The sequence below is a fragment of the Sebastes umbrosus genome, chromosome 1 (assembly GCF_015220745.1).
Source record: "Sebastes umbrosus isolate fSebUmb1 chromosome 1, fSebUmb1.pri, whole genome shotgun sequence".
Lineage (NCBI taxonomy): Eukaryota > Metazoa > Chordata > Actinopteri > Perciformes > Sebastidae > Sebastes > Sebastes umbrosus.
This window is the reverse complement of record NC_051269.1, coordinates 12,918,904-13,062,424: the sequence shown is the minus strand read 5'-3', so window position 1 is coordinate 13,062,424 and position 143,521 is coordinate 12,918,904. Positions and strand designations below refer to the sequence as shown.

The following is a 143,521-nucleotide window of genomic DNA, read 5'->3' as shown; positions in this document are numbered from 1 at the left end:
ATCACTAAGAAAAGTACAGAGGATTGGAGAGAAATAAAATAAAGTGTGAGGAAGAAACATGTTTCCTCTCTGCAAGTTTTTTTGCCCAGTTAGTGCCCAAAAGGCCAATTTTCAGTTATGAATGTGTCCAGTAATTGATTGGTAATCAAAGGTGTGGAGGTGTGAGTGAATTATGGATGAAAGTGTGAAAATAGTGAGTGTCAGAGATAGAGGAATGGTGGTATGGAGGATCAGTGGGAAATGAACCAGAGTGACTTCTTGCACATGAGGCCCATATTTCAAGCATCTTTGAGTTCCAGGAAAGCGCTATTTAAGTTGAATTTATTATTATTATATTTCAGAGTTACACGTCTGTCCTCAGGTAATTCTTTAAAACACTGAGTGCATCGTTGTGCATTGACAATAATACATGAACAGGATGGTAAGAACCTACAGTACAGGTTACTGCTCATGAACAAGTAATCAGTTTTTTTAATTGTCTGCCAACTCGCCAACTCAGAAAAGAAGGAGCGTTTTTTTTGGGCCTGTAGGATCAATAGCAATAGTGCTGAAAGAGCTAACAGTGTTTACCTGAGGGGGAACCGTTGGTTGGGTGCTACGCTTCCGTGACGATGCCGTGGGTCGGGAGGGCGTTATCAGCTGTAACCGCCGTATGAGAGCAGTGCAGAGCGGCGACCGTGAGCTAGCCAGTGGGGCACAACAGAGAGACTCACATGCACTAACTTGCAAGCACGGCCGGCCAGGCTATGTAGACAAAGCACAGCGAATCTCGTATTAAAACACACACAGAGGGAGAGCGACTTCATTCTCTGCTCAGGTAGACATTACTCCTCTATATCTTTACATAGACGATAGATGTTTGCTCTATTATTAATACTCTGGATATCGAATTTAGCACCTTTAATACAGAATGGGGAAAAAGACTTCCAGAAGTAGCGGCTCCTCCCTCTTTATAACTCGACATAACAGTCTCACCACATGGGCCATTTAGTAGCTTCTCTGGAGCTTTCGATCTTTTAGATCAATTGCGGATTTTCATCAGCAAATGGGGTTCGAGCGGCTGTCGAGGGAATGTTAATGTCCGAATTTCCATTTTCTCTGAGATGAACACGAATAGCCGACATGAATACGTGAACATATTGTCTTAAACGTTGAGAATGAAAGTTAATTATCCACCCTGGAAACAATCTCACCACAAGGTCCAATTAGTACAAAAAGATATGACATGATCGATTCTATAATGCGCACTAATCTTTTACGAGCACTGGTTAGGTGGAATTATTAATAAAAACATTGTAACTTTTATTAATGTAAAGGAAAGTAAGCTATAAGGCAAAAGGGTCAAGAATAGAGTGGTGCAGGAATGAGTCAGCATTTTAGCACTTCTGGTTCCCTCATCTGGAAGTCGATGGGTTTTTTGAATGTGTTTTTAGTTAGATGCCCGAAATAAAGTCTGTGGTCAACACAAGCTTAAGAGATTTTAAGCTTTTGTTCTACGATATAAAATACATCAATAAAGACCCCACTCATGAATCTTTAAGCTTGTATATGTCTTTTAAAAGGCAGTTGCTATCATCATCTTCAAGCATCATCATCATCATCATCATCACGCCAATTCGTCTGCCTTTACAGCCTCATTGTGTGTCGCGCTCATGCAAACATGGTGTAGTTTGTTTATAGCCTGACGTTAGCTTTTTACTTCTGGCAAATGCATTCACACTTCAAACCATATAAGTGGTGTTCATTTGTGGAGATTGTTTTAGGGAACAAAATGTATCGTAAATGTTTGTTTGCCACTGGAAAATCCCATTGGCTTTTTGTCGAGAGAACCAGTGCGATGCTAACTTCCGGGTAGGCCTACAAAAAATACGTCGTCGCTGGAGCACTCTATTAACAATCAATGATGAAAGTGTTATTCAAGATTCACAAGAAAAATGTATCAAAGACATATTAAACAACCAAACTCATAAAAGACAAGAAAATGAACCCAATAAAGTGATGTGCAGTACCTCGGATAACCAGGTGTCCCACTTTACGAGGGACTGCACAGCATTTTTATCCCTTGTTCCACGTCCCACATATTGAGACGATGTCCCACATTTTCATTGGCTCTGGTTTTCAAGAGTCAAACCACTGCAGGACAGATGCTTTTTGAAAATCTGTCTTTTATTCTACAGCTGTGAAGAAAAGCAGGGAGGGCTGTCATCACGGGGATGTGTTTGCTGTCAAACTATACAACTATACATGCATGGGTCAAGTGTAGGTTGACCTGTCACCGTCTTTGCAACGCTATGCCCAACAGGGAAAATTGCGAGTCACCGCAAACTCACAAGTTATGCAGATTTAGGCCGAATATAATAGAAACTACCACAAAGAAAAGGAAAAGGCAGCAACAACAAAGACTGTGAAAACTACTTATAAGTATTTATAAGCCGGTGGAAGGCGATGCTCAGAGTTTTTTTGTGAAATTTGCCAGTTATTTTTCAATTTCACATGAGGGGGAATATGACATGAAGCGACCCAGTTCATGCGAGTCTCACAAGAAACGTGCGGCTCAAAAGGAGATGTGCCGATCTATGGATGCATTCGGGCAAAGCTTAGAGATGTTACAAAATAAGGGGCAGAATAGAAATCCATCATCATCTGCAACCGCTCATCCCGTTAGGGGTTGCGGAACGGCTGGAGCCGATCCCAGCTGACATTGGGCGAAGGCGGGGTTCACCCTGGACAGGTCGCCAGCCTATCGCAGGGCTGACACATAGAGACAGACAACCATTCACACTCACATTCACACCTACGGGTAATTTAGAGTCAACAATTAACCTGCATGTCTTTGGACTGTGGGAGGAAGCCGGAGAACCCGGAGAAAACCCACGCTAACACAGGTTTTCTCCAGGTTCCTCCCCACAATCCAAAGACATGCAGGTTAATTGTTGACTCTAAATTGCCCTTACAGAACATGCAAACTCCACACAGAAGGGCCCCAAGGATTTGACATGCGACCCTCTTGCTGTGAGGCGCCAGTGCTAACCACTGCACCACTGTGCAGCCCCCAGAATAGAAATGTTTATTATTTAATTTAGGTAGGTAGTCTACAATTATGATATAATGATTAAATAATGTCTATCTAAATTAAATATATATATATATATATATATATATAGAGAGAGAGAGAGAGAGAGAGAGAGAGAGAGATATTTATAATAATTTACAGTAAATGTCTATCTAAATTAAATTATTATTTAATTTAGATAGACATTTATTGTAAATTATTATAAATTATTATTTAATTTAGATAGACGTTATATTAAAATTGTAGACTATCTCTCAGCCGTGTCCCACATTTTCCCACACAAACATACTCTTTGTCCGACATTTGGTTTGTTGAGATCTGGTCACCCTAACAGTATACCATGAACACAACATGCAGGCGTCCATGTATAGAAATTAAATAGTGACTTTTCTTGGCAAATTAATAATAACTCTATCTGTGCAATATATATATATCTATGATGCAATATACACCTCAAGTGCAACTTTGTTTACATTTCTTTATTACATCTACCCTACCTGTTTTACAAGTACAATTACCTGTTTACATTACATCTATTTTTATATTTTATACTTCTAGTGTAACACTTCTGTTTATGTTTATTTATTACATCTACTTTACCTGTCTTATATTGCTTTATAACTGTGTGTGTTTTATACCTGTTATATGTTTTATCTGCCTCGTTCAGTCTTGTCAAGTATTTGTTTTAAAGCACTGACCGGAAGTGGCAACTGTGAATCTCGTTGTATTTAATACGATGACGATAAAGCTTTCTATCTATCCAAGTGAGTCAAATCATGTGTCATTCAGAACTACAACCATATACTGTAGTGTAGGCTATATATCAATGAATGGATAAGATGAATGTAGTGAACACACACAGCCTGAGAGCTGCATGGTGTGAATCTCTCTAGCAGCTCTGCACCTTTAAATCTCTGCTCCTCCCTCGTCTCAGTGACAAGCCCAGCAGAGCCTCTTTAACGCATCCAGTGGAGAGAGATGACTGAAACCAGAGGCAGGCGCTCCACCTCCACCATGGGCCAGCATGTAATAAAATGACAACACTATAATAATCATCATGGGGCTTTAAGCGACAGCAACTCGGACACTAGTATCTGGGTAAAGTTGGAGCTGGAGGAGGCTCTCCAAATGGATGTCGATGGACTGGAATGAAACCTCCACTTCTCTCAGACTGAAGGAAGGAGGAGAAGAAGAAACCTCTGCATGTTCAAGTTTCCTGCTCGGTGCGTGCGTGTTGGATGTATGTGTATCTGGAGGAAGAGCGGTGGCGGAGGCTTTGGCGGCTGCGGTGAAAGGAAGTTTATCACCGTGATTTGTCTCCTTTTTTTCACGTTGCACCACCAGGGTTCAGGCGGATTAAACACGTTTCCCTGATGAGAATCAACCATCCGCGGAGAGGCTCTGTGATCGTGACTGTGCTGATGATGTCGAGTAAGACTGTGGAGTGGCTGCAGGAGGAGCTGGAGTCCGGCTCCGGGTCCGGCTCCCTGCTGCTGCTGGACTGCAGAGCACACGAGCTGTACGAGTCGTCGCACGTCGAGTCGGCCATCAACCTGGCCATCCCGGGCCTCATGCTCCGCAGGCTGAAGAAGGGCAACCTGCCCATCCGCTCCATCATCCCCAACAACGAGGACAAGGAGAGGTTCGTGAAGCGCTGCAAGACGGACGTGGTGGTGCTGTACGACGAGGCGACCGGAGCGGCGGAGCGGCACCAGGAGACCTCCTCCTCCTCCGGGCTGCTGGGCAGCTCCGTGCTGGGGCTGCTGCTGCACAAGCTCAGGGACGACGGCTGCAAGGCTTTCTACCTGGAGGGTAAGAGAGCAAGAGATCAGCATGGCTTTAAAAACCTCTCAAAGGTCTGCTTTCTGTGTTTAATTCATAAAAAAAAAACTGCAGTTTCATTTCACTCTGATGTGATTAAGTGAGATTGTCCTGATTATTACAGGATGTGGCTGCTCTGAAGGTGTTATTATCACCAAAACAGTAAACAATCAAGGCTAAAAACAACATAAATCTTATGATTCATCTGGTATAGGATCATTTAATGAATGGATATATATATATTTGCATGTTCGATCCTGTTTCTATGGGCTCTTTGAAGAGGGTCACTTTCACCAAAACAGTATAAACAGTGAATATAAATCTTATGATTCATGTGGTATAGGGTCATTTAATGAATGGATATGTATTTGCATGTTCGATCTGGGCTCTTTGAGAAGATGTTTTGGAGAGAAAATAAAAGGCATCTTAACATTTTTGCAAGCCAGCCATATCAATATAAAACGTTATTACAGATGTTAAATAGCCTGTAGGGACTATTCAAATAAATCCAGCTGTTATCATCAGTCTACAAAAAAAACAACCTGCAGTTTTAATTTCACTCTGATGTAATTAACTGAGATTGTCCTGATTATTACAGGATGTGGCTGCTCTGAAGGTGGCATTTCCACCAAAACAGTAAACAATCAACACTAAAACAACATCTTATGATTCATAGGATAATTTAATGAATGGATATATATTTGCACGTTCGATCCTGTTTCTGGGCTCTTTGAGAAGAAGAAAAAAAAAAGGCATCTTAACATTTTACAAGCCAGCCATATTAATATAAAACGTTATTACAGATGTTAAATAGCCTGTAGGGACTATTTGACACTAATCCAGCTGTTATCATCAGTCTACAGACTAAAGTTTGTGTCTTATTTATTATTTATGAACTATAATGAGGCAGCTTTATCTATTATATAACACAGCATATTATCACATGTTATTATAATGTAAAACACATCTCTCACAGTGAAGCCACAATGAACTTTGACTGAGCAGTTCCTTCATTTATTATTATTATCATTATGGTCTTATTTGTAATCCTTATTATTTGGACAGAATTAAATTATAGGTTAATCTAAAGTGTCCTTTTGTCGCAACAGTCTATAAGAGCTGTGTCAAAATATGTTTTCAATTAAATGCTGCAGAAATGGCCCCGCCATGTTGTGTTCCTTCAGGAAAAAGATTGGCTGTTTTTTTTTTCATGAATGAACAGAGAAACGAGGAGACGACGACGCACTCTGATGAATCTCCCATCACAGAGAATAAAACAAATAGCCAGACACACACGGGTATAACATGTATAAAATGTGGTAGCATTAGAAGATGTGGACATGTTTGATTTATTGATAATCCTAGAAATGTTTGACTGGAGTCACAATCCGAGCTGCCATTCACAAAAAGTCCACTGAGCTGAGTGGTGAGTTGTTGTAGCAGCAGCAGAGCAGAGCTGGCTGTCCTAATGCTGCTCATTCTCCCCATGCAGGGCTCAGCTTTTCTCAATGGACCACATCTGTCCAGCCTGTTTGCTTAGTCACAATGACATAAATATCACCTTATTCTCCTCTTATATCTCACATTCATATGGGATGTATAGTGGTGCATTAAAAAAAGGCATGACTGCAATAACTGCACACAAAAATCAATTCAATTATAAACCCTTATTATGATATAATCATAATATTTATGATATAAATTGCAAGTTTAATACTGTTTAAGCTGTTTTAATCTATATATGAGTTCATGACAAAAGGTATATAAAGTGATTTCCTTTGGATAGCCTCCACTACACCCCTACCTGTATAGCATGTTATGTAATTAGAATATTTATTTAGAGTTGTAAAATGTGTCATATATTTTTCTGTTTTATGGCTTTTGCTTATTATTTATTCTTTTTTTTAATAGTCAAATTGATCTAGTTATTTTCTTAATTTCTTTCTAATTAATTCAATTAAATAAATAATGTCAGTTAATGAATCATTCAGGTTCATGATGAACCTCTTGTATCATGCAGACTTGACATTCAACTGCCATTTTGTGTTACACAACCCTGCCTGTGGTCACGTGTGCAGGGCACATTTGTGTTATACAACCCAATGAAATGATTTTCTTTGGCTTTATCCTGATATTGACCTTTTCCCCTGTCCGTTCTCCAGGGGGCTTCAACAAGTTCCAGTCGGAGTACCCCGAGCACTGCGAGACCAATTTGGACTGCTCCTGTCCCAGCAGCTCGCCGCCGGCCTCCGTCCTCGGCCTGGGAGGGCTTCGCATCAGCTCCGACTGCTCGGACGGGGAGTCCGACCGCGAACCGGGCAGCGCCACAGAGTCGGAGGGCAGCCCGCTCCCCAACAACCAGCCGGCGTTTCCCGTCCAGATCCTGCCGTACCTTTACCTGGGCTGTGCCAAAGACTCCACCAACCTGGATGTGCTCAGCAAGTACAACATCAAGTACATCCTCAACGTGACGCCCAACCTGCCCAACATGTTCGAACACGAAGGGGACTTCAAGTACAAACAGATCCCCATCTCCGATCACTGGAGCCAGAACCTCTCGCAGTTTTTCCCCGAGGCCATTTCATTCATTGGTGAGTAAAGGCGGAGAGAATATGTACTGTAATGTTAGAACAGCAGCGTAACCATTATTTTTATTATCGATTCGTCCAAGGTGTCATCTTCATGTGTCCAAAACCCAAACTTTCATACATGACAGAGAAGTAAATCTGCACATTTTTGAGAAACTGGAACCAGCAAACATCTGGTGTTTTTGCTGGAAAAAATATTAAATGATAATCAAAAGAATTGGTGAAACTAATCGATCAATCAGTCAAAAATAGTGAAAAATGCTCATCATAATCCCCCAAAGGCCAAGTTTACATCTTCAAATTGCTTGTTTTGTCCAACCAACAGTACAAACCCTAAAAGATATTCACCTCACTATCATAAAACTAAGAAAAGCATCTTATATATTCACATACAAGAAATTGAAACTTCAGATTTTTGCTTAAAAATGACTTCAAACAAAACCATGATCAATCAATCAATCTATTACTTCAGCACTAGTTGCGTTATGTTAAGTGTATCCTCCCTTACTCTCTTTGTCTACATTTATCCTAGATGTTCATATATCATGTAAAAAAAAAATAAAAAATCTTTCTGCTAGTGCTGCAACTAACAATTATTTTCATTGTCGATTAATCTGTTGATTATTTTCTCAATTAATCAATTAGTTGTTTGGTCTATAAAATGTCAGAAAATGGTGAAAAATGTGAGGATCAGTGTTTCCCAAAGCCCAAGGTGACATCCTCAAATGTCTTGTTTTGTCCACAACTCAAAGATATTCAGTTTTCTGTCATAGACGAGTAAAGAAACCAGAAAATATTCACATTTAAGAAGCTGGATGAAAGAACTTTGACTTTTTTTTTTTCTTAAAAAAATACTCAAACCGATTAATCAATCAGCTGAATAGTTAGTGATTAATTTATTGGTTGACAACTAATTGATTAATTGTTGCAGCTCTACTTTCTGCCAAATAATAGGTTTTGTGGAAAAACGTTTAAACAGAATTGGTGGGAAATTCTCTTAAAAATGTCTTCTGTGAGCTGCGTTTAGACATCCAGCTGGCTGTATTTTACTATTCCTGATTAAATATGAATTCAACATCACAAAAGGGTTAGGGTTAAAGCAAAGTTCTGAATAAAACATGTAAATAGATTCTTTGAGAATTGGGTCATACTGAAGCCACAAGAATTTGAGCCCCTCATCTCGTCCCATTTCTCAGTATTTCCCGTCATTCCCCATCATTCCCTCTGACTTAATTCCCAGAGAGCGAGTAAATTCCCTCTCTGATGAGTCAGTGGGAACCAGAGAGTGTTTGTCTTAGATTGTCCAGACCCCCTGACACTTTTCTTTATTTTTTAAGACTGATGTCTCAGCTTAGGTGGGAAGAAGTGTGACATATGCCAGAGCCAGAGGTCGTGGCAGATTTGGGTCACGCTGATGTTAAATGCTGCTGTCTGGCTGTCTGTAATGTGCAGGGATTACATCAGGTCTTTTTAGTGACAGCAGGGTAATTATGGGTAAAGGAGGAAAGCTCAGGCTGAAAAGGAGACCCAGATATGACCTTACAATGTTCTATTTAAAACCGTGGATTCCTTAAATATCTGAAATGATTGTGCGAACATATAGAAGTGGAGGAATGTGATGTTTTCTGGCATTTTAACAGGCTGATAAATGGATAAATTCTTGCGTTATAATGCATCTAAAGCACAGATAAAGTGACGTAATGCTGCACAATGTGAAGATCGGTTCAGGACAGATTAACCACTGGATACTTATTTGACTCCTGAGTCTTGTATAGTTGTGGAAAGTGAGCACACATCACATATAAATTTAATTTGGCATCCGCTTGGCAGCCTGAGCTCGTGAGCCAACTGACCCCAATCCTACAACAAGAGATGCAGGCAGAGAGAGTGAGGAGAGGCACGGAGAGAGATAAAGGAGAGGATGAAAGAGAGAGAAGGGAGGAAGAAAGGAAAGAAGCACTTAACTCTCGCGCTCTAATGGCCTGCAGTGATGCAAGTGCAAGGGCTCGTAACTGATAGAAGGTGGATGGATGTAGCCCGTTAATAATGTAAGATGGTTTTTTTTAATTCAGGTTTTTCTACAGACTGAGAGCAAAAAAGCAGAATGAAACATGACTTTCTGCTGTCATTGAGAAAGGTCGTTCTGGAGTAAAAAATATAGTAAATGGTTAGAAAGAAAGATCTAATTCTCAGCTCTCGTGTTATGACCGGGTGGATGACGTTCAATGGAGTTATATAATATCGTTCTATAACTTTCTGTTGCACAAATGATTCTAATTTAGTTGTAATTCAATACTAACACAATATGCTATTGTTTGAGTTATAGATTTTGTTTTTTGTTTGTTTTACACATAAATTCAACATGCTGTTTAATACGCTAAAACACTATGTGAGATATTTTAGTATGTCCAAAACCTTAGTATGAAACCAAGAGTACGTGAATTGCAGAATATTTAAGTAAAATTGTAATATTACAATATGCAACGCTGGACACTACGGCGGCATAAATATCCCACAATGCAGTGCGGTAGTGACGACAACGTTCATAACGGACGTTGACGGACAGCTCTGTAACATCAATAACACTTCAGTTTAATTTAAAGTATAACATTTCCGTTTGTTAGGCGTAATATATATTTTATATTAGTTCAGACTTGATTCCCACAAACCGTCGTTTTGGTCACATGAGGTCGGCACGGGTTACCACGGTTACACGTCTCCAACCAGCAAGGATGCTCTCAGGAAGTGACGACGTAAATTACTGCTCAGTGTGTCCAAAAAGATAAATAATACTGTTTATTCACACAAAAGTGTGTTGAATGATAGTATACATATTGTGCACATATTGAGTATGTAGTGCAGAGTGTGTGATTTTGGACGAAGTCATAGTCTCATGTAATAAAAAACACAGCCCATTGCTCCAGAAAATGTGGTTTTAAGCCGTATTTATTTTTCTATAACATTAAATAGTCATGACTAAATAAGAAATAATCAAATATACAGTTAGTAAAAAAAAAAAAACATTTGTAGATGCTGTTTATTAACCCATTTGTGCCCGCAACTGACATTTTTAATTTCCTTTGGTGGAAGTGTTCTCTGGGTTTGCCTCAGCACAAATGTGAAGACATTTTCAAAATTGGTCAAAACGTGAGTTTTTCTTATCATACTATCTCTAGTATTTGGGCACATGGAACGACTGTTTTTGCAATAGACGCCATTATATTTTAGGAAAAAACAGTCGTCCCATGTGCCCAAATACTAGATATAGTATTCAATTCAATTCAATTCAATTTATTTTTGTATAGCATCACAACAGCAGTTATCTCAAGACGCTTGTATGATAAGAAAATGTCTGTATCTCAGAAACTACAAGGAGCACAATCAAGTATTTGGTATCTATGAACTCATAACAAGTTGAATATCAAAGATATGCACACATATTCAGTGTAAAAATATATCATATGGAAAACATTTAAACAACACAATGTTCGCGTTTTTCCTAATTTTTCAAAAATCCTGAAAGTGTGATTTTTCATGTGATCTAAGTGATCAAAGTTGTACTGCTAGATACTTGCCCAAAGTATGTCTGTGACTTTTGACCAATCAGAACAAATGTTGTGGCATTTTTTCCTCATCAAACTAAATATAGTCTTTGGACACAAATAGGTTAAAAGTTTCACAATCAAAGAGTGTTCTGGCATCACGTTTTTCTACCTGAGCCAGCTTGAAACCAGTGAAAAGAACACATAGAAGAAAGAAATGCAGAAATATGTTGAGTGAAACCAAAACTGTCCCAATTTAGGCAGAAAATTGTGCGTTCATGTAGGATCCCATCGCTCATAGTAACAAGATTATTGAGAAAATAGGTTTTCAGAGCCTTTTAACATAGGTTTGACTATTTTTATATGTGATTGATATTCTGTTATTCATTGTTATATATAGTATAATATTGTGTTATTCATTGTTTGTTAGCAACCTCATTAGATGTTAACAAAATAGAAAAGAATACTTATTCTGCTTATTTATATTGTCAGCTGTTTTATTAGAACAATCCATAATGTCAGTAAAAATTGTAGGTCAGAGAATCTACAGACTTTTCCTTCTGGCTCATTGATAATCTGAATGCTAACATGTATGACTGAGTAGGTTTTAACAGTAATCTAATCCTCTCTCATGCTTCCCTCTTCTCGTCTCGTTCCCTCTCTTCCGCAGACGAGGCGCGCTCAAAAAAGTGTGGCATCCTGGTGCACTGTCTGGCCGGGATCAGCCGCTCGGTGACCGTCACGGTGGCCTACCTGATGCAGAAGCTCAACCTATCGCTCAACGACGCGTACGACTTCGTCAAGCGGAAAAAGTCGAACATTTCCCCGAACTTCAACTTCATGGGCCAGCTCCTGGACTTTGAGCGGACGCTGGGCCTCAACAGCCCCTGCGATAACCACTCGACCTCCCCGACGCACGAGCAGCTCTTCTTCACCACCCCGACCAATCACAACGTGTTTCAACTGGACACGCTGGAGTCAACATGAAAATTAGAGGGGGGACTGTCCCTTCTTTGGAGGGGTTAAAGGTGGTGTTGTTACCATGATAACAAGCGGCTGCACTGGAGGGAAGCAGCCGGTTTTAATGAATGTTTTAGCCTCCCGAGGCTCGTTGTCTGAGAGCCTGGCCACGGAGCGGCGTCGGAGAGGCAGGGGAGGTCACAGATTGCCACGTTAAAAAGGGGACGGGGTGTTTTTGAACCCACAGGGCGAACTGACAAACGGGTTTACGATGGCGTCCTCCTCGAGAGTTGATCGAAACGGAGGGCGGAAGAGCCCCGATCAACTTGTCTCGTCACAAAGAAGAACCGAGGAGACTTAACTGACTGAGAAACTGAGCGAAGGACGCAGCAGGACAGACAGCTTCATACAAAGATAGGAAAAATCTACAGTGCTCGACTTATGAGACAACAACATCCTCTCTGTCTTTCTGTCTCGGCTCTCGAGCCGAGCTGACTGGTGCCAAGTGGAGAACCTGGGATTTACTTGTAGGAAATCTCGCTCTACTGAATGTAGAGTTTTACAAAACCAAGGAATTAACACACACGCACACACAAAGTATGTTTGTACTGTATGTATGTTAACGTACATAGCAGAAAAATGTATGGGCAGTTCTTAACAAATTCAGTATGTCTATATGCATTTTTGTATATTTTTGTGTACATTTACGCACAAATCTATACCTTATATAAATATATACACGTAGAAGTCGTATCTATCCAATCCAACAATGGCTCAAGAGATTGTAAAACTAAAGAAGAAGAGAACGGGTGTGGCGACGCCAACAAAGAGGAGCGTTTTTGTGATATTCCTAGTTGTCTTTTTTTTTTTTTTAAGTTTTGTTTTTCATTTAGGTTCGTAATGACCTAATGCAGTTTGCACAGTGGTGTAGCCATTGACTTGTTGGCACTTGAAGCCGGTGCTGGAAGCAGGCGGATAAAGAGACATTCAGAGACGAGGAGCGGAGAGGAGAGGCCAGTCCCAGGCTGCGACGAGTCCCGACAGCTGCACGGCGGAGTGGGGAGGGAGCAGGAACTGGCGCCCGAGCAGAGGTGGAGGTTCAGGGGGTTAGAGGGTTGGGTTAGGGGCAAAGAGGAGCAGCGGGTAGGACCGAGAGCATGGGAGGTGAAGACACTACAGTAGAGTTGACATTTGGCCAACTGTTTTCAAGTTCCCAGTTCCTACTTCCTTCCCCGTATGACTGTTCATCCAGTTGCCTTACAAGAAGTACCAGTTGTTTCCACCAGCTGTTTTGACAAGTTCAGTTAGAAACTAAACTACTGAACTTCCCTTGGTTATTTCATCACAGCCATATTGTGTAACCGGTACGTTTTTTGACAAACTGGTTTCTCACAGCTCTGACGTTTGTACTTTGAGGCAGAGACTTAAATGAGAGAGGATGGATGCTAAGGCAGATTTAACATTTCTGAGCAACTTTTTGGGGCAGCTTATCTTAGCAACCTTGGGCAAAGGAAGTGCCTCAACACTTGTATTACCTTACTTCTTTTTGCCTAAGAGGGAAATTGTTCAGTTTGTTGTCCTATCTTAGGTCCTGTGATTGTACCCTGGGACTGGCCTCAGCTACAGACTGCACTTAGCTACTTCGATAGCTTCACGTCCCTTAACTGCATTGGGAGAAAACAGAAGGTCTTTCTGCAAAAGGGATCCCCCATTTCGTCAAAGAGTGGATTCACCCTTAAGCCTTGGGTATATGAAAGATATATGAAACACAAATTGATATAAATATATATATTATAGAGCTAATAGTAAACAGATCTATATTATTTTGTATACCTGAGCATGCTGTGGTACTGTATGCTCTCTAACAGTAGACGTAACCACGGGTTGGATGTTGCTTTACAGGGTGGGAATATGAATGATGAGGACCGTTTTTTTAACTGCTGTTGCTGCTGAACACAGCGGTACACAGCATGTGGTTAAAGAGTTTTCTGAGATCCTGTCCACATCAAAAGCACCTTAACAAGAAAGACTCCAAAAATATGTGCAAAGGCTGCAAGTAGTTGTCTGTTTAATGTAGGTTTCCTCTTACGAGTGGAGCAACCCTGCAGCACTTAGACTTATGGCAATGTTTGAAGGTACATCGGGAGCCATGCAAGAACATTTTCGTATTCTTATCCCAAATCTCTCTTTCTCCTTTCTGTGAGGGTTGCTCGTTAAAAGTGTTCAAAGTCGGATTCAGCCGGTAACTGCACAAACGTGTCGTAAATCGCTCGTTTCAACCTGATTATTGCCACCCGTTCATGAGGACGTGCACATTCGCGAGTTGCGATCGTTCCATAATCGACGCTTTAAAATTGCTTTATAAGGCTTAACTGTTTTGCTCCATTTGTGGGCAAGTTTCATTCATAAAAATGTAAAAATCTGAACGAATCAGCAGATATAACACAAGATTTAGCAGTGACAGTAGTCTTATAAGTACACCTGGGGGAAAAAAAAGGAAAGAAGGTTATTGCTACAGTTGTCTACACTCTCTACTGTGACAGAAATGCAAAATCGATACACTTGAGTACCGCAATATTTTGTTTTGCGATACTGTATAGATTAAACATTCACATCTATACTACTATAGATCACTGTATTGATATTTAATTAAGTGTACACGCAAAGATTTGTGGCGAGAGTGGTACAGATTACACAAAACGTAGTGCTCTGATGTCGTATGTTAGTCAGATATCGCATCCTCGCCCCTGTATATCTTAATACGTATCGTAACGCCAGATTCTTGCCAATGCACCGCCCTAATAAAAAAAAACATCATGACACTGGAAGCACAGCTCCTTTTAGTTTTAAGAGTGATGTTTCAACCAGCTAAATGTCCTCCTCTGTGGAAGACGACCTGTAGTTGGTCAAAACGTCACTCGCTCGCACGTGACACTTCAGAACAGATCTGTTTGTACGAGCGGTGCTTGCATAAGGCCCATTGTTCACAGCGAACTACAGAGGTTTGGTTTCAGAGCGGCGATGTGGACGGGGTCTAAACAGAAACAAAGAACTGGGTTTCAGAGGGGAGCAGTTGAATCTGAACAGGGTTGGTTTTAGCTGGCCTTATATAATCTTTCTAACTTGTTTCTAATGCTGACTGTTCAATACTTTGTATCTCACTTTAGAAAAACGTTGTGTAAAAAGACAAAATGAAACGTTTGTTTATCTGTTATTTGAATCAGAACATGGTAATAATAGACAGCGAGCTGTCGTTGTTACCGAAACGGGTCACACAAGGTCCTCTTTGTTACTCTGCAATATATCAAAACACCTTTTTTGCAGTATTTTGTAGATCCAAGACCTCAAAATTTTTAAAATCTTCTTCTTTTGTACTATATCTATTCTATTATGATTATACAAGATCCAGCTCGATATGGCTTGTGGACTGAAGTAATATTTCACCTGGGGTGTCCAAAACGTATAGGGCCGACGTGCCCATTATCAACTTGAACGCGGTCCTTACTAACGCACACACACACACACACACACACACACACACACACGCACACATTGCTTCACAAAGCTGTGGTTCAGCATGCCAGTTATGTTTCACAATAGACGATTACACCACCCGGCTTAAACAACAACAAGGTCTATTTCCGTTTTGTTTTGATATAATGTGCTCTATGCTATTCCTGTGGCCTTTCAATATGAATATATATCTAAGTATATATATGTTATGAATTAATATGCAAAAGTTGCTCTCCTATTATAGCATCAGAGATGAAGATAATGCTACCATGCTTGAATGGCCTTCCCCACGTCTTTAGTCATACCCAACTTAATAATAAGAAAAACGACTCGATCACTCGCACCCTAGGATTGAAATCTATTTCAGTACGGAGCTTTTCTATTTAAAAAGACATTTCAAGCTGTTTTCTTGTGGGGTTCTTTTTGTGTGTCTTTGTAACAATGAAAAGAGAAATCTTTTTCTCTGTTTGTAAATTTGCCAGATCACGGGAACGGCCGTTTCTGTGTCCTTAAAACTTGTAGCTACATCTCGGTGAGAATGTGCTCGGGAGGGAACGACGTGAGCGGAGAGAGAGAGAGGTGGTGGCGCTAAAATACAAAGTGAAAGAAAAAGTGAATGATTTTAAAAATGTTACCTCAGTGAGGAATTTTTCAGGGATTTTTTTGACAATGCATCTTGCATCGTGTTACAGCTTCAAACACACGTTGAATAGCTGTTTTGTATTGTGCTGTAAACAGTTTTTAAAAAAAGATGCAATCTGTCTGTGTATAAAAACAAAGGGGCATGTTAACCGGGGCAGTTTCACCTTTCTGTCGACTGAAGGAGACACGATGGACCCCTACAGTATGTATTGTACAGTATATGGAAACAACACAAGACATGTTTATACCGCAAATAAATATTGAAATATTTTTTTCTTTAACACCTGTTTCCTTTTTTATTTCTTACCATAAAAAAATTACACTTTAAGTAGTAATTACAAAGAATGTAGAGGAATTTGTCATAATTATATCGATCAATATTGACAATTTCCATGGTACAGTATTTGTTGGATTATTTTTTGGATTGATTGATTTAGCAGGTTGTACTGTAAACCAATGGTTCCCAACCTGAGGGACGGGATAAATATGATGGGTCGGGAGGTGATTAACAAGATAGGAAAAGCAGAAAAAAACATTTTCTGCTACACAAAGTAATGTTTATTTAAACTTCCCTCTAATATAAGAACATTTTAAGTGTTTTTACAGTATTTGTCACCAATTATTACTTCTCTTATTAAGACATTTTTATTTTTACAACTGTGTTTTACTATATTTTCATTATCTGTTTGTAGACCAGCTTCCATGTATGGGTTAAAGTTGTTACAAAAGCTATATAGGCGTACAACTACATAATAATGTAAATGTATTAAATGTTTATATAGGCCTAGTGTCTATGAATACTAATTAGGGTGACTTAAAGTGTCTGTTCTAGACTTGATGGCAAATAAGCCTTTCTGAAAAACATTGTTTAGAACAACAAGATTGTAGAAACTGTTTCTTTTGTTGTTGTTTTTTTGGTTTTGCTATGCGTAAGACTTCCCCTCATCTTCCTCCACAATCACACACACACACACACACACACACACACCAAGGGATTGTCTCGTTGCATCTTTGCCGTGGTTTCTAAAGTTTCTGGCAGCTCCATATCTGATTGCTTAAACTGAAACTCTGCCACTTCCCTTCCCGTACACCACTGTGTGTGTTTTGTGTGCTGTGTCTGTAGGTCTGAAGTTACCGCCAGCAGCCAGTTAACTTAAATTAGCACAAAGACTAGAAACAGGGAAACCGCTAGCCTGGCTTTGTCCAAAGGTAACAAAATCCACCTATACCAGCACCTCTAAAACTTGTAATTAACACTTTTTTATTCCACCTGTTTAATCCGTACAAAAACAAAAAGTGTAGAAATGAGTAGTTGTGGTTTCACAGGGCGTTATGTAGAGACCTACTGGACTATTTCCATGAGTCTCTGCTGGTTGCCTGGAAACTGCTCCTAGCCAAACAATAGTCAGCACATAAAATAGCAAATTGAAATTTTTTCACTTCGGTTTTGGTACAAAATAAACAAACAAGAATATATTAAAGCAGCAGTGGGTAGAAATTGAGCAAAAATTATTAAAAAAAGTTACTTTTATAAAACTATCCTGACAGTAGTGCATGAGACAGGTAAACTGGAAAAAAATCATGTTCCTCTGTGTCCTCCGGTGCTCCTAACGACATCTGCAAGATTTCACAGACCGGAGGAAAACAACCAATCAGAGCTGATCTGGAGCCTGCCGTCTCTGAGCAGCTGTCAATCACTAGCAAACTCCGATCAAACGGTCAAACTAGGCAGCGCTGATCAAATATGAATCAATATTCTGTTACTGTAATGCCTATTTCTCTCCTCAAATGTTTTCAGAAACATCTTGTAGTGCACTGTTTAGCTGTTAAATGAGAAAGTTTGTGACCCGGGAGCCATGTTGAGATCGGTTGAGGAAATACCAAGCACCACCCACAGCCAATAGAAACGCTCTCTCTCTGAAATGACCTGTGATTGGCCAAAGTCTCCCGTCACGGGCTTTAGATTTTCTAAGGCCTGAAAACAGAGCCATGAGGAGGAGCAGAAGTCTAGTTTTCTCTCAGAACACTTGAATTATAATATGCTGAAAAGTTATTATGGATTTCTTTGCCCAATGATGCCAAAAACATTCTGCCTACGGCAGGTTTAATTAGTGAGATTTAGAGCTGCTGGTCTGTATTTTGACACCTTCTGACAGAGCTGGGCTATAGCTGTTCCCCCTGTTTACAGTCTTTATGCTAAACTAAACTAACCGGCTGCTGGCTGCAGCTTATTTATCTCTGACAGATATCAGAGTGGTATCTATCTTCTCATCTCACTTTGTGCAAGAATGCAAATAAACTTATTTTTCGTAGCTGTTAAATGTTTTTTAAGTACATACTTGTGGTAATTTATACCAGCGGTTTTTAATTCTATTATAGCTTTGTTGAATACTCGACTCTGATTGGCCAATCACAGTGTTTTACGGTGTGTTCCAGGGTTGGAAATTAGCACCAGCCACCAGCCAAATGCTGGTGAAATATGCAAGTGGCTGCTAGATTTGCTTCACACACCAGCCAAAAACACACATTGGTAATCTATTGAGTGGCTGCTAGATTTTGGAATCCACCAGCCACAGTGACAGGTGGACAAAAAAAGGTTAATTTCCAACTCTGGTCGTTTTTATTTCTTTATATAGCAGACCGTTGCTATGCATAACAGACCGTTCCTATGGACGTAGCTCTGAACTCGGACTCGGTGGGGCTATTTTTGTGTCAAATGATTGATTTCTTTAGTAAGTAGCCGTGTAATAAACGGGATAATGTACATCAAGTACATGTGCATTATCCCTTACGTACTGGCGGTAGAGATCCAGCTGTGTTGCAGAGAGACGAGGGATAACAACTTCTCTTTCTCCAAGCTTCATCCTTTGTGTCCATTAACTGTGCTCCCACATAACCTAAACTGCCTTTTCTATCTTCTCAATTAGCGGGTAACAATGGCACGTGTGCACATGAAAGCTGACAGCGAGGCAGAGAGAAAGAGAATCAGCACAGTGAGAAAGCGAGAAGGAGGGTTGGTGGGAATATAAAAAAAAAGAGCATCTTAAAGACAGCGCTGTGAGCTGAGCCGAGCCGGCTATAAATATCTCCTCCAGCGTTGCCCTCGCTTCTCTTCCATCCTTCTACAGCGGCCCTTCTTTCAATTTTGTTCTGACTTCCTGCGCCGTTCACCTCATGGTAATTCAGACAGGATATTACAGTGACAGGGGACGGGAAATAACGGAAATGAAGGCTCCACCCTGTTTGTAAAGATGGGGACAGGATGATCGACACCGCCGACTGATTACTTTCTGGTTTCCTGGCAACATGATGACAGGGTTCCCCACATGCCCATCATCATCATCATCATCATCATCATGACAGTCCATGTAACAGGAAATGTGTCCCCGCTCTAATTTGTAGTAATTAAAACTGAGACTTTATCATGAACTGAGATCGTTAAAGGAATGGAAATGGAAAGCTCTGTGACATTTGGTGGTTTCGACTGAAGCACTTCTGTGGGCTTGAAGAACTGATTCACACTGCTCGCTAATGAAGATGCTTCACCCTGGTACCCAGATACTGTAGGTGCATAATGACAGATCATTTTGGTTCAATTAAGTTCTGTTGCTGTCACAGCAGCAGCTTGATTCATGTGATTATTTTCTCCCAGTCTGCTTCGTTTTAAGGTTTTGGTTCGGATCTGGTTATTTTCAAATGTAAAAGAGTCCTACAACCCGGAAATGAGTTCGCATTTTAACACTTCCCGGTTCCCTCGTCTCAAAGTCAGAATGTGTTTTTAGTAAGATGCCTGAAATGAAAGATCTGTGGTTAACACAGGCTGAAGAGCTTTTAACGTTTTTGTTCTACGATATAAAATACGTCGGTGAATACCCCACTCGTGAATTTTGAATGTGTACAAATGAGAGTACAAGACGTTATCGCCTCATTGTGTATTCTCGCGTTCATGCGAACGTGGGGTAGTTTGTTTATAGCCTAACATTAGCTTTTTACTTCTGGCGATTTCATTCACACTTCAAAAATAATAAAAGTGGTGTTCATTTGTGGAGATTATCTTTCTGAACAAAACGTGTAAGTATCATAAACGCCACAGAGTTTATTTTCTGCCATAATCCAAAATCCCATTCGCTTTTTCGGAAGCATTTTGGCCTACAAAAATACATCATCCCTGCACTGCTCTATAGAGAGGAGGAGTCCACTGGAAGGGGCGGGACTTCGCCTCTCTATTTGTTAAGAAATTGTCGACTGTCGAGTTGCGTTGTCGATAATGTAAGCACCAGATTTGACAAGGAAAAAGACTGTGGAATAGAAAAGACGCTATCTCTGTTTCTACTACATTGATTTGGGTCCTTTTGGTGTGTTGTTTTGGTCCGTAGTGAGTCCTGCAATGTTATGTGTAATAGACTTCTCTTTTAAGCAAAAATATACAGTAGCCTTAAGTTTGGGCCTCAAATTTATTTGTTTTTAGGGCTCTTGCAGAACCAACACTTTTCTCCCATACGGCCAAATTGTTCCATATCCTGTCAGCAAGAATATTTGTGCATTTAATAGCTCTATTGTTTAGGTAAGTACACAACCATTTTAGAGAAATCATTAACCCTGCTGATGATGATAATGCATGAAAAACTGCAGTGGCAGTGAGTTCAAGTTACCTCGGAGAAACAAACTGTACAACCAGAGAAAAGGCTGTAAAACAAGATTACACAACTAACATTGCTGATCGTGAAACCGCATCAACCAAACGTTGTTTGTTTAGGACACGTTGTGAGGGTGAATGAAGGGTCACACAGCAGAGAGATATCTGATCTCAATACTTCCTCTTCTAGAGAAACTGCAGGTGTTAACATGTGTGTGTGTGTGTGTGTGTGTGTGTGTGTGTGTCAGTTATCATTTTTTCAGACTTGAAAACGTTAAATAGTTGTTTGTTAGCGGCATCATTTCCGAATGCAGCACAGACTTATTTCAGTAATGGTCTTTTTTAATGAGATTCTCCTCGTGCTCTCCATCTGACTGACAGAAGTGAAACTCGTGCAGATAAATTGCATCTGCCACAGTCGTGACATTGACAAACAGAGTAGCTCAGGTCCGGACATTTTTACATAAGCTCCACTGTTGCCGGCTTCTTTAATGGGCTCAAATAATTACAGTAAATAGCTGCTATGGCTGCTGCTGCCGCTGCTGCAGTACTTAGGCGAGTACTGTCCTCCCACTGTGAGTGGTACTGTACTCTGATGTATTGTATTCTTTCAGCTCTCTTTCACAGTTATATAAAGAACCAGTGCAGCACTCTCTCCAGCAACGCACCACTTCAAGAGCACAATGAGAGCGGAGCTGGGATGGGAGGAGAGCAGCGGAGGGAGGGAGGATGAGAGGAGCGAGGGAGGGAGAGGAGATCTTTCATCGTGTCGAGGCCTGCGTACCTGGAAAATGGAAACCAAAACTTGTAGGAAAGCAGTAAAGGCTCTAGTACTTTTTACTCACTCCTTAAATCCATCTGCCATCTGTGATCATCATCATCACATCCTCATTTGCATTCTGAATGTTGCTGTGTTTGCTATTATCTTCTTGTCTTTGGATTTAAGTTATGATGTCTCCGTTCAACGAAACTACCACACACAATAAATAGATATTGATCAGAGCGATCACAAACTGTAAACAGTGTACGAGAGCTACAGTTTGTAGTTAAATGGTGTGACAATGTACTAAAATATGAGAAGAAAGAGAAAAGAAAACCCACTAGAATAATAACGTCCCCATTTTGAAACAAAGGGCAGCAGCAGTGTTTCTATTAGTCGACCGAGCACCCCTCGCCAAATACAAGTTTATTCAAGTTTGCTATTAGTATACTTCTTTTAAACTTAAAATAAGAGACTTTCAGTTTACTTTTTATGTACTTATCAGAGATACTTAACTATACTTAATATACTTAAGTATATTTAGCTTATACAGACAAGTAAACAGAAAAGTATAATTAAGTATTCTTGCCTTATAGGCCTACAGAAAGGTATACTTGGCTTGTAGCTGTGCTTAACTTTTTGATAGAGTAGTATAATAAAGTTTGTGCGAGTTTGTAAACGGAGGTTTTGATATGAATTTACTTCAATACATCAAGAATTTTCTAAGTTTTTGGATTCTCCGTTCACCGTGGTCGCATGTGAGAAAAATGTATTTATTTTTTATCATCACAAAACATCGAGTCAAATAGCAAAAGAAGCAGGTCTCTTTATGTAATGCATAAATCATTGGCTAAGTATAAGTTAAAGAATACAGTGTGTACTTTCATAAACTAAAAAGTGGGCTATAAGTATATACAAGTATACTTGCAGTATAAAAACTATTAAACTTTGAATACTTTAAAGTGTACTTTCATAAACTAAAAAGTGGACTACAATTATATATCTATTGAACAGTATACCTATTCACTTGTAGAATAGTTCATAGTATAGTTGCAGTACAAAATACAACTTAGATGTAAACTAGTTGTGAACCAAAGTTTACTGTTCTTACACTTAAAGTACACCTAAAAGTATACTTTTATGAACTAAAAAGTTGGCCAATTTAGTCCCCAAAAGTATTGAAGTAGTACAAGCATACTACTATTACATTAATATTAGTATACTTACTACATAAAGTATACTTCGGGGCAATATACTTGAACTTTACTTAAGTATACTTCATAAAATATACTTGAAGTATACTACTTTTTCGTAAGGGACATCCGCCCTGTCACAGTTGAGTTTGTGTTAGTGGTTCAGTTCAAAGCAGGACTTGCATGTTCATCAGACTGTGTTCACAATATTGAATAAATAGATCTAAATTAGTATTTAAGAGGAACTTGTTTGAGACGATAAACAATACAGCGAGGATGCTATAGGGGCTTTGAATCACATGTACATGAAAGCAAAATAAAGTCCTTTATTTAATTCAGTTTAATCTCGTCTAAAGAAGGAAAAGAAGTCAAATCAGCTGTTGTGAAGCTGAAAACCTGAGTGCCCTCACAGGTCAGAGGCACATTGTTAGGAAACACTTGTTTGATGAGAGCAGCTGAGGAATACACACCTTGTCAGTTCACCTGTGTGTGTGTCAGCTGGTGAACTTCCTGCTGGCTCATTAAACACACACAAACACACACTTGAATGAACTTTGGACACAACAAATCACTGACATCACCTCAAACAGTGATGGTTGCCATAAAAGAGAAACTCACCATGGAAATTATTGTTTTTTTGTTTGTTTTTTTAAATAAATAATTAAAGACTTCTGCTCACAAATCGCAACAAAATGGATATGCTGTGTGGCATTTTGGAAATCCATGTCTACGGTAAGTCATGTGGAGCAGATTTACTGAGGCCAAATATGGTTAAACTTGCTGCAGGCTACTACAAAATCAAGATAGTTATAGAGTATGATCTCAGACACTGCGTGTGTATGTGTGTGACTGAAGCTTGAGCAGCCACATGTGCCTATGTGAATGTTTAACTTTGATCCTGCCCTTGCTTAGCAAACATATTCGGTCCGTTCTTATCTCTTTGCCCCCTGTGACGTCACCTAAGAGGCCACAGTTGTATTTATTAAATTCTCATAATGCTGAATGTGTTTCTGATCAGTTTTGTGATCAAATATATACTTTTCAGTAACTCAAGGTAATATTTGTGGTATTATTTGATGATTACAATCACATGATTGTTATTATGTCTTCACAGTCTCGGCCACGACTGGCCGCTGCTCTGCACTGATCTCATACGGCGGTTACAGCTGATAACGCCATCCTGACCGACAGAGGCGTAGCACCCACCCTCCAGAGCATTTAGCATTTAGCACCTTTAAATGAATTCCATGGAGTCAGTGTGCAGGTGTTCATTTTTTCATTCATGCAATCACATATTTAAACGTGGCTTTTTGACAGGTGATAGTGCTTTTTGTATCATATGTCCCACACAATGACAATGTTTTACATATCATTGATTTCTGATTTTTCTCCAGTGACATGCTAAATTTAGATGCTGAATGCTGAAATAGATTCCTCTCATGCATCTTTATCGCATTCATTGATGAGGAGGTCGACTCGTATGTAGAGGTGGAAGCAGGCCCGGCCCATGCATTTCTGCCACTCTATAGGCAGAAAACAATTATGCCGCCCTTCTATTTGCAACAAGGACGGACTGGGACAGAAATTCATCCCAGGACTTTGAGATTGAGAAGCCTTCTATATGAGCACCCCCAAAAATCTTGGGCAGTTATTTTGACACTATTACAGTTTTTGTGGTGTAAAGAGCATCTGATGATGCTGTAGTAAACCTTCAAGGCACTGCACAGACTGGGTCCAGCAAGCAACCAACTTGGTCGAGTATAGCGACTGACTGGGTCGAGTATTGCGACCGATTGGGTCGAGGAAAGCAACCGACTGGGTCGAGTATAAAGACTGGGTCGAGTATAGAATCCGACTGTCTATTTTTGTTTTACACAATAAGCAAATTAACTGTAACTTTACTAAAATAATAATAATCTGGTTTCTTTCTTCAGATGACAGTAATTACATAACTAATAATGTTTTGAGAAGAAATAAGTTAACATTTTGCTTGCATTTTTTGTTTTTGTTTTCTTTTGGCTGATAATTGAACTAACTATACATGATGTCTTTGCCAGTAGTTTTTTTTCACTCTTCACAACTGGTTTATCAAGTCTCTCTTTACCACCCTGAAACCTCTCCAAATTCCAGCAGTGAAATATGTGATTCAGTGTGAAGTCTGGCACACAGAGTGATGAGGATGAAGTCATACTAGTTCTTTCCCTTCACCCTCTCTGTCGTTCTTTCTCTCTTCTTTCTGATTACACTGAATCTTCACCTCATTTAACTCCTCATTTCCTCTCTTCCTCTTATTAAATCCTAATCCTCTTTCATTTTCTTCATCCTGTCCCTTTTCCTGCACCTATCTTCCTCTGTTTCTCTCACTCCGTCTTGATATCCCCCCCTCCTCCCAGGCCGGTGCAACATGACTCCAGACAGGGTGAGGTGCTCATACAGTATAGGCTAATAAAGTGCACCACACATCCACTCGCTTGTTAAAGAGTAACAACAACAGGTGATAACCACACGACGACGGCCAGTCAGACCACAGTCCAGATTGTTGCAGCCGTGTCTGCATGGGAAACACACATGAGTGTTTTGGGAAAGAGGTAATCATCATATAATGAAACTAATGGAGCTTTGCTAGTTTTAGGAATGCAAAAGGATTATGATAAACTTACATGTGACTAGTCTGTTAACAATACAGCTGATACACAACCAGTTTTGATTAGGAGTGGACAAAAAAACAGGTGAAATAAGATTCAATCCAACAATAACCCTTCAGTAAAAAATATGTTTTTAAGTTATTATAAAAGTTATAAAAACCTGTATTTATTTAAAATGCCATAATGGTCTCAACCTCACGTTCTAAGTTTTGTTGATATTCATATCAGGTGTGTTTTATTCTGTGCATAAAGGACTGCAATATACTGCACCTATATTTTAGGTGGCATATATTGAAAATAAGAAGAATCCAGTCTCCTCTGCCAATTTTGACCTTATTTTTATGCTGGTATCCCAAAACATTGGCATGGTCTTCAACCCCCTTTAAATGTGATTCACAGCTTTCATCCATTCATATCTATTCACTCGTGTATTGTAGTAACAAGATATATCCAGTCATTTTTCAGCCAACAGGTAATATGCACCCATAAAATAATCAGTGATCAGACAAGCTCTCTACTCTGGCATTCATGAATGATGAATGAAACGCTGCGGTGTGCTCCCCAGAGTCGGATTAGCACACCATTAGCACGTTTGACTCCTTTAAATTGCCTCATCGTCTCGGGAGCACCTTACTGGTGTTAGACCACCTCAGCGCTCCTCTTTCACCTCGGCTGCTCCTCCGAGACAAACGGTTAGATTCGAAATTATTACCGGATGTGAGACACACTCACAGGAACGAGCCCCTGCATGAAGATGATCTCTACCTCTGACATAACGGCTGCATTTGTATGCTGTTCAAATATCAGGCCGTGATGATCCATCAGTGTTTCAAGGAGTGAGGTTTTAATCCTTCGTGTTTGCTACGTGCGTTTGCTGTTACCAACAGTAAGGTGTCACAGATAAACCAGGACAAGTCTGGTATAATGTCTATGTTTCTTATAATCGACTAATCCCATGAAAAGACCAAAACCAACAATGTCTTAGTCCATCTTTCGATACTTCCTGTCTGTGGCACTGAGCCCAAAGCCCATTGATTCCAACTGAAGATGTGAATCATTAACATGGTCGACAAATATATAGTTCGTAGGCTCAATAAAGAACCTAATGCAACTGTGTGCTGTCATTTTTCAGGCTGTTCTCATTCATTGTTCAGACTTATAGCCTATAGTTCGTATATAACCCACGTAATGAGCCAGGATGTGCGGGGCTGCCGCTAAGGAAGTCAGGTGACGTAAACAGTGGCAAAGTCTGCGTAGGGACGAGGTCGGGTGGATGGACCCATGTGAAACCAAAAGTCAATGCTGACTTATTTTACCTTAATTTTATAACGTAACTTACCCACTTAACCCAGTGGGCTCCGGGGTCTGAAAAGTGAAGCCAATGCCGAAGTGCCTTAAACGTGCATTCTCTCTAACAGCCAGCAGGGGGCGACTCCTCTGGTTGCAAAAAGAAGTCTGATTGTATAGAGGTCTATGAGAAAATGATCCTACTTCTCACTTGATTTATTACCTCAGTAAACATTGGAAACATGAGTTCATGGTCTCAATCGCTAGTTTCAAGTCTTCTCCAATACAGCATGATGTTCATTTAGTAAATTATGGTCCCACTTAGAGTCGAATAGACCATAAAGCAGGGGATGCTTTAGGGCGTGGCTATCTTGTGATTGACAGGTCGCTACCACAGCGTCTGGGAGTTGTCCGTGTTTTCGTGTTACAACTTTAACCCTTTCACAGTGTGTTTTCTGTACATGAAAGTTAATTATAACCTTTTTGGTCGCCTAAAAATGTCTTATTCAGCATTCGGTTGTGCTTAGCTCCCCCTTCTCGTGTCACTTCTGTTTGCAAATAACCAAGATGGCAACAGCCAAAAACCAAGACGGCGATAGCCAAATACCAAGACTCAACTAACGCCACCAACGTAAGTTACATAACAAACATAATTATTTTACATAACAAACATGCTAATTTTAACCCAAACCAAGACCTTTTCCTAAACCTAACCAAGTATTTTTTTTTTGCCTAAACGGGTTCTGTACTGCAAGAGCTTGCGCAGGCGTACTGATTGCTCGTGTTGCTGGACATTTGTAGGAGAACGCATAACAACTAACTTTTTGTAAGATATCAGATGGACCGTTATGAGCATATGTTTGCATTTTTAACAAACCGGAGTAAATAATGCATTTGTTGGGGACTATTTTCAGCGGCAGATTAATAGACAAAAGCAGGTGGGGGTATGTGGGATTGACTCAAAATAAACCTCAGTGCCAAAGTTCATGGTGCCAGTGTAACTGTGGGGCTTATCGATGTGTTTTTAGTAGTATTTGGACAACAATGGAGGGCACAGAGAGATAAGATATATCAGGCTTTGGCCACACAGGCTATACTTTAGTTAGTAGGATCAATTCATCAATGAGAAAAATACAGAACATCACCAGATCTATCCTTTAAGGATTACAACTTTAATGATTTGGCGAACAATAAGACCATGAGTTACTTGTGTGATCAATTCCCTCGCTTTACTCTCACTCTAGATTAAAATGCATCACTGAAATAGCTTAACTACAGCTGGTGGATCTAACTTTGACTTTTTAAAAATGATCACACTTTCCTATAAAACCCAGAACTGGATGAATTCCAAAGAGAGTTGGTGTTTTGAATGCAACACCTTTTCACTTGATACATTTGGATGATATTTTCGGCAACGATGATGTTTCTGCAGTAGCATGAAATTATTTTACAAAACAGCTTTATTTTAGGTAGAAAAAGTGATGTTTATTCCACACAATGAAGAAGCTGAGCCGTTCAGAAACATTGAACACTGAACTTCAAACACATTGTCTTCCTATGTATCTGCATGGTGCGTTACAGCTGCTGCTCTAATGTCCATCCTTTGCTTTCTGTTTATTTGTGCGTATCAGAAGCTCTAATAAATATTCACACATTTTGCAATGAGCTTCTGATTGTCTTTATGCCGTTATCTTGTTCTAACTTCTCTCACGTCCTTTGAAATGGCTGAACTCTCCAGCTGCAGCGTGAAAACCTGTGAGGACACTCAGTCCCCTGGTTATATTGAGGCAGCAGAGAGATGGGGAAGTGGAGATAAAAATAATTTTTGCGGCCCAATCCATCTGATGATAACAGAGAGTTCTCCTTTACTGTTACCATGGTAACCTGGGAACAGGAAGGAAGTGGAAATGTTGCAGAGCTCAGCAGGACAGGCTGAACCACCGACAGCAACCAGAACAAGTGATTACGACTCGTATAGAGGATCCTGTCTGTGTGCGCTGCACAACTGTCAAAGGTACAAGTGGAAAGTCTCCTATTACTGTCTTCCTTATTAGCGTGGTAGCATGTGGTGTTAGCAGTGGGGAGCTCTTATCATCACGCTGTGGACTCTAGCCAGAGTCTTATCTGACCCCATTAGATTATCTATCAACTTGCATAATCAGCCTCTGCAAACTCCCACTGACCTGAACTGCACTGTAAATCAACTGAGCTGACACTGTGCACATCACACTGTGTCCTGATTATGGAAGTGGCCAGCAGGGCGGCGGGCAGAGTGATTCAGTCCCACCCCCCCTCCACAGATAAAATGCACCCAGCTGAAGTGTCCTTAAAGAAAAGAAAATTAGCTCAGGTGTTGTAACGCTGTGTCAGAAACTGTACTTTGATCACACTGTAGACGGAGTAAAACGAGCCTGTACAATCAAGTTTACTGGAAATTAAAGGACCAGTGTGTAACATTTAGGGGATCTATTGGCAGAAATGGAATATTATATACATTTTTCATTAGTGTATAATCACCAGATAATAAGAATAGTTGTGTTTTTGTTACCTTAGAATGAGCCGTTTATATCTACATAGGGAGCAGGTCCTCTCCACGTCGTCCGTCATGTTGCACCGCCATGTTTCTATAGTAGCCCAGAACAGACAAACCAAACATTGTAATATTTTCCTGCTTGGGCCGGAGTCGATAACGTTACTCGCTCCCGTCACCACTGCTCTCTCTCTTGCTTCACCACTCACTTCCCACATACACACAGACTCTAAGCACCGGCTCTGTTCCAAATGACCTACGCTATCTCTTACAACAACTGGCTCTAGAGAGGGCCATTCACGTTTTTGCATCGTCCACCGTAGTTCTTCTATACGCGCTTGGCACACGGGAGAGGCTTCAGTTGTTTGCAATCTGCAATCTGCAACCTCACCGCTAGATACCGTCAGATCCTACACACTGCTCCTTTAAAAGAGCTATAGGCCGTGTCAGTGTCAGTGCATCAATGGAGCTGGAGGCCGGAGGCGATTAGCTTAGCTTAGCATAAAGACTGGAAGCAGGGGGAAACAGCTAGCGTGGGTCTATACAAAATTTAAAAAATACACCTACCAGCACCTCTAAATCTCACAAATAAACATGTTGTATGTCAATTGTTCAAAAATGTATTAATTTCTAATCATTCCGGCTCCAGCTCCATTAATGCCACTTCATTAGCTATTTCATGCACAGACGTGAGAGTGGTATCTATCATCTCATCTAGTGTGAGTGAAGTGCACTTCCTAAATTGTGTAACTATGGAAGGAGCTGTTATGTGACCAGCAGTTACTTTCAGTTAAACACAGTGTTGCTAGTAACAACCACTACTGGCACAGTGCCGTAGCAGTTTAACTGACAGTTACATCCGCTGGTTTTCACATCTGTGAAGTCTTGGAGAGAAAGCAAATAAACATATTCACCAAAATGTGGAGCTATTCCTTTAACTTCTGCTTAAGACTATTATCACCCAGCTTCTCCAATGGGCTCGCTCATTGACAGCTATAGAGAGCTGAATTCGCCTGTCTATAGCTCCAGTTGTTTGGGTTTGAGAAGAGTTCACTGTTCCCTGAGTGAATAAAGATTTAAGAAGCTCCTCTTTAATCCTCCAATAAGCACCTCTCCCCGATGTGCTGAAGCCGAGAAAGCATTCCTCCTCTGGCCTAAATGTATTTCGACTCCATGCCCTGTTGTTTCTGTGAAGACTTGGGTTGTGTTACTTAATGCTACAGGATTCCCTGCAGGGTCGACTTCATACACACGAGTGTCAAAAAATGCATATTAGTACAATTTCCACTAATTATTCAAAATCTACATTTCAGTGTTTCTCGCAGATTTAAATGAATTCATATCAGGGAGGTTGAGTTTGTTATGTGTTCCCTGTGCTGTTGTCCCTTTTTCTTCTCCATCAGCTCTGCCCAGATGTGCTGCGTTGCTCAACAAGGTGCACCCGACCTGCAGGAAGAGCTTAAAAGCTCCTCAGTTTAGGATTTTGCATTGTGTTGTTCGTATGTCTTTATGGTGATAAATCCAATGGATTTGATTGATTTGAAGGTGTCTTCTGTGGTTGACTTTAGTCAGTGTTGGAGTGTAATTTGCCCCGTAGCGCTGCCATAGAGTGGGGCGTAACACTTGTCATGCTTGTTGAATAAATGCATTACCCTAAAGCTTGAATAACATCTTCCCTAACACAGAAATCCTTGACATTTCTACTTTGGAGTCAAATTTTCTCTGCAGATGAGAGCAAAACCTGGTTCTGCCTCCTACGCACTAAAATCCAGATACCTTTAGCTTTAGATTTACTGTTTAACTGGTTACAACAGCTCACAGTAACACACACACACTGACAGCACGGCTGACCATGAGCCACGTCTTTCAGAACGACTCACTGAAGGCTGTTTATTCATAGTGCTGTTTTAAAATAGAAGCTCTGATGAAAAGAAAGAAAGCGTAACCATCGCTCTCTCAGCTCCACTTGCCTATAAAGTCATACAATATGTGTCGATGGCTGTTTGACTGAGATTTAACTAAGTCTCAATATGAGAGTCTGTATGAATGAAGGACATACAAAATAAATTTGAAGGGGTATTCCACCAATTTGACATGTTAAAGTCAGTTTTACTACCACACAGCTTGCGAAAACAGTTGGGTAACGTACCTCTGTGGTACTGGAAGTCTGAGTCATTAGTCAGTGACGTTCACGTCAACCACGACCGTTTCTTAACCCTACCTAAGTGGTTGTGTTGTGTTGCCTAAACCTAACTTTAGAATAGTAAATAATAGTGATGGCGAGATGAAGCTTCATGAAACACTGAAGCTCTCCAGCAAATTGGTTCGCAAAAAGGTTCATCTCACGAGGCTTCATCTGGGCTTCATATGCACACGAAACCACCTATCGGTCAAATAGTGTAAAACAGGCAGATATATTCCAGATATGTGGCAGTGATTTAACCGGGCAATGGGAAGTGAATGTGCTTGTGTAACTAATGGAAAAATGATAGATGGGAGACATTATTAGTTTTTTATCCAGGAATAATAAGTTCTTAACTGTATTTCGGCTTCGGGCGTTTTCATTGGCGTCATTTGTTTAAAACGATACAAGCCTCGATACGCGCTTCACAGAAAACTTCCTGGATTACTTGACACATGCTCCGAAGCCTCGGCACAGCACGTAACATCACTAGTAAATAGGTTTATTTACTAAATACGTTTATTTTGAAAGGACACTATGCACGTAGTGAGCGTATATTGACACGCCATCACTGGTCCGTTTAAAAGTAACGCAAGAGGGGTGCCTCCGTGCGTCGGTCTATGGCCTACCTTTGAGTATATTCACCATAAATGGTAACAGTTTATGGTGGCTGATTTTTTTTTATTTAGTACCTAACCATAAAAAAAAATTACTATAAGTTTAGTCACTAGAAATGGTGTAGAGAGACGAGCTAATTTCAAGTTTCTGTTTTGTGAAAACAACGAGAGGCAAAAACGAGTGAAATGATGAGCGGCTATCACTTCCTTTCCTGTCTTAAAAAACTCTGCATTTGTTGTTCGGACTGAGCAAACGTGCACGGCCTGCATGTCAAGTGCTTTATTATGGAGGAATACACGCATCTCGGTATCAACAGGGATGAGAGCTCTCTGGGGGATGCAAAATAATCATGAATGTTCTTTCCACATTGTAATCTCATTATGTGCTCACAGGGTGTTCTTGTTTCATTCAGACATGTTTAATTGTCTCTATGGCTAATTCATCCAATTTCTCTTTTTTCTTTCATGTGGCTAACGCTTTTTTTTTTTTTCTTTTTTTTTAGTCCTTCCTCTCTTTTCTCTTTTTTCTTCTCATCTGGTGTCCCTCTCTCTCTTGTCTCCCTGTGACTCTTTGCTTCTGTCTGTCTCACCTCATTAGTGTCCATCATCTCTGGGGAGAGCTAAAGATGCAGCGTCCAGAATCAGGATGTCAACAAGTCATTTCCTACAGGAGACACAGGACAGCGTGTGTGCGCGTGTGTGTGTGTGTGTGTGTGTGTGTGTCGGGTCTACTAATGATCTACAAATCCCGTGGTCGTGTTGCGGCCCAGGCTCCGTGTCAGTGCTACTTATTGCCAAACATGAATCTGGGCTTTACAGCACAGCAGCTGAGATGTCTGCAACACACACACACACACACACACGCACACACACACACTCACACACACACGTGCACACAGATTAGTTTCTATCATCACATTAAGAGGAATCCCTTTAAGTAGAAGAGAGGGATTCCTGCACTATAAGTACCAGCTCGGTAAATTACACTTGCTAAATATAGCCTGGTAGAAAATATACATTAATGAGAACAGTGTCTTAAAATACAGAAAATATGAACGATTAAGATGGGCTGACATTGAACTAGCGCTTTGCAAAGTAATGACGTTGTGGTGTAAGTGGTGAATTAGCACAAATATTTCTTTTCACCTCAGTTAACCCGTGTTCAGGGCGGCACGGCGGTGCAGCGGTTAGCACTGCTGCCTCACAGCAAGAGGTTGCAGGTCCGAATCCGTCCCTTCTGTTTGCAGTTTGCATGTTCTCCCCGTGTTAGCGTGGGTTTTCTCCGGGTTCTCCGGCTTCCTCCCACAGTAAAAGACATGCAGGTTAATTTCTGACTCTAAATTTTGTGTCACAACTTGTCAGCTGGCAAGTTGTGACACAAAATGATGCAACTTTACAGAAACTTTCATTTCAATAGTCCTCAGAAAAATCACTCTGTGGTTGCTCTCAATTCATGTCCACACTGAGACAATAACCTGTGATGAAGGGTCACAGCTAGCCATTAATTCATTATAAGGGGTTAGCCCCAAAAGGTTGGAAACTACAGTCTGTGGTGCTGCCCACCATCAATCGAGTTTTAGTGTCTGAAACATACAAAATAAAAACTGAAACAAGCTTGTTTTATCTGTTGAAACATGAACTGTAAATTGCTGGCAAACCTTTTCATGTTTCAGGTGGTTGTATTGCCACCACTTAATCTGATTTTGTAGAAAAGGAACATACTGTAACATTGACATAATATGTGTCCACAAAATGTCCCTGTTTACCTTTCACTAACAGATTAACTGCAGATGAAACTCAGCAATTAAACAAAGAAATTAATAAAATGTCACTGAGGAGACCTGCTGCTTTTCCTGTTGGCGCCCACACATTTCACACTTTAATAATACATATTGAATGGCCGGCGTTTTGATAATGATTCAGACCTACACATGAATCGGAGTGTCTGTGTTTTCTCTCTCTGTCTCAGAGGGTTGATGGTTGCGATATGTGTCTCTGCCTCGCTGTGTTAGCGACAGCATGTGACAGGGTCAAGTCAGATCTGCCCTCTCACTCTCTCAACTAACAAGCCACAGTGACACATGCTGTATGTGCTCCTTGAGCTGAACACAGATCAATATTGGAACATTTTCTGCTGTGGGCAAGAACTAAGAAACACACAATACACAATAGTAAAGCATATATATAAAAGAATAATAGAGTATAACAATTCATGACACTATCTACTGGATACTATACATTAAATACACAACTATATTACCATACTATAATGAAAGAAAACCGATTCCTTGCAAACAACCTCCGTAATCTTCCTTTATGAGCATTTCAAGGACTTCTTCATCCATGTTGGAAACAACCAAATCTCACCTCCAGGACCATTATTAGCTGCTCTAGAGCTTGTGATTGTATCTTCTTTCAATCCTTAAGGTCAACATGGACAAGAAGTCCTTAAAATGTTCAGAAAAATGGAAATTTGAACACCTATAACTCCATGACACCTGGGCAAACTTCATCTGCTGGTTATGTGATATGATTGAAAGCTCCAGAACAGCTACTGATGGACCTTGTGATGTTGTTTAGCCAACTTCTGTTTCCACGGTCAAAAGTTTACTTTTATTCACAAATGATATAATAAAAGAATATAATACAGAGTTGAGATTTCATTTTAATGGCACATAAAAAGAACATTTAACAAAGCAATATAAATAATAACAGAATATGCAAGTGAGGCCAAAAGCTTTAAAGGCTTACCACGGTACTCCCCCAGTTTTGATTAAAAAATAAAATGAAATAACTGTTGAATAAAAATAATTAGTTTCAAAACATGAAGTCAATATCATATATGTATATACAGTATATATATATATATATATATAATAAAAAAAGAAAAGTAATATCAAACTAAATAATCGTAGCAGAAAATAAACACCCAAATAACTCAAAGCCTTAAAGATAAATGGCCTTTTTTGTAACCCTGGTTCTGAAATTGAATCGTTTATTTACTTACTATATAGTTTTGAAGAATTTTTACACCATAGAAGAAAATAAATCAAATAAAAAATCAAGCTCAGTACAGTTTGCTGTGACATGTTTTGCTGCTCTTTTTGGCCACGTCAGTTTCTCCCCAAATAAATATCAAATTCTGTTTTGATGAAGAGTGAGCCGATTTCTTAGTATTTGAGTCTTATTTTGGTAAACAACTGGGCTTATATGTCTCGGTACGTGCTGCAGTGTAACAGGAAGAGTTGCTCTGTCTTTGTGTTTTTGGCCGAACTGACAGAAGTGACTCTGACTGTCTGTCTCTGACTAATGCTCCTGACTGTGGGAAAGTCTTGGCCTGTCCTTGGCCCGGTATATGACAAATTCCACCATGTGATCGGAGGCGACAGATTCTCTACATATCAGACAACTCGGGTGTCCACGTCCGCTTCCTGCCCTCACGGACACACGGACACACGCAACACACACACGCACACACACGCTGACACCTAAACCTCAGTGTCCAATCTGCCTTCCTGTCCTGAGCTCAGGGCTAGCGGCCCGGTCCGGGTCCACACAGCTGCCAGTCGTCTCAGGTTGCAGCGCGCAGCCTGAAAATAGATGATATGATCCTTAACATCCAACATGCTAACCCCCGAGCTTCCTGTCAAAGCAGTGATGGGCGCATTGGGTTACAGAGAGAGCAGAGGAACCACTTATACTACTTATGGTCAAACAGAAGAGAATAGAAGTGATTGGAAAAGGCTCATAAGACAGACTTTCACTTAAAAAACACTCCGAAGAAGCTAAATAGAATTCATTTTATTAATTACACCTGTGCTTTTCCTAACATGTAAAAACGTCTTCTGTGAAAACAGACCATTCCCTCTTTTTCCCTCAGTTCTCCTCACACTTTCGTCATTACCTGAAGTTCACAGGCACCTACACACCTTCTCCCAATCACCTCATCATTATAGATCTTTATTCTCCTCCAGATCGTCTATTGTGCAACTCAGCCTTACCGGTCCAGCCCTCTTGTCCCTGTCTGTCTCCTTGTGACCTTTTGCCAGTATTTTACCTCACTGCCAGACAAAGCAGCATCCTTCTGCGCTGCTCGTATTGTTTTTCACATGCAGTTATATAAAGAAGAATATGTCAGTGTTTTTCTGTGAGTTCAAGTGTCAAAGTTAAACTCAGAGAGGACGTTTTCACAGGAGACATCTTGACATGTCACAGCAGGAAAAGCACAGGTGTACATAATGAAATGAAGCTGCTTTGATTTCATGTTCCTGGTATTGTGCATGTTGGCTCACTGTCACTCTCACAAGAACACTTGACCTGAGCAGAGCCATCGTTAGTGCTATTGGTAACACTTGTACTTTTCCTACTATGTCATGTCAAAATGTCTGCTGAGAGAAAGGCCTCTGGATCAGTGTGGGGGCACGAAGCAAATACATCTTGCACCTTTTCTCATTGAAATGAATGGAGATTTATATCACAGCGCTGAACATGTGAGCGAGAGTCTCTATAAATGTCAAACTATCGAGTGCTGTGCTGCAAATTCTATTTTGAGATTTAAGATTATTGAATTGTTCATTTTTATTATCCAAATGTCATTTGTCATTTACAGAATAAACAGTGATATATCAGTCATACATTGTTGTGAAAAATATTAATAAAAACAAAATTAAGGAACTGAAAGAACAGAACAGAATAGAGCACACTGCAAAAAGTCTCCATCATCATCATCATCATGTTGTACCTAACCCTAGCCCAAACTATTATAGTAGTATTACGACTTACTTAAGAAGTTTGTAATTCTCCACAACAGTTAATAATCTTAGGTCACATAAATGGTTTCAGTTTAAAGTTCCTTCTATCAGTACAGAAACTGGCAAAACAAGCCTGTTCCACTACGGTCCTGGTCCTGGTATGATCTGCAGGCCAAGCTTAAACTTGAGACCCTTACCTCTTTAAATGATTTTAAACATAGAATAAAGGAAGTGGTCACTGAAAACTGCAGTTGTTTCATTAAATAGCAAACACATGACCAACATGCACCTGTATAATAATGTACTGTATTTTGTCTAACCTATTGTTGCTGCCGTGATTCAATGTTGTCTCTTTATATGTTGGATGCTATTTGACCTTGTCTTGGCTAGGTCTCACTTGTAAAAGAGGTTTTAATCTCAATGTGACTTCCTAGTTAAATAAAAGTTATGTTGTTGTTTTTTACAAATATTGGCGAACTCTACCGGTTCCGCACAACAACAAATATAACTTTTTCACCGCATAATTTTCGTGTTCTGTGTGAAAGTACTCGTTACAAAACAACAGTTTGAAAAAGTATATTGAGAAATATTGCAAAATGAATCGCAAGAAAAAAGAACAGGCTGCCGGTGTGTAAAGGCCTTAAGAACGATGTTTTGAGCCGTGTAGAATAAATGTCTGTCTCTACATGTTTCATACATTGCAGTAACTCCCCTAGTTTAGTATTTTCCCCAACTTAAAGTTATAAAGTAGACGATGATTGTTAAAAGTCACCTCTCAGCTGGTTGATTCAGGGGGAAACATTAGTCATTTTTGAGTCAGAGTGGTCAGAGTGATTTTCAGTCTGGGGCTCAATGGAAAAGAGGCCCTTATCTGGTGAGTAGGTGTTCATGAGGCCTATTTCTGGTTGGAGTGCCGACAGACGAGCTCAAGTGTTTCCTCTGTTTTATCATCCACACACACACACACACACACACAGCAACTCACACAAGCAATGGCTCACATTTGCGTGCGCACACACACACACCCGTGCTGTGGCGGAGAGCACTGATGAAATCCTCACAAATCAACACTCAACACGATCTGGAAGAGGGTGAAGTGTGACAAAACACACACACACACACACATTGAGCTCAATATTCTGTCACCCTGTCACTATGGCAACTGGGGCACAGCAATAACGAGTGTGGTGGAGTGTGAGCGTGTTTATGTGCGAGAGTATAAGTACCTCTATATGCATGTACACATTTGTTTGTGTATATAAACATGTGCTTATGTGTTTAGGTGTCTGCATATGTGTGGCTGTGATTAACTCGTATGGATATACAGTCGAGCATCTCACCTCTCTTTAAGCCTGTGAAGAGGATATCCGAGGGGGTTTCATTAAATACTCCAGCAGCTACTGTGGGAATCCTTTGATCCCACATGTAAAAAAAGATGAGAGTATACAACATTTGCTCTTCCTCACAGCTGATGTGTTGTTATTCGAGCCCCAGGCAGGCTGGTCTCGAAGGTGAACTTACTTTTAGTAACCAACACTTTTAACCAGGACTTGAATTTGTGACTGGGATGTCATGTTGCTTAAGTGGCTCCTGTTTTTTATTCAACTGAGGAACACTGAAAATAGCCTCGTTGTTACTCTGATGGTTAAATTGTTGGCCTGTTATACCTGAGAAATGAATGTTTTCAGCCATGCTAACATCAAGGCTTTAGAGATAGTAATGTCAGTTGTACAGTATATGTCGGTCCACCGCTTCGGTTCAAACTGAAATATCTCAGCAAATACTGGATCAATTGCTACAGAAGGTTTTTTTGTTTGTTTGTTTTACAGACATTCATGTTCCCACGCAACCCTGTCTCACAAAAAATTACATTCCCATACAAGTAAACTGCATTCTCAATTACGTTTCGAGGGAAACGCATTTTCTCAGGGATTATGGTCACACTTTTAAACCGTTTTAAACACGTGGTTAACGTTGTAAATTGAAACAAAACTAAACTAAAAATTGCAACAAAACTACTTGGTTAGGTTTAGTAAAAAATCGTCATGTTTTAGCTTAAAGTGACTATGAAATTGAAACAAAACACAACCAGTATGCAACAAAACTAATTTGTTAGGTTTAGTAAAAAAAAAACTAAAAAAACACCATGATTAAAATAAGTGACCATTGAGTTCTGGTTTCTCATGGGACGCAAACAGCGGTCCCCTGGTTGAAAGTCCTGTGTGTGTTGACCAAGCCACCACCCTGCCTGACCTCCTCCCTGCACAGACGTCCATGGACTTATCATCATTACAAACATATTTGTGATATGTCAAAAACAAACATAATCCCTGAAAAAATGCAGTTTCATTTCAATTTTTAGGAGACCATGGCTGTCCGAAGAGAATGAATTGCACTGAGTTTGGTGAGCCACTGACTTTTCCTCTCGTACCACCAACAGGTAAAATTAGTTTTGATCATCAAGTGAAATATCTCGACATCTACTAAATGGATTGGCACAAAATATTGTACATTCATGGTTCCCAGAGGATGTATCCCTTTGACTTTAGTGATCTCCTGGCTTTTCATTGAGCGTCATCATCAAGTCAAACTTCTGTTTTATGATCAAATACCTGCAAAACTAATTCCATCATCCTCAGCTGTGCTGAGTTGTGCTCATTAGCAAATGTTAGGATGATGACACCTTTCACTAAGATGGCAACCATGGTAAACATACCTGCCAAACATCAGAGCTGCTAGCATGGCTGTCTGTAGACTCAGTCTTGTTTCAGTCACCGTATAATTCATCATTTTATTTCCATTAGCAGGACTTACTTGGATCGTTTACAAGTGGTCCAGAGAGCAACTGCCAGTCTTTTGACAAGGTGCACTAAAAGGTCTCACATTACACCCACTGATATCCGTATACTGACCACGGATGTATTAAGAGAGCTGGATACGGCGCCGCCACTCAGCCTTTGTCCCAGTGGCCACTTGCAGCACTGCAGCGAAAAAATTCCCTGCAGCACAAAAAGCATTTTCCCCATAGACCTCCATTATAAAAGTCTGTAAAACAAGGTCAATTATTACTCTTTGTATCCTGTTTTATCCATGAAAGTCTGGTATACAGTTTTATTAAATACATCGATGATACTGACTCCCCATCACATTTGAAATATTCCTGGGTGGGAAGCCGGTGAGGGATCATGTCTGTATGGTGGACCTCCTGTCGGCCAGATGAAAAGAAGCTCCTGGTGACTCCCTGTGTATCAGAGGAGACAATTAGCATGAGAGAAATGATGAGTGGAAATCTTCAAAAAGACCCGACAGTTTCAACCAAGTTTTGTAAAGTGTTTCCGTTTCTGTATGTAGTTCACGTTTTAATAGTTCATGTTGTTTTAGTGCTGTTACATCTTATCAGTTTATTACTGAGAAACACTTTGCAACATCTGCTCTTGAAAGGTGCATAATAAACTTTACCATAAATTTAGGATATTGTCGGACTAAGAACGATTTGAGTTAATATTATATGCAGTATCTCTCTGTGTCAGTCTGTCCACCTGCCTGAGTACTGGGTTACAAGGGGCTCTCCCTGCTTCATTAATAATCCATAGGAGACCAATTCACCTCCAGACAGAAGGAATACTAACTAACCTCTTCCCATTCACACACTCTCCCTTTCTTCGTCTCTCTGTCTGTGCATGTGTGTGTGTGTCTCACATATCTTCTGGTGTGTATGGTCGACCTTTTCCATCTTTGTGTGTGTGTGTTTTTTTTTTATTATTATACATGACCTCTAGATGAGTCATCCTGTCCCGTCTGGAGGTCAGCTGGGTGAAGTACAGGACGTCTCCTGTTTACCATCTAATTGGTTTGCTTAATTTAGCATGTGGCTGTTGTTGTGTGGATTTCCTCCATCTCCAACATGTTTCATTTTTTTTTAATTTCCTAAAATGTGGGGTCATATTAAAAAAAGGTTGTATAATTTCAAAAGCTCATATACTGTATTTCTCAATTGAAAAATATGGATGACCTACACTCAATACTGCACCTGAATGCATCCTTTGCTCTGCTACCATACCAAAACATAAGCACAGAAAAGTTTATTCATGCTATTGCTACAAGCGGATATGGCCGGGAAAACTAATGAAATAGATGATCAGTGAACATTTTGCAGATATGCGTTCAATATCAACATTCTGCAACTTGCCATAGGCCTATAGGGTATTAACTATTAACTACAACGTTTCCTCATAATGCTGAAAAGAAATGTAATCAGGTGGTTTTGCATTTCCTTTAAAGCATATTTGCTGTTGCAAAATAAAAGTAAGTAAATTGAATTTCTAGGATGTTATTACAAGGGCCGCAACAAATAATAAGTTTCATAATTTTCACACTTGACATCTTCAAATATCATATTTTGTCTGATCAACAGTACAAAAAAACCCAAATGATGATGATAAATCAATGATTAATCCATTATCAAATCATTTTGTTTGTTTTTTTATTGATTAATCAATTTCAACGCTAGTTTTAATTACAACTATTTCTACTGCAACTACAAATAATAATGATGAAGATAAAAAAAATAAAAAAATAAAAAAAAAAAAAAAAATTGAAAAATGGTACAAGAATCTTTAGAAAAGTTTTACCAAAAGAAGCATTATCTAGTATTACTATTAATGGTATAGTAGTAGTATTAATGGTATAGTAGTGTACGGCTGTGCAGCTCCATTTCTCTTAATTAGTTAAACACAACGTCAGCGTTTCAGATCAGTTGTTGTTGTTGACAAACACAACACGTTGCTGGCTTGAAGGTGCCCCGGCCTGTAACATCAGACTGGACTGCACCAACGTAGAGGGATGGATGAGCGGATGACATCAGTGATTCATGGCCAGGGTTTGGTTGTTGTCGGTTACTGGCAAAGCGCCTGATGTCCCTCCAGACTGGCTAAACGATGATGTCATGTTTTAGAGTATCGATTAAACTCCTCCCCACTCAAACACATCACTCTGTCTCTCTCTTTCTCTATTGCTCTCTGTGTTTCTCTCTTCCCTTCTGCCTCTCCTCTCCTCTCCTCATCCTCTCATCATCATCTCCTCCTACACTGACCTCATCAAGTCCATCATCAGAAACCAGATGCAGCCACTAAAACAATAAAGCTCCCATCCAGAGAGTCATAAAACACATCATAATCAGATGGTCCGTGCCAGGATCAATAATTTCCAGTTAGACCCGGTACCCTAGGAGGCAGTTTTGGATGCTGCAGCGGGATGCAGAGGGGGCTGAGAGGATTGATGGGGGCCGAGAGTTGGGTTACATCTAAAGTGCACCAGAGAATCGATAGTTTGTGGAGGCCTTGGCATACAGTCAGAGTTATGGACCGGCCTCTCATGGGATCTGGAGCACACACAGAACAGCCCTGACAAAAACAACAGATTGTGTTTCACTTTCAAAAAGCATTACCCTCGTCATCATTTTAAAATATAGCAGTATTGTCAGACAAAATATATACATTTGGCATCATTGGGCATATAATAATAACAAATAACCTTTCAACATATTGCAATTCAAGTGTTCTGAGAGAAAACTAGACTTCTGCACCTCCTCATGGCTCTGTTTTCAGGCTTTAAAAAATCTAGTCCGTGACGGGAGACTTTGACCAATCACAGGTCATTTCAGAGAGAGAGCGTTCCTATTGGCTGTGCTCCAGCTGATGGGCGGTGCTTGGTATTTCCTCAACTGATCTCAACATGGCTGCCGGGTCACAAACTTTCTCATTTTACAGCTAAACATTACACTACAAGATGATTCTGAAAACATTTGAGGAGGGAAATAGGCATTATAGTAACAGAATATTGATTCATATTTGATCAGCGCTGCCTAGTTTGACCGTTTGGTCGGAGTTAGCGAGTGATTCACAGCTGCTCAGAGACGGCAGACTATAAAAATAACTTTTTTAATCATATTTGTTCCATTTGTACCCACTGCTGCTTTAATACATTATTACGTAGTATGTTGTTTGCTAACAAGTAAATTCATGTTCTGTTTACAAAGTAATTTCAAGCTAAACTTGCTCCTCATTGAGCTGTAAGCAATTATAGTTACTATACTTTGCACACGGACAACCTTTGTTTTGTCTTTTACATTTCAATCGTGTTTTTCAATTAGATGCTGTGAATAAAAAACAGCCGGAATAAGAAGTAGTCAGAGCATATTCTCAGATTTATAGCCACTGTTGAAAATCATGAATGTCCTTTCTTCTAATCAGTCTCTTGCTTGCAGTAAATAGAAGCATATGACTCTCACCTGGGCTCCCAAATGGGTCCCAAATGGGGCCCACAAGATCCCTGTATTAAAGATCCCTATTTTATTTTATTTGTCCACTTCCTTTCCTCACCTATACCTCTCTTCCTTTCCTCTCCTTTCCTCATCACTGATTGGCTCTTTGTTTTCACCCTTTGTCACCCCAGAATTACCTGATTAAGTTCACCTGGTCACTCCTTATTTAAAGACTGCACTCATGGGGTGGCAGTTCTGGTAAGAAGAGTTTATCTCACTCTTTAGCTCTTATCCTGTGTCCAAGGTAGTCAACTGAGAACTTTATTTATCTTGAGAGATCTTAACGTGAGACCAATTTCACATATTGTGTTAAATTCTAATCTTTGTTTCAGTTACACCAGCCCATGTGTGTATTGTGGGTCCTTTAAGTTCATTAATGCAATTACTTTGAGTTTGAGAGAACAAACTTTGTTCAAGTGATTGAAAATTCCTGTTTTTCCCCCCCATTCATTCTGATCCAATGTCCACAATGATAGTCAACTTTTCATTCTGATCCTCCTAAAAGTCCCCAGAGGGCATGTTTGCTGGGTAGTCACTAATAATGTTCAACATTTAGCATGTTAACATGAATGTTATGAGCATATTATTTTAACATGCTAATGTTTAGTATGCTAGTGTACGGGAAAGCATGTTAGCATGTTATTTTAGCATTAATCTCAAGGTACAGAGATGAGACCCTTGGGATTGTGTTGGACCTGTTGATGACGCTATGAAAAATCAGAGGATCACCAGTAATTTGGATTTAACTTCTAGTGACTGTTTATGTCTGTACAAAATGCCATGGCAATTAGTCCAATATATGAGATATTTCACTCTGGAATAAAATGTTGGACATTTCTAGAGCCACAAAGTGGCTAAAAAAAGTATTCTGTAATTATTAGCAATCTAAGTTGAGCCTCTGGAGGAAGGTTGAACATTAGTAAAGTAAGAGGGAGATGCAGGTATAATGGATAACGGTACAAAGGACCTGAATGGTGCTGAGTAAGTGCAGATCATAGTTTGGCATTGAAAAGATTGAAAAGAAGCACACAATAAACACAAGTCATTCATGAATGTGACAAAATACATTCATGCAACTTTGTAAAAGACTTTATACAGAATGCTGATAAAAGCAGCAGAATTTGGGGGGAGGAGAGAGAGATTGATAAAATACTGTTGTTCACTACTCAGATATAAGTAAACGATGAGAAATGGCAACACCAAACCTTTTGTACTTCATTTCCATCTCAGGTTTTATATCAAGTTTACTATTGCCTGTTGCCTTAAGGCAAAAAAAACAACTCTTGTCCTCATTTGTAAAATCCAAGGTTTGTTTTGTTTTCTTTCTTGCTCTTCAGCTCCTGCTGGACTACTGACTACCAGTGTGTGCTCCTCAGAGCAGAACCGATCATGTCACTTTTCACACATCACTGTGCTTCACTCAGGATGTTTGGACACAGCCAACGATTCTGCTCGACCACGTTTGTGTGTTTGGGGACACAATGGAGGCCCGACCGAGGCACACATACACACACACAGAGTGCGTGCCCTGCATTTGTCTTGCTGAACTGCACTGCAGAGCTCCATTCATAGTTAATCAATGGAGAGGAAATGTAGATCCTAGATTATCGTTTGCAGTGGCCTCTCTCCTCTCTCTCTCTCTCTATCCTCATCCCTTTATCTGCCTCTCTCATATCTTTTTTTTTTGTCCAAATTTGTCTCACACTGCCTCGCTTCATCTCCGTCAGCTCCGCTTTTCTGCCTTGATCCCCATCGTTCTCCTCACCCCTCCCTTTCCTCAACCGAGACTCGTTTCTAGTCGAGTGATGAATCAAACAGCAGCTAGCTGCTGAATGAGAGGGATTTGCTAACACCCCCTCTTCTGCACTCTATCTCTCTCACACACATGCATAACCATCCACAGTACTGAGTGATCCGCAAGAGAGGATCAGAGGGAGTATTAATTCCACTATACTCAAGACACACACACACACGCACATGCAAGCTCACACACACTTAATGCTGAGAGCTATTCATTCATTCATTAATGCCGCACATCTCAGTTTCACACATCACTGGCCTTTAGTTGGTAAAAGAGACGACAGAGTGTGCCTGTGTATGCCCTCTCAATATGTTTTTCCTGATCCATGCACTTGATATTGTCTGCACATACACAGACACAATAGTGCGTCTTTATGTGCTAATAAAGCATGTTCACTCTCATGCATGGAGAGATCCATTAGCGTTTGCATGAATGCACGTGTAATTGTGTGTGCAATCTCCTTTAGAATTGTTGTCTGTGCAGTTGCTCTCCGCCGCCTGCTCACTTGCTTAGATCTGCTGTCACATGGCCTCTGCTCAGGAACACACGAGGCAGTGCAGAGGAAAATGATCACATCTCACACTGACAGGATTTTCTTCAACTTCTCCACCTGCATGTGAGAAAACATTTTAGTGGTATTGTGTTTCAAATTATCTTCGGCTATAAAAGTGAGATGTTATTAGTAGTGTTAGGGTTATTGCAATAATTAATCAAGTGAAAAAAAAAAAATCCTCAACTGGGACCACTGTGGGGTTTTTTTCACCCACTCCTGCAGGATTTCCGATCATCGCAGCTCAAACTCCTGCAGATGCATCATCTCACTCCCCCCCACACCAGTGTTTTCTATTGGAAATCTGTCTACCACACCTCTGCAAGGAAACAAGACACATGCAGCCCTTATGGATTCAACTTGAAGCTGCGGGACCTAAAATTGGATAAAACTGTTATGGATCAGGTCGCTGCTGTTTCTCTGATAGTTTGTGCTGTTTCCCATAGCAGCAGATACAAACCAGATGCTGCGATGTCCGATTTCCGAGAAGCAGTGATATTTGTTACTATCTTTACAGATCAGATTAAGATATGGGAGGGCAATTTTTGGGGTTATTGATGTTTAAATGAAGATTTCATAACTGTATACATAGAGTGCAAGTGAGGGAGAGTGAAGGACAAACTAAACTGGGACTTTTTACTGCATATGGTGCATATGGTGCCTATGGTGTTTACTGGAAGGCCACGCATGTACATGCACGGTGAAGGCCAGTAATAAACAGATCTCCATATTTATATTAATTTCAATAGTGATACTGACTGCATACTTCTGCCCACATTAGAGTAAATACAGCCTGGCATCAAATATCAACGCTTTGTCACGCCCCTCGGCGTCTGATGCCTACGCATTTTAGCATCTGTATGACACGCACCGAGCTTTCAAGTAAATACAATGTACTGTAAACCCATCCGTGTCAATATTTCCAGGAGTGTGGTGACATAGTATAAAGGGCGAAAAAAAAAAAAACACACATAGGATGGATGGGACCAAACAAACACAAGACTTTCACCCAGGAGGCCGCTGTTCATGTCCTGTGTGAAACCGACAATGTGTTGCTGTCTTTGTGTTCAAAACGTTTAAGTTTCATTTTCACTTTACAAATGTAATATTTTTAACCCAAACCACGATCTATTTTTCTTAAACCTAACTAAGTGGTTTTGTTGCCTAAACCTAAGCAAGTATTTTTGTTTGAATTCACTACGTTAACCACATCTTTATTGCGACTGTAGTGGAGCGTCATAGTTTGATCCGCTGGGCCACCTTGTGCGTTAGATGGTCAATACAGTATATCTCACTGCAATGCTCAAATGTGTCTAATGCACCCAACAGGAAGTTGGTGAGTGGGTATAAGTGAGTATATCTCAACCCTTCAGGAGTGATTTTTAGTGATGTAACGTGCTGTGCCGAGGCCTCGGAGCGTGTGTCAAGTAATCCAGGAAGTTTTCTGTGAAGCGCGTATCGAGACTTGTATATCGTCTTAGACCATTGATGTAATTGAAGACGCCCAAAGCCAAAACACAGTTGAGAAATGATTGTTCCTGAATTGAAACGAATGAAGTCTCCCCTCTATCATTTTCCTGTAGTTACACAAGCCCATTCACTGGCCTCTGCCCGGTTAAACCACTGCCTCACATCTGTAATATATCTGCCTGTTTTACGCTCTTTGACCAATAGGTGGTGTTGTGTGCACATGAAGTCCAGATGAAGCCTCATGACATGAAAACCCTTTTGCAAACCAATTTGCTGGACAGCTTCAATGCTTCATGAAGCTTCATCTTGCCATCACTAGTGATTTTGTGCTTAATAATACATTAAAGGATAATTTGTTTTCATTACAACTTGGGCCTTATTTTCAGAGTTTTGGCCATCATACCTCATTGGATTATTACTAACATTTTGGGTGTGCTAACTTATGGTTTTACCTCTAAATAAAGGGTGCAGGTAACCTGGAAAACACTGTTTCAATAAAGAATGATATTCATTGAGGATAAATGTAATGTGACATTACCGCATGTTTATGTATTTCGTTTTAGCAAACCAAATCAGTGAAATCCTACTATGCTATAAGACAGACCTGTCCAAGGACATTTTTAAACAGCCCATGAGTGAAAGTACTTTTCGCCACAAGAAAAAAAAAACTGCAGGAAAACACAGCATCTGACCGGCAGACAGTGTGTGCATAAAGATTTTGAGCTGACCTTAAAATTCCTCTCGCCATAAAAATTGTCAGGCAGAGCTGCAGCTCTCTTTTTGTCTTGCCATCGTGTTTAATCAACACCTTCATCTAGCAGCAAACTGCATATGTGTGATTAACAAGATGAGAGACCTACTTTTCTCCCATCACACAGACAGCAGCAGGTTTCCAGCTGTAAGCACCGCTCTCCCTCTCCCTCTGCCTCACCTCGCCTCGCTTCGCCTCACCTGTGTGTGTGTGTGTGTGTATGTGTGTGTCGACATGTACAGGCCAACCACCGAAGAGCCTCCGCTGTAATTACACACACCTTGACAGCAGATTAATTCCTGCTATGAAAAAGAAGAGTGAGTGAAAGGAGGACAAAAGAGACACAGTGTGCTAAAGCATCTCATGACTGACACGTAGCCATTTTTGACCTCATGTTGACGCTCTACATCCTCCACACGACCCCCAACACTGAATATAACCCTCTTTCAAAGGCAACCTGTGGAGTGTCTGATGCAATATTGCAATAAAGAGGAGACCTCAAGCTGCAGGTTTTAAAACATTTGATAAAAAATAAACTTTAAAGTGTTTGAGGTAGGAAATGCTGTCCTATTATTGTGCATTTTTGAAATGGCAACACAAAGTTAAGCAGAAACACAAACTAGTTGCTGCACCTGATTCAACTGTTATCAGGCAATTAGGCGTTATCAGCACCATAGATGTGGATCAATGGAGGCCTACTACGCTTACTTCATTGTAAAAGTGAAAGCGAAGCTTAAAAGCAACATGTTCTAACTTCTAACATGTAAAACTGAATGAAACGTTATGTTTTGAACACAAACAAAAAGGCCTCTTTAGGTTTAGGCAACAACACCACTTAGTTAAGTTTATGGAAAATGTCGTGTTTCAGCTTAAAATAACTACGTTTCTGCTTCTGCTCCCGTCATAATCACTAAGGTCACGAAAGGTCGATGTTGTGTTTTTTCATACCTTCTTTTGGTGATCTACCATGTGAATAGGTGATAAAACCTACTGTTGAGTGTGGTAGGCCCCTATTGACCCACATCTATGGTGTTTATAGTGAATGATAACGCCTATTTAATAACCTGGATACTTTGAAGAAGTTAATTACAAAATGTTACAGTAGGTAGATCCTACCTCCTAGGGTTTGAAAGCCACAAATATAGAGTAGATCTGTGAAAGAGACTGACGAGTGGTTTTGTCCAGGCTTGAAGAAAAGAAGCAGGATGATAATCATAACAAACCCAGAGCCAAACAAGCTGTTAATATACTGAATGATGACTCAACTCTCTGAGGAGCCTGTCCTTGTGTATTTTTACACTTTACTGTATCTCTTCATAGAGCTTCAACAAAGAATATTGAAGGTCAAAAACGCACTCAGGCTCGACCATCAATGGACTTTGGGAAAAAATCTTCACATAACAGTACTTTCAGTATTACTTTTTTAATCCAGCAATGTAAGACACCGTGTCCAGAGAGAAATCCAACGTGGAAAATACACAGCATTTACAGCAATTGACTCACAATATTATAGCTGAGCTCATCTCAGAGCAAAAACATGGTTCATCATAAATAATTTTCAGCTACCTAGCTTCATAGAAGATGAAGAGACACAGCCACATTATTAATATAAAAAGTATTAATATAAAAATATTAGTAGTTAGACCCCAGTCGTCTTTAGTCTTAACCATTCGTGGACTACATGTTGCTTTTTCAAAGTTGAACTACTTTGGTAAAAAAGAAAGAATCAGGCTACGTTCCAAATTGCACACTTTTTCTTTTTACGTTTAGTACGTACTGCAGCTGCCCTTACAAAGTGTGTACTATTGCATGCAGTATATATACAGTACATATATATAGTATATACTGTATGTATGGTTTAACTACTTCATTGTCGTTTGATCCTCTTGCTCATACTGTATATCCGCTGTGCAGAGGATGGTGGGTCAGAATAGCCAGAAAAGCATGTTGGCTTCCTGGTATTTTTGGCATATTGCATTTGACATATTGGGACATCCTAAACATTTTCTGGCTTACTGAATAGTATGGTACTAGGATATTGAAACGTACAGAGCAGAGTGAAACCTATACAGTATGCTATAAATGTGAGTGCACACAAATTTCCCTCAGAAAATCAAACAAATTACAGTAATACAAAAAGTGTCCTTACTCCACTGAAATAAGAACACTAAAGCTGCCTGTATGCTTCATCAGAAGTGCTTGACAGACGGTCAAATAGCTTCAGGAACCCCCTCCCAACACACCTTTCCGACGTCAGATTGGGGGGAGCTGTGTCTGTTTCTGTTTTACCACAGTTCACCATCCTGTAAATGTGTGCACATACACATTTTGTTCAGAAAACTTTCTAATTAAACAAAAGTGCCTCTATTCCACTGTAGTTTTTATTGGCAATACTTTGCAAGTTACATCAAATCTCAAAAGACCTTTTGTATAAGTGTGAAGCCGCGACAGTAACGACTAGCAACAGTGAAAAGTGTCAGGAGCGGTCACTGAGGGTTGGGGAGTGGGCCAGGGTGTAAATCAGTGTTAAAGTAACACACATGCTTTGCTTCTGACACAATTCCTCTGCTAATTACAGTTTATATGTGTTTATTTTTGTTACAGTGTCACTTGCGTAAGCAAATGTTTGCATTCACACATTATTACAGTATGAAAATATGTAATTAGCCACAAGTTTCAGGAGGCCACAGTTTAAATGAACTCGCCCACATCACAACCCACAGCAGCACAGATGACAAGATGTACTGTATCTGTTACCTAAGATGTGTGGTAAATGATGGACATAACTGGTACAGCAAGAGGATGATTTCACATAATCTGGCAGGTTGTTAGATAATTATACATGTAGATCATGTATTTAGTTCAAATATGTGTTGTGATTGGATGGAACATTTTTCTTCTTTGTGGTGTCATTGTTCTGGTAACAGTCAACAGGAAGCAGGATCCAAATGCAGATATGGCTGCAGGGTTGGATAGTAAAGATGGTAAACACCGCCCAGATACCTGACCCCCTCCTTGACGATGTCCTCATGCTGTATATTTCCAACAGGTTACTGCGTTCTCTAAAAACTTGTTTCCTTCTCGTTATTCGCTCCACAACAATGTTAACAAACCACAAACTATGAGTCATGTTTTTTAGTCATTTGGTTCCACCGGTCAATAGGTGTCACTGATTGTTACCATGGAAACACTGGTCATCCGGTGTTAATGACTGTTACCATAGAGACTAAATTCTTAGTTCTGAGTTAGCCTGGTGATAGGGTGGCTAACTTTTAGGCTTAAAATAAATTGGTCTTTATTTTTGTGAATCTGTCTAACTTGCTTTAGATTAATCTAAGAGCAAAATTAAGACTGATTTAGCATTACAGACCGGACTATAACATCTTAGTGAAACTCGCCTGCATTGGCGAGTTTCACTAAGATGTTATAGTCCAGCACCAGCCGTTCCATTAACTATAATGTTAACCCATCTGCGGCAACAGCAAATGCTCCGAGTAAGTGCGCCAGGAGTGTGGTGATGTAGTTTAAAAAGCGCAAAGGAACACACCGGGCGGGTGGGAGGAGTGGTGGATGGGTCCAACGAACACAAGGCTTTCATCCAGGAGGCCGCTGTTCGTGTTTCGTGTGTCAAGTTACAATCAGATGTTCGTTCATGTCCCGTGTTCTCAACGTTCAGTGTCACTTTCACTTTACAAACGTAGTAGTTTTAAGCCCAACCATGTAGTTCTTTCCTAAACCTAACTATAGTGACAAAGCGGCGGTAGGTGACGAGTTGGGATGAGAACCTCACATAACCCCTGCAGTACTCCAAATCCCCCCTAGGGGTAGAGATATACTGGACTAGAGGGCAGGTGAGGCATGAGGTGAGGATGTGGAAGACTGCAGGACAAGTACTGGGATCAGGAAAAACAAAAGCTGTGTCGGAAATCACTTCCCTACTTGCTACCTAGTGCACTATATTCTCTTTACCCTATTTTATTTGAGTGCCTGATTTTTCCTGGTGAAAAAAATAGTGTCCATTGCATGTCTTCTTGCTAAAATGCCACAGTGCAATGCTTCACCTTTCATAGATGTGAAAATTACGAAATTCATTCAAAGCAAATTTAGATTATCCATACGTGTCAGAAATCTCAATTTAAGATATGTATGGAATGAATGAATCACATTGGATTCATCTTGTCTTTTCACACAGTAAGTACTAGTATAATGAAATGCAGTTTAGCATCTAACCAGAAAGTGTGTACAATATACAAATATAGATAAACAGTGTACAGAATGTACAATAGACCAATTGTTAAAATGGTATTAACGTTGTTATTAAACATTATTTGTTATTTAATTCAAAACCTGCTTTTCTTGAGCATCAATACTTCAGAATTACATTTTCATATCAAACGCACCTCACATCACAACGCCCCCTCAGTGTTTTCTTTCTGCTGCGGCTCATTTTATGTTTGTTCTGGTATCTTGTCAATATAATTCAGTAGAAGTGCCCAGTGGCAGAGATGATAACTAATCTTCATCTCTCTCTCTCGAAGGACAACAGCGAGTCGTGCCCGTTTTGTGAGGCCGGTCTCTTCCCACCTTCCCACTGAGGTAGAAAGCAGGTCAGTGTAAGACTGGCTGTTCCTGAGACACATATTGTGTAACAGGCTACCCAACAACACTGTGTTCAAAAATACCCAATGCTGAGCTGCACGGTGTGCAAGTGTGTGCGTAGGTGTGTTGTGAAAACACATATATAAGTGTGTAGTGTACTGTATGTGTAATAAATGTGTGTGCACTGTGTGAATGTGAGCGAGTATGGCAGTGATACGAGTGAGTCACCAGAATATGATTAATAGAGTTTGTTTGCCTCACTTTCCGCTCCGTTATTCAACCAGTGAATCGCTTTACATTAATCTGTGTCGTCTGTGATAAGGAGACTGTCCTCTTAAGAAGAACGGCAGCGGCAGTCGTTTCAGCGAGAGCTCCAAAACATCATACGTTCAAATGACAAAGCCCTCTAGAGACCATAGGAAGTGACGTTATCACAGAATGACAAAGTCTGCGTAGGGAGGGAGGAGGTCGGGTCAACAAGACTTCGGATTTAACACGTTAGACCCTGCAAACATATCCTCATACAACGGTTTGTAGGATGTTTTACGAACCTTTGTTACTCATTTTCCGTTCGTTTTGCTACAAATGCGTGACGCACGTGTGAATTTCCACTCCTTACATGCATACAGTCTTTTCAAAATAAACTTCCGTCTTCACAGGAAACAACTTCTTTAGGTTTAAGCCACAAAACTACTTGGTTAGGTTTAAGAAAAGATTGTGATTTGGGTTAAAATAACTACGGAAGTGGTGTGTCTTAAATACGGAAGTTAGATGACAAATATATCAACTTTGACTTCTGGTTTCACACGGGGGGGTGTGGGGGAAATCCGTTGATTTTGACCCAGTCATCCTCCTCGACCTCTTTCCTATGCGCCATTTGTCGCTCTCTATACTTCCTGGTTTACAATTACATACAAATTGATTTTCTGGGATACATACAAATTACAGTGAATTACTTTTTGTAGGTATAGCTACGGACTGTGTATGAGAACAGCCTGGTTAGTTTGTTTCACGTCTCCAACGAACAGTCAACACTCTGTGTGTCGTTCTAGACAGCATGGACAAACGGCATATTTTGTTGTGAGATTTGGTGGACTTGTTGGTGTTAAAGGCATATTAAATGTCTTCATAAAGCCCTTTAAATGATTTTTTTTTAAATGTTTTTCTCTCTCTACCCAGAGCTTTCTCTTTCAAATATAACAATGAACGTGTATCCTGTGAACTGCAAAGCTGTGAGTCAATCAGCGATATATTATTGTGTGGTGAAGGAGTGTAATGCCCTGGTAGTTAGAAACAGAACTTTATAATCAGTATGTGCATTCATAATGCGACAATGAAAAGAAGCCGAGATAATGTAATCATATTTACTGGCTCGCATTCATTTTCTGGCTGCTGAGTTTTGAATTAGTTTGATTGAGAGTGGAGCAGGGACGCGTACATTTCAGTAATTAATACTGGAAGAAATAACAGCATGTCTCTGTTTTTCTAGGTCATTTACTGTAAAAAGAGGGAAAGCCCTATCTTGGGTTTATATCTAAAAATATTGGATGTGTTGGATATCACGTTGATATCATTTTCAGAGAAAAAGTTAGACTTTTGAAAACTTATTGATGTCTAACAAATGGGATCTTTGTGAAGTGTCTTAAGTTATTTATCTTTGCATTCACTGGGGAACACAAAATGTTAGATGTCCATGTTTTGATATGTAAAGATTTCATATTTCTGGCTTTTATCTCACCAAGTTGTTTATCGGCATTGTTGTGAGAGAACATGAATATACACCCAAGCAAAATAAAAAATAATATAAAGTTTCTGAGTTTCAAATTGACAAAACAACAGCCATGATACTACTACTGCTGTACATTGAATAACAACGTAGGATCTACTGGTGAAGCATGAACAAAACTAGTTGTGTCAATGTAAATATCTTTGGATTTTATGGCGTATAGTATTCTTTTCATTGTTGTTTCCGAATCTCCTTGCTGATGACTTTGTACATCTCCTCTGTTTGATTTCTATGAGGTTCTGTTTGTGTTGTTGTACCCTGTTGTGAGATTTCATAGCACATTTTGTTGTATTACAGTAAGTGACCTTTGCATGTGTCTCATGTCCTGACTGACTGTTTACTGTAATGTGGACTGACGTCTGTTGTTGTTTCCTTTAGCCAGAAGCAAATGGATGTACAAAGTCAAATATGATGGGCAAAGTCAAACCACAAGACTGATGTGCAAGGTTGAGGCGAAAAACAACAGCAAATAAATGTGTAAAGAAATGTCAAATTCAAGATTGATACATGCTATTCTGAAGTAAAAACGTAAATATGAACACATTTTTGGCACAAAAGGAGCCACAACAAAGGGTAAAATATAACATCATTTATTAGTTGTTAGAGTAGGCGGGTGTTTTTTTGGTGTCAAATTTAATGTTACTGTAGCATCGAAAATTGTTTATTATAGAAAACTGAAATCAAATGTCAGAGTTGCACTCTTCTAAACTTAATGATTGATCACATAGTTTCTAATTCAAATAAAAAATGTTAAATAAAAAATTATTATAAATGAAAAATATTTATACGTATTTTATCTAGACAAAGTTCTTGCACGGCTGCTTGTTGAGACAAAATTTAACGTTTGAAAATGTGGCTTCTTTTGTTGAATGAGAAAAAACATTTTATATAAAAATGTGTTTATATTTCTCAAAGTGAAGTATCAAAAACTGTATTGTTTTGCTTTTCATTCCAAAAATCAGCTGGATGTAAATGGGAAACTGTTTCCAAACACGTTCGCTGTATCAACTTTTCAAAGTAATAATATGTCAGTATTGTGTTTACAATTTGTTTCTACTGCCCCCAAGTGGCCCAAAACAGTAATTGCGTAATAATACTAATAAAAAAAAGATAGAAACTTTACATTATTTTTAGTGTGCCCAAAAGTCTGTATTGGGAGGAATCAGCACTGCTCTGGTTGTTCTCTAATACAACAAAACACTTTGTCACAACAATTTGTCTTTGCAACTCTTATTTAGGTTTTCAATACATTTGTCGTACTGATGTGTGTGTGTCTGTGTGTGTGTGTGTGTGCGTGTGTGTGTGTGTGTGTGTGTGTGTGTGCCAGCTGAGCCACAGCGATGTGGAGGATGTGGAGGAGAGACAACTAGATCACAGCTTTCATTCAAATCAGCATCCTTTCATTCATCCCCTCCCATTAACCAATAGGAAAGCTCGATCTTAGCCAAGACCGCCCACTTGTTTTCTCCCTGCACCAATACACACACTCTGCTTCCCTCCTCTACTTGTCGTGTTCATTCTGCTTTTCATTCTCATATACTGATCTCCGTCCTTCACTGCGATGAATGAAGTCAGTGCAGCAAAGCAAAGGAGGAGTCAGGAACAGCAAAAGAAGAAAGATGGATAGATAGACGGTGCAAGAGAGAGGTTATGCTCATTGAATTACTGGTCATGCTGCAGGTCAGAGGAACAGAAATCTCAAACACAATATCAGTATTTGAGCATTCAGGACACGATGTACATTCAGGAAAAAACACACAAGCTCTCTCACACACACACACACACACACACACACATATGCACACAGCGAGAGCGAGAGAATCACTCAGTGAATATGTCAGTGCCATCTTTAAGGATGAAGGATGGAGGGACTTTACAAGAGTGATCTACCAGTGATTTTCTCATATGTTGTGCATCAGTCTGCACTGCAAGCTAATAAAAAGGAGGGCATTACCGTGGTTGTCATTTTCTCATTTTAGGCAGGAAGATATTTATCACATGTGAGGCATCGTTTGAGGGAGGATTTGCAAAAATACCCACCAGAACTGCTGCAGATTCTTCCAGCTGGGCGGCTAAATTTGAGCAATCAGTAATTCACTATGTTGCTCAAGGGCACTACTGCAGAACCTGCTCAGGAAGGGCATATTTATATTGTAGAAGACTTTACAGCAATGATCTCATACAAAAAAATGCTAACCATTGGTTTATGGGCTTGTAAAACTCCTAATTTAATGCCAAAGAAGGAACATTACATATTCATAACCACTCTTCAAGTCTTGAATATGCTGGGGTTTTCTCCCCCATACTTATTATATTCATTTGCACTTGTGTATGCGACACTTAATGGATCTTCCATTCTGTTTGGATGTGCCTCCCTATAATGCCTCCCAAAATCCAGAGACATAATAAGCAACCTCTTTCATGTGTTGAGGTGAAGTGAGTCCCCGAGGGATTGACTCTGTGCTGCTCAAAGACAAGATTTCCTCTCACAGATGAAAAGGAAATGAAAGTGGGTGGGGAGCAGAGCCGGCGAGCTACAGAGAGAGTTCAGGGGTAAAAACTGAGAGAGAGAGGTGCAAAGTGAGAAGACAGCAAAAGAGTTGGAGTTAAAGAAAAAGAAAAAGAGAGCATGAGGAAGTAGGTGGTTGTGAATGAGGGAGACAGAGAGGAAAGGGGGATTATGTTATTATTATTAAACCTTTATGTGAATGCAAGTAAAGCAGAGAGGAGGTTAGAACGATGATTGGTCAGAGATAACAGTGCTGATAGAAGACGTAATACCACAATAAAAAAGTCCTGCACTCATAATTCATAGAGGTGTTAATTAAATCTTCTAAGTTTTAGCATTGACGATCCTAGTTAGTGATGTGTTGTATGGACTTGAATATATTAAATTATACCATGGTCTGGATGAATACTCGATTCTGATTGGCTGCAGGGTGTCCATTAATTCCTGATAATGGACACCTACTAAGTAGTTCCAGTGAAACTGTCTGTTCACCATTTTAAATTAATGCGCTGGCTACATTAAATGGAAAAAAAGATGTGAATATTTACGACAATGATCAACTTAAAGGGACTGTTTATAACTTCTTATAAATCACCCCAGGTCGGTGTCCCATGCGTGTTTGCATATGCGCGCTCACATATGCGCGCTCGCGTGTGGCTACGCAGTTCAGACTCAGACTCCAACACAAACTACACGACAACACCAAAACCGCAAAGTTATATCTAGTGAATCCCGTCTTGCAAAACAGTGTAAACTCTTCCTGCTCCAGCCCCCCGACCACGGCCAGAAGACACAGGGGAGACCGTAGCTTTGGTCTCCAGGGCCGGAGTCTCTGCTCCTCTGCCTGCTTGCCTTCACTCACACACTGCGCATGTTCTCGCGCTCCACTCTTACGTGCATACACGAGGTTTTAGCTGACGTGTGTCGCCTCACTGTTTTGAGAGATGCTCGTTCATGTCTATGTAGAGCGAGCAAGCGCGAGCCCGACGTTGACTTTAGTTGACTTAACGGCCACAGGTGTCCCTGTTAACAAGCATTTCTGAAAGTCCCATTTGCTATTCAACTCGCTACATCAGGCTGCGGCCGACAGGAGACCTACTAAATGCTTTCTCTTTCAAATATAACAATGAACGTGTATGCTGTGAACTGCAAAGCTGTGAGTCAATCAGTGATATATTATTGTGTGGTGAAGGAGTGTAATGCTTTAGTAGTTAGAAACAGAACTTTATAATCAATATGTGCATTCATAATGCGACAATGAAAAGAAGCCAAGATAATGTAATCACATTTTCTGGCCGCTGAGTTTTTAATTAGTTTGATTAGTTTGTTCATGAAAATCTTGGTATTGATTTTGGGATGAATGACAGCTAGCTAGTGTTATTGTTAAACATACTGTCAAATACCTTTACCGTTTTTCAACCGTACACCGTGTTATTGAATTTGAATCTTGCTAGCATAACATTGGCTTTCGAGCTCATAGCTGAGCCAAGGGGTTCTATGAGCTGAACAGACTAGAAACATCTCCTGTTGCCAAGTCGTAGCTAAGGTCCATCCTATTTACTGGAGCAGTGAACAACGTTTCTATTGCATAAGAACCTTATGGGTTGCTAATGATTGTTCAGGTATTAGCAAACCCTCAGGTGTTACTAGGGAAAATTCTTCTAAATGGGACTCTTTGTATTTCCTGTTGCAATATTTGTTAATGCAGTAGCTGAAAGGAAGTAAACTTGGACCAAAGCTGTTGCCCTAGCAACAGAACGGCAATGAAAAGGTCTATAAGTGGGATAATGCCCTCCGAGGTGTCCATAATCAGGGATTAATGGACTCCCCGTCATCCATTAATTCCTGATAATGGACACCTCATCGGGCCATTATCACTTACATATTTCCCTCTTACAGTAAATGTGGTGGAGTGGAAGCATAAAATAGCATTTGATGGGACTATTCAATTAAGTAAAAGTACTTCCACCACTGGATAACAGCAGAGACACTTAAGAAAGTGCACCGTGTGAAACAAATAACAGAGTGAAAGAGATAGAAAGAATGACATCAAGAGGATGACAGATAGAGAAAGAAAGCACAAACAGAGAGCCCAGCAGCAGCATGCGATGTCTTCTGTTCTCTCAGAGGGAATCAATTAAGTAACAGGGCTGCCTTGGTGGTCCCCTATAGACTTCATTATAGGTGGGAGTTACTGTACAGTACATTCTGCAGAACCATCATCGTATATACTGTATGTGATGTTAAATGAGAACATCCTCCTGACATTTAGAGGCTTTTAAACCTTTCTACCTTGGGGAAAAAAGGGTTATTACAACAAAATGATCATGGCATCAATGAAGATGTAAAAATAATTGAACTTTTCTGTGATATGGAAATGCAGTATGGCAAAGTGTTTAATAAACATAAACAATAACGGCAAATTGCTTACAATCAGAATGTTCTCATCTCTCACTTGTTAGGAGAGAGTTATGATATTTGTCAGCTTCAGTGAACAATGTGAGATTATCTCGCTTCATTAATAAAGATTTCACACAGATAATACTGAGAAAATATTCACAGAGATGTGTTCATTTTGCAGTATAAACTCACACTCCCACACCACCAAAACTGCCACGTGTGAAGAATCTCACAGGAATTGGAAAGCACCAGTCCTCTCTTGACCGCTGTCAGATCAAGGAGAAAGTACCAAATAACACATGCACCCAAATCTGTAATTGACTGAGCAGAGCTGAGCGCTGCAGAGTGGCGCGAAGAGGCTCGTATGATCAAACAGGGGTCTAAATATAGGACGCTGCTGCATGATTTCTTCTGCTTGAGCAGGGATTCACCCAACCTCAGCTGAGAATGAGAGCTGAAAGGAAAGGAAAAGAAAGGAAGAGGAAAAGAAATGTAAGAGAAAACGAGAAATGTTTAAGCTCAGTCACATGGCTGTCCTTGCATCCATCACAACATAGGTAAGCAACACTGTAATCGCTGTGACTCTGTCTATAAATACTGGCTGTCGATCATCTCACCATGCTGGTTGCAATGGTGTGACTAGAAGCAGCAGTCGGTCCATGGAAAGCATCAAGAATGGCACTTAAATAAGTATGTTTGACAGGTGTATCAGAAGAAAATCTCCTATCATCTCCACCAGACTTCATCAAGTTTTTAACAACTAATCCAAACTGAAACTTTCCACCGTGGTCGTCCATTACACTGCAGTTCTGTTTTATCATCATATTATAATCACATACACACAGGGAAATGCATGGAAGCCAATTCCTACCAGTAATATGAATTATGAAAATGTATTAAATATTAGGAAAATACTCCAAGTTCTAATCCAAGTTATGAGCCACTAAGTAAACAATATGAGACAGGAAGTTAAAACTATGAAATGCAAAGTAAAACGTGTTCTAGTCCTAATTATAAGTCAATAACAATAAGAGTTAGGGCTGGGCTATATATCGATATTATATCGATGTTGTCATATGAGACTAGATATCATTTTGGATTTTGGATATCGTAATATTGTAGTATGGCATGAGTGTTGTCTTTTCTTGTCTTTTCTTGTTTTTAAAGGCTGCATTATAGTAAAGTGATATCATTTTCTAAACTTGCCAGACTGTTCTAGCTGTTGTATTATTTGCTTTTACCAACTTAGTCATTATATCCACATTAGTGATGACTATTTATCAAAAATATCATTGTGTAAATATTTTGTAAAAGCACCAGTGGTCAACACTCACAGTATCGATATCGAGGTATTTGGTCAAAAATATTGTGATTTTGTCCATATCGTCCAGCCCTATTAAGAGTCCATAGCCATGTTAGTAGCTCTGTCAGGCTGTAACCTACTATGCTCATAATGATAATGCTAACATGCTGATTGAGTTTGAATTTGATGGCATATCAATTATTGAGACATTTCACTCAAAACTACAAATGTGAACATCATAGTGGAGCTAGAAGAAAAGTCAGGAGATGACCAAAGTCATTATAGGATACTTTGTCTGAGAACCATGACACAGACGGACCACCATTGCCATTAATAGAGCTGCGCTGCTAGTGTGAATAAAAACTATGAGATTTACACAGTCAAATTCATGACATGTCCAAATTTAACCTATTTTATAATTCTGACTCACCACGAGTATTTTTATTCTAATCATTCCTGACTGTTTCTTTCACAAGGAAATGAAATGGGTCAACAGCTAACTGATGACATTGTTGATTACATGTTTTTCCTCACAGCATGTAATGAAATTACCCCATTTTCGATTCCCTCACACTACATTCAGAAGCCAAATATCCATCTTCGCCGTCTCAGAGAGACACTCGACTCGGGTAGTGAGTGCTCATCTCCTTAGAGGCCAAACCTGGATTGAAGAGCTCACTCTGGATCCCATAAACAGGTTTCTTGTTGACGTTTTGCAGTGGGTTCATGAGAAACTCAAGCTCTGTCGCAATCAAAGGCTAAACATTTTTTGTTCCAAAAGGAAATCTTCACAAATCAACACCCTATATGATTTCTGAACCACATCCAATTAGTTGAAGTCAAGTGAGGCTAACATTACACATGTGGTGAGATATTATTAGGAGTAATTTATGTAATAGAACAAAATATGAAACCCTTTTAGGCTTATGTGTAACCCAAACCTTATTCAATTGTACACTGCTCAGATAGATGATGGTTTGGTAGTAGTCTTCAAGGAGGCAGAATAGAAGAGAGATAAAGGGTATTAGAGAAACAGAGATAATAGCTAATATTTTTATAAGGCTGTTTATTGTGCCTGTAGTACTTACTGTTTTGCCACCTTCTGGTAGTTTAGGGTCTTTTATCTTCTGTAACAGAGTTTTCAAGTCTTAAAAAAGCAAAAGCAAAGGTTGATTCAATAAAAGAAAAGTAGTGGTATAAAATATTTTGATCCTTAAAAAATACCAATAAAATAATGTAAAAACATTCTGTTACAAGTTAAAGTCCTGCGATCAAAATCCTACTTAAGTAGAAGTGCAGAAGTACTATCAGCAAATTAAAGTATCAAAAGTAAAAGTGACTGATTGTAAATCATTTTATAGATCGGTAATGCTGATGCATCAATCTGTAAGGTATAATTTTATTGTTGTAGCTGCGTATTTTATATGTAGGCCTAGTTAGGTAGTTACATGTATGTCCAGTGGTTCCCGACCTATAGGGGTCAGGCTTCCTCCAATGGACACAAGATATAAATAATGTTTTGCTACACAAGTTTGTATTACATTTTTTGGACTTTTCACTTCTTTGCTGTTTTTGTGAAATGTGGAGTTTGACCTCTTTGGGCCTCAGACAGTTATTTAAAGTAAACCATCTCAGAAGTTTAGAGGGAAAATGCCTCTTTGGTAAAACTACTAACAACTCATGGATGATATGATAAGGAGCCCATATAGACACTTTTTGTAAGAGGTCACGAGCCAAACATGTTGGGTACTATTGGTTTAATCTGTAAATGTTGCACAGTTTTTTTTATCATTGGTACAGTTTAGACTATAAAATAATCTCTGGCAAATGTCCTATTAACTTAAGCCGGAAGTTTGTATTTCTGCAAAACAGTTATAATTTTAGGTCACATAAATGGCTTCAGTTTAAAGTGTCTTCATTCAGTACAAAAGCTGTCAAAACAAGCCTGTTCCACTACAGTCCTGGTCCTGGAACCATCTGCAGGCCAAGCTTAAACTTGAGACCCTTATCTCTTTAAATGATTTTAAACTTAATTAGAATAAAGGAAGTGGTCACTGCTAGCTGCAGTTGCTTCAATTAAATAACAAACACGTGACCAACACGCTGCCCTGTTAATGCACTGTATGATGTAATGTATTTTGTTGTACCTATTGTTGCTGCCGTGATTCAATTGTTGTCTTGTTTTGTGTTGGATGCTATTTGACCCTGTCTAGGCTAGGCTAATTATGAAGTTATGAAAAAGAAAAGAAAAGGAAATAAAAACAATTTTAAAAAAGAAAGAAAGAAAGAAAAAGTGATGGCCTTCCAGACACAGGAAGTCAGGTAATTTCCACACTTTCATTTCTAACAAAGAAACATTCAATGAAACATGACTCATATATATATATATATATATATACATTCAATGAAACATGACTCATATATACAGTATATATATACTATATATATATATACTGTATGTGTGTGTGTGTGTGTGTGTGTGTGTGTGCGCTCACACAGTCACTCATTACATTTCTTATGGCTGTCCTAAATGGAAGTTTTTATTGGACTTTATTAGTTTAGACTTTACACAACACAAATACAAAAATACATTTGTGGGTAGGGAAATATTTGCAGATCATGTTACATATTTGTGAATTGTCTTCTGTGGATTACAACTATTATCTACAGATCTGCTGCGGTACCAATCGGACAAAATTCTGTAAACAAACAGGAGGAAAGTTACAAATGTCACGTGGCCCATAAATCCACAGGAAGCGACCTGCAAATGCGAAATAGATGGACAAATGTGTAGATATCACTTTACATGTAAACCTTAAAATACGTATTTACAGAGTAAGTTATGCATATTTGCAAATCCCCCTGTATTTTTGTGGATGTGACTTTACACAACACAAATACAAAAATACATGTTTGTGGATAGTGAAATATTTGCAGATCATAGTACACATTTGTGAATTGTCTTCTGTGGGTTATAAATAATAAAGTTCAATAAAAACTTCCATACATGCTGCTCATTACATCATGCTACAAACGGGTACATTCCTTGATCATGTAAAGTGCCAACGTCTCCAAATAAAAATGAATTTAAAAAAAAAAATGGTAAAGTAACTAAAAATTGTTACTTGAGTAAATTCACTTAGTTATGAAAAAGAAAAGAAAAGGAAATAAAAACAATTTTAAAAAAGAAAGAAAGAAAGAAAAAGTGATGGCCTTCCAGACACAGGAAGTCATGTTATTTCCACACTTTCATTTCTAACAAAGAAACATTCAATGAAACATGACTCATATATATATATATATATATATATATTCAAGATTCAAGATTCAAGATTCAACACCTACACCTTTATTGTCATTGTGTAGTACAACGAAATTAGATTGTGACAATCCCATAGGTGCTAAAAAGATAATACAATAAAAAAAGATATATATATATATGTATACTAATTAATAACTAGGTGTGATATGGACAGAGGGTGACATCCTGCAATACCTTGTTTTAAATTTCATTATTGTTGACTTTTTGTACACAAGTCTTATGTTCAACATTTTATTTTGGCCTATGTTTTTATGTTTTTATTCTGTATTGTTTTTATCTTGATGTCTGCACTATTTTAACTTATGTAAAGCACTTTGTAACTATGTTTGGAAAGGTGCTATACAAATAAAGTGTATTATTATGTAATGTCCACACTTTCATTTCTAACAAAGAAACACTGAATGAAACATGACTCATAAATTATATATGTATGTGTGTGCTCATTACATGTGTTATGGCTGTCCTAACTGTAATCAGGGTGTCATATGGACAGAGGGTGCCATCCTGTGGCCAGCTGTGGTTCTCTCACCTAGCAACAGAGCTCTGTCATTCCAGAACCCAGCAGCAGGAGGCGCTGTCATGGAAACACACATCACTTCCTGTCTGGACTCCACTCTTCTTCTTCTCTTGTTCTCCCGGGGTCGCTTTTCTTCCTCTTCCGGTTCTCATCTGTTCGTGCAGCAGGTACACAGTTTTACCACCTAAATGGACTTTAACAATCTTAATCAATCCTCGTGTATTTTACACCCCCGCACAAAAACAGCACCTGATTGTGATAAATCACTTTACTGGTCGTGTTTTCACCACAGTATGTTTAAGATGTGATCCTCATTAATGGTTGAATTATACATTTGTAAAGTGCTAACGCTGCGTGAAGCTAAGCCGCTAGCCTCCAGACCTCAGCTCAACATGCAGCCACAGCTCTACTGAACCTGTAGTGTAACTGTCTGATATGTAGTTTTACATCTACATTTGGCTGCTACTGTTTCACAGTGAAGTTGTCTATTGTAAAACGTCTGTGTTTACATTGTACTAAGCTTTCTTAGCTTTCATAGCTGCCATTCAAACGTGTGCTAACATGGGAGTGGATGATAATAACAGTGATGCTAACTAAAGATTCATTTTCCTTTCTTCAGATAAACCAGTGTCGAAATGGCCAAGTCCAAGAATCACACGACCCACAACCAGTGTAAGTATGACTGCAGTGTGAAGTTCACTAACTGAGGAGATGACTTTAACATTGTAAGCTTTTAACTGAGAGCAGACTGTCAGGAAAAAACATCAATACCAGCTTTTAGTTTTACATGCAAGGCTAGGCAGCTTTATTTGTAGAGCTCATTTCAGCAACAGGGCAATTCAAAGTGCAAAAGAACATTAAGACATAATTAAAACAGTTATAAAAACATTAAAGATTAGAGAATAAAAACAAGCCACAAATAAAAAGCTAGAATAGAAGCTAAAATAGAGAATAACACACGAGTAAAAGCTCTAGTGCAGTATAAGATCATTATCTGGGTTAATAAAAGACAGCAGCAAACAGGAAAGTTTGAAGCTTTGAATTAAAAGAACTCAGAGTTGGTCCTGCAGGTTTCTGGGAGCTTGTTCCAGATATTTGGTGCATAAAAACTGAACGCTGCTTCAGCATGTTTAGTTTTGACTCTAAGGACACTAAGCAGACCTGCAAGCAGACCTGTATGACCACTACGAATATATAGACGTGTGTTGCAAGAAATGTGACTAACAGACCAACTGTTTTGTGTTGTTTCTCCCCTTGTCTGAACAGCTCGCAAAGCCCACAGGAATGGCATCAAAAAGCCCACATCTCAGCGTTACGAGTCACTGAAGGGGGTACGTACACTTACAGTTCTGTTTTGTTGATAGGTGATGTATGTTTTGCATGTTTACTGAGAAATTAGGTGTGCAGGAAATCAGACAGTGTGTTGCATGTGTGGTAAGTTACCTGCTTGCACATCTGTACATGCAGTACTTCAGTGATCAGATTTCTCCCCTACCCTGTTCTTATTGTGGATCCATGGTTTTACTCATGTTAAGCATATTAGTTATACATTGAGTGTTTGTGTGTTTGAGCATATGGACTAACTACAATGCTCAAGGACAGGCTTTGTGAGCACAAATGTGCCTGAAAACGGATTAGTTGTGGAAACCAGCACAGATTTATGGAGGCTACTCTTAGCCAGTTTCAGTCTGTTTTTTTTTTTATTTGATTATTTTGAATATGATCATGCATCCCCACTAGTACCAATATTTCCTTTCAAAACAGTCAATGTCTGAGGTCTTCATTTACATGTAAAAAGCAGAGTAGAACATTGTAAACCTAGCCAGACATTTGGCTTTCTTTAGGAGAAATCCTGTAAGGGAAATCTGGTTTCTTTCATTCTTTCCTCAATTATAGAAACGGGGATTTTCATGTAAATTGTCCAGAGAATTGTGTAAAAAAGTCAGATTACTGCAGTAACGCGTCTTCTAAAATGTGGGTAAATGCGCTGAGAGGAAGCTCTTTACTTCTTTTGTGGTTTAGGTGACACTCAAATAATGTCAAGCCTCGTCTGGAGAGTAATGCAACTCACATTTTCCTTTTTAGCCTAGTGGTTCACTTTAACAGGTAATTTAGTAATTGTAATTTTTTTAGATAAATGTCTGTTCACACCGCTGTTCAATCCAAAATTGTCATAATTGTGTCTTATATGAAAAGCTATTGGCAATTCATTTCCAGTTTAGGCTTTCAGACTGAAAAATTAGAGCTGCATGATTTAGAATTTTGTTGAACATGTTCATGCTACAACGACATTGTTGGAAATCGTCCTCCTATATGTTTCTGTTCAATGTATTGTGGGAAAGTTGACCTATTTTTAAGAGTAAAAGTGGTGGGCAGTTGTAGCTGGTTGTTGTCAAAACTTTATGAAATGCAGTTTTGCTCAGCTGACATTGCAACATTGTTACACAAGTGTAAAACTAAGCACATCCCCTTAAGATACTCCATTCAATGTTAGGTTCTGAATGGCAGGCTGATCTGATTTTGATCAACTGTGCTTTCACTTACAGGACTTTTTCCCCATGCAAACTATATTACAATCTTAACCACATCCCTCACAGGGGTGCCTGGGAAATAATGCTGTTTTTATTGTCAAAGTTATTACTGTTTAGGCCAGATACTAGTGAGGTAGTTATGTTACCATCTAGTGTGTTTTTTTGAATCCCTGATATGTAACTACACTACTCTAATGCAGATTAACAAATGTTTGGTTTGCATTTTTCTAGCTTGAACCTTTGTGTCTTTTGCTTTATTGTGTTGAAAGTTGGTAGATTATTTGGCTTTAAAAAAGTAATCTTGGAATTGTGCAGCACTTCCACATTTGAGTCCCACCTGTTCACTTCACTGTTTGTTCTTTCTTTGCTGCAGGTCGACCCAAAGTTCCTGAGGAACATGCGCTTTGCTAAGAAGCACAACAAGAAGGGCATGAAGGCGGCGCAGAAGGCTCAAGTGGCAAAGGCAGCTGCAGTTGCAGCGCCTTGAGCGAAATAGGCTGCCCTCCGGTCATCTTCATGTCTGTCTGCGTTCCATAGACTGTGTTTCCACCATCACAATAAAGCTATGCTTTGTTAACAAACCAACATCAGATTTTTCCTTTTATTGTAACTGCCTCAGTCTGCTGTTATAGAAGGAATCACTTGATTGAGTGACTGGGATTAGTCCAAGGCAATATTTGTTGTCTTGGTTCATCAAAATCACAAAAAAGGCCTACTGTATGGTTTAGAAATCACAATCTGTCTATCTTGCATAGTTCCATATAAAACAAAAAACAAGGTTGAACTCGGGTTATCTGTGAATTACACACTCGCCACTCCCACAAAAAGTCTCCACTTTCCTCATGTTACTGGAGTTTTCTGTCCCAGCAACGGATAGTATCCCTGTGTGATGAAACACAGCACCCTCATTCATTTAGAATTTTTCCAGCTCTTTGGTTTCTCTTCTTCACCTGGACAAATATTAGACAAGGCAGGAACGGAGATAAGGTACTAACATGTTGAAAAGTGGGATTTAAAAAGCATCCATGGCAGAAAAATAAAACACTAATGCTTTTTTAATAATAAATGACATACTCTGTCGCCTTGGAAAGAAAAGGCTTCCATCCTAATGTATTACTTAAAATTACGGACTAATAAGAAGTACAGTTGTGCAAAATTAAGACTAAAATGATTGCAAAATAAACATACATTTTTTAAGCAAAAGATACTTGCATGGTCTTGATGCATGGAGGTTACATTTGAGCTTAATTTCACATTACGTTCCCTTAGCTGCTGGTTTGATGGTGAGGAAGAACACAAAACCTTGACAAACAGGATTGTTCCTCTGTATGTAAAATGCATCTTTTTGATCTGTGGAGCGTGTGAAAGACGGCTCTTTGATGTTACTATTTGATCTCTTTTTTATATATAATAAATCACACAAGGGGCGAAGGCTGAAAGAAAAAAAGACTCCTGTGCTCCCTAAAAGTCAGACTACCCTTCTTTCAGCAAAAATAAAAATTGCAATACCCTCCCTGTTTTCATTCCACAAACCAAAATACTGCAAAGCATGACAAGGAAATAAAGAAGTACATTAATAGATTGATTCAATAATAAATAGATTTAAAGTTTAGCAGTATGATTACCATGGTTGTCAGAAAACTTTCACTGCCTCCAAAGAATCCTTATAGTGAGATACAAAAAAAAAGTGGTAGATGAATGAAAAAGATTAATGTATGAAATTTCCAGACTATATTGAATAAATCTTTGAGGGTCAGTAAATCAGTGGGGGAAAAAGTAATTTACAGTAGCAATACCACCGTCTAGAAATACTTAGTTACAAGTAAAAGTCCAGCATTCAAAATCTTACTTTAATAAAAGTACAAAAGTATTGGCATCAAAATATACTTAAAAGTATGAGTACTCATTATGCAGAATGGCCCATTTCATTATAATAAATACATAAAAGATAATATATTAGATGTGAAGGAGGATGCATGTGTGTGCCCCTGTAAATTATATTACTATATATTTGCGCCCCCCCCCCCTTTTTATATTCTATTAACTTATTTGTTTATTAATTTATTATTACTCTCTTATTTTTGTATTGTTATTTTTTGTGGGTTTCTTTTTAACTCTATTCTTTATTATTATTATTATGTCTTTTCTTAATTTTATTTCAATTTTGAATGTTGAAGTTGTTTTCTCTACTGTACTTAAGGAGTTTGTCTATAAGCTCATCTACTTACAAATTGGTTTATAAACTATTGTAATTACGAACTGTAAATTGCATATATGAAAACAACCTCGAAAAAAGGGAAAAAATAAAGTATATGAAAAAATTATGTATATTTTATCACTGAATTACAATTGGTGATTAATGTGTACATAGCTTTAACTTTGCAGCAGGTATAAAGGTGGGGCTAATTTCAGCTACTTTACATCCTGCTGTGTAATTTAATAATTAATTATATTTTGTATTAATTATCTGAATGTGCAAAGTAACTACTAACTAAAGCTGTCAAAAAAAATGTAGTGGAGCAAAGAGTACACTATTGTCTTCAAAATATAGTGAAGTAGAAGTATAAAATAGCATAAAATGCTCCTTTCTTTTATTTTGTTAATCACGCAGATTTAAAAGTCCGGATTGAAACCAATAACAGTGTATTAACAGTGTGTAATTGTGATGATACTGAAACTACCGATCATTTATTTTTTCATTCAGTGTATTCTGGAGCTTTATTGCTTGACATACATGACTGGCTTTTCCCAAAAGTTTCTCATCTGGGAAACTTCTCTCAAAAGGACATTGTTTATGGACTTGTCATGGACAATAACAAAGATGACTTTCTGGTGAATAACATTCTCATTCTTGGAAAATTTTATTTGCACAAATCCAAGTATATGAAAGTGAAACCTAGGTTTAATGTGTTTCGTTCTGAGTTTCTTTCTTACATAAAAGCCCTTAAGGTCATGAAAAACTAAAATGCATTGAAACATCTTAGCATAATAGAAGAATAGGAATTACAGGTATACAGCCCTATAGCCCTTAAAGGGACTATTTGTAACTTTCAGAAATGCTTCTTAACAGCGACACCTGTGGCCATGAAGTCAACGAAAGTCAGCGTCGGGCTCGCGCTTGCTCGCTCTAAATATACATGAACGAGCATCGCTCAAAACTGTGAGGCGACACACGTCAGCTAAAACCACAATATCACTCTATATTTCAGCTGCTTGGCAGTAATGTTAGCTGACCAGACGAAGGTCTCTCCATGAACATGATTTAGATCTGATCCTAGTGTTGGCTTTTCCTGCCTAAGTGCAGGCTGAGGCAGCGGGGCTCTCCAGCGTGTCTGCCTGCTCTCTCCGCCCGCAGCCGGAGAGAGCAGAGGAGACACCGGCACCCGGTCGGTAACGAGAAGACTACGTAAATCTCTGTAGAGCTTCGTCACTTAACAAGACACGGAAAGCCTCTGTTGGTCTGGAGGAACTGCAGCATTTATTTCTGCACAAACGTCCCCTGTGCATTCACTAGATATTCTCAGAGCTAAACTAACTCTTCTGCAGTGTGTAGTGAGCGCGCGTTCACGTCTAGAGGTGGAGCGAGCTGAGCTCTCTGAGTGAAGGCGAGCAGGCAGAGGAGGAGGGTACAGCGGCTACACGCGAACGCGCATTTGCGAGCGCGCATGTGTGAAGACCTGCTACATTTATATGCTTACAAAGTTACAAATAGTCCCTTTAATTTAATTTATTTTAATTTTCATGTATAATTTTACATATTTTATTTGTTATTGTTCTGTATGCACCTTGTCCTTTTACTCTAATGCAATGATCTATGAGCCATGTTGTTTGTAAATTTGAATTTGTTCAATTAAAAAAAAAAAAAAAAAAAAGTTTAATAATTCATTATATTTTGTATTAATTATCTGAATGTGCAAAGTAACTAGTAACTAAAGCTGTCAAAAAAATGTAGTGGAGTAAAAAGTACACTTTTATTTTCATGCAACAAATCAAACTTTGCGTGATGTCGTCACTTCCGCTGACGCTGCCTCCAGCTTGCATCATTTCTTGTCTCTCTGTTGGCAGCCTGAGACAGACAACATGTGAGTATCTCCTCCATTCAAACTCTATATTCACCACATAAAGGTGTAATTAAAGCCGCACACTTCACTGTTCATCTGACAGTATGTGTGAGCGTTCAAACAGCTGCCTTTAACTAACTTTACTGTGTGTTTATCTACAAGATAACTAACTGAAGCTTTAACCAGCTAGCTTTAGCCTGCTAGCTGACAACAAGGAGGCGTCAGACATGTGAACTAGCTGCTGGTAGAAAGTCACTTACTGACCAGGATAAAGTAGTTTGGGCATCATTTCTACTGTTGAATGTTTGACGTGGGAGTTATATATTAAATTGCCTGACTTTGGCACATAACATGTTGAAAAGGACAGCATGTTCTGTTGACAGACTACAGAGCACTGACAGGTTTTCCTTATGTTAAGAAATATTATTTTAAAAAAGCAATTCTAAAGCCTCAATTAAATATATGGTAACACTTAATTCACTGTAATAAGGTGATAATTAGCAAGTAATCTATTTGAAATTTCTTTGGAATTACTGCAAAATTACCCCCAATGTTTACCTCACACTTTATCAAAAATTACTTTATTATAAACATTATTTAACAATTATATTCCACTATTTCTCATTAACTGGTAATTAATTTAATACATTTCCATGAAAAAGAATACAAAGTTAATAAATATGCTTTATTCCCATGTCTGCTGATTAATAGATAATAATGAGCAAATAACTTCTTTGAAATGTCTTAATTTTTTCTTGTTAGACAATAAGTCACACAATGGTGAGATTTGTGCCTGATCAGAAGTGTCTTCTGTAGTTTTCCACCTCCGATGAAGAGCAGCGCACAGTCACTATTAATGTTAACATAAAATGTAGTTTTAATTTTTAACTTGTCCCAAACGATACGTAGCATTGTGGGTATATAATAATAATAATAATAATTTTATTTGTAGAGCACTTTTCAAGCCCAAAGCACAAAGTGCTTTCCAAGGAAATTCACAACATAAACAGCAGAATACAATGAAACATAAATAATTAAATAAAAAACAATAGAATGGAAAAATAAAGAAAAAAGCATATACATATTCATTCAATTACATATGCACATACATACACATCAGCCCACAAGCATACAAAAGACTAAAATTCAGCTGATTGGAAAAAAAGCCATTCTATAAAAGTGAGTTTTAAGACTGGATTTAAAAGTGGTGACAGAGTCAGCTGATCTAATGCTCAGTGGAAGACTGTTCCAGAGTCGAGTCGGGGAGCCAGTACTGCAAAAGCTCGATCACCTTTTGTTTTTAACCTGGTCTTTGGAACAGTTAAAAGACCCAGACTGGCAGACCTGAGGGGCCTGTTTGGACAGTACCGTGTGAGGAGCTCAGTTATATACTCCGGTGCCAGGTCATTCAGAGCTTTATGTGTGATTATATATAATGAATGCGTGCTGAAAGTACTGAGGGCCAATAATGGATATTTTAATGGGTAATACTTTATTAACACTATAGCCCTAAATGGGGACAAATTTAAGTTTCATTGCATGATGTTCGTGACTCATGTACTGTGATTTATTTCAGTCTATTCCTGCTCAACAAGTTTATTGAGTTTATTGTTTTCTGTGTTTTGTCAGACGCCATGGTGGAGCGAGTCCCTGAATCCATCAACTTTCCCTCTGAGGAGGAGAAGATCCTGCAGCTGTGGAAAACTAAGGACTGCTTCCAGGAATGCCTCAAACAGTCCAAGAACAGGCCCAAGTAAATCCAACTGTTTCTTGTTTATATTTATTAATATACTAAGCAAAATGTATTATCACGGCAAACTGTTGAAGTGTAAGATGAGTTAATTTAGTTAAATAACCGCTCAAGACAGCTTAAATTAAAGTTTCTTTATTTGAAATGTTTTTCTTGTGGGATAAAATATCAAATTGAAAAACTGAATCCACAATTTAGTATGACACTCCGTCACATTAGCACGACTCATTTTAACCATCTAATTAAACTAGTCTTTAAAATGTAATCAATGTTAAAATATGCTTTACATTAAGAAAATGTATTCAAAAATATTTTGGTGGGGAACTACTATGAAGACTTAATGAATTAAGACTTAACAGTCATTTTGCTGTGTCTTTAATGCTGGCAGTGGTTAAAGATTTTTTTTAGGGATTGTCATTCCAGCTGTTGTGCTGCCAAGTAAAGACGTTGCATTACCTGGCTAACCAGTTATTGTTAGACTCATGAGTATCAGTACTTGTCCATCAAACCATGCAGTAATAAACAATGAAGCATTGAAGTCAGTTTAATAAGTTAATAGCAGTGTTGTCATATGTAAAAAGGCAGTCAGCATAAAAATTTAATGTTAAGTGACAAGAAATTGTTTTTATTTTTATAAAGTTATATCACCACAATAAATGGGAAAAGGGTGTGAAAAAAATCCTTGATAGTGAAACATGCATACAATTCTGAAATCCTTTCTCATATCTCTTACTTTGAGATTAATTGCAGGATTTATATATTAATTACCTTTTAAAAATTATTTTGTTTTTTTCATTTTTAGCCAACAAAAGATTGAATGTCATGATGACATTTGCTAAACAAAGCAAAATTGCTGTAGTGAAGAGGAACTTTGGACACAAACAGACCGTCACCAACACTGTCAGGATATTTGCTTAATAACGCTACCATGTTACCGTCTCCCAGTGCCCGTGTCGGTGTCAGCAAAAAATGAGCAGCATGAACTTCATATGGCAAACGAAGCATCTGTTTCTCCATACTCTCACTGTTTGTTATACACAGAGATGAACAGAGCAGTTAAAGGGACTATTTGTAAGATTCAGAAATGCTGCTTAACAGCGACACCTGTGGCCTTGAAATCAACGAAAGTCAGCGTCGAGCTCGCGCTTGCTCGCTCTACATAGAAATGAACGAGCATCGCTCAAAACAGTGAGGCGACACACGTCAGCTAAAAGCACAATATCACTCTATATTTCAGCTGCTTGGCAGTAATGTTAGCTGACCAGACGGAGGTCTCTCCATGAATCAATGCTGATCCTAGTGTTGGCTTTTCCTGCTCAGCGCAGGCTTCAGCAGCGGGGCTCCTCAACGAGTTACGTTATCGCCTCCCGACCGCAGCCGAAGACATCGGCACCCGGTCGGTAACGAGACGATAACATAACTCGTTGAGGAGCCCCGTCACTTCACAAGACACGGAAAACCTCTGTTGGTCTGGAGGAGCTGCAGCATTTATTTCTGCACAAACGTCCACTCCACATTCTCTAGATATTCTCAGAGCTAAACTAACTCTTCTGCAGTGTTGAGTGAGCGCGCGTTCACGTCTGGAGGTGGAGCGAGACAGCGAGGACGCGCGCGCTGTCTGAGTGAAGGAGAGCAGGCAGCGAAGACGAGGCTCCGGCCACACGCGAGCGCGCATATGCGAACACGCATGTGTGCCGACCCGCTACATTTATACGCTTAAAAAGTTACAAACAGTCCCTTTAAGATGCTGTTTTTCTGTATGAACAAACCATGACTACACTCGTATAACGGGGCAGTGTTAATGTTGTGTCTGTTGTCTTGCACGCTTGGTTGAGAGGAACGTGTTTCCAGACATCAGAGTCATCTTGCCTTATTATCTCATATGCAACCTATTTTTTTATCAAAGTGAAAATACAGTCGCCCTTTTAAAATATATCATTGCTCATTTCCCAACCAGGTACACCTTCTACGACGGCCCTCCTTTTGCCACGGGTCTACCCCACTATGGGCACATCCTGGCTGGCACCATAAAGGACATTGTAACTCGATATGCCCACCAGAGCGGCTTCCATGTGGACCGGCGCTTTGGCTGGGACTGTCACGGCCTGCCTGTGGTAAGAATCTCTTATCCTGAATATTGTTATTTAATTCTTATTCATACCATTCTTGCATTTATATTTAACACACTTAATAGATCCCACTTCTCAGCATTCTGTATGTACTTATTTACACTGTGGTTATATATTGTATGTGTCTGATGTACATATTTGTACATATTTCTTATATTTCTTATTTTTGTATTTATTTATATTTCTCTACATATATTGTTATATATTGTATCATTATGTACATGAGCTACATGTTACATACTCCTTTTTCTATTGGCTTACATTTTTGTGCTTTTCTATAAGAGCAGCTGTAACATCCCAATTTCCCCCCCAGGGATCAATAAAGTATTTCTGATTCTGATTCTGGAAAGAGTTCTGCATAGATTTACAGATTCATCCTTTGATTATTCACTTATCTCATGTTCTTTTCTGTTTTTGCAGGAGTATGAGATTGACAAGACTTTGGGGATCAAAGGGCCTGATGATGTGGCCAAGATGGGCATCGCTGAGTACAACAAGCAGTGCAGAAACATTGTCATGAGATACTCCAACGAGTGGGAGGTGAGCAAACGGGAAAACACATTATGTGAGAGTAATTTTTTAACCGTACTTGTAAGGCCAGTTTTTCTTTTTTGTTTCATGTGTCCTATATCTCACATGTACAATACAGGTGTTTTTTTATATGAGCCTTGATGGGGACTGACCTAAAAATAATATTATAATAATTATTATATTCCTTTGATTTGCTATGTGCATGTTTGTTTTTATTCGTAGACTTCAGTGAGGCGAATGGGAAGGTGGATTGACTTCGACAATGACTACAAGACTCTCTACCCATGGTTCATGGAGACTGTCTGGTATGAATGTCAAATTTACCATCTCATGAGTTGTGGCTTAAAGATGCATCATTTGTATTTTACTTTTATACAAGGAATTAAATGTAGGCCCTATTTGATATACTAATAACACAAAGTCATTTTCATCAGAGATTTGTTTTGATTTAAAGTCAGAGCTCCAGACTAACGTTTTCCACTTAGACCACTGGTGCTCCTTACTGAACATTTTAGTGACACCAGCACAAGAGTGCACCACTTAATCGACAGGCAGCGCAACAAAACCATATTTTCTTTCCATTTTAAATGTATTATTAATAAATGCTTCGGTATTACATAGAGAATTTACAGAAATAACAATGTACTGTTTTATTTCAAAGGAAAAGTCACAAAGTGAATTAGTGCTTTCAGAGTAAAAATCATTAATTGAAAAATAATTGTGCAGTCGAGTCTTATGGGCTACTCCTATAAAGGTACTATAATTTTAACTGATCTAACGTGTGATGATGTGTTCCAATTCAGGCAAACTCAGTATCTTCCTTTAAATCTCCTAAGACTAACTTTTATCTTGTCTCTTAATTTGTGGTATTTATTGTAATTAATACATATTTTTATAATATTTTATTGTAGAGCACCTTGTAGCATGGTTTTTGAAAGATGCTATACAAATAGTTATTATTACTATTTGTCTCTCCTCTGTCGCACACTGGGGCTGTGCAATTCACAGCTACTGCATAGCCACCATTACGAATAAAAGGATGTCTGTCATCTTATCAATCGGGATGTTCTTTCGGCAGAAATTAGTGTGTTCATTAGACTGTAAAAATAAGTGCGTTCGTAATAATACCAGTCTCTCTCACCGTTGATAAATGTTACTTTTTAAGCATGCAACGAATACACCTACACTTTTGTTACCACAAACCCGCGCACCGTTGTTGATGTGGATGGCACAAACACAAATTCTCGCTCCCTCCAAGTGTTTCACATGGTATACAATGATGATTTAAAAAAAGAAAATAAATGGGGGGCATATTTGCAAGTTGCTTTGATGCTCCTAGTTATAAAATGTAGTCGCACTGTCTCCAAAAATAGTCACAAAATGCAGCTAAATGGTTGCGGTCTGGAGCCCTGAAAATATCTACTCCACTTAATCATTTCTTCAACTTTAACCTGATTATGATCCCAAAGGAAATTTAGTTTTCAGCCATGCTTCAAACACTTAGGTCACAGGAGATGATAATGAATAACCTCAATCTACTTGGAGTAAAACACTTAAAGCATTATATAATAAGAAATGCAATACAGACCAGACTTAATCGGTTTCTTGAGTCTGTCCTCTTGTGTGCAGTTTGTCTCTCCTTCCCTCTTTATGTTTTTTTCATGCGTCTTCTATTCATTCAGGTGGGTGTTCAAACAGCTGTACGACAAGGGTCTGGTTTACCGAGGTGTCAAGGTCATGCCTTTCTCCACTGCCTGCAACACCCCCCTGTCCAACTTTGAGTCCCACCAGAACTACAAGGTTGGCACAAATCACAACCCCCATCACACCTCATCCTCTGTTTGGATGTAAATATTGAATTGACTTAATCTCTGTTTCATTTTTGTCTCCAGGACGTTCAGGACCCGTCGGTGATCATCAACTTCCCAATGGTTGGGAATGAGGATGTGGCTTTGATCGCCTGGACGACCACACCCTGGACACTGCCAAGCAACCTGGCCCTCTGTGTTAACCCGGAGTTCTTGTATGTCAAGGTCAAAGGTGAGAGACGAAGCTTGACACACGTACTGTGTCCTAGTTACATACTAATCTTTATAGTATACTCTTTTTGGTTTATACTTGTGCCGTTGGATGTCATTCAAAGGCCCTGTTCAGACCTGGTATTAACATGCGTCCTCAGTGATCGGATCACAAATGGACAGCTCTAAGTACAGATGTGAACGCACTCAAGACACACTGAGGACGGATTGAGATCCGATTGCCACATATGGACATATTCTTTTAGCAGTGTGTACGCAAATGTGTCCTGGGCCACATTAAAGCTGAAGTAGGCGAGATTGGAGCAAATATGATAAAAAAAAGTTACCTGAAAAAAATCCTGTGCCTCTGTGTCCTCCGGTGCTCCTAACGGCATCTGCAAGATTTCATAAACCGGAGGAAAACAAGCAGTAAGACCTGATCTGAGGTCTGCTGTCCAGCTCCTGTCTATGAGAGCCGGCTGTCAATCACTCACGAACTCCGACCAAACGGTCAAACTAGGCAGCGCTGATCAAATATGAATCAGTATTATGTTACGTTAATGCCCATTTGTCACCTCATTTGACGACCCGCTTGGATCTGCGGGATCACTGCGCTCCTCATGTAAGTAGACAGGCAGACACAAGCGCTTGTCTGCCTTGCGGCATGGAAACGGCTTCTGTGTTCTACTATATTCTGTTGGTACAATTGTATTTTATTAAAATATATCTTATCTATCGGCTGCATAATCTACAGACTATCAGACTAGACACGCAAAGTGCATTATTATTATCATCATACTGTTGGAGATGTGTCTGTGTTTTTGTTCCGGTGATTTGAACGGAGCTGTGACTAATGAGGACAACACTTTTTGAACTTGGTCCAGTATTGAGTGACAGCGATGCTGCAACGGGCTGCAATGTAATCACTCGGGACAATTCCTCACTGTCAGTGTAACGTTCACTAAAAGTGTTTTTTTTGCCACTGACAGGCTCAGATTGTTATTATAAGTGTCTGAACATTATGGAAAGGACCCTACAGAGAAATATAACGTTTTTTCTTACCTCCGCTTGATCCGGTCTATTTGTTATTGTGTCCAAGTCCAGCTCAAGGAGAAGTCTCGTTGTGAAATCTCATGTTGCATCCACATTTTCGAAATCATCTTAATATTCAGCCTTGACATTGAAAATCTTTTAGATATCACTAAGCTACACTTTCTGTACTCCAACACAACAAACTCTACCCTGTTTCTACCGCTGTCTTCCGGCAACACATCATCTCGCGAGATTTCAGAGCGAGACTTCTCCTTGAGCAAGACTCTGTAATAACAATCAGAGCCTGTCACGGCAACACCGGCACTCTTCTGCTCTCCCGAACATTTCCGCCGTTGTCTTCCGGCAACAAATCACATGACACAAACAGGCCGGATCAAGCTAAATTTAAAGAAAAACTATTATTTCTCCGTAGGGTCCTTTCCATAATGTTGTCAGACACTTATAATAACAATCTGAGCCTGGCAGTGACAAAAACGAGCACTTTTAGTGGACGTACATTGACGGTGCCAGGTTGCCCCGAGCGATTACATTACATCCTGTTTAGCAGCTGCCGTCTGCAGCGTACTCTTTAAATACTGGAGCAATTTCCTAAAGTGTTGTCCCCATTAGTCACTCAGACACAAATACGTGGGAAAAACCAAGTTACCCTTTAACAAAGAGACAGAGAGCAAAATGTTTCTCCAACATTTAATAGTTATTTGTTTTTTTTCTGACGATGTGTTCCTGGAACTGTTTCACCACCACCCACTGTTAGTTTACATTTATTTCCAGCTGTGAGTAGCGTCACGTTGTCCTTAGTGCATTTTATTCCGTGAGAAAAGTGTCCATCAACAGCTCCCTCAAAGATATAGGTTTTTTAATGATGCATATTGACTGTTTTGAGTATATGTATTTTGTCACTTTTCTACTGTGACCACACTACATACTCAAAACCTGCCTAAAACTTGTGTGTAGTATGAAATTGGGCCACAGCTTTGGTTCTTGAGAATCAGTGTTCGGTCACTCGTGGCGACATAAAGAACCCCTGATGTGCTGATTGGGACTGAATGCTTCTCTGTGGAGCTTGTTTCCCTGAAATGTTTTTGTCGTCTGTACTTACTTCAAGTCATTGTAGGAGGGGAAAAAGAAATATTTGCTCACGTATCCTTCCCACAAACATGTTTGTCTTGTGGATTACTTGAATTACCAGGATTGATAGTTTTGTTGAACGATGTTGCTTAAATGTTTTAGCCTCAGGACGAGGTTTTCTGGCTGGAAATCTTGTTTCCCTTGTGGGTGAATGGTGTTTTTTTATTCAGAAAGAACAAACAAAAACAAATTAACAGAGGAGGAGTGCTGCCTTGGTAAATTTGCACCCAGAGGAAGGGATTTCTGCACCATAATGTGTTGGAGGAACTTCTAGCCTTTGGATAAGAGTTAGCTGATGAAATAAGACTGTTTTTAGTTGTATGACAGGGGACTATCTGGGACTGGAACTCTGTTTTTATCTACAACTAAGCAGACGCTTCACATTGATGTGCAGTAATCAATGCTAAGGCATAACTGATGTTCACGTAGGCTCGATAAAAACATAATCTGTCCTCCATGTGCATGTAGACTCACCCATGTAAAATGGCCCTGTCAGATTTAAACAAAAGACAATTAAATATATTTGTGTTTGAATTTAGCTAATGATTTCTATATACAGGTTGCACTAACAAGTGTTTTTGCTTTTTTGAGCGATGACTTCTTAACGGCACAATCCAAAATGAATGTGTTCGTAACGGCAAAATAATCCACAAAGAAAATACTCATCAATGTATTCCAGCCCAATATTTATAATTTATTTATCAACTACATATTAAGTTTACAGTAGGAAACTGACTATTTTTTTATGCCTCCGCAACAGCCATGGTCGGAGGCATTATGTTTTAGGGTTGTCCATATGTCCCATTCTCGTGAACGCGATATCTCAGGAACACCTTGAAGGAATTTCTTCAAATTTGGCTCAAACGTCCACTTGGGCTGCGGTCGAATATCTCTAAATGCTAAGGAAAGGTGCTTCAATGCCTCCTTTCTTATCTCCTTTAGCATAGGATACACTGAACCATCCTTTAGGAAAGGAAAGGAGATAATGACGTCCCAAAATTCCTTGCGGCAGCAACATTTAAAGCGACGCGCCATTCGGCCATCAATAACATCTGCCGTCGCTGTTTAGTTGTACACTATGGATGAATTGAAAACATCCTTCTTAAGAGGTGTGATTCTGTTTTGGACAGGAGTCCTCACTTGAATTGTACAGCACTGAGTTTGTCACTGTGCTCATTGGAGTTATAAATAAAGTCTGTAACCCAGTGTAAGTGCAGCCGTATTCTCTTCGCTCCGCAAACGTCCTTATGAATCCCTCTTCAAATTTCCTTGACCTCATGACGCTTTCCATCGAGGTCTAAGAGAAGACGTAGGAGGTAATTTCTTTTACTATTCGACCGCAGCCTTGGACTCGAGGGTGAACTGATTAGATTTTTGGTGGTTAAAGGTCAAGGTCACTGTGATATTACGTCCGTCCCATTCTCGTGAAAGCGATATTTCAGGAACACCTGGAGGGAATTTCATTACATCTGGCAGAAACGGCCACTTGGACTCAAGGACGAACCGATTTGATTTTGGAGGTCAAAGGTCAAGGTCACCGTGACCTCACAAAACACGTTTTTCACCATAAATCAAGAATAATTAGCTAATTATGACAATTTCACACAAATATCTTATAGGATGAAGTGATGATATTTTGGACAGACCTGGATTTAAACTGCAACTTGACTGGTTGGCGGAGGCTTACAACCGCGAGGCGGTAATTCTAGTTTGTAAACATTGTTATTAAAATATCTTTTGTTTTTTGGCATTTTGACTCAGAGTAGGCGCAGGTGTTACTAATAACATCAACGATGACTCTGTTGTATTCAAGTGAGTCATGGCAGTGAGCCAGCATGCACAACACCAGGACCTTGAAACTGAAGCAGCTAAATAGAATTCAGCCATCTTTCATTTTATTATTTACACCTTTGCTTTTCCTACTGTGACATGTCAAAATGTCGTCTGTGGAAACAGGCTTATCACTGTAACATAAACCAACAGCTTTGTTCATGTCATCTACATGTGTGTGTTGTTCAGAGCCAGACCTGAGAAATGTGGATGAAGCTCAAATCAGGTCGCTTAAAAAAAGTAATGTCCTTGTTCAAATACATTAAAAAAAAAAAGACTCCAGAGAGGTGGCTAGTGTTTTTCTGTTGCCCTCCTGCTGTAGTTTTTGGTTCCCCGTGAGAGAAACTGGTGGGTTTTTTAAAGGATGACCTAGATTCATCATACCAGTTTGTCATAGCCTCGTTGATCCTGCAGGGGGCACTGTTGAAGCACAGTCGGTCATTCTGACTGCACCGCCGGTGCTATGCTGCATGGGAGACCGCCTTGGAATACCAATGAATGTTTTTTTTTTTTTTTCTGTATCAGCTCAGTCTCTCTTTTTATCTCCCATCCTCTCTCTCTTGCTCGATCTTCATCCAATCCCCCCCTCCACCCCTCATTTTGTTATCGCTCTCTTTGCCTCCACATGCACCTGTTTTTGTCCTTCATTGTTCTTATTTTCTGTCTCTTTCTGTGTCTGTCTCTTCCTCTCGCTGCCTTTGTTGCCATTTGAGTTGAGGGCTGTCAGCAGCAGCAGGTCTGAGCTGTGCAGTCATTTGTCACAGCACTGAGGGGAAGAAACATCTTTTATTGATGCTGCCCCCTTCTCTCTCTTTTCGCGTCTCACTGTCTCGGGCCGTTTGGTTTTTGCCCTCTTGAATCACAACTGTTGTCCCCGCCTGTTGTTCTCAATCTCCCCTCTATTATCTTTCTCAAAATCCCCATTTGGCCAGTTCTCCAGGAACATCCAGTTTCCCAAAATGCCAGGCAGTTATCCTACATGAGGTTGCAACTTTTCAATAAGCCCAGCTGCTGGTTGATTGGTTGTAGCCGCATGATGGGGTCCATACCTGACCTTGACTTGATGGCTCACCATGTTCTTACGAAACAGGACTTGACATAGAGGTTCAGCACACTTGCATGTGGCACGGCTATTAGATACCTGGATTTGAACCGTGCTTCATGAGTTGCCGTTTATCATACATGAAATTCGGTTCAATAAACATAAATCATTCTGCAGGGTGCTATTTAGATGGCAGACTTTAAAAAATGACCAGAGCATTTTTCATCATATCAATCAATATCTTCATTCCCACCTCATTACGTTCACTGTGAGGTTTGAAAGCTGTACAGAAAAGGAAAGGAGAAAATACCTGCTGAGATGTTTGTGTTCATGTCACCTTGAAAACATTTTTGTTTTGTTTGTCAATTGTCACGTGATGAAGACCTTTACCTTGTTAGACTACGTCATAAATGTTGCAGGTGGATAATGTTTTCTGTTTATTGCCATAAACGACACAGAGGGTCTAGTAAACCTCTTTGGTTGCCACCGTAGCTTTCCCTTTATGCTATTCAACAAACATTATCTTTTTTTCTGCCATTACTGTCTCTTTGGCCTCACTTCTGTGGATTTACTGTGTCTATATCTTTGTCTTTTTTTTAACATACATTCTCTTTTTTATGCTTTATGAGACAATGAATATACAAATAACAAAAACAGTAAAAACATTCAAGAAGTGGAATATAAGTAAGTTAATAGGTTAGCGCAAACATAAAAACATATAGTATTAAATAAATTGAAACATAAAGCTTAGTTCAGTCAGGCTCTATTCATTTCTATAATTTACACACTTCTTTTGCCAATTTTAAATTGATTTTAAGCGATTTGCAGTACAACTGGAATGTGTTGTAAAAAGCATTAAAAGTGAGGATTTTCATTATCTTTGTCACGTCTGCACTCTTTAATTTGTCTTTATGTTCTTAAGGTTTGTGTTCTGAAATGAGATGTGTTCTTGTTTAAAGTGTGCCTCCGTGTAACAGCAGTACAGGATTTAATAAGGAGTCTTGGGATGAGTCTGGATTTATTCCAGACACAGGCCTGGCAACAAAGTGTGAAGACTCAACAAATGTGTTCACGTGTGTTTTTCTGTTCATCTCTCAGATAACGCCACGGAGAAGATCTACATTTTGATGGAGGCCAGGCTGGGAGCTCTGTTCAAGTCTGAGGGCGAGTACACTATCCTGGACAAGTAAGTACACAAGACCCTCTAGCCACATCAAGAAAAACACCAAGAGTGCAAATGACTTAATATCTTAAGGCCCAGAAACACCAACCTGATATCAAAGAACTAGCGGCGATGAAGGCCGACTGTTGCGTCGCTTCACTTCGCCAACTACCACGTACGTTATGCGCCTGCGTGAGATGAAATAACTCTCCACACCAGCAGGCAGCAGTAGTCTGTATTCGTCATTCAAAAAGGGAAACCAGAAGGCCGAGGACTGTGGATATATAAGCCATTGTAATGATATGTACATGAAACAAAGCGGCGTTTGCCGACCATTTCCACATCATTTCCACTCACCACTTGGCTTCATTCCAGATGTCGTTGTGAAAATATCCGTGTATTGGAATGATCAGATGAGATGAAGATGGAAAAATGAGAAGAGTCTTCTGTGTTTTTCCTCTTGACTTTACTCATTGGCTAGCTTTCCTCTCTTCCGTTTCTCTTCTCGTGTACTGATTCGCCTAAACTGAACCACCAATCAGAGTGATATCTCTGACGACGTGCTGGGCCGCCGATTCAACATGCTGAATCAGCCAAAAAACTTCCGACACGGGCAGACTAGAGCCGACGGTTCGGAACAAACCCTAAAAACTAGGCTTAGCCCCAAACTGTCCGACGGACATTCATTTACCTCTTGTTACATGCTTAATATGTGTCCAAAAAATATTTTTTATAGATTTTATTTGTAATAGAATATTTCTCTTTTTGATGATTCATCTTGAACTCGGGGGTGGTTACATAGGTGCATCCAATCAAATATGATTTGGGGAGACTAGCTAACCCCGCCCAGCATATAAAACTGCACTTGACCATTAGCTAGTGGGTAGCTAGCAGAGAAATATAGCAGGAGGTCTATGCTTAGCAAAATATAATAGTTCTTGAGGTCTAATTTATTTATTTAACCCCTATCATCCTTCTCCTGATCTTAACAACGTGGGTGAGGTTGAGCAGTTGTCTACAGCTCTGTATCTCTCCACAGCCTCGTATCGCTGTATATGTTCTAAACCAACCTAAACCCACTTTTGATCGATCCAATCAGATTTCAAGGCTTTGATTCAAATAGCTCTTGTAACTAAACCCCAACCCCATATTCTGTTTACTCTTCAACTTACGTTTGACTGTACCTTTGAAGGAATAGTTGGGGTGTTTCGAAGTGGGGTTCTATGAGGTACTTATCCATAGTAGGTGTATTACCATACCTACAGTGGATGACGGTCGGCACACCCCGAGCTTGGAGAAACAGACAGGAGTACCATTATGGGAGCAAATATAGTCTACTGCTATGGGGATGGCAGAAAAACATATTTAAACCACCTTAAAGAAAGGCTCACCTAAAAAACATCTCAGTTTTAAATATCAGTTTAAGTGTACACTATATTAAGAATATTTTCAGATGGGGAACTGAACTGAAAGTGAAGACTATACTGTTTTTTATCAACGGAGTCTGCTGGCTTTGAAGAGACAGCATGGATAAGTTTCACTTTCAGTTCAGTTCCCCGTCGGAAAGGGCTGTCTGACCGCAAGATGAAGTGGTGAAAATATTCTAAATATAGCGTATACTTAAACTGACATAGATTTTTTTTTTTAGGTGAGCCTTTCTTTTAGGTGTCTAAAATACGTTTTGCTGTCAGCCCCGTCCACAGCAATGTATTGCTTTGCTCCTGTGCCAATACTCCTGTCTGTTTCTCCAAGCTGGGGGCGTGCCAACTGCCATCTACTGTACGTAATACACCTACTATGGATAAGTACCTCATACAACCCCACTTCAACACACCGAACTATCCATTTAAATGTAGATAATTCAGCCTGTAAGTGCCAAAGTACAACAGTCCTTTGCTGAGCCACTGGGGAAATGTATCTCCCAAAAATGACATGAAAGTATTGAAAAGCACAGTTCAATCCTATTTCATTACTATGTACGGTATATCTACTATCTACATATTATCTGCTGAAGTATCAACTTATTTTTATCAGTACATTTTTTTACTGATGCTTTGGCAATCTGGGCCCTGATGATTTGATGGTAGCATGTTGCTTTAAAAACGCATCGCTGGTTGTCAGCTCTCTGTTATAGCTGACAAATTCTGCTAATTAGCATTAAAGCCAATACGACTGAACCTTGTAATAGTTGTAAGTGTTTATGTAGTTACTTCAGAGTTAGTGTTTTTCCATTAAGTGTTTATATCAGATTTTACTCCCCCACTCTCCTCATTAACCTTAATATTAATAAAATAATATTAATAAAATAATGTTAATTAATATACACTGAAACTGACAAACTCGATAAGTTGAGTGAATTCACACCTAGCTATGGTCTCTCAGTGAGCGTCAAACCTGTGTTTCAGTTACTGTGAAAGGTTTTCTCTTGAGTTATAACTTGTCTTCCAGAGTTAAAAGATGAGGATAAAGTTACTGAATTAGTAGATGTGCATTTTGCCAGCTGTGTGTCGTATGCAACACAAAGCAATTCAAATTCCCCAATTTCCCAGTTCAGTGGTTGATTCTGGTACATGATTCTGCAGAATGGAGCAGGGAAAGAATGAGGCAATGTGAATTAAAGAAAACACCTGAATGAATAGAGGATACAGAATATACTGAAACCTGATGGAGCACATTTCCAGGCACGATTTATACCCACTCATCCCATATATTGAACGCATTATCTGGCAATTAAGAAAGCATGTTAATGTCTTCACTGATTGATGCACCTTCTTCTACAAGGACAAAGTCTCCATACACAGAGGCAGAGACGTCTTTATTCTGTGTGATAATTACAAAAACAGCATATCATGACTGACTTAAACGTTAAATTGAGATTTCAGTTTTTGTCCTAATAACCAAATAAAAATGATGGGAATGCTCAAGTAGGAATCATATCCTATAACATTTCATTTTTTATATTCTATGTTATATTGAAGCTGTTCTAAATAGCTTTGGATCACCTAGCGTCACAAGGGTACAGGTTTGGTTTCACCGGTGGAGGGACACAAAGTCAAAAAACAAACCCCTTCAAATTATGTAAATCCTGCATTTTGCATATTTATGTCAACGTTGAGAACAACACATTATTATGATGCTGGCTATCATTCTTTAAAAAAAAAAATTATAATAAAGATTTTAGAAATGCCATCTAAATTGCTGTATTATACATTATAACATTATAACATTGCTGTATTATTAATACACTAACCCTCCTTAAAATCATATTTAGTTTTTATTGATGGAGACCTCCTACAATTATTTGTGCATCTTCACAAAAACAAGCATTTTTCTTTTAACCACGCCAACGTCGGTCGGTCGGTCGGTCGGTCGGTCGGTCGGTCGGTCGGTCGGTGCACCACTTTGGTCCAGAATAAATTATTTCAACAGCTGCTGGATAGATTGAGAAATGTTGTACAGACATTCATCGTTTCCAGAGGGTGAATCTTACTGACTTTGGTGATTCTCTGACTTTTCCTCTAGCGCCACCATGAGGATGATTTTTGTTGTTTTGAGTGAAATGTCTCAACAAATGTTGTTGGATGGATAGCCATGACACATTTAGGTTCTCCTCAGGATGTCGGTGTTGTTTGGTGACACTTTGGTTTATGACCAAATATCTGCTAAACTAATGACATTTTCATCACCCATCAGTTGTACTTGTGTGTGTGCTACTTAGCAAATGTTAGAATACTAAACATTATACCTGCTAAATATCAGCATGTTGGCATGCCGACGTTTGCATTTAGCTCAAAGCACCGCTGGGTTGAAGTACAGTCTCACAGCATGCTAGCATGGCTTTAGACGCTAAGACTCTTAGTTGTAAATATGCAGAGGAGTTGTCAGTAGTGTCTGCAGTCTTCCTGTCAGGCTGCAACAACCTCCACCAATCAGAGGGTTGGGCAGTATCAACAGCTCGACAGTCAGAGGATACTGTTTAGAGAAATAATAGTGAGTAAATGAAGGTGAATTACAGATATTGAACTTTAAAGGTGTTTTATGTGTTTCTAGATTTCCCGGAAAGACGCTGAAAGGGAAGAAATACAAGCCTCTTTTCCCGTACTTTGCCGAGGTTTGTAGTTTGTATTTGTATTCCTGGCTGTTTCACAGGTTTATATATTGTTTGCCAGAAAATGAAGACGGACCTATATCTCACTTTAATTACCTGTCTGACAACAAATTGGCATCTCTGTTTACATTCTTTAAATCTGTCTCTATCTATCTATCTATCTATCTATCTATCTATCTATCTATCTATCTATCTATCTATCTATCTATCTATCTATCTATCTATCTATCTATCTATCTATCTATCTATCTATCTATCTATCTATCTATCTATCACTCACTATCTTTTGCTTCCTCACCGCTCCCCCGCCTTCATCCAATTCTCTTCATCCTCGTTTCACTTCAGTGTGGGGAGAAAGGAGCGTTCCAGGTGGTGTTGGATAACTACGTCAAGGAGGAAGAGGGCACAGGAGTCGTCCACCAGGCACCTTACTTTGGAGCTGTGAGTGTGGTCTTTCACTGTTTTCCAGCTTTGTGTATTTTTTTTTTATAAAGAGATGAATCTTTTGGATTATAAAATGTCCGAAACAAAAAAAATGCCCATCACAATTCTCTTTGTGACCAAAGAAACCCAAAGATATTCAAGTTAATATTATTAGAAGCACAGGCTAGCAATTGTTTAGCACTTAGACCATATAAATTACCCTTTAGTGTTATCAGTGGTCAGCACCACTACTGTAGTTTACCAAAAGTACACAAGTGTATGATAGCATAATATGAAAACTGCTAACAGAAGTGGTGAAGTAACACCGACTAACAAGTCTTTAAAAAAATAATGTGATCAATTTCCATACCAGTATTAATGAATAACGGATGGTCTGGATTTACTTTGACAATTTATCAGAGTCTTATGCCCGGGCCACACTTCCTGCTTGAGCAGCGCGTGTGCATCGCGGAATCTCTTGCTTTCTATTTTGGTTGAACCATGTTGACAGGTTCGAGCGGCCACACAGCCCACGTGAGTGTTCGCCGTGATGCCGTTTAGTAGGAGTAGTCATTTAACTTGTTAGCAACCGCCTTTTTGAAGATACTTAAAAGCTTCAAAATACACGAGTGGGGTATGTCATAGAACAAAACGTTAAATTCTCTTAAGCATTTAACCACAGACCTTATTTCAGGCATCTAATTAGAAACCCATTGAAAAAAAAACATTTATTTCGACACGAGGGAACCGGACATGCAAAAATGGTAACTCATTTCTGGGTTTCAGGACTCATTCCTGCAGCACTCTATAGTGGATTATTATTATTTACAAATGAGCACACACTTCTCAACCTTTTTCTGTCTAAAATAAAAATAAATTACATTTGTAATGCAATGAAATGGAAATTATGAAAGGCAAACTCTATGTAGAAAGAAAGCAACGCTGTTTGTGTGGACAACACACGCGTGCGAACAGCAGCCGTTCAGCGAGGGAGCCGCCACACGCTGCTCACGCAGGCAGTGTGGGTCAGGCGATAGACATAAGCCTGGTAGTTAAGACTCTCAATGAAGACCCGTACCAACCAAGACTATAAAGATTAGGGCAAGGCAGAGACTAACAGAGAGTAATATATTACATCAAGCTTTTTCAAAGTTTAGAATTGCACAGGTTTACAGTGAACTGTGGGGGCTGAGTTTACTGTGTGCAGCTCTTGATCCTGCTCCCTTCTGTCACGGCGCTCCAACTGCCTCTTGTCAGGCTCACCCTCCTCCTTTTTAATTATAATGTACTTCACTTCCTCGAGTGATTTGGAATGAAGTTGAGAAATGTACTTCTGAAATGTTGCTTCTAGTAAGCTTATTTATGCAGTCCTGTAGACGCTCATATGGAGCACACTCTGGAGGAAAACAAGGTCACCTTTTGTCGAGCGTAACTGTGTGGATGGCCGCCCTGCCATCCTATATTAAAAGAGTGCATCCAGACCGGTTTAGTCTTTCATGTCCCTCCTAGAAGCATCGCCTTTACCGATTTATTCTATTTCTGTATTCGCTTATGTTTTCTGAAATTTGAGGAGGGTTTTTTTTTTTTTGTCGTGGTGAAAGTGGTCAACATGTTTTCCCCATTTGCATGTGTTTCCTCTAGTTGCACTGCTTTAAGTGCCTTTAGTCATCGAATATGTAGCTCCTGTATACTGGAGTCAACACATGCTGACATTGGTTTATATATCACTTTACAAAAGGACTAAACTAATATTTGTTCTTGACACTAACAAATGATTAATAACAATAACATTTGTATTCATTATTGATAAAATTGGTGGTTTAAAACTTGATCTGAAAGCCAGCACATTTAATCAAGACTAATTAAGACCCACTGGTCTTGAGATCTCTGACCCCGTTTGGGGAAATCATTTAAAGGGGCTAGATGTAAGAATCAGAAATTGCTTGTTAATAGTGACACCTGTGGCCGTTAAGGGAATGACAGTCAGCGTCCTGTTGCTTGTGCTCGCACCTCGTAGACGCGAGCGAGCAACGGTCAAAACAGGGAAGCGACACACACGAGACTGAACGTGATTGACAGCTAAAACCACAATATCACAATATATTTCACATGCTTAGCATTAATGTTAGCTTACCTCTCCAATAGGAATTTTGCCAGCTCGGGGTCTGTTTTGATTTCCAAAACCAAACAAAGGTCCCTCCATGAATCAAAGGCCCGGCCGATGTTGATCCTAGTTTTCCCAGCGATGTCAGTCACATTCCTTTTTTACAAAACGGGCTTCACTAGATATAACTTTGTTGTTGTTTTTTTGTGCTTGCATGGAGTTTGTGTTGGAGTCTGAGTTGTGGTGGAGGCTGGTCGTTTGTTGGCATTAGCGCATTCCATTTCTAACCAAACGTTAGATATCGTTGGATCCTGTTAGCCATGTAGCAGAGCTGAAGAGAGTAAAGGCACTCACAAGCGCGAATGATGTCACATCCGTTGGATTTTGCCGAAAAAAAACGGCCCACTATCTTCACATTAAAAGCAGTCTACAGGCTGATAGAGGAAACGGTTACAACCTGTTTATACGTGTAAAACCGTACATACCGTGCCTTTTAATTAAGAGTTTTGTCTTTAATAACCCTCCACCTTCTTAACATAATTTTATGTTTTTAATAAATGTAGAATACTCTCATGGGTACCATGTTTCTGTGTGTACTCACTTCACATTGACTTGTATGGTTATTAAAGAGACTTGTGAATTATTTGTATTGAATGCTACAGTATCAAGGTGTTCCTACAGTGTAGAGGCTGGTGTTGCAGTGCCATCAGAGGTATTGGGTCATTGCTAATAGGTTAGATGTCCTTGTCAAGGGCAGATGGATGCCCCCGTGGCTGTAGCCAGCTGTGGATACACACTCGTCTTTCTCTCTGTCTTAGCTTCCTCCTCTGCACACTCTGCTTATTTCACTGCAGCTCAGTCCCTACGGGGCTGTACAGTAATCCCTTCACCTCCCCACGTACACTTTCATTTAAATGTTTGATTTTTTTTATTTGGTAACACTTCAATGAACTTCTATCAACATTTTTTTTTTTTTATTTAGTGATCACATTCACTTTGATTGGTTGGTGAAGATCGGAAACACAACTGCATTTCCTCTGAAGATATACAGTGAGAAGAAATGCGCTGCCAAACTACATTTCTCAAATTTTATGTTGTTATGACTGGATGTGAAATGACCCTGCGAGCCATCCATCTTGGATCTTGACAGGGTGTTTGAATACAAAATACATTTACAGCCGGACCGTACTCCGATTTTTCATGCATAGCTGTCACATGCCACTAGTGCTTCTTTCAACACTGCAAAAAGTATCCAGCTCAACACGGAATTTAATATGGAGTCATAACATATCTTTAAACTAGTGAAACTGGCTGCCACATGGGGTTAGATAATTAATTATTTTCATATACAGTTTGATCTTTTGGAGAATATTATTGAAACAAAGGACATTAACTTGAAATAAATGGGTCACTGTATCAAGATATTAAGATAATGTTACTTAATTAACATTTAATAATAGGCTACAGTACATGGCTTTGTAATAATTAGGGCTGCTCACAATTATTTTCATTCTTAATTCATCTTAAAATTATGTTCTCAATTAACTGATTGTGAGATCTATAAAATGTCAGAAAACGGTGAAAAATGCCCATCGCAAACTGCTTGTTCTGTACAACAAACAGTCTCAAACCCAAAGGTATTCATTCTATTATTAATAGTTGTTCCGATACCGATACCAGTATCGAAATGCGTCCGATGCTACCCGAAATTCGGGATCAGGTATTGGTGAGTACGCCAGTCTATGCACCGATCCGATACCATAATCTATTAACCCAGAAAAACATTTAACTCCTTTAACCGGAAATCAATTCTTCTTCACCGCTCCAAAACAGTAGCCTTCACTGTGCTGTCGCCCTGGATGTGTCATGGTTGCCACTGGCAACTACTGTTTTAGAGCAGAAGAAGAACTGATTGCAGGTAGTTTGTCACATGATGACAGCAAATAACAACAGAGCGGTGCTAGTGGGGAGTGTAACGGTAGAGCGAGCAAAATGTCAGCCATTTGGCAACGTTTCACAGTTGAACATCCAACAAGTAAAACAGCGATATGTACAGTATGTAAGGCTTCCGTTTCAAAATTTAGCAAATTAGGACAGCTAAGAGAATAAGGAAATATTATTTATTATGTTAGTATATGTTAGTTATTTTCTTTGTAACTGACAAACTGAATAATAAAAGAAAGTTCTGTTACATTCATTCTCTGTATGTATTTGTACATATTTTTGTTTTAAAAAATTACTTTAACAATTAATAGATTATCAAAATTTGTGCCAATAAATTTTCTGTCGATCAACAAATCGATTAGTCGACCAATCAGTTTAGTTATAATTTGCATTTTTGTTGCAGTGAATTACATTCGTAATAAATATAGAATTGGACAATACAGATGGCCTCTCTCTTACGCTGTGTATTCTTCTCTCTGCAGGATGATTACAGGGTGTGCACCGAATACAAGATCATCACGAGGGACCAGACTCCTATCTGCCCTGTGGACGCCTCGGGCTGCTTCACTTCAGAGGTCACTGACTTCGCGGGACAGTATGTCAAAGTGAGTGACACATCAGACATTTACATGTAGATCAGGGTTAGCAGACATTTCAGCCTTCCACCCCTGGTAAGAGCCACTGGTATGATACATGGGATGAAACCCTCAACTGATACTGATAGCTGCTTTAATTCAGCATTTAATTTAAATGCTTTCTGGGCACCCACTCTCCTCTCCGTTTCCTCTTTTTATATCTGGAGAATACATCTCTCTGTAATGATTTTTTTCCTCTTTCATTCTGAACAGTTGCACTGAAGTGTGCCCTTTCTATTTCCTCATAGGTTTAATGTTTTTTTATAATTATGTTAGGTGGTAACTGAGATAAGAATATGAAATATTCATCATGTTTTTCAAATGTAATTTAAAATTATACTTAAGGTGCATGACTTGTTCATTGATGTGGAGAGAGTTAAGGGAATCGGCGTCAGAGCAGTTTCACAAAGTTGTGTAGGAAAACCTGCTGCCAAAGCAGTTTGTCACTGTTTACCAGTGCACTGAGTGCCCTCCATGTCACACCCAACTTCATTACCATCCTAAGTGGATAGAAAATGAAAAATAGCCGTCATACATGGTCCCTTCACTATTTCACATCCTGGCGCAAAGGCCAGGGAGTGGACTCGACCCGTCCTGGCCGGTAACAGTACAGCGTTAGCTAATAAAGAGCATGCAGCCACAGTTCTCTGTAAGTCTGTCATAATCCACATTTGAAATATGTTCAAACCGAGCGCGAGTTTCACGGCTGTCCGAGACATTCTTTATTGCCGCATAAAAACTCGGAGGTGATCTGTGGGAGCGTCAGTTGCGACGCGGGCTACACAAAGAGAAGCCGAGAGAGCAGCTGTTCCTCTGTAAACTGAAAAACAAACCCAGTACTTTACACAACATGAGGGCCGCGTCTTACACCCAGAAGAGCCTGCAGGTCAGCGGCTCCGGCGGCAGAGTGAGGGTTCAGAGCCCGTCGCCTTCCCGCTGCCGTGGATCCTCATATGACAGCCGGGGGCGCGCCGGTTATCGCAGCACCGCCGTCGAGTTGGGCACAGAGATACACCAGCAACATGCCAACGAGAAGGAGGAGATGCAGGAACTCAATGTCAAGTTTGCAGGATACATCGAGAAGGTCCAGGCACTAGAGCAGAGAAACGCCGCTCTTCATGCTGAGCTGGCTGCGCTGCAGAGCCGCTACAAGAGCGGCCCCGCAGGCATCGGAGAAGAATATGAGCTCAGGTTTAAAGAGGTGCGGGAGCTGATTGAGGCCCTGACTAATGAGAAGGGAGCAGCTGATATCGAGCGAGGCTACATTGAAGAAGAGGTTGAAGTGTGGAGACTAAAGCTGGAGGAGGAGATGGCACTCAAAGAGGAGGCAGAGATGATACTGAGGGAGTTTCGCCAGGACGTCGACGGCGCCACGCTGCAGAAGGCCGAGCTGGAGAAGCGTATAGAGCAACTTGTGGCCGAGATAGAGTTCCTCAAGAAGCTGCACGATGAAGAGGTGGCTGACCTCATGAAGCAGATCGAGGACTCAAAGATTACCGCAGAGCTGGATGGGGATCGGCCTGACCTGGCTGCTTATCTGCGCAACATGCGCGCAGAGATCGAATCTGTCGCCGCCCGCAACGTCCAGGAAGCCGAGAAGTGGTACAAGAGCAAGTTCGACACCCTCAAGGAGCACGCCGGCAAAAATGAGGAGCAAATGAAGACCATGAAAGACGAGATTACGACCTTCCACACCCAAGTGACAGAGCTGCAGAACCAGATCGACGGGATGCGGGCTCGCAACTCAGCCATGGAGCAGCAGCTGGAGGACATGGAGATGTCCCACATGGATAAAGTGGGGAGCCTCGAGGGTGTCATCGCTCAGTTGGAGATCCAGCTCTGCGAAACCAAACTGGAGATGACCAAGTATCTCCAAGACTACCAGGAACTGCTGCACATTAAGCTCAAGCTGGACGCAGAGATCGCCACCTACAGGAAGCTGCTGGAAGGGGAGGAGTCTAGGCTTGGAATTGCCAAAGATGCCTAAATATCCGGGATGAGAGGAGTCCAAAGCAGCCACAGAGAAGACCAGCAGAGCATCGTGGAACGGAGAGATCAGCTCATACTTGTTAAAAAGATTCTTCCCCTATCTCACCCATTCGTCCCCTACTTTACCCTCCACACGCCAAGGACTGAGTATTGTTTGAAATGTTTCGATATCAATGCCGATTTGGCACCTGAGTTTCAGTGCAGATGCCAAAATAATCTTAAAATCGGCGTTTGTGAAATGTGTTTTTTCAACAAAAACATTTTTTTTATATCATATGATATCAAATGTAAAATGTTGTCAAAACACATGTTCTTTGGAAAGAACTTTTATTCTAAAATTGCCAAAATTTTGATTCAGTAAATTGAGGGAAAACGCATACCTACTCTAGTGAGCTGCTTGCTTGCAGGCAAACATCCCCCTCAAAGAAAGACTTTCCCAGAGTTTTGATTCAAATCAGGAAGTTAAAAGATAAAAAAAATAAGTAAATAAGATCACAAATCAGACCAAACGAGCTACAGACACTCAGTCACTACGGTACGCAGCCCTTCTTACCCTATTGCCACACCCTGACCCCGTTATCTTTACGTCTTTGCTTACAATGTCTGCTTGCCTCCCATTTCCTCCCAGTCCTTCATACTTTAAATTTTACATAATTTTCTCAAAACAACCCTCCAGTCCTTCTCCTTTCCTAACCAGCTCTACCCCGACGCCTCCAGTACCCCCCTGGTTCACGTTTTTCGGCCCTCAGGTCTCCTTAGTTATTCCCTTTTCCTACAACACCCTTGCTGAATTCACCTTCCCTTTTTTCCTGCCAAATCAACCCCACTGTTAAACCTCTCTCACCGTTTCTGTCACTTCCCTTTGCTACATCTGCTCACTTTCCTCCTTGATCCAACTTTAGGTTCCCACCTCCTTTACAAAAAAACACTTTTGTCCTCAACAGATATGATTAGTGTTTTGCCTGGTCTTTACAGAATCCACTGGTTAGTCCAAATGTTTTGACAAGACACAACTATTGACCATTTACACTAATGTTGACCAACTTTTACTTAATAAAGATTGAAGTGAGTGCATACAAAATCATGCATGGATCTCTTTTTCCTTTCTCCTGAGTTACCTGTTGTCCTCTTTGATGATGTCTTTTCTTTCTGGTCTACTTCGTCTCTTTCTGTAATAACTTCTCCATCTGCTCTCTCCGTCTCTTTACCTTCTCCTACCATTATTCTAACCTACAGTTTTTACTGAGTCTGACCTAGTAAATTACAATTATTTTAGTATTTTGCTTTTTGCTTTATCCCGTATATAAATTCTAAATACTGAATGTGCCACTGAGGAATAAAACGGCTGTGTGAATCCAGCGTTGGCCAGGCTGGGTCTGGTACTTTAGCTGGGGTAGTTAAAATGATTACACGAGATACTGACTGTATTGGAACCAGAAACTCTGCTGTGTAATTACGCTTTGTTACAAAGAGAGTCTAAAAAGAGTCACACATACGTGTGAGTAATCTAGTAAATATATGGAGTTACCCTTGTTTATACTAAATTGGCCAGGTGGTGAAATACTCTCATTTGGTTGCAGGCGAATTTCCAATGAATCTCCACATCACAGGTGCTCTTTCATGTTTTAATGAGCCTGGGTCAGGACTTAACAAAATTTACTCCTGGCTGAGAAAGTCTAAAACTCCTCTCTCTCTCTACAAAGAGGTCACAACCAACAGTCTGCCAAACACCTAGGTTAGAAGTCATATTTATGAGCTTCCTGTGAATTGCACTGGGAGCTTGGTTAGAGGGAGATGAAATAGTGTGTGATAAGGCACAGGGCTGATTGCATATTAGATTGTTTGTCATAAACAATGAGCTGGATGACAAAACAGACAATTTCTCCCTACCTCTTTGGTTGTATTTATCATTCCTGACTGTGAGCAGACCGCGACCTTAGCTGTGAATTTACCTTGGTGTCTCTTAAAGGGAAGCATAAAGCCACAGTGCATTCAAGGACCCAGAGCTTTCTCACCTGAATGAGGAAATGTAAAATGAAAAATATAAAATGTTTACCTAGTGATAAAGGAATGGTAGGACAAATGCGTTGCCTTAACTCTAGCCATAGCAACAAACTTCCATTAGTTTCACCATGGTGTGGTTTCACTTTGCACCTATCTTAAACACAAGAAATAAAGTAAAAATGCTAAAAATTGATTGAACTTGAATTATTGCTGAGTGAACATCTTATTTGTGCAGGGGAACCACTGGTCTGTACTGAATATACTACTACTAATAATAATAATAATAATGTTTATATAATACAATGAGATACAATATAATATATTTTAACTAATACTAGTAATAAGTTCAGATGTAGTTGTACTGATCTTCTGCTGTGTTATGAACCATCCAGACCTCTCAGGTCGTCTGGATCAGGTCTGCTTAGTGTCCCCAGAGTCACAACTAAACATGCAGAAGCATCGTTCAGTTTTTATGCACCAAATATTTAGAAGAAGTTCCCAGAAACCTGCAGGACCAACTCCAACTCTGAGTTCTTATAAAACGAAGCTTAAAACTTTCCTGTTTGCTGCTGCCTTTTATTAACCCAGATAATGATCCTATATACTGCACTAGAGCTTTTACTCTGGTGTGTTATACTCTATTTTAGCTTCTATCCTAGCTTTTTATTTTTAGCTTGTTTTTATTTTCTAATCTTAAATGTTTTTATAACTGTTTTAATTATGTCTCAATGTTCTTTTTCACTTTGTCTTAATGTTCTTGAATGTTTGTGTAAAGCACTCTGAATTGCCCTGTTGCTGAAATGTGCTATACAAATAAAGCTGCCTTGCCTTGCCTTACTGCACATTATGAATACACAAGACTGTCTTGATCTGAAGAGTTTTACAGAACAAGGGCAAGAAAATAGTAATTATTTTGAAATGATTTAAGACCAATATTATATAGTGTTTTTAATTAAACACTGTTAAATTCTGTTCATTTTTGAGATGCATAAAATGGTGTGGTGTCATCCAATTATTTTTTTTCCCACTGCGGTTTAAAATATAGTTGACAACATGCATACTAAATATGATATTAATATTATGTGAATAATATCATGAGCCATGGACAAAGAAAAAATACATGATAAAAAAAATATATATATATTTTATTTGTTGCATGAAGAACTGCAGGTTCCAGTAATCAGGGTCCACTTGTGGCAAGGGCAGCTTGAAAGTGCTTCTATTAATAGAAAGTGAGCAGAAAAATAGTGAGATGCCAAAGAGCTTGGGTTGCAAATGTACTTTCATAATCTGATTTTTAGTATCATCCCTAAATTTTCAGCTTGTTTTTCATGTTTAAACAATTTTACATAAGCTGAAAATCTTGTTTTTGCTGATTGACCTCCAGTGCGTTGACTAACATTGCAGCAGTGATGCACACTATGACATCACAGATGGGTGTAGTTGCAGGTGCAACACTGCCCACTTCTGACCGCCCCCAACCGCATGGGAACTTTAACCACAGAGACCTTGAAACACAGCTGTTAATCTTTAAAGCTGCATTTTGTAAAGCATTTCTGTTGTTTTTGCCTTGTTTTATAGGATGCTGACAAGCACATCATCAAGTGGCTGAAGGAGAAGGGTCGTCTCGTCAATGCCAGCAGTTTCAAACATAGTTACCCCTTCTGCTGGAGGTGAGACAAACAGACAAACTAATGTTACCCCTGACTGGCTCCTTACGACTCACTTAAGACTAACAGCTTCACTCTTCCACTGTGGACCCAACGGTTATAGATTAACCCCACCTGCTGGAAGTCAGGCTTAGAGGTCAGATGTTAACCTGTACAAATTAAATATTGTATTTTCTACTTCAACACAGGCAGCCTTATCTAGCGTTAGAAGACATAATGTTCAGTCTAGTGTTTAAAAGGTTTGAGGTTCTTCTGTGCTCGTGCCTCCCTCAGGAGCATCAGACCAGGACGTCATTAGAGGTTTTGTGGTCTCTGTACAGAATCAATTCACAAAGCCAATGTCAGCGTGGTGACACACACAAACACACACACACACACACACACACACACATAACCTCAAGGTCCCACATTATTACATTGTAACTAGCAGACACATGCAGACCCACACACACAAACACACAAACTTTTTGAGCAGACTAAATTACTGTCTCACTTGGAGCAGCTGCAGGCTGACCTGAGCAGGATTAATTAACCCAGTAAATATGCAGAGATGTGCTCTCTGAGCCACGAGGAGACGAGGGCTCGTAGAGATGAAACAGTCGTGTTATTAACCACTCGGCACCTGGTGGACTGTCTTTGTGTTAAATTATTGATTTCTTAAGCAAGTAGCCGTGTAATAAGCGGGATAATGTACAGCTAGGGGGTCATTATTGTGAAATAAACCGCTTTAGGACAGTGCTTTGCACCGGGGTCCACCCCTCCGCTTCACGCTGTTGGGATTTATTTCACATTACATGTTGTGAAAGAAACCTCTTTAGGGTGATGAGAGACCCCAACGCGGCATCGCCCTGTCTGGGTTTCTTTCACAACAATGACCGGCTCACTGTACATTATCCCTTACATATTAGGCAACAAGGAGACAAACAGGTTATTAGAATATAGATTTAGATTTCACATTTATTTTCCCTTACTGACCATGTGTTCAGAACACATATTTCAACTGAATTTTTGTTAAACCAGAATTCAACGTTGATTTATTCGTCATGTAAATTCCACACTAAAGTTACGTCACTTACGTAGTTATTTTGACCCAAACCACGATCTTTTCCTAAACCTGACTAAGTAGTTTTGTTGCCTAAACCTAACCAAGTGGTTTCCTTTGAAGACGGAAGTTTATTTTGAAAGACGGTATGCATGTAACAAGCAGAAATTTGACACGTGTTGCTGGACATTCGTAGGAAAACAAAAATAACTTTTCGTAAGATATCATATGAACCGGTGTATGAGGATACGTTGATCTGTGAGACTGAGTGGAATGTCGTTGTTTCTGCAGGTATTTGGTGATAAATCAAAAGGGTTAGTCTATATTTATCTATATATCTATATTTAGTCTCTGGGCATCATGAATGACCAATTGTTGTTCAGATATTTCAGTATGAACCAAAGTGGTGGACTGACCGACCAAGCGACATTGTCATTCCTAGAGCCATGCTGCTAGCGTGGCTAAAAACACTGCCACCTATTTATTCAGTGGTCATTACAGCAGATCACCAGCAGGACAAAATATAACAAAAGTACATAACTATTATTACACGGCTTTGTTGAATTCTCGATTCTGATTGCTCAATCACAGCGTTCTACGGTCTGTTATTTCTTTATAGCAGAGCGTTGCTATGTATAACGGACCGTTGCTATGGGCGCAGCTCTGATGTCAGACTCTGGAGGATCATTTTTGTGTCAAATTATTGATTTTTTTTTTTAAAGTAAGTAGCCATGTAATAAGCGGGGTAATGTACAGCTAGCGGGTCATTATTGTGAAATAAACCCCTTTAGGACAATGCTTTGCACCGGGGTCCACCCCTCCGCTTCGCGCTGTTGGGGTTTATTTCACAACAATGACCGGCTCGCTGTATATTATCCCTTACTTAACAATCGTGTAAGTCCAACCAGAGCAAATGGCTTGCTCCATGAATTATGATTTGTCTCAGAAATTTAATTTTTATAAATTCTTTGGAATATTATATTTTCTTAACTCTCTTTTAAGCCAGTATGTTGCAGCTTTATGTTTTATATGATGTATTTATGTGCCTTTTAGGTCTGACACGCCCCTGATCTACAAAGCTGTCCCCAGTTGGTTTGTTCGAGTGGAGCACATGGTGGAGAAACTACTGGACAACAACAGCAAATGCTACTGGTAAGCTGTTTTCGGAGACTGCTTATACTGTAACTACCTTGGTGCTAAGTAACAGTGAATTGGCAGCTATGAGTTTCTAATGGTCTACAATACATCAAAACAAGACAGACAGCAGTCCCAAAACAATTACCGCGATTCTGCATGACCACGTCGAGTTGTTTGTCTCTGCAAGACAGCTTTGTATTGCTGGGCATCGTAGCTGTTTCAAGGATTTTTCTCTATTTTTCATTAAATGGGGTTAAAATCCTCATCAATGCATTTTTTTTTATGATGAACATGGGACTGATGTTTTATAGAAAACATGATGCTAATCGTAAATGCAAAACGTGGATCAAAAGTAAGCGTCAGCTTGATGGCTTTGCTAAGTGGTATTACCCCTGGTGCTCCCAGTGCTCTTTTCTGAGCCACAGTAGCTGCCTCTGGTAATGGGACTGTCAAACTGAGATGAATGAGTAGCCGCTAGGAAGGTGAAGACGCACAGACACACATGTACACAGAGACCGGCACAAACGCACACACTACTTTAAAGGCTACAGTATATTCCTTATCTGAGGGGTACACGTGTTGTATGTAATACAGGACGACCATGTCCATATATGTATGTTAAAGTAATTTGCAGTATGTTGTAGTGTTAATTTTTGAGTAGAATGGGGCAACTAATGATTATTTTCATTATGGATTTATCTGCCAGTTTATTTTTTTCGTTTCTATAAAATGTCAGAAAATATTGAAAAATGCTGATCACAGGTTCTCAGAGCCCAAGGTGACTTCCTTTGGCTGATCAAAGCTCCAAAACACAAAGATATTCCATTTATTTTTATAGAAAACCAGCAAATATTCCATTTCAGAAGCTTAAACTATTGAATTTGGAAATTAGAGCATTTCTTTTACCTCTCAACGGCTCTCAACATGGCGATGGTTGAGCCGGCGGCTCGCAACTAACGATGCTAACAGCGCTGACAGTGAAAACAAGGACAACAATGCTGACGGAGCTGACGGTATTAACCTGTTCCTGGGTGGAACCGGCACCATCGGTCGGAACGGCGCATTATCAGCTGTAACCACCGTGTGACAGCAGTGCAGAGCGGCGGCCGTTAGCTAAACAATGAGGCACGCTCACCCGGCGATGTAAACAGACAAGGAAGAAGCTCTGATTACAACACACACAGAGGGAGAGAGACTTCATTCTCTACTCAGGTAGACATTACTCCTCTATATCTTTACCTAGACAATAGTTGTTTTTGGCTATATTAATGCTCTGAATATCAAATAGAGAACCTTTAAAAAATGACTTGAAACAATTACTCGATTATCAAAATTGTTGATTACATTTCTAATTGAATTGTTTCAGAGTAGAATGCAAAGAAATTTAACAGATTAGTGAACATGATGAAGCATTTATGACTGCATGTCTAAATAATCACTGTAAAGTCATTACAATTTTGAATGATAGGTGTAGCAGTTATACTTGTGGAGCCTGCAGGGAATTATACATAAAGTATATACGCACCTATTTCCTCCCCATGGCTGCAGGGTGATGCTCTTATGCAGCTTTCTAATTAAGCTTATTCTCCAACCTTAATTATTTGATTTTGTTAAAAGAAGATTTTTTTCTTTCTTTCTGATTAGACTCCACTTTCATACTTGAGTTGTAACCTCAGGAAGATTGGCTGTCTGTCTCTCCGTCGGTCTGTGGGGGTTGCCAGCTCATCAGCAACTTAAAAAAAGTAAAAATCCTTGCAGAGCTCAGTACTTTTATATGAAGTTCATGTTCACTGATGCGAGACTTAAAAGAATCCTTCAGAAAGCAAAGTGCTAGTTACCATATTCTCAAAGTGATTTGTTCATTTTTCCTCTCCTGCCTCTAATGGTGCAGTGGGTAGACTCAAGCTAAGTATATATTGAGCAGGTTCATACTGATTTCTCCAGATGTCTGTCTGTCTGAATAAATTAAGGACCAAATTAATGAGTGCTTGCAAGGGGAGCTGGTCTCCTTTGAGGCTCAAGGTGCAGAAAGCAGAACGTAATTCTTGACCATAAGTGAGAAGAAAATGTGGTGTTGAGTGACTGGTACTGAAATGACTCAGGTTGGATTAGGCAGCAATCAGACATTTTTCTCAGTTTCTCCTCCACTTTTCTTTTCTTTGTCTTTTGTCTGCCTCTTAGATTCAAACTCGACTGTTTGCTGAATCACTTTGAAATTCTTAGTCATTTTTGAAACAATAGGTCCTTGATTTCAGACAATGGCAGACAATAGAAGGCTTCTCATTTCTAGCCGGCAACTGTCAATCCTGTCGAATGAAATGACAATTGTCGTCAGTGGTATAATATGTAACCGTTGTCGGTTGCTGTTTGTTAACACACGGCATTCATAGTTGGCCCCTCCTCCTCCACTCAACGAGTGAGGGAGAGAGAGAGCAGCGATGGTCGAACAAGCTTTAGAGTGAATGAAGTGAGGGGGCGGCGTTCGTGAGAACAAAGCAGTGAATAAGAGAAATTAAACAATTTTTTTCGGATTGTTTCACAGCGGTTATTTTCTAAAGCACAAATAAACACACAACTAACTCATCACAACTCCCCATAACTCTGCAGGAAGGTGCAGAGTTTCCAGATTTTTAATGAATGCAGCGGAAGGACAGCTTCTGTCCACTGCGACTCAGCGCGGCTCTTGGTCAAGGGCAGACACTGTCTGGAGCACATGCACATTAGAACACGCACCCCGTTCTCATCCGTGAAATACGGCCACTTTGTATCAGACAGAGCTAAAGGGGGACTTGTGCCTCAGTATCAAACTGTCGAGGGATGTAACAAAGCGGCGGTATTTGACGACCTGAACAGGCTGTACACCCTGCGTGCTGTTATTGGCTGTGAGTTACATCCCCAAGTGGGGCCCAAAGGCTGTTTGCAGACAGCCAGAAACTTCCTGAACACAGCAAAATAACAAGAAAAGAGAAAATACAGGCAGAGGGCTGGGTCTCTGTAGATACAGACACCACTATACACTTCCAGTGGGAAAGAAGTGATAATTGAGAGGGACTATTTTTATATATTTATATCAGTCTGTACATTGTTTGTTAGGAAATTCTTGCATATTATACCTTTAACATATGCAGGTAACGTTAGAGCAGACAAACAAACTAACACGTTTGGAGAGGGTTGAAAAAAAGGAACCACCAACCAAACTCTTCATGTACGGAGGAGTGTCAGTCTCACTTCAGCCCCGTGCACGCCACTTCAACATGTGGATAAATCCAAAGCTTGACAGCCCTGCCGTGCATAGTGACGGTTACTAAGCCATGATTGGACGATCACTGTTCAGGAGGAGGGGTTCAGTCAATGGCACGTTGTCTGTCAGTTTCTCTTTCTCTTCCCTCTGTTTTTCTCATTTTCCCATCCTCCTTACCTTTTTTCCATCATGCACACGCTCAATCGGTCCTGACCACAACCTCTGTCCCTCCGTCTCCCTCTTGTATCCATCCCTAGCGTCTCTGACTTATAATAGAAGCCTGTACATGTTAAATGGCTCTTCTCTGCGTCTCGAGCACAAGACAGCACACTTTAAATTCTACATTTAGCATGAAGAGAGAGTGGGGGGTGGAGGAGGGTTGGAGGGGGGCTGGTGAGCAGCAGCGAAAAAAATCATTAAATTGATATATTAGGGGCCTAAATAGAAATGCCTCCTACAAATGGGAATTGATGAACTCGTTGCTTAGCGCGTGGATCCTGACGACGATTTATACCCCCCCTGCTCTGTTCTCCTGAGCAACACGGCCCGGCACAGAAAGAGAAGGGGGGGATGGAGAGGGGGCAGAAAAAATGAGAGGAAGAGATTGTGAGATAGTGGATAAAAGCTAGAAATCGGTCGAGGCAAAATAGGAAAAGGGGAGAGCAGAAAAGGGGTACAGAGGAGGAAGATGCCTTGAAGGGAGTGTTAACCTTTGCAGCTTCATAAAGACAGCAGCGCAGTTTATTTTTAGGGCTAAAATGAGGAAGAAGAGGAAAATAAGCCAGTGCAACAGGAATAATAATGGACATGAAAATAATACTTGCTCTTGCTCTGAGAAATTGGATTGCACTTTACATTAACAGGGTATCTGTAGGTCTTAAAAAGCATTGCATTTTAAGAAAAAGGCCTTAGATGGTATTAAAAAGTCTTACATATTTTCTCTTGCTTGCCATACGCAGTAACATTGCAAAATGGTTTTGTATCGATTGCTAGCTGTTGGGAAACATTACCCACTTATAAACTATAAGTGGGACTGTGCTGACAGTGGGTTGTGAGCGCAGGAGGTTGTTCAGTTTTTTTTTGTTTCAGCTATGTAGCAAACACTGTTACTGCCAGCTACAGTAGCTCATCAACTCATAACGAGCAAGTGTAGATGTTGGCAAAACCTTAAATGGAAAAATCATTCTTAATTGGTTAATCCATCTATCTATGCCTATTTATCTGATTATGCCGCTTATCCAAGTCCAGGTTGTGTTAATTTCATTAATTATATCATTGTGAATTTTTGTTATATACTGCTGGTAAGCAGGTGTTGAATTGGGATAAGTTATGTGGAAGGGCTCTGTGGTTTTGGTATGGGGCGATCCTGCCCCGGGAACATTTTTTTGATAAACAAGCTCTATTTTTATGCTTTTTAATGCACTTTGGCACCTTATTTACATTAAAAGTACATGTGTTAATCATTGAAACATTTGAAAAAAAAGGAGGTTTGTTAACGATCCAATGTTACGCTAAATTTTGGCGAGGAAAAACTGTCATGGCTATTTTCAAAGGGGTCCTTTGACCTTTGACCTTTGACCTCAAGATATGTGAATGAAAATGGTTTCTATGGGTACCCACGAGTCTCCCCTTTACAGACATGCCCACTTTATGATAATCACATAAATTTGGGGCAAAAACCAAATGTGTTTACAAATTACAAATGTGTTATTTTCGCCTATTCTAAAATGGTGTATTTCTGGTGTGTTCTTTATACTATGACAGTTTTCCTAAAATTAGATAACATTTTTTTTAAAAAACACAGTAAATTGCCCTGCTTACAGATTTGCAATACATTGAATCGTTTCCCCTGTATCATGATACGTATCATATCGCCAGATTCTTGCCAATACACAGCCCTACTAGTGGTTGAAATCATGTTTTATATTCTAAATAAATAACTGAAACTCATCATAATCTGTTTGTCTCTGCAGGGTTCCAGAGTTCGTGCGTGAGAAGCGTTTCGGGAACTGGCTGAGAGACGCACGAGACTGGGCGATTTCCAGGAACCGTTACTGGGGCACGCCGATCCCCCTCTGGGTCAGCGACGACTTTGAGGAGGTCAGGAAAACAACACAAATACACACTTTTTATGCTTTAATAGAGAACTTGGTGCTTCAAATGTGTCTTTGTGCTCAGCAGAGATCACACGGTTTGTCTGTGTCTCGACCAAATACCAAGACAGTTGCTCTTTTCTCAGGGTTGGCAGCACTCACAAATCAATCCGGGCTAAGCGTGAGAGGGCCTAATTGAAAAGTTGAACCCTCCATAAGTCTCACTTTTATTTACTGTAGGAATGAGAGGGGGGGGAATGTCTTATGTCTCTCCAAAGGAATATTGGTCGGCTGCGAGGGCACAGAAATCCAACTCTTCTTATAAATTGGCAGAGTGAACATTTTTCTTACTGACCTCTTTTTGACACACACATAATTTAGCATATCTGGACCTTCTTTTTGTGTGTGTGCGTGGAGGCTTGTGTAGGAGAGACTTTCTGGCATGGCAGAGAGCGAGGTGACCACGGTGTCAAACCAGAGAGTGTAGCGTGACTCCGATCTGCAAGTCAGAGTCAGCTCCCCTCAGGCACTATTACAGAGCGCCTTCTGTAAACTCAACACATGAATGATTCATTAATGTAAACAGCAAATAAACACGAACCAAAACGTGTTTGGTGTCTCTTCATGCTGCCGGTTAAGGCGACTTCAAAGGTCCTCAAGACAAACGGCGTTTAGGGGGAGGAAAGGAAGGGAAATAAGGGGAGGATGACGAAAAGCCAGTTAAGAAAATGAGGAAGTGAAATACACAAGAAAAGGGGAAAATGAGAGATGGAAAGGGGGGAGGGGGAATAAATGGAGGAGGAAAAAGAAGCAGACAGCGGAGAAGCCAGCCAAACTGTATAAATGTTCGTCTGGTTATGGATGTTCGTTGCCAAAAACCCGGCCGGCTGTGTGAAGTAGACTGAACTGAATAGAGATGTCAGAATTGGGTTGTTTGAGCGTTTGAAAAATGAAGCGTTGGTCCCCTGGCTGAAAGAGGGACAGCCAGCGACCTGCTTGCTGGAAATAGCTTTGTGGCTGTTTCCAGAACATTTGCGCTCCCTGGTGCCTCTTTCACACACCCCTCAGCGGCAAATCACACACCCAAAACTAAAGCTGTAAGCGAGTGTGTCTGTCGGTCTGTGTGTGGCAGTATGATTTCTATCTCTCAGTACTGTTTCTTTTTGTTCTCTCTCTCTCTCTCTCTCTCTCTCTCTCTTTCTCTTTCTCTGTGTTTTCTGGATTCTTTTTTCTTTTACTCTTCTTCTGTATCTGACGGTGGTTGTATCAGGCCGTATCTGGGCCATGTTACCTGGTGCCGTGGTAAAACTAGAGCAGAGCCTACAGGTTAACTCTCTGAGGAGATCAGATAACACACTTTACGATAGTTTCTAAGGTAAAGTTACAGGAAGTGTGCTGAAGTAGGCCTACTTTTAATTTGTGTTGTATTGTGATAATTTACACCAGAATTATGAGGTTTAGCACTGATGGTCCTTCACAGGTTTTAAACAATTAACTTCCAATTAGGTCGCAACTGGCTTCAGTTCCTTTTAAAGGAATTGTTTGACATTTTTTGGAAATATACTTTCTTGCCAAAATTTAGATGAAAAAATCAATACTACTCTTACGTGTACAGTGAATATGAAACTACCACCTGCAGCCTGTTAGCTTAGCATAAAGACTTCAGAGAGAGAGCGTTCCTATTGGCTGTGCTCCAGCTGGTGGGCGGTGCTTGGTATTTCCTCAACTGATCTCAACATGGCTGCCGGGTCACAAACTTTCTCATTTTACAGCTAAACAGTGCACTACAAGATGTTTCTGAAAACATTTGAGAGAAATAGGCATTACAGTAACAGAATATTGATTCATATTTGATCAGCGCTGCCTAGTTTGACCAGAGTTTGTGAGTGATTGACAGCTGCTCAGAGACGGCAGGCTCCAGCTCGGCTCTGATTGGTTGTTTTCCTCCGGTCTGTGAAATCTTGCAGATGCCATTAGGAGCACCGGAGGACACAGAGGCACATGATTTTTTTTTTCAGATTACCTGTCTCATGCACTACTGTCAGGATATAGTGACTGTTCTATAAATATAACTTTATTTCATATTTGCTCCATTTCTACTCACTGCTGCTTTAATGGATTTTTCTTTTACATCAACAAATTGATTAATCAATTTATAATTTCATTAATAATCGTTAATTTCCGTCTTCAGGAAATGTGTAACTGTGAATACTGTTGTGTGACATTGCTCACTCAAGCTGTGCTGTGTGTGTGTGCTTGTTGGTCAGGTGGTGTGTGTCGGGTCCATGGATGAACTGGAGGAGCTGACCGGACTCAGAGTAACTGATCTGCATCGGGAGAGGTGAGTCACTGATCGAACACCGAGATTATCCGCCAACCACATGAACATGTACTCAGTGGTGTGTGTGTGTGTGTGTGTGTGTGTGTGTGTGTGTGTGTGTGTGTGTGTGTGTGGACATGGGTGGACATGGGTGGACATGAGATGATAAGTTTACGATAGGGTGTCTGTACTTGTATGTGATTGACGGTCTATGAATCTGCCCTCTGCCTCTCTAATGTGACCTGTCTGCCTGAACCAGACGTGTGCTGTGGAACGCAGATCACTTTCCTCTTCCGCTCTTCATCCGCTAATTACCTTTAATCACTTCCATGGGGTTGGCCATCTTTAATTGATGGGAGAGAAAGAGGTCGCCTTCGTCCTGCTCCTGTGTTTGGGTTGTGTGTTTACAGGGTTCCTGTGCAGGTCTTCAAGATTAAAATAATATCTAATTAAAGAATAACTGATCTGTAGCTGTGTCAAATCCGCATTTGAAAAGTGTGCAGTGTGAACTTTACTAAATACAAAAGATATATGGATCTCTAACAACTAAATGGACAGACTGTGACATCACATCATAAGGTGTGAAGTGGCCAGCTCCCAGAGATAATGGCTCAGCCCGCATTGTGAACATTATAGCAAAATCTTAATAACACACCACAAAAATGATATATTGTACTCAAAATGTACTCAGCAGTGCACTTCTTTTGGAATATTTCTGCTCAACACTCTCTTCTTCCTCAATAGGCCCAGTAGCAAAGCTCTTAGGAGCAGCAGAGTGCTGTAGCGGAGATGCTTTAGTGGCCAACAGCAGATTACTAAAGGTGTAATCTGCAATTTATAGGCCCGAGAACGAGGGTGCTGCTGTAATCGATGCTATGTTCACGTCCTGCAAAAGCAGTAAATAATATCGCTGATGACTGAGAATCATCTACCAGTCGCCGGATCGGCACTGTTTTTTTTTTTTACTAATGATAAACGTAATACTTACTAATAAAATGATGTTCATCACACTGAGTGCCAAATATTTAGGCAGTTAGCGAATGACTACAAGAAGACAGTCGCTGCCTACGTTATAAATATTCATTTTATATACACTCAATCAATCCACTCAATCCATTTTGCGGTAGCCCATCTACTGTATGCATCGCTGTCATCTTCATCAGTTTATTGGCCCCAAGCAGTGGAAAATAAATCAGTGACACAGCAATACCAGTTAATGACATATCCATCGATCTTTGAACGCACCTGATGCAACTCGGCAGCCCTTACTGTTGGATCAGGGCTGAGCATCAGCTGGTTCAGGTGGGCTTGAGCAGAGAAGTGGAAAATGGGCAGGTAGTCTAGGCTATTATGATGATTATGATGATTATGATGATTATGATGATTATTATTATTATTATTATTATTATTATTATTATTATTATTATTAGCAAGCTCTTTTTTAAATAATTAGTGAACTCTTCGTCATAACATTTTATTTTTGAATAAATATAATTAATGAAAACATTATTTAAAAGTTTTCTAAATCTGCTCCTTTGATTTACTGAATATGACTTAGACTTAAAAAACTTTAATGTCCCCAAAGGGGCAGTAAACTATAAACATAATATAAACACGATTAAAACAGAGACAACAACAAAAGTCCATGATTTTACAGGTCAAACATTTCCGGAAGAAGTAAATGTTCAGACGAAGACTGTGATATGTGCTGTTGTAATCCAATCGCACGATGGTCTCTAGTCTCTAGCTCGTCTCTGGCCCTATGTGTGCTGCTAGAATGATTGCTTTTTGCAAGTTCCACCAGTTAAACAAACAAAAATGAATATATTATATGAGGGTGGTATACGATCAGGGCGTGGTGGTATTTTGTGCGTGGCGTGGGTGGATGTGGGGTTCTATACGATGTCAATGTTTTGCTGTTTTTGTGTTAATTTCCCTTGAATACAACTAAGGGAACTTTCCATACATATGAATTTAATCTAGATTTATTGGGCATTTCATACGGGCTGACACTTTGTAACTTCTACAGCCAAGTTCATCTGTTTTCCTCAGCTTATGTAACTTTCCTGTAGAAACAATGATTTTGTTCATGGGCTTAACCCGAGTGTGTCGGTATATGGAGTTTATTAATCCATATCCTTGTGTCTGAAGCTTATGACCCAAAGCAATAACTGAGTTTATTCTAGTGGGTGTCAGCACAATGTTAGCAACACTGCTTTTTTCTTAAACCTCGTTCCCAGCGGTGAAAGATTATAAAGTCCTTGTTTTGGACTGCAGCCAGAGAGCCTATAGACCCGTGGATCCACATAGTGTACAAACGCTCCCCATGGCAATAATAAAACCTAAAGTAAAACTGGACTGGTCAAGTTGTTATTGCTGCCATTTGTCTTAACAATTGTACTACCTTTCTCTTTCTTTCCTTCCTCCTGTCAACACTTTCTCTTCCCAGCATTGACAGTCTGACAATCCCGTCGCGGTGTGGTAAGGGCGTGCTACGGAGGATCACCGAGGTGTTTGACTGCTGGTTTGAGAGCGGCAGCATGCCTTACGCCCAGGCCCACTACCCCTTTGAAAACAAGAAGGAGTTTGAGGAGACTTTCCCAGCAGACTTCATCGCTGAAGGCATTGACCAGACGAGGGGATGGTAGGCTGTGGCTGAATGGATGGATGGAAAGAGGTTGACAGATGAGGGATAGTGACATTGAGAGCCTCCCTGCTGAGTTCATTGAGGGAAGTGACGAGAGTAGAGCATGAATGGATGGACACGGATAAAATCAGTCAGATGAGTGTGTTCCTAAAACACTTAATCATTTTTAGTTTTGAATTGAATGGATAAGTATCAAATGATGGCAAATGGCTGAATAAGAATGGAGGGATTAGATTAGTAAATGAGTTTTTCCTTAATCCTACCTCATAGATGGAATAAATTAGGGCTGCAACGATTATTTTCATTATCTATTAATCTGTTGATTATTTTCGCAATTAATTGATTAGTTGTTTGGTCGATAAAATGTCAGGAAATGGTGAAAAATGTCGAATAGTGTTTCCCAAAGCCCAAGATGACGTCCTCAAATGTCTTGTTTTGTCCACAACTCAAATATATTCAGTTAACTGTCATAGAGGAGTAAAGAAACCAGAAAATATTCACATTTATAGTACTCACTGGAGCACCCGATGTCTATTAAACCCCGGCTGCTTGGGTAAATTGCTAATAATTATAGTGTCCAGTGATTTCAGGAAATGATATGAAGTGTCTTGAGTGAAACTGTATATGTGATCTGTCTTCATTAGGAACAAATGTGCAGTAAGTAGCTGGAATCAAAGAATTTTGACTTTTTTTCTTAAAAAATGACATAAAATGACATGAATTACATTAGATAAATGGAATAGTTGACAACTAATCGATTAAATGTTGCAGCTCTAGAGTGAGTTGTAATGTTTCCGTCCTGCTTGTTACCCTGACCTTGTGTATTATCTTTTTCTATCCTGCTGCAGGTTCTACACCCTGTTGGTACTTTCCACAGCGCTGTTTGGCAAACCGCCCTTCAAGAATGTCATTGTTAATGGATTGGTACTCGCTAGGTGAGTCCATTGACTTATTAACAAACCCCTCTTCCTCATCTTTCTTTAATTTGCAAATTAATTTCCGTATAAGATTAAAAGCCATTCTTCACCAGTGCGATGCGAAAATGCGGCGCGGGAATATGACCGCTATGCCCACCGGTTCTAGTGCGAGTTATCCGCGTTGCCATGTTCCATTTTCGTCAATGAGTTTCCTCATAAATATTGCCCGTGTCCGCTCCACACAACAAAAATCTGTCCAGACAGAGAATGTCTAAGGAGCTAATGTTAACTACACAATACATAAGCTAATCAGACCCCAAATGTGATGCTAATGCTAGCTGTTGTAGCTAGCCACCATACCAACATATAACATTAGCAAGTGCATATCAGCTACATTCTCATCTTCATAGTATCCCAGCTGCTGGGAGATCTCAAGCCATATCTTGTCCTTTATTTGGTTGTTGAGGTGTTAGTGTTTATCTGTATTATTGGTTGTTGAGGGCCATTCTTATTACGAATCACCAATAGCCCGAAAAATGTCCCCATATATATGTCCCAATAGTTTTATCCCACACGAATGTTCCGAGGGGTGTGACTGTGCACACATTCATAAGAACCCACAAAATACGTTTTTATAGATTTCTGTGCAAATTTTGTGGATGAAAATGGGTGCTTGGTGTGAAACGGCTTCATGGCTGGGCTATGTTTTTCTTATTGTCCACAAATGCTTTGGAAAGGTCAAACCCAACAATGTCTCTCGATACTTTTCCAATTTCCCAATCGGGCTTTGGCTACACAGGCAATACTCAATAACAGGATCCATTTTTGGTTCTCGTCCAAATCAGATTTGTTGACCGTGAGGAAATTGACCGCCTTATCCTTTCAGTCGATTTTAAAGCACATTTCTAAGCTATTTTCTGCAGACATAAGTTTTTCTTGTTTGCCCTCCTCTTTACTACCATTTTTATGTTCCTTTTCTTCTGCCTTCTTCAACTTCCCATCCATCTCCTATTGTTTTTCTGCTGTTTCTCATGATCAGTGTGTTACTGTATGTGTGCTGTAACATTTAGCCCTCAGAGCTGCTCTACAATAGGGCTACTTGTCCTCAGCCGCGGGGTCTAAATGCAGCGCTGTGCTAACAGGCCAGCTGACCTGGAAGGACTTGACTAATTTGAATACCAAGTGCATGGTTTTCTAACATGCACTTTTGTGCATGCATGCGTGTGTATGTATGTGCATTAATGCCTTTGCTTGTCTCGATCCCGCAGCGATGGACAGAAGATGAGCAAGCGCAAGAAGAACTACCCAGATCCAGGTCTAGTAGTGCAGCAATATGGAGCCGATGCCCTCAGGTCAGCTCTGTGCTTGAATGTGAATGTGTGTGTGTGTGTGTTTCTAAAGCATGAATGCCTGTGTGCCGGTGGCACGGTTCTGTGTGTTAACCTACCTTATGTTATTAGCAGGCATGGTTTTCAAAGGTTGGAATCGCTATCCACGCGTAACTAGGCTCGTCCTTCTTTCTCCAAACAGTATAGACACTCTCACGCATACTGTACATACACATTCATACACACGTTGTTTCTTCTCATACATTCGCTCCTACGCCCTGAGCAGTGAGAGTGCCATGGCCATATGGCCTAATGAATAAAGCACTATGCAGTTGCGCCATATGCTCACATACAGCATATACTGATGAAGAGTGAGCTGCCGAGAGAAAGAGATAAAGGCCACAGTCTGTTTCTCTTTAAGGCGTCCATTTACAATATGTCTCTATTGTGCCTTAAAACTTTACTCACAGTGTAGCTGTTATGGTGCAGTGAGCTCCAGAAGTATTTTGACTGCCAATACTCTTATTCATTAGATAGAAACTGAACCAGCGAGAGAGTGAAGTGTATAGACTGTGAAGGGTTTTTTGTTAAAGCATTTTCAGTGACAACCGTCTGTCTTCATTTTGAGGTATTTAACCAACTGATGGCTCCGTCTATTCTGCTATTTTATTTCAAATGTATCTTCAATAGTTGCTGCTATTAAAATCGCTCGCGGCCTATTGCATGAAGTTGCATCACGTTAGCTTCCTTCCTGAATCATCAACACCTTTTCTAACTGCTGTAACCCAGTGTGCTGACGCCTGCCACAGACTATTATATCCATATGGATTACTCAGATTTTCATGTCATTGTCATGTCAACAGTGTCTTTATTTGGCTTTAATGAAGAGAAGAGATTAATTTGTGCTGAGATGCTGTTGGTAGAATTTTGGTTTTGGCCCAAAATTGTGTGCAGAAGATATTCAAGGTGGACATTTAGACTAATTGGTAAAGCTAATCCAATCCAGTTATGTTTGACAGCTGAATAGCGTTGCATTAAGAAAATGCAGATGCCTCGCTGCTTTCCTTTTAATGGTGTCCGATAGGGTTGGGTACCAACGTCGGTACTTTTAAAGGGCACCGACCAAATTAGGTTGGTACTACCGACTGCCCATTCACGTTCAATCAATCGGTGCCAAGTTTTGGTACCTGAGAGCGCATCTGGGAGAGAGAGAATGAGCCGCAGTGGAGAGAGCGAGTCAAAGTGACTAGTGAGCCGGTACCGTGCCAAATTCCAGGTACCGGTATCGGTTCAAATGTGAATGGTACCCAACCCTAGTGTCCGATAAGTGTTTTTATAATGACTGTATAAAGAGTAGTGTTTGCATCAGACTGTTGTGGCAAGAAGTTTTGCACTCAGTTTTAAACGCTTCTACGCATCTGCATGAGTAACATACTGAAGTTCAAATGCCGGTTTCAACCAACAGCGGCACTTTAGAGGCATGTTGTTTCTTTTAAATGTCGGACAAACGACAAAGTCACCTTTTTTAAGCCCACAGCAACTCTTCTTGCTTCGTTCCCTGTCCAGATACAGTTTCTATTAATGATGTGCTTCACTCGCTTAAAACGCTGTGTTTGGTTTGCTCACTTGCAACGATGTGTGTTGCTTCCGGTTTTTGCCAGAGCTCAAGAGGACATTATTGACAGCTGGCATACCAGACTTAAATTCTTTTTACAATTTAAAAAGGAATGCTATTGTATCAGGCTTTATATAGCAGATATTGAAACCTACCCTGACTGACCCAGATAGATACTGGCATAGTCGCTTCTATCACTATTAGAGAAATCAAGATAAATAGTTATTTGTTATATTGCAAAAGTTTACAGTTTGTACAGTATGTAGACCACTGCTTTCCATATATGAGCCTTGGCTTAATCCCACCACTGGAAACATGCACAGACTGATGAGATGTCATTCAGATCATAACTGTGATTTATCTTGCATATCCAGTGTGTAGATATAAAAGCTGTCAGTCTTGCTGTTGACTTAGCAGTTTGTAAACTGCCAAAGAGTACCACGGCATTTGACACATTTATTTTCGCTTTAAGTTATATGTTGTTTTCTCTCCGGAATGAGTGATTTATGTTTAAATTGGCGGTCTAGGTGCAAACTTTGTTTTCCCACAACAGTCTCGTTATGGTTCCCCGTACCTTCCTGTATAGTAGCATTTAAAGTAACTGTGACGAATGTGTAACTGGGGCAACGCTGCTCAGTTTTACAATTTATTCTGACTACCACTTTGTTTCTACATCTCTCTGTCCTCAAACACACACACTTCATTTGTGTAGGTCCACTCACACAAACAGCCTCACTCACTCATACACACGTATGCACATTAGTTATTACCTATGCACACACTGTTAGAGGTATGCAAACCCGTCGGGATCCAATGGGGTTGGGTCGGGCTCTGCCTCATTTAACGTCTCTCCTTTCATTGTGCCATATACGCCTCTGTGACGCAGCGTGTGTGTGTGTGTGTGTGTGTGTGTTTGCGCACGTCAGAGAGAGCTTAGAGTAATTTCTGTCGGTCTCAGGCGGGTCGGGCTTGATTTTTTTTTATTATTATTATTTTGGGCCCGTGCAGGGCGCTCCACACTGTGTTCGCACTCACTCATTATCAACCCTGCCACACTTACCATCTCCTTCACTGTGTCTCCTTGTAGACTGTACCTCATCAACTCTCCCGTAGTGAGAGCAGAGAACCTGCGTTTCAAAGAGGAGGGTGTGCGAGACGTGTTGAAGGATGTCTTCCTGCCGTGGTACAATGCCTATCGCTTCCTGGTGCAGAACGTACAAAGGTTACAGAAGGTAATGGACAGAATGAAAAGCTCATTCCTTCTACAAATCCTACTGTGTTCCTTTAACTCTTCCTGGTCTAAAAAGCACAGCACTGCTTGATAGTACAGCAGTTTGTTACTATTATTAACCAGTTAATTATTAGCTAATCATTGGTACAAAAAGGAAATTGCTTGCCATTAAATAATAGCTGCAGTAATACCTTCCCTTAACATCCCTATGTGATTGGTTAACTGATGGCTGGGCATTTGGACCCAGATTGAAAAAAGAAATCAGAAGCAAAATATGAAGTCAGAATGTCGCTTTAGATTCTCCACAAAGGGAAGCTCTTCACTCACTGTACATGACCACTTTTAGACCTGCCAAACTACGGGAAAGTAATAAAGTAAATTTAAACATATGAATGTTGCCACCTATAGACAAAGAAAGTAATGTCTGCTGCAGTTAGAGCTACATGCACCACCTGCAGGCAATCAGTGTTAAGCGTGATTTATGCTCGCTGTTCACATTCAACATTTTCTAACTACGCGGATGGGCGGCGAATATGGAGAACTTTGAGGAGCTTTGAGAATGTCGGTGGCGAGGAGAAACCCGCGCGGAGTATAAAACATCCAAACGTTTCCTCGCCACGATTCCACATTAGCTCATGTCTGTGCGGCCATCCTTGCGGAAAGCATAACCAAAGCTTTACTCATCTGTAGTTCAAATTCAACTTATGGCTGTAAAATGCCAAATGTCGGCGAGAACAGCGACATATCCAGTTTGAGTCCAACCGCGGACCTTTGTGGCATGTCATCCCTCTCCCTGTCATCTATAATAAATAAATAAAACATTTTAAATAACTCAGTCTTAACATTAAGCTATTTCAGGTACTTGACCATCAGACAAGGGAGCCTATATGTCACCTATTTAATAACAATATCAATAACTTTTTTCCAGTGAACAACAGATATGTGAGAGTTCAATAACAAAATATATCACATTCAATTCAATGCTTCACATCAATTATATAGGTTGATGCTCAAAATTTGTGTTAATGCTACTTTTAATTGTTTTTTTGTGTGTGATGGTGTATTTATGTGTTAGGAGGATGAGATTCAGTTCCTGTACAATGAAAACACGACGAAGCAGAGCAACAACATCATGGACAAATGGATTCAGTCCTTCACACAGTCCCTCATCCAGTTCTTCAAGGCTGAGATGGAAGGTGAGACACAAACACACACCAACACATACAGGTGTAGAAAATAACTACTTCATATCTTAAAATCCATTCTGTCAGGCAACCTGTTCATGTTGTTTCCATATTCAGTGAAAATAAGACAAGACAAAGTAGACAGTAGTTTCTTGTTGCAGTTTACCACCTGTACACCGTCGTGCCTCGCCTGGTCAAGTTTGTGGACATGCTCACCAACTGGTATGTGAGAACCAACAGACGCCGTCTGAAGGTGAGATAACAATTCTGAATCAGCGCTTGTTTAGAGTTAAAAGTCCAGTGTGTAGGATTTGGTGACATCTAGTGGTGTGGTTGCAGATTGCAACCAACTGAGTTCCCCTCCGCTCACTCCTCCCTTTCCAAGACTGAGGTAACGTGAGGCGCCGAGTGCAAAACCGTGGTAACGCCGTTCGCTTCTCTCAAAGGCCATCTTTACCATAGTAACACTACTTTAGGAGCAACAGATGGCAGCTGGCAGTACCACCGTTTTGCACTCTGCGGCTCACGTTATCGCATTTCACAAGCGTGTCGGAGAACTACGGTGGCCTTGAGGAAGGAGGGGCTGCTTTGACTCAGCCAGCAGCTGAGTTGACAAGAATTTTAAGATATGTGGTCAAACTAAGCTGAACAGTTAGACATCATACAGACATCTTTTGTTTTAGCTCGTATAGCCGAACGTTACGTTGCGCCTATACTTTATGATAATAATAACACAGGCTTCGTAGTCTGCACCAAGACGGCCTCCAACCTTGTCAACAACAGTGAATCACTGCTTCCGTTCCAGCCTTCACAATACAAATCCCCCAGTCAGACATATACACTGGAACACAGCTTACTAGAGGGAACTAAAGTCATTCAGAGTCTTCACCAAGAGGCAACAAAACCACTTGTTTGTAACTATTCGCTATTAGCCGAGCTAGATCGCTGTGCTTGTTTAAACATAGCGGCGGTGGATGAGAGACTGCGGACAGAGCAGATTGAAATATCGCTTTACTACGTGTTTACATCATGTTTATGCTTGTTGAACAGGTGTATCGATAAAGTCTTGGCTTTACACTCGCAAAGTTTTATTGCATTTACTTACAGTAACGAGCGTAGGTATCGTCAACTCGACTTCACCTATATCCCCTCACTGTCTCCACCGCGGCCTCTCTGATCAGCTGTTCACTGACTATACTGCGTCTGTGTGCAGCCTGATAATAAATACTAACGTTACAGTCTTTAGCCCCGCTGGACCCGCTATGTAGATATGAAGGGCTCATTCTAAGCTAACGAAAACAATTCTTAGTTTCAGGTGATTATACGCTAATGAAAACATCATTATGAGTATTATATTCCATTTCTGCTAATAGATCCCCTGAAATGTTACACACTGCTCCTTTAAGTTTGTTATTATGTAAGGCAGATGCAAGGTGCAGCTAATGACTGAAGCCTAAGGAGTCCCAGGAGGGACAATCACTAGCAGTAGTAGAATCTGATGAGTCAAAGTATAATTATACATTATACATGCAAGAGTATAAATACAGATGATGTTACTCTTTGCAGTTTATGTCGTGCATCTTTCTTTTGTTGTTGTTGTTGTTTTGTTTGCACATAAATTATTCATACGGTTAATGGAAACAGTGATTTAAGCCACCACTAAGTCTTGTCATCATAGCCTCCATCTGCGGACATTTTATAGCAATCAGCTTGTGGTCCTTCCAGCCAACATTTGGTTGAAGTGAATTGGGGATACATGCGCTGATGTTTGCGAGGGCACTTTTATCTTTTCACTGTTCCAAGGGGACTGTATTGATGTGTGTGTATGAACTTTGTAGGGGGAGAGTGGCACTGAGGACTGCCTGTGGGCGCTGGAAACCCTCTTCAGTGTGCTGTTCTCCATGTGCAGGCTGATGGTGAGTCATACTGTTTCTGTGTGTGTGTGTGTGTGTGAGTGTGAGTGAGTGTGCGAGAAAAAAAAAACATTGTATTGTATGGGGGAAATTTCTTGTGGTGAGGTTTTTGCTTTTGTGTATGCAGGACACAAAGAAATAATGCTGGTATGGAAGAGGTGTGCGTGTATGTGTTCGCATGGCTATGAATTATGCATGAGCAGTAGGAGTTTTTATTTATAACACATTGAAGATGTTTGCATGTGAGGCGAGATGCACGCTAAGCGCCAGTTAGCCTAACCCAGATCAATACAGATCAGCTGTGAGCTTCACAAATTAATTAGCTGTGGTTGGAATGGAGGAGAATCGCATTAGAAGTAACCTCGCTCTGGCACAGTTCTGTTTGAACTTTTGCACCATTGAGGGAAAAAAAACTACAGTGAAAATCTGTTTTGTATGCTGATTTCACAGCTGCTTCTGACTTTTAGACCTTTATGCCAGAAAATGTAAATTAACCACAGTACAGAGCATCTAATAATCTTCTTCTCTTCCTTTTTTCTCTCATGTCTACTTGCTTTCTTGCCTCCTCCCCCTCAGGCTCCCTTCACACCCTTCATTACAGAGATGATGTACCAAAATCTGCGTCACCTCATTGACCCCGCCTCCGTCGAAGAGAAGGACAGCAGCAGCATCCACTATCTCATGCTGCCCCAACTCAGGTTGGAGAAATCCTTAAATAAAGCTCAAATGTTTATAGACTTCATTTCACTTTCAGCGTCTTTGAGTTCCTGAAAAGCGCTATATAAGTCGAATGTATTTTTGTTATTATTATTAATTTAAAGTTTAAAAACTTTCTATTTTTTTACAGCTAAACCGTACACTACAAAATGATTCTGAAAACATTTGAAGCGAGAAATAGGCATTAACGTAACATAATATTGATTCATATTTGATCAGCGCTGCCTAGTTTGACCGTTTGGTCGCAGTTTGCTAGTGATTGACAGCCGGCTCTCATAGACGGCATCTGGACAGCGGACCTCAGATCAGCTCTTATTGCTTGTTTTCCTCCGGTCTGTGAAATCTTGCAGATGATGTCAGGAACACTAGAGGACACAGAGGCACAGGCCTTTTTTCAGGTTACCTGTTTCATGTACTACTGTCAGGATATAGTGACCGTTTTATAAAAATATATTTTTTTAATCATATTTGCTCCAATCTCGCCTACTTCAGCTTTAAAGAGGATAAAAAGGCAAAAGTGCCCTGTGAGTTGTTGCTATCCATATTAGCGTGGTTGTAAGTGGCTGATGCGATTGTGATGGTCATGGTTTTGCCCACATCTTATTATATTATATCTTATATTTTGGCTGGGAGGAGCCAGGCAGAAATGGAGGATGTACATACTCTTTAAACAGTGCAGTTTCCTGCACTGTTTCACAGTGGAGGCCTGCTCGCCTGAAATACTGCCTACGATCACCTACACTAACATCAGATGAAATGATAACACTTTTATGAAATATATGAAGCTTTAGCAAAAACGAGCAGAACTGCTAATTCACTCAATAACTACTACATATTTATTCTAGAAACTAAATTGATCATGGAGCACAATGCATCAGGATCTGCCTGATTCAGCTCACAAGGTGTCATTGATTGATCATCCCATTGTAGTTCGCAGTACGTCACAGTAATAATAATAAAAATAAACTTTATATAGCACTGTTCATACACGCAATTAGGGCTGTCCTCGACCAAAACAATTCTTAGTCCATTAACACTCCATACGATTTTGTTGACTATTCAATTAGTTGATTTAATCGACGGATCTGTGAAACTGAGTTTCTCTACAAAGAATCACACAAATGCACCACTTTAAATCTTGTGTTTACCAGAGATGTGCTCATAAGATTCTTGGAAATAAGTCATTCAGCATAAAAAAAGCAGGAAAAACAACCAATCAACTAAAGAGGGGGCAGCCCAACACACAATGCAGATCAAATGTTGGGGCAAACAGAGAACCTTCTGACGTCATCTGGTTTCAAAGCTGCCGCTCTATCCGCTACAGAGCCACCCTGCAGCTCGCACAGCGAACCCCCCTTGTTTAGCTCCTTTTCTCACAGGATATCCACTGCTGATCCACAGCCTAATCAGTTTCAGCCAGAGTGCGTGGCCTTACTTTACCCCAAACGTATCCCATTCTGAACTCCTCGGAGTAGAAGCTTTCTGAAGCTGGAGAGTAGTAGCAGTAGTTTCTGGATAAGGCTGCTTCAGGCTTCACAGCAGCTGTTCTCTTTGTGTCTTAACCATTTCTTCTCTTCATTCCTGCTGTTGGCTGCTTCCTCTTCCTCCGTGTTTTCAGTTTATACACCACCACTATGATAACATTTTCTATTTTAATATATATATTTTATGGGATTGATTAGTTCTGTAGTTTTGCTTTTGAGTAGTTTCTGAGCAGGTTTTCTGTTCATGCGTCAAATGCAAGGCTCCTTGTTTATGGGTGATAAAAGTTTAATCACAGATGGGATCGCCTCGTTTCCCAGCATTGGACGCTTGATGGGCTGTAGAAGCTAGGCACCTGATTTGACGAACACTTTCCCTTGTGGGCTACTGCTCCCAGCTGTCAAAACGAGAACCAAAATGGTGGCTCGTTTGGAAACTTCTTTCTTGTATATTACGAAAATGTTTCTGAAAAGATTTTAGGCGAGAAATGAGCCATACAGTTGCTAAATCTGTCCTTATTTTAGATCGGTTAAATGGTTAAACGTCTTTCAGGAGGCAGAGGCAATGAGTCGCGCCGGACGCCCCTGATTTGCATAATGTAGCCTAGACCTCAGCGTTATACAAATGAGGAGCTGCCAATGTGACGGTCCGTCTCTCGAAACGCAACGCTAGGCTACCAGAATGCATTGCACGGCTGTTTACAGGGCCTGTCTTTGATTGTAAGCCAAGCAAATGAATATTGCTCATAAAATATGATCATTTATTTCCCTTCACGTCAATTACTTGTGTAAAATGTGTGCCTTGGTGGCTGATCAGCTTTGTGTAAAGCCTGGGAGGAATTTCTAATTGCCCAAACTTAATTGCATCATCTTTAACTACAAAAAAGTTCTGACATTATTAAATGTCCATTTGATTTAGCATAAGGAAAATAGTTTGTGTAATGGTTCATATAATCTCCCCTGTCACTTTGGCAGCACTCATCGCCGCGGCTTTATTAGCCGCTTGTCCTTCCTGCTGCCGAATGGGACTACTTCACCCCCCCCTCCCAAAGGTCAGCCACCAATCAGGCGGAGGGGAGAGCTGCTACTCAATCAGCTCATTAAATGATTGGCTGTCCCTGGAGTCCTCTCCTCTCTCATTTTACTCCACTGTTATGTGCACAGCAGACTGCTGGAGTAAATGAACAGGCATACACACACACACACACACGCAGTCTGTGTTCCTGCAGACAGTTAGGGCTAATATCACTATTATGCGTGATTATCAGTGGCTGTGCGGCTCTAATTTGGATTCAGTGGTGGAAGTCTCAGTGAACCTTATTAGAGGATGCTCCTGAGTTAAACTCTGGCGCTGGTGGTTCTGAACTCTGGCTCTATTTAGATGTGTGCTACTAACCTTGTCACGCTCTATTATTCATTTTCCTCAATAGAATACCAATTTAAATTTCTAAACCACTGATTAACCAGAATAAGACGACCGCTGCCTGTGAGTTATGGCAGAAACGCACCTGCGCCCCCTAACTGTGCCCTGTAATTGTACAGAATTTCACAGAATACAGAGTGATTCTCTTAAGATGTTCCCCTCACCCCCCTACATCTGCTTATTATTATAAGAAGGCAGCTCGGTCAGGTTGCACCCATCGCAATTGCGAAAGTCTCACCAGGTATAGAGTTTTGGATAAAAACTTTCTCTCCTGTGTGACCCAAATAAGAGGTTATTCAAGCGCTCTTACCATGGCATTGTAACGCTACTTATGATGATGTGGTGATACTTAAATTTTCTTTTCTGTTTTTCAGGGAGAGTGTGATTGACAAGCGCATCGAGAGCGCCGTCTCTCAGATGCAGTCTGTGATTGAGCTGGGCCGAGTGATCCGAGACAGGAAGACGCTGCCCGTTAAGGTGAATCATCAGCTTTACTCAATCCGTTCATACACTCCAGTGTAAGAGGTGCAGTGAATTAAAACTGTAGGAAACATACGATATGTCGGCTGATATTGGATTATTGCAGATGAAGCAATGTCGGCCGAGCACAGAAACATCAGAGACATGTTTGTGTTTTTGTTTATTAGACCGTTTGTCCACTAAAAAGCACTACGTTTATTTCACAACTTTAAAATATCCAGTTAATTACTGGTTCCCAGTTCTTTAAGGGATCCCTATCAAAATGTTTTTGCTTATGCTATGTTTTATGTAAAAAAAGATGAATATCTGTGAATATCTTGCTTTGATATTTTTGTATCTTGCAACTATCGATATTAGGGCTGCATTATTTTGAGAAAATATCTAATTGCAATTATTTTTGACTGATACTGCAATTGCGATATGATTTGGGACACTATAAATAATGCTATTTTTTACATTGTTATTCTCATTTTAATTGAAAAACATATTAAAATGTGATTTTTGTGGGGATCTGTACCGAACAAAGAGGTTTCCTTAAGTCTGTAGAATATGATTTTGTAGGCCAGGACATCTCTGCAGCACAACAATATTTAATTTTTATGTATTCACTTTGACAAATATTTTGCCTCCTGAGATTTGAAAATTGCAGTTGGCCATATTGCGATTTTGATCAAATTTAGATTGATTGTGCAGCCCTAATCAATGTTAGTATCTGCTCCAAAAATCCAGCATCAGTCGGGCTCTTATATTATCTGTACTGCCAGGAGTTCCTACAGCTCTCTTGTGGATTTCCTATAACTTTAAGTCACACTAGGTATGGTTGTCGTGTTGATTACAGCCTTATTTCCGTGTCGCTGGTGCTGAAGCTATTGACCCACTGTAATGTCGGTGTGTATTTCAGTACCCATTAAAGGAGGTGGTAGTTATCCACCAGGACCCAGAGGCTCTGAAAGACATCCAGTCCCTGCAGAAATACATCCTGGAAGTAAGTAAACCAAGAACACCCTTTTTTTTTATAGTGTGTGATCATTTGTGCAGTCTTGAAGTCGCCGTGGTATGTTTTACCAGTTCTCTGCTTCAAGGCAGGAGGTGCGTTTTCTTCTCATCTTTCCTATAAGTGTTTTATTTGTGTCTGTTTACTGTGCTTTGATCAGTGCTGTTAAATGTCTAAGTTAAAGAGAAACCTCTCGTTGACACTCCAAAGCCAGTGTGTTGACTCCAAAGAGGGGATGTACAACAGAGGGGAGCGCATCTTCACACGCCGTTTGTATCTTCAGCTGTAATTTAAATGTCTGCGCTTGGTTCATTTTAAAAAGGGGGTGGAGCAGATGCCTCGGAAAATGATTTCACATTTGATCTACTCCAATTGCCTCACATGCAAACCCTTCATCAAATCTAGAATGCAGACACGAGCAGCGTGTTTTTTTCTTCTTCTCCAGCACACAGAAACATTATATTACTGTTAATGTGTTTGTGTACTTCATAGTCACAGTAATATGCATCATTATAGTTGACGTAGCTCTCGTTTCACATTTAGAGCCTGCAGCAGCTGGCTCTGTAAGTTCCATGTAAGGTAATGTTTTTTTTTTGCCATTCAGACATCCTGTGTTTCGCTACATGAAAACAAAATCACATAGTCGAGGCCTGGGTGTTTCCAATGTTAAATGTCATTTAAGTAACAGTAGTGTTGTCACGATACTGGAATTTCCTATCTTGAAAAATATTGATTTTTGATACCACGGGAAAAATGGACACAACATTGAGGGCATAAAATTTTTGATTTTTTTTAGAAGATAAATAGTGGTGTGTGTGTGTGTGTGTGTGTGTGTGTGTCAACTTGCTGTCGGAGAGAAGAGAGAGCAGAAAGCGCAGCTGGTACCCGTGTATCGATACTGCAGAAAATGAGTATTGAAACCGTAACAAATATTCAGTATCAATATGTATCCCTTCTTCGATATTTTTGACACTAATCATCAGTGTGATTTTGCACCAGAAAGTACAGATTAATTACAAAAGTGTGTCTGGTCCATTCAGGTGCTGTCCAAGAGACTGGCAAAATGACTACTCAGACAGTAGACGGTCTAACTGTCATTGTCCATTAGTGCAGGAAGCCCTTAAACTGACATTATCTCTTTGTCTTTGGGTTTGATTTTCCAACAACAAAGCTCAAGAAGTCAATGCTGTTCCACAGATAAACTTACTACTCTCTTAAAATGTTTCAACCTTTTCAATGCTTTACCTGGAAATGTTGCCTCTTTTGTTCCCACTATAGCCACGTGAAGTCTTGCGAGGTCCCAGGCTGAGAAATTGCAGATGCACGTTAGATGGAAAATTGATTACGGCTCTTGTTTCCCATATGCTGCTGACCAGGGAAATTGACAGAACATATAGAGGATTAAGGATTACGTGGGAAAAGGGCTTCTCTGGTGCAACCTTCTGTTGGATCCTGCAAGATTAATCTTAGTTCGAGCCACTTCTTATCTCTCACTCTGTTTCATTTCTGGTGAGGAAAACATTTAACCTTGCCGGCTGCGAGCTTCCCTCCAGTAAACAAGGTTTATTTGATCAGAATTGAGAGCAGTTTAAGGTCCTGCAGCCAAGGGAGGAACCTTCAAACTCTCTTACTATTGATGCACTTTCAGTTGAACTGAGCATTTGAAAGTTAGGTAGATGAAATCTGGATTCACCTTTTCGCTGTTGCTCCTTTATTATTATTATTGTATAATTGTTACTATTTAATTCATTTAAATTTCTTTTATCATTACTTAAATGTGCACCATTTGGGCACCTACTGTTGTTGTTAACTGGCTCACTGGCTGGTTGATTTCTTGGCTGGCTTTCTCTCTGAGTGAATTACATTTTTTGATTGGCCCTTTACAGCACACGTCTGGAGCAATTACAGGTTTTAATTGACTTGAGATCCTGCAGGATTGCCTTTTCTGATGTATAGAGTAGTGGATACTATTGGCATTAATGCTAGCACTGGCACGTTTGGCCAGTCCACCCAGAGGAAGAAACGCTGCACTGCATGGAAATAATCGTGTCATGCACCCACATGCTCCTCCTTGCTCTAATGTTAGGGCTGTCAGATTTAGGGATGCACCGATTAAACTTTTTCAGTCCCGATACCGATAGCGATACCTGAGTTTTGGGTATCGGCAGATACCGAGTACCGATCTGATACCAGTGTTTAATTAATAAACTGTATGCCTCACTGTGTGGAAGTCACTGGGATCATTCTTTTATGTGTAAGGCAACATCAGGCCTGACCTAAAACTTTATAAAACAAAATGTAACTAATAAAATGCATAGATATAAATTTACGGAATTCTTCTTTATTATTAAAATAATAAATCGTACACCAGCAACGTGGCAAAAAATCTTCAAAATTAACAAGAATTACAATTCAGGTTAAAACCTTTTTAATGCAGCAATAAATTGGTCAAAACTTAAACAGGAATTAAAATTCCAGTATATGATGTATATAGTATATAAACATAGAATTTAATTGAATAGATCAGCCCCATTGTCACCGTTATCCAATCGAGCTATTTGAGTCAGTATCGGCCCGATATCCAATCCGGTATCGGTATCGGTGCATCCCTAGTCAGATTGAGCGGGAATAGCTCATTCATACAAAGTATGTGGGCAGGCATCCTCCGGTTGTTGCTCATGGTTGAAAAACAATGTCAAACAAATAGATAGTAGCCCAAATAGATAATAAAAAGCAAAGTGGGGATGTTAGTCTATCATGCAACGCTAGTTAGAGTGGTGATATATTGTTGTCATAGAAACATAAAAAAGTTTTTAAAAGCGTTTTTTTCGATGAAACGCTGGGATGAAGCGCTTTTTTCATGAGGCAAAACATGAGAGATGATGAGAAAGTAGGAACAATGGGATTGCCTATTGACGGTCAATGTCCATTTCAGTTTTAGCTTTGGTCAACTTTTTCTTTGCTGACGAGCTCATTGATGACGTCACTGTCAGCTGAGCTCAAGATGTTCTGTGGAAATATCCAATGACTTTCGGTTTGATTTGACAGCAGCCTGAATATATTGTAATGCACCAACATCACACACACACACACACACACACACACACACAAACAAAGCCATAAATGCCCTCAAGATAAAAGACGTTCTTTTTGTGCACTTTTGCATTGATTCAATCCTATTTTCACAAAACAGAAGTTCCAGCTTCTATTTTCAACCCCACACTGCCCTGAAGTTTATTACTCAGCCCACTACAGCAGCTTATCTGTGCTCTCTGTCAGCGAGGCAAATATGCTAAAACTCAGTCTCACTTTTCAGGGTGATTGACTGAAAGAAGCGGTGCATGGCCGGCCAGGGCGGGTGTCAGAATGGCTAAACTTAGTATCTCTATTGCCTCACCAGATCACGGATCTCTATCTCCATTTAGATTGAAGAAAGGCAGAAGTATTGACTGAATAGGAGGAATGGCTGACTGACTGACCTACTGGTTGATTTCATGGCTGACTTACTCTTTAAGTGAATGACTCTAAAATAATCAATTATGGATTTGCTCTTTATGACCGGGATATTTAAAGCGTTTTCTATTAAGTTTAGTTTTAGTTCACTTTTAATGTGCATTTGCAAACAGTGTTATTGTAACTAACTCATGTATTTCAAGTCCTACATCTAGGGATGTACCAATCCGACTTTTCCAGTCCCGATAGCGATACCTGGGCTTTGGGAATCGGCCGATACCGAGTACCGATCCGATACCAGTGTTTAATTAATAAGCTGTATGCCTCACTGTGTGGAAGTGACTGAGATCATTTTGTTATGTGTAAGGAAACATCAGGCTTTACTTTAACATTGCTTTCCTAACTTTGTAAAACAAAATACTGTATAACAAATAAACACATAGATATAAATGTACTGAATCATTTATTTTTAGTATAATAAATCAGCACCAGCAAATTGGTAAAAAATTCTTAATGGTTTAGCAGCATATAATGAAAACACAGTTAGTTTTGCAGTGCACATTACAGTTTCATTTTAGTTTGTTTACATTTTTGTATTCTTTTTCATCTTTGTTTTTATCAACAGTAATAACCCTGGTAACTGGCACTCATCAGTGTACTTTATAAGCCAGCGACTTTACCTTTTCTAACACATAGGTTGTGTCCTTTTTCTCATCCTCCAGGAGCTTAATGTGCGACAGCTGACACTGTCAACAGACAAGGACAAGTACGGTATCCGTCTGAGAGCCGAGCCAGACCACATGGTGCTGGGCAAGAGACTGAAGGGGGCCTTCAAAGCCATCACTGCTTCTATCAAGGAGCTCACCAGCGAACAGCTAGAGGCCTTCCAGAAGACAGGTACTGCTGTGTGTGTGTGGCTGTCTGGTTGTGTGTGTGCCAAAAAGGGACTCATAACTTCAAAATCACACTCGGGGTGCAAAGAAAAATCACTGAGCAGTCTAATGTAGTTCACAAGTTTGCATTTATATGTGACAAAGTTTACATTTTTTCCTCAACAAATGACATCCCAGAATTATTTTGTGTATTTATTTTCATCAAGCACTTGTGTTCTCTATAGGAGTGAGCACACATACCAAAAACTTAATTAGTAGTCAATGATTTTGTTTACCAAATAATGAATTTGTGAAGAGCAGAAGGCTAGTGTTAGGATTTTACACACAGCTACACAATTGCTGCATATTTTGTTGAAATCATAATTATTTTGCCAAAATCTCAACTATGAATCCTTCCAATGAAGTCGGGCACAGACAGACGGCCAGTCTATCCTCAGAGTGCAAACCCCTAACCCCTCTGAAACTATAATCAGAGCTGGAGTACGGATCAAAGCAGTGCAAGGTATCTTGTCTCTCCAATTATAGAGAGACGAGGAGAGCCCCCAGAGTCTCTGGGGAAGGAAGCAGTGGAGGTCAGCCGGGCTGTGGGAACTTAACATTTCCAATCACTTGGATGTTTGAAGTCTAGCCAATTGGAAGGAGGATGAACGATGGCAGGAAAGAGATAGATGTGGTAGAGGATGGTGGAAAAATGATGGAGAGAGGAAATACACAGATGAAATTGTGTACAGCGGAACCAAGTAACATTTCGCTGACTTATGATCACAGGCAAGAAGAGATGTTTGAGTGTACAGAACCTACTTTTTAAGATTCTAAACTGTTTGATGCATCACCTATCTTTAATATAGCAGCAAACAACGATTTGCTCTGTAAAGATATAGAGGAGTAACCAGTGGGGCAACCCCTGGTTCTGTGAAGTGAAGCCAATGCTGAAGTGCCTTACACCTGCATTCTTTCTAATAGCCAGCAGGGGGCGACTCCTCTGGTTGCAAAAAGAAGTCTGATTGTATAGAAGTCTATGAGAAAATGAGCCTACTTCTCACTTGATTTATTACCTCAGTAAACATTGTAAACATGAGTTTATGGTCTCAATTGCCAATTTCAAGTCTTCCCCAATACAGCATGATGTTCATTTAGTAAATTATGGTCCCATTTAGAGTAAAAAAGACCATAAAGCAGGGTATGCTTTAGGGCGTGGCTACCTTGTGATTTGCAGGTCGCTACCACGACTAGAAGTTGTCCGTGTTTTCGTCGTAGAACTTTCAAACTTTCAAAGTGTGTTTTCAGTTCATGAAAGTTAATTGTAACTCAGCATTCGGTTGTGCTTAGCTCCACCCTCTTGTGTTACTTCTGGTTGCAAAAAAAACAAGATTGCGACAGCCAAAATGCCGGACTTGAGGTTTCCAACCTGCAGTTGACAAACCAATTGGTGACGTCATATTGACTACATCCACTTCTTATATACAGTCTATGGGAGTAATGTCTACCTCAGCATAGAATGAAGTCGCTCTCCCTCTATGTGTGTTCTAATCCGTGCCTCTCTGTGTGTTTACGTAGCCGAACTGGCCGCGTGTGCCTTTAAGTGCATGTGAGCGTGCCCCACTGGATAGCTCACGGCCACCGCTCTGCACTGCGCTTTTACAGCGGTTACAGCTGATAATGACCGACGGCGTTGTCGCGGAAGCGTGGGGCCCAACCTCCAGTTTTCCCCCAGGATAACCCCGTTAGCTCCGTCAGCACTGTTGCCCTGCCACCGGCTCAGCCGTCGCCATGTTGAGAGCTGTGGGGAGACAATAGAAATGCTTTGAATTCCGTATAGAGAACCTTTATAGAAATAGTTCAACACAGTATGAAGCTACAGCTAGCAGTTAGATTATCTCAGCACAAAGACTGGAAACGGGGAACGGCTAGCCTGGCTCTGTCCCAGGGTGACAAAATCAGAAAAGACGGGAGAAAGTTGCTGCTAAAAACAAAATAAACATCTGTCAGTTAGAGGAAGGTACACCACTGTATCTGAACAGTCTCTGAAATAATCTTTCCATGAAAAAGCTAACAGCTCACACTCAGCTGAGAGTCCACTTTTAACCTCTTCAGCAATTTCTAGCTGAGAATCCGTGACTCGAAAAACCTTTTTAGACTAGAAGCAATTTGTCTAGAAACTGATGGTGCGTTCATGGCCATTGGTTGCATTGCTTATTATTCCTTACCTGTACCTTTTGATCCCATCATTTTGACAGGGCAGAAGAAAAGAGATCAAGAGATAAGGTGGAAAAAGAGCAGAGAAGCAGGGAGGGACACAGGAAATCAAAGCATGGAAATCTAGGATTAGAGAGAAACGGAGTGACTGTTTCACCCAGCCTCTGGGTGAGGAGAAGTGAGGAGGAGAGGAGAACACGGTCACGGTTTTTAGTCAGAACACAGACGTGGGTAATTGCTGCCATTGGCAAAATGGAGATATAAACCTGACTAGAATGGGCTCGCTGTATTGTTTAAAAGCTCTGATCTCGTGTGAATGTGGCCAGGAAGACTGCAATGTAAGGAATCTGAAAATGCGAGCGAATACGGGTCCAGACCCCAGCTAATTCAAAACAAAGCCTCGGCCTGCATGCGAGTTAAGCGAGCGCTTTATTCAGTATGATTGGGTGTAATTGAAACCATTTCTAGAATCCTCCTCGAGAGACGAACACCAAAATAAAGACTCATTTCACACAATCAGTTGGCAATTTACTCCAATTTAATTAGGAGAATAGAGGGCCCTAAATTGTTTACCATCACATTTGCATTAGTAGTCTGTTGTCAGCATTGGTTCAATCATAATGTGCATCAATATAAATCATCAAATGCATCAATGCATTTTCACCCTCTCTTAAATGATCCATTTCCTGTTATTAGACTGGTGGTATTTTCGATTTTCACAGGAAAGCATCTGAAAATCAGGGTGTTATACTTGTGTAGTTGAATTATTATGTTATTATTATCAAGTTGAATTATTATGTAGGGATGCGAGTGATCTGCGAGTGATCTGATCTTTATTATATGTCACTCGACATCCAACTGACTTATTTTTCACGATTGTCTCTGTTGGCGCTCCACCACATCGTTTTGTCCTACATGATTGTTGCCGAGAATATCCCAACCCAAGAGGAAAATCTCAATATTTGTGGCAGAAAACTGTTTTAATGTGTGTATATTAAGTATGGTTTGACTCATTTTTTCATGCCCCCTGCTGAGTTTTGTGTGGGCTGTGTAATTTATGGTCCTTCAGATATTGTGGTCTGATGATGCTGAAACACAGTAGGGCTCCATGGTGTTAAATTCTGCATGATCAGCATATATGTTTTTCTATGAATTGATGGATGTTATCGTCTGCTGCCATATAACAATGTTTATTTTTAGGTTCAGTGCCATAAGCTGTGTTTCTGAACCTTTTCATATTGTTGTGTTTAATTTTAAGGATCCATCCAGGTGGACGGCCATGAGCTCCATGAGGAGGACCTGAGGCTCATGTACACCTTCGACCAGAGCTCCGGCTCAGCAGCACAGTATGAAGCACACTCTGATTCACAGGTATGCTCAACATTTAAACCCTCAGATATCTTTTACATGCAAATTGAACACCATTCAAGAAAAAAGGATCAAAATAAATTCTTCATCTTCTGTGAACAAATGTAGCTTCCTTGTTAAAGGAATAAAGTATAAAGATGTTTGTGAGACAATATGGGGCTCCTCCTGACAGCTCAACAATAGATGGGCCTCCACATTTAAATCACTGGATCTAATGTGAACTCTTTAGTAGTATTAGAAATAAATAAATAAAATGCCAACCTTTTAAGAGACTATAAAAACACACCCTTTTATAAAGCAATAGTTTGACATTTCGGCAAACCTACCACGAAGTTGCAAGCCAACCAGTGGAGACTTCTGGGAGTTACTGCACCCAGCCAAGAAATATCACGGTCTAGCAGTGCTACGCTACGCTAATCATCTCCTGGCTGTAGCTTCACATCAGGGTGGTAGAGTTCTGAACAGCATTATGCTTATTGCTGTTCCTTTAACCTGGTAGCAGTCTCGTCCTTTTATTGTGAATGAATATAGATATAGATTTTATCTTGTTTTTTTAAGTTGATTTAATGTTTTGAATGCACGTTAATCTCTTAACTATAAAATATTTTTCTTAAACTTGCTGCACCCATGATTATCTCTCGTATCTCCCATATTTTTTTTTAACTTGGGTAGAACATTCATGTACATTTATTACACAAAGGGTTATGAATGTTAAAGTCACTTTTTAACGTACATGAAAAGGTCTAGAAATACACACGCACACAGTACATACCCCTCTCTCCTTACTGCCACATTACTATTGTATAGGTTGAGCTGCAAAGTGTAATGTAACCTGATCTCAAAAAAACATAAATGCCTCTCCGCTGCTGCTGCTGCTGCACTAAGCTGCCATATACTGTAAATGCATTTATTCGTCTTTGCTGTGAGTGTGATGTATGAAATCATTTCACGGCTAAGTGGAAAGCGGCATGTATGCGTTTCCCACAGGCCCTCTCTAATCAGTGCTCCTCCAACCGTATACACACCACACGGCTGCACCTTAATACCAGTTTACTGAGCTGGCTTTTTAATTCTCTCTGTTACTCTCGCTCGCCTGCACCGGCTCTCCAGCTCCCATCTGTCTGTCTCTCTGTTCTTTCTCTCTCATGTTCCTTTTCTGTTTGCTTTTGTGTGCTTTTTCTCTGTCACCCTGTCATCTCTCTCCCTCCTTCTTCTTCCCATGGTAAAGTGTTCGGGGCTGGCAGCAGCTCAGCCTTACACAACACCATGACACTACAATATTGTCATTATTGCTGCGTGGTTGGTTGTTGTTTTTTTATTACTTTTACATTATAAATGTTTGAACAACCATGTAAGGTAGATTTATTTCATAAAGGTTGCTCCCTGCACATTTCAGCTGTGTAGTTTATAGCGTGGGGGTGAAGCTGAGTCTGAGTCTGGTCACTCAGCGGCTACAGTAAACTCTCACGTCTTCATATCTGTCTGAAATTCTGTCTCTCTCTGCTACTATTCTGTCAAATGCATATTGCAATAATCATGGGGTGTACGTGATTAGAGTACAACCTGTCTACATTAAAGTCTATTTGTTGTCACAGTAACAGGAAAATATTTAATTCATGCCTCAACATGCTTTTTTTGTGTTTAGTGTACCAGGCTGCTGTATATGCTCAGTTGATTGATTAAAAAAAAAAGGGGGAGATTTTAAAACAATTTCAAAATAAAAGTATGGACTAAAAAATATGTACAATATACCTCAGTATTCTATATTTGTCTTTGTCCACATATTACAACGTACTGTCCTGATGAAAAATTGATATTTGTGCTCAAATTAATACTGAATCATAGTCACTTTTATTGGCCAAGTGTTTGTGCACATCCAAGATATATGACTTACTCCCATGTTAATAAGAGTATTAAATACTTGATAAATCTCCCTTTAAGGTACATTTTGTACGATACAAAATTAAATGTAATAAATACTGAATGAATATACATAGACTGGATGATTATGTACAGCATGTACATGTGAATACTGTATGTCTATATACTATATGTCTATATACTGTATGTCTATATACTGTATGGTACATCATGTACATGTGAATACTGTATGTCTATATACTATATGTCTATATACTGTATGTCTATATACTGTATGTCTATATACTGTATGGTACAGCATGTACATGTGAATACTGTATGTCTATATACTATATGTCTATATACTGTATGTCTATATACTGTATGTCTATATACTGTATGGTACAGCATGTACATGTGAATACTGTATGTCTATATACTGTAAGTTACAGCATGTAGGATTTATATTGACTTACAGACAACATCTTTTTTAATTTAACAATCGCTAATGATTAACAATCAGGAATCTAAACATTAGGTAATTAAACATGTTATACAAAGATAAATATGACTTACAAATATGAGCTCATGAAAATGACGTCAAGTGAATTTTATTTACTTTTGTATCTCAAAATCTTTTTTTTTTCTCCTAAAAAAATGGTGCAAAAAATTGACATTTAAAAAAAAGGCTTGTACTGTACAGTATATGGGGCAAGACTTCCATATCAGTCTTTAGAAACATGAGTGATCACTTTTGTTTGATTTCAGTGTATTTTCAGTTCAATATGTAGTTTAAAACCCCTCCCGTTGTCCTTCAGGTCCTGGTGCTGCTGGATGTGTCCCCGGACCAGTCCATGGTGGATGAAGGCGTTGCCCGAGAGGTCATCAACCGCATTCAGAAACTACGCAAGAAGGTGGGACAATTATTTCAGGAGCACTACTAGTCCCTGGAAACTAGAGTGACACATAACACACTACCAGAGAATTTTACAATCCAGTGTCTAATGAATCGACTACGACGTATTAGAAACAGTTTGCCAATTCGTGCAATCAGGGCCGTGCCAGGGTGAGCAAAACATGATGCCACTGAGGCAATTTGAGTTGTAATGGAAGACAAAATACCTTTCTAGGCTGTTGCATAGTGAGTAATGTATGACAGAGAAGCAGGGGAAAGGAAATTGACTGAGTACAAGAAGCATTTAGGAACATGGCACATTTGGACTAAAAAAAAAATACACAAAGTTCTGTGTAAGGATGACGACAACCTGCACATGGAAGAGTTGTGTGACACTGCATGCTCTCTAGAATTAGAACAAAATACAGGATTTCTGGTTCAAGCTACCTGACCTTTTTCAAAAGGTTCCTTGGTCATGCATCTGTTGTTGTCAGTGATCTTTAGCCTTAAGCATCTTAATCCTGACCGTATCCTTACCACACACCCTTTCCTCCTCATATATTTTGATCAATATAGTAGAGTTAAATTCAGGGTCAAAATGATCGGATGTGGTTATTACAGTCCTGTGACAGCCACAAATACCAGATCTTTTTCCTCTTTTTTGTCAGAGCATTCGATTTATTGATTTCTGTCGGGACGTAATGAGAACTTCAAAAAATATAACAAAAATGTTTCTAAAATCTTAACCCACCCTACCTTTTAAAACTCGATTAGTTGATCAGTAGAAAATTAATTAGCAACAATTTAAATGTATTGTTTAAGTGAATTCATTCAGCAAAAATACTAAATGGTCTTGGTTTACAGTTTTTCAAATGCAACATGCTCAGTCCCATTATTTTATACTGTATGCATTCATTTTTGGACTTGTCTGTTTAGCTACAATTTTTCAGTTTCGGGGCTCCATACTGGCCCATTGGTCAGACAAAAAAATTGATGACATCATGTTGTGCTCTAGGAAACCGTGATGGCCATTTTTCACTCTTTTCTGACATGTTGTTGACTAAACTGTTAATTGATTAATTGAAGTGAATGAAAGTTAACCGTTAGTTGCAGCCCTACAATGTAGACCAAGCATGAAAAATGTTGCTGTGTTATTTTGTTACATTTCCCTCCCTTTGATCACCCCGTGCTCCCCCCTTCCTCTTTATGTCCCATGCTAATTTTGTCAGGGCCGTTTTGAAATCTTTCCACTGCAGCGTCACAGTTAGAAGTTTCTCCATCATAAGGCAGGCTTAATGGAAGCTTAATTACAGTCTGGCCCCTTTCAGATTCTAATGTTGGGGCTTTGAAGTGGTCTGGGGAGTAAAGACGGATTAGCCAACAGCCCCTTGTTTTCACAAGCAACAAACTGTTTTTTCCGTCCCCCTATAGCAGTGGTGTGCACTGGCTCCCGGCCAGGCTAAATTCCTCCAGTTATTTCAAACTGAGATCTGTTAGGAATTTTCCACCCCGGGGATGGGAATTAATTTTTTAACAATTCTTTGACATGTTTGGTTGTAGTTTGTGGGTGTGCATGAGTCTCTTTATCAGTGTTTTGCGTGGGTATTTGTGTGTTAGCACATGCGAGGGTGAGAAACAGAGGTCACTGTTTCCTTTTTGTTACTGGACAGCTCACAAACTGGAGATCTCTGTAGCTCTATCTGACGTGACACACACACACACACACACACACACACACACTCACACTGTACTAGCCCCTGCAGGGTAGGGTCAGTACCTTGACTTGGCAGGAAAAGCCTATAAACCTTCCTCCATTGATTGACTGCTCCTCTGTATCTCGCTAACGTTATTCCTCTGCCCTTGAGCTACATACTGCAATTGGAGTGTGTGTGTGCGCGCTATACAGTCGATACACGTGTGTACGGCTGTGCACACGTGTGCATGGCTGCACGCTGCAGATTAGGATGAGATCAATGTGTTTGAATGTGTCAAGGTTAGAGGAAGCTGTCAGCACACAATGCCAAAATAGACGGGCTTTCATCCAATAAAAAATCTCCCCTTGTTCCCTTCTGCCATTATTTGTTCCTACACTGTCTGTTTTTTGCTATTTAATCCCCACCTACTCTTCTTTTGGCCGTCCTTCCATTGTGTTTATCGCACCCCAACCCCCCCCTGCTCACTTCCTTCTTTCAGGTAATTGTTTCCTCCAGATTTCATTTTCTTATAGAAGAGAAAAAAGCTTTGACGAGAATTACAAAATTGTGATTCCTTGCGTCCTTGGCAGTCATTTAAATCAGTTTATCTCTATTATACGGCGATGTTTGAAGAGTTATTCGAGCAGTGCATTGAGCTTATTACTCACTTATGGTTCCTGGTGTCTTTTAGCTCTGTTTTAATACTGGTGAATCTATTTTATTTTTTTCCTAAAACAAACATCCTCACTTCTGATAAATGCTGTGCTTGGTGTTCATTTACATATTAAAACCCACTACCTGTCTCTCAACTACCTGTCTCACAGGGTCATTTGGTGCCATCAGATGAAATAACTGTGTACTACCGCTGCCAGCCAGAGGGGGAGTACTTGGGCTCTGTGATCCAGGCTCATACTGACTTCATCCTGGCTACCACCAAGGCTCCAATGTTGCCCTTCCCTGTCCCCAAGATTGCCAGCGTCATCATAGAAGAAAAGACTCAGGTATGAAAGGACACCTCAGGGCAAGCGGGATTATTGTTCGCTGTACTATGATGCAAGGGCAGTTTAACAAGCAGCTTGTTGTGGACCACAACCTTTCAACATTTATGAAACATGCTCTAACAGACTGATGTGTGTTATCATGAGCATCAGTGATACTTTGGTGTGGAGTTGGTTGTTCACATTTTCCTCTTGGTGATTACCATACTACCACTCTCTGAATGTATTTGTGGTACAAGTCACAATTTGATTTTTATGCCTCTGCATTATGTTTTCAAGTCGTCCGTCCATACGTACGTATGTCCGACCTATTCTCGTGGGTGCGATTTCTCGGGAACGCCTGGAGGGAATTTCTTTAAATTTGGCACAAACGTCCATCTGGACTCAAGGATGAACTGATTAGATTTTGGTGGTCAAAGGTCAAGGTCACCGTGACCTTGACTCAAGAATTCATATGTTAATTATGACAATGACAGGATAAAATGTTGAAGTGAGTACATTTTGGACAGATGGATGTAAATGCAACTTGACTGGTTGGAGGAGGCGTACAACCACGAGGCAGTAATTCTAGTTTAAAGAACATAAAAAGTCTGTCTTTGTCATGCTCTTTTTTTCCTTTGTTGCAGCTGAAGGGCTCAGACTTGGAGTTAACCATAGTAAAGGGATCTTCAGCCCCTCGGGCTCCTCTAAATGGACCAGCTTGCACCTATGTGAACGTCAGGGTGAAAGTCAACAACAAAGAACAAGGTAGCACATATTAAATCTGTTTATCCAGCGAGAAAAGATCAAACAAGAATATGTTGTCAATATGTAATATGTAAAAACTATTGAACTGTTAATTAAACATGTGCTGATTATCGAGATAATTGGATATGTACCGCACACTATTTGAACTTGTCTTACCTGTAATTGACTGTTTGGTTACGTTAGTAATCCTGTCTGACTGGTTTCTTGCTCAGAGGGGGTGGTGCTGTTGGAGAACCCCAAAGGGGATAACAGACTAGACTTGGACAAGTTGAAGAAAGTGTGCAGCAGCATCTTTGGAGCCAATAACACCCAGCTCAGATTCTTCAACGGCGGGACTGGTGAGAACTGGTTTTTAGCTCCTCAGGAAGACATAAACGCAGCGAATCACTATTTTACGGTAGAAACATCTGCCGTCTCATTTTACTCGAGTAACTGTAGGTCATCGTACTGTAATGTCATCGCCCCAAAACTGACTAAATATAGTAAAAGGTTCTCAGTGATGGTTCTCAAAAATACAACTGAATACATAGAATAAAAATACGGTTAATTAAATGATCAAATAGTATGTTAAAATAATGTAAAGCTTTATACTTTTCCTTTATCAGTTGATAAAATCAATTAAAACATTTAGTATTTTTTACTTTTTATTTATCTAGCTAGCACATTTCTTGGCACTCAATCAGTTTTCTACAGTATTTCCCTTTACTATGTTTCCCACACAATATTTAGAATTTGAATAATCCAAATGCCTATATGATGATAATAATATGGAAGTGCACATGCATGTCCAGAGCACTGATTAGTCAAGGGTTTTTGTGTAACTGGACTGTGTAGCATCTTTGTATACATTATCGTAACAGTAGATAAAGCATTTGAGCCGACAAGCTAACCCTAGTTAGCTATCTAATGCTACTTTTTTTTAGTTATTAGTTGAGTTTATTGGGCATTACGAGAAGGAAAAGGTAATACAATTTAAACATTTTGCTGTTTTTCCCAACTGATTGTGTGCTTGTATTCGTTACAGAGTTGACGAGCAAAATTGACCTTGAGGCTTTGAGCGGTAAAACTTTGTCAGTGACTTCAGGCTCTTCCTCCCCTGGCCCCGCGCCCACCACCGACACCCTCCTGTGTCCCTACGTGAACCTGCTGCTCTGCAATGCACAACCAGCTGGTGAGAAATACACACACACACAAACACACACACACACACACACATACAGTGTACTGTACATATAGTAACGCACAACTGATGAGGCAGTCCGTCTCACTGTTAAAGTAAAAGGCTGCCATTACTCATTTTTAATTATAGTCAACAAATCCCCTGGAGAGACCAAAACTATCAATTTATCCTGCTGACAGGTTTTGTCTGTGTAGTCAAAGCTTAATTTAAATTAATGCATGTAGCGTTATAGCTTCAATAGATAGCATCCTTTATTTTTGACACACAAATTAGTCTGACCCTGACAATGTATATTTCTCAATCGTTCTAACTGCAAAAAAAAAGCAGTACCATTCTACAAAAATCACATTAAAGTCCTGCATTCATGTTTAAGATGGAGCTAAGCTTAAAGAAATAGTCAGACATTTTGGAAAATAACAGTTTCTTTCACTGTTGTTTTTATGACTTGCATCATCTGGCTGCAAACCAAATTCCCCCTTGGGAACAATAAAGATTGAGACACATTGACAAACAAACAATCATTTATTGATGCGTTTATTTTGTTTTCTTGCTCTAGATCTGTGCCACTCTCGTGTCTGTATAGTGAATATGAAGCTACAGCAGTCGGTTAACTTAGCTTAGCACAAAAAACGGAAATGGGAGAAACGGCTAGCCTGGCTGTCTGAAAAGAAATAGTCCAACACGTAACCTCCCCATAAAACTGTAAGTTGTCGTTTTAACACTGTTTGCTAGGGCTGACCCGAATGCTTCGAAGCTTCAACCGTTACCATGGTAATCGACCTCCAAATCAGTATTCGAATGCTTCGGCTTTTTTTTAAATATAGCTTTGAATACCTTTGAATATTTCTCACTGAAGCTTCGAAGCCCAAAAAATGCTATTCTGGACAGCCCTATTTGTTAATTTTGTCACTTGCGGATTTTAAAAATGGGATAGAACAAGTTAATTACTGAGCTTTAGAGGAGCTGGTTGGCAAACTACTTGCATTTTACTTGTTACGTTTGAACAGAGCCAAACTATCTCTTTCCTCTGTTTTCAGTCTTTATACTTGTAGTTTCATATTTACCGTACAGACAAAAAAGCAAATGTGTTTTTCCCAAAATGTCAAACTTCCCTTTAACTATTTTATATACTGTCGGGTAGTTTAAACTATAATAATGCGTCATATTTTATAGCTTGATCATATGTTTTGTATATAAAATCCGAAAATCTGTACAATAATTAGAAACCATTGCTGTAAAATAAATGCGCCTAGTTATTTTCCACCACTGGAATCAAATACACTCATTGTGTGTTGTACTGTGTTCATTGTACTGAAGGAAATGTACCATAATCCAGCTTTATCCTTTAAGTCATTCACACTCAAACCCCTTCACCTTGCCCCTCTGACCCTACAGCCGGGCTCTCTCTCTCTTTATCGTCCTTTTATCGTCTTTTTGATCTATCATTCCTTCTCTCTGTCTCTTCCCTTTTCCCATGGCGGAGGCTTAGGCTTGTTACCTTTCCAGGACGTTTGAGCGAGCTTCACTAACAAGCCAATCATTTCTCAATTTGTAAAGGAAGTAAAGTCTGTCTGGTTCGCTTCTCTTCAACACTCTTTCCCATCTCCTCACAGAGTGCCAGACAGGAGAGGTGGGCACCCTCCTGCTGGTGAACCCAGTGGGCCAGAATGGGCTCGACTACTCAGGCCTGCTGTCTGAGGCTGCCAAGGTTTTTGGCCTCCGCAGCAGACGGCTCAAACTGTACCTGGACGAGGACTTCAGCCAGGGTAAGAAGAAAAGATGGTCGATATCATATTGACTTAAGCATCCACATAGACGACTTCGAAACTGATTTAAGGCCAATAATTCTGGGCGGATATACAGCAAGGAGAAAATTACCTTCATCATCTAACATGTCACTGAGAAGAAAAGTAGTTTTCCGGAGCGAGTTTGTTATTCTGTTTTAATCCCTGACTACTGTCAGCTGGCACCAGCTTATGATACATTTAAATTGTTTTTTAACTTTAAAATCAGCTTAAGCAAATAAAGCCAGGAGAGGTAAAGTTGATAACACAGGTTTTACATGACTTGACTAAATGTTTTCAGCTGACAAATATAAGATTTGCAAGTGGCAGTAACTTTTAGCTGTGTATGCTGTCAGATACTATAAATATCACTTTAACTTTATTTAGCTAACATGCGTTTCAGTTCTGTGACCTGCAACATAGGCTACATTTAACATGAATGACATGCTAGAGGAAGATCAGATGTCCTCTTATCCATAAGTGAGCAGGTCAGTTAGTACTGTAAGTGGCTGTGATATGATGGCACAGTTTAGATGCAGTAAAGTTGTGCATTGTGGATGAAAACTTTTCAGCACATTCCTTAATGACTTCCCAAAGTTTTACCTTTGGATCCTCTTATTTATATTACCTCATTTGAATAAACTAAACTACAATGTGAGCAGCTTAAAGATCTTTGGAGTTTGTTTTTTTAAAACTGATCTTTTGTGATTCGCTAAATGTTTCTCCACATTTAATGTTATCCATAAATATAAACAAACATACTTTGTAACTGTTTGATGTCTCTGTGTTTTTTTCAGAGCTGCCAGATGATTCATCAGTGAAATCTCTAGACACCAAAACTCTGTTTGTGAGAGTTATGCCAACAACTGCCGAAGCATAAATCCAGAGAAGCCATCTTTAGGAAAAATTTGTCTCGGATGTCTCACAGGTTCCCTGAATGAAGTTTTTTACCAGTAAAATCCCACCATTAGCCCCTTTGATGCACACAGTGGATTATGTCATTTGTCAAGATGCTTATTTGGAAATCCTGATGCAAAGCAGGCTTGTCTGTCAACTTCACAACTGTTAATCCATGGAGTCACTATCTCCCATGTCTTGAAATATCTTCAGGCACAAAATCAGCGTGCCGTAAGAGGTCTTGAGTTTTTGATGTTTCGGTCCATTCCAAGATGTGTTGATAGCTCTAATTAATCATCGTATTTAGCCAAGGCTTGCAGAACGGTTCTCCCTGATGCTCCCCCTCATACTGTCTTTAATTTGTCCCAATTATAAGTGACAGTTTTCTAAGAAAGCACAGTGTGTTGCTAGGCTATATTTATTCTGGACAGAGAAGAGATTTACATAATTTCTACACTAGAAAATGGATGCACTTCAAGAACAGAGTGATTGCTCATACATAACAGCTGAAAAGATCTTCCGGGTAGATGTGTAAGTGTGGTCATGGAAACTGTAAAAGGTTACTTTACCTCATGTTTCAGCATCTCTTCCTGGAAATACAGAATCCAGGGAACCGTCTAACCTGTCTCTCTGTCAATATTACCAATAGCTGTTTTTTTTCTTTATTATGCTAATGATAAAAGTTATGCAAGCTACTTCTCTTCAAGGCTTATTATTCGAGGTGAGCTTAATCCAGAGTAATTATTGCTGTGACTCATAATCGGGGAACCAATTTGGCCTATTGTGCTTTCACGTCATTTTGAATTTAACAGATAAACCTGCTCTGTTCATTGCATTAGGAATCCTTTGACAATTGTAAAAGCATTTAAAAGGTGAGATGGATTTTCGGGCTGCTGTACTTTAATGACAAAAGGGTTCTCACATAAAAAGAGAAACAAATGGATAATGTACTATTTTATGTGACAAATGGAATAAAATCAAAGGAATCAACACGCTTTTTTCTTTCCTCTCGCTCAAACCTTTGTATGTGACAAGAAGGGACACGTCATGTCTGTGACTGACTTAGCTGCAGATATGTAAAAATGTGTTTGCTTTTGTTCATCTGGTTGCCTAAGACATTTTGACTGACTCATGGTACCTTTCTTTAACTGTAAAAGGTCAGGGAACAAACACAACAAAGGAGATTAAAAATGCCTTCAGCAGCAATAAATGAATTTAAAGGAACAGTGTGTAACATTTAGAGGGATCTATTGGCAGAAATGTAACATAATATAATTAATAAGTATGTTTTCTTTAATGTACCTGATTGTAAGAATTGTGTTCCACTTAACAGTAGAAGGATGTACTGTTTCTACTTTATCCTGGTTTCTGATCACATCTTAAATCAGCCTCAACAAAGCAGTCAATTTGTTACTCCATCACTGTCGCGATTTGACAAGAACCCAATGCGAAATATTGGGCTCTTCTGGCTAGAAATACAACCACATGATGGTACCATTCTCCCAAACTATATAGAGGCATTTTTGAGAAGCCTTTTCATGGTCGCTGTTGACTATCTTACTATATGTGTCATAAAAGTGCACGCTGCTCTTTCTAGTTTCAGGTGATGAA

The 143,521-nt window shown here is 39.9% G+C and overlaps 4 protein-coding genes across 4 annotated transcripts; all 4 read left to right on the top strand.

The window, feature by feature from the left end:
• Positions 1–3,928: 3,928 nt before the first annotated feature.
• On the top strand, positions 3,929–14,423 carry dusp7 (dual specificity phosphatase 7). The gene is made up of 3 exons (XM_037778237.1): positions 3,929–4,885; positions 7,057–7,485; positions 11,695–14,423. The coding sequence occupies exons 1-3, from the start codon at positions 4,447–4,449 to the stop codon at positions 12,009–12,011; spliced, it is 1,185 nt and encodes a 394-aa protein (XP_037634165.1). The 5' UTR covers positions 3,929–4,446; the 3' UTR covers positions 12,012–14,423.
• Positions 14,424–64,139: 49,716 nt separating this feature from the next.
• rpl29 (ribosomal protein L29) lies at positions 64,140–67,186 on the top strand. Its single transcript, XM_037784553.1, has 4 exons — positions 64,140–64,237; positions 64,690–64,742; positions 65,337–65,401; positions 66,975–67,186. The coding sequence occupies exons 2-4, from the start codon at positions 64,706–64,708 to the stop codon at positions 67,086–67,088; spliced, it is 216 nt and encodes a 71-aa protein (XP_037640481.1). The 5' UTR covers positions 64,140–64,237; positions 64,690–64,705; the 3' UTR covers positions 67,089–67,186.
• Positions 67,187–70,604: 3,418 nt separating this feature from the next.
• iars1 (isoleucyl-tRNA synthetase 1) lies at positions 70,605–142,900 on the top strand. The gene is made up of 34 exons (XM_037770628.1): positions 70,605–70,683; positions 72,292–72,415; positions 74,370–74,526; positions 74,962–75,081; positions 75,295–75,377; positions 76,755–76,872; positions 76,965–77,112; positions 83,242–83,329; positions 87,356–87,416; positions 87,759–87,854; positions 92,367–92,489; positions 98,094–98,185; positions 100,278–100,376; positions 105,576–105,702; positions 107,963–108,036; positions 110,465–110,659; positions 111,511–111,597; positions 112,848–112,931; positions 115,610–115,754; positions 116,829–116,949; positions 117,099–117,190; positions 118,776–118,853; positions 119,427–119,548; positions 122,846–122,948; positions 123,853–123,936; positions 128,121–128,295; positions 131,746–131,858; positions 134,534–134,629; positions 137,129–137,305; positions 137,929–138,049; positions 138,262–138,387; positions 139,074–139,220; positions 140,843–140,995; positions 141,811–142,900. Exons 1-34 carry the CDS (start codon positions 70,605–70,607, stop codon positions 141,891–141,893), a joined length of 3,891 nt encoding a protein of 1,296 aa, XP_037626556.1. The 3' UTR covers positions 141,894–142,900.
• On the top strand, positions 92,510–95,589 carry LOC119488749 (vimentin-like). The gene has a single exon (XM_037770639.1). The coding sequence runs from the start codon at positions 93,370–93,372 to the stop codon at positions 94,504–94,506; it is 1,137 nt and encodes a 378-aa protein (XP_037626567.1). The 5' UTR covers positions 92,510–93,369; the 3' UTR covers positions 94,507–95,589.
• Positions 142,901–143,521: the final 621 nt, after the last annotated feature.

Excerpts from the sequence above, each read along its gene's own strand:
- dusp7 (XM_037778237.1), top strand. The coding sequence starts at position 4,447 with ATGAGAATCAACCATCCGCGGAGAGGCTCTGTGATCGTGACTGTGCTG. Across the intron at positions 4,886-7,056 it reads CAAGGCTTTCTACCTGGAGG|GGGGCTTCAACAAGTTCCAG; the intron begins GTAAGAGAGCAA and ends TCCGTTCTCCAG. Across the intron at positions 7,486-11,694 it reads CGAGGCCATTTCATTCATTG|ACGAGGCGCGCTCAAAAAAG; the intron begins GTGAGTAAAGGC and ends TCTCTTCCGCAG.
- rpl29 (XM_037784553.1), top strand. The coding sequence starts at position 64,706 with ATGGCCAAGTCCAAGAATCACACGACCCACAACCAGT. Across the intron at positions 64,743-65,336 it reads TCACACGACCCACAACCAGT|CTCGCAAAGCCCACAGGAAT; the intron begins GTAAGTATGACT and ends TTGTCTGAACAG. Across the intron at positions 65,402-66,974 it reads GTTACGAGTCACTGAAGGGG|GTCGACCCAAAGTTCCTGAG; the intron begins GTACGTACACTT and ends TCTTTGCTGCAG.
- iars1 (XM_037770628.1), top strand. The coding sequence starts at position 70,605 with ATGTCGTCACTTCCGCTGACGCTGCCTCCAGCTTGCATCATTTCTTGT. Across the intron at positions 72,416-74,369 it reads CAGTCCAAGAACAGGCCCAA|GTACACCTTCTACGACGGCC; the intron begins GTAAATCCAACT and ends TTTCCCAACCAG. Across the intron at positions 115,755-116,828 it reads ACGTACAAAGGTTACAGAAG|GAGGATGAGATTCAGTTCCT; the intron begins GTAATGGACAGA and ends TTTATGTGTTAG.
- LOC119488749 (XM_037770639.1), top strand. The coding sequence starts at position 93,370 with ATGAGGGCCGCGTCTTACACCCAGAAGAGCCTGCAGGTCAGCGGCTCC.